This window comes from Battus philenor, unplaced genomic scaffold (assembly GCF_028537555.1).
Source record: "Battus philenor isolate CCGP_79_NKW_IND1 unplaced genomic scaffold, ilBatPhil1.0.hap1 SCAF_19, whole genome shotgun sequence".
NCBI lineage: Eukaryota > Metazoa > Arthropoda > Insecta > Lepidoptera > Papilionidae > Battus > Battus philenor.
Window position 1 is genome coordinate 4872653 of NW_027181681.1, and position 102035 is coordinate 4974687.

General features: G+C 32.4%; 7 protein-coding genes across 10 annotated transcripts; 4 read left to right on the forward strand and 3 right to left on the reverse strand.

Moving 5' to 3' along the window:
- Positions 1-4743: 4743 nt before the first annotated feature.
- On the reverse strand, positions 4744-9795 carry LOC137921402 (neuralized-like protein 2). The gene is made up of 2 exons (XM_068764150.1): positions 8913-9795; positions 4744-7708 (listed from the first exon to the last, which is right to left on the reverse strand). Exons 1-2 carry the CDS (start codon positions 9604-9606, stop codon positions 7599-7601), a joined length of 804 nt encoding a protein of 267 aa, XP_068620251.1. The 5' UTR covers positions 9607-9795; the 3' UTR covers positions 4744-7598.
- Positions 9796-10181: 386 nt separating this feature from the next.
- On the forward strand, positions 10182-25957 carry LOC137921513 (leukotriene A-4 hydrolase). Of its 2 annotated transcripts, none has more exons than XM_068764295.1 (11): positions 10182-10387; positions 10827-10885; positions 11058-11170; positions 13284-13426; positions 16716-16827; positions 16942-17162; positions 18367-18565; positions 19613-19834; positions 22956-23103; positions 24262-24433; positions 25339-25957. In XM_068764295.1, exons 1-11 carry the CDS (start codon positions 10197-10199, stop codon positions 25781-25783), a joined length of 2025 nt encoding a protein of 674 aa, XP_068620396.1. In that variant the 5' UTR covers positions 10182-10196; the 3' UTR covers positions 25784-25957. The 2 variants fall into 2 exon arrangements, with proteins under 2 accessions (XP_068620396.1, XP_068620397.1); XM_068764296.1 differs by lacking the exon at positions 22956-23103 and adding an exon at positions 23135-23282.
- Positions 25958-30653: 4696 nt separating this feature from the next.
- Positions 30654-33617, reverse strand: nito (RNA-binding protein spenito). The gene is made up of 2 exons (XM_068763951.1): positions 33423-33617; positions 30654-33328 (listed from the first exon to the last, which is right to left on the reverse strand). Exon 2 carries the CDS (start codon positions 33300-33302, stop codon positions 31062-31064), a length of 2241 nt encoding a protein of 746 aa, XP_068620052.1. The 5' UTR covers positions 33303-33328; positions 33423-33617; the 3' UTR covers positions 30654-31061.
- A 429-nt stretch (positions 33618-34046) lies between these two features.
- Pex11ab (peroxin 11) lies at positions 34047-36146 on the forward strand. Its single transcript, XM_068764374.1, has 3 exons — positions 34047-34371; positions 34965-35080; positions 35168-36146. The coding sequence occupies exons 1-3, from the start codon at positions 34316-34318 to the stop codon at positions 35710-35712; spliced, it is 717 nt and encodes a 238-aa protein (XP_068620475.1). The 5' UTR covers positions 34047-34315; the 3' UTR covers positions 35713-36146.
- Positions 36147-36564: 418 nt separating this feature from the next.
- mRpS17 (mitochondrial ribosomal protein S17) lies at positions 36565-37318 on the forward strand. Its single transcript, XM_068764381.1, has 2 exons — positions 36565-36771; positions 36918-37318. Exons 1-2 carry the CDS (start codon positions 36646-36648, stop codon positions 37275-37277), a joined length of 486 nt encoding a protein of 161 aa, XP_068620482.1. The 5' UTR covers positions 36565-36645; the 3' UTR covers positions 37278-37318.
- Positions 37319-37997: 679 nt separating this feature from the next.
- Positions 37998-45230, reverse strand: Fcp1 (RNA polymerase II subunit A C-terminal domain phosphatase Fcp1). Of its 3 annotated transcripts, none has more exons than XM_068764122.1 (11): positions 44958-45227; positions 44229-44376; positions 44000-44137; positions 43427-43677; positions 42390-42532; positions 41717-42065; positions 41031-41266; positions 40816-40961; positions 39698-39856; positions 38551-38725; positions 37998-38183 (listed from the first exon to the last, which is right to left on the reverse strand). In XM_068764122.1, exons 1-11 carry the CDS (start codon positions 45191-45193, stop codon positions 38053-38055), a joined length of 2112 nt encoding a protein of 703 aa, XP_068620223.1. In that variant the 5' UTR covers positions 45194-45227; the 3' UTR covers positions 37998-38052. The 3 variants fall into 3 exon arrangements, with proteins under 3 accessions (XP_068620223.1, XP_068620222.1, XP_068620224.1); XM_068764121.1 differs by having other exon boundaries at positions 41717-42068; XM_068764123.1 differs by lacking the exon at positions 37998-38183 and having other exon boundaries at positions 38636-38725; positions 39698-39851; positions 41717-42068; positions 44958-45230.
- Positions 45231-46072: 842 nt separating this feature from the next.
- cert (ceramide transfer protein) lies at positions 46073-84334 on the forward strand. The gene is made up of 12 exons (XM_068763934.1): positions 46073-46385; positions 46832-46948; positions 47842-47941; positions 48240-48410; positions 48807-48957; positions 49463-49523; positions 76819-77001; positions 78254-78360; positions 78642-78763; positions 79819-80000; positions 80821-80944; positions 81539-84334. The coding sequence occupies exons 1-12, from the start codon at positions 46167-46169 to the stop codon at positions 81664-81666; spliced, it is 1665 nt and encodes a 554-aa protein (XP_068620035.1). The 5' UTR covers positions 46073-46166; the 3' UTR covers positions 81667-84334.
- Positions 84335-102035: the final 17701 nt, after the last annotated feature.

A 102035-nucleotide genomic window follows, 5' to 3' on the forward strand; every position in this document is an offset into this window, starting at 1 on the left:
AATTGGGCAGTTAGTAAACCGATCATTCTAAGAAAGAAAAGGACCAATATTTAGCCGCCTCTGTGTTTGGCACTAAGCGGTGTAACAACTCCTGAAGATGCCCCGTGGAGGGGTGAAACACGTGTTGAGTGATTTGGCGGTAGCAATTGTGTGATTGGTATTGTTTGCCGCATATGCATTTATCACCGGGCTGGCGTGCGGTGCACTTTGTTGCACGACTACTGCATGTGCGGAAGTGGCTAAATATTGGTCTTTTTCTTACTTAGGATGGACTTCCGCAAAATAACGCCTGATTCCATTAAATATAACCGATCATTCTACCAATTTTGCCTTTTTATTATCAATAACTACAAATTAAATATAAATAACCGCTGCCTCTTTTTGTTAACCTTACTTCTTAAGGTTGTTATAATAAGATAAACAATCTAGACTGTAAAATAAAATTGTCTTCATGAAAATAGAAGTAATTAATAATGCCCACCATTTGCCTACTACTGCCTCCATGAAAGGCTACGATGCCCACTACTTTGATACATCTCTGTTTGGAAATATGTTTCCTAAGATCCCCCTCTCTTCGGCCCACGTTTCCGTGCACACATATACGCATATACTTTCTATGAAACAAATAGAGCAGAAAGATTTCAGATAACCGTACGTACTTTCTAATCTTTTAAAATGACAAAAGTAATCGCAAAGCTGTATAGGATTTTGTATTTCAAAGCCACAGGCTATACCGAACACTTAGTTTGTCTCATGTATCACAGTTTACAAAAAATATTAACACTGTCAGCTGCCACACTCAACGCTACATACAATGATTATTCCGCGGACCTCGTCCTACGAAATATTTTAAGCGGAGAGATATCTTCATGTTGGCATGCTACTTGCCTTCACAAAGCGTTGACAAACGTCGCAACATCAAGCTATACATACCCCACACGACCGTCGAAGCGTTTTATGTAATCACGAGGGTGTATAAACAACCCAGTATTTTTGTTTATACGAGCAATGTTTAAAAGCATTCTGTTGGAGTAATCATTCGGTTTACCTCACACAACAGTGTTTCATTTCATTCAGAATAGACAATTTCTCTACCCCTGTACTATACCTAAAACACAATCTTACGTTGTTGTGCACACCATTAAACAAAAAAAATAAGTTGTGTTTACCAGACACGTCGATAAACATCAAAGCTGTTTCGTAAGTTCTCACAGAGAGGTCCGAGTGCTTGTATACTATTTCATCTGGTACCAGCGACGCTAAGGTGCTAATGCGTCTAATCTGTTGCAGATCACTGCAATTTTCTGTCACCGTATTCCTGTTTTAGTTAAGCATAATAAAAAAGAATCTTCGTTAAAATTCACAGGAGTAACGATTATAATGTACTTTTAATTATTATCAAAGTTACAAGTACTTTTGACTTATTTTAAAGGCTACTTTTAGAATCTTTAAACGTTTCAATAATTGTTCACATGAGATAGAACTAAATTTAACCGATTCCATGTTTTTAAAAGAATAGCCAAAGCTTTGAATGTTCACTCGAAAGTGATTATAAGAAATGGGGGGTAATCCTGTAAGGTAGTAGTTTACTCATGTAATCTACGGTACGTATATTATTCAAATCAACATCAACTATACTAGTTTAAATACACCAAAGCTGAAGACAATATCCCATAAGGTGAATGTAGATTTAGATAGCTAATTTGTCGGCATAATTTTAAAACTACACCTATTTCCAAAATCCTATATAAAATGATCATTCTGAAATATGTAACATTTATTTATTTTTTCTATTGTGAATACGACAGACCAATAATCTAGCAGTAGTCTGCGGGGACAAATAATAAAAAACAATTATTTTAAAAACGTAGAATACCAATTTTATAAAATAATTTTTCTGATTATATTATCATATGTCGGGTCCTAGTGTCTCAGGGTACGTCAAATCTGGCCGAGCTGATCTAAATAGGCTTTCACAATTAGCTTCTGCTTTTGAAGTACGGCAATAGAGAGGTCTATATATATGTAATCTGTTACCATGTACAGGCATGGAATGTATAATACTTAACTTATCTTGGGTCTCCTATAGGGCACGGGGTGTGGTAATTGAGTGCAAATAATACTTATCATATATATACATATATATATATATATATATGTGTATGTATATATATATATATAAATATATATATTTATGATAAGTATTACCTACCTCCTCTATTGCCTACCTCTAATTACCATTTACGAAAACCGTATACACAAAGTCGTCTGATACGTTATTTAAGTTTTTGTAAGTGATGAAAAGCATGAAATAAATTATAATACGTCAGCTGCCTTCTTTCGTCACTCTTCCTGCGTCGTTCCCTCGGCGATATGTTCACTGACGCTGCGCTCTTGTTCACCGACTGTCGTTGCACCCGTTTCATAGCCATTAAGTATTCATCGTATCTATTCTCCATTTTCTTCAAAAGAATTGTCTTTACACCTATAAAATCATATTGTAAAATTGTCGGCGATATTTCAGAATCATCGTATTGGCCAAAAACATTCACTGAAGGACTGAGGTCTCCCCATACGTTTCTAATAGTACCGGTTGAATGCGGCCTTATTAGGGAGGTGTCTAAATTGGGGACGGCCTTACTACGCTACGCTCCGGTTCATGGTCTTTACTCCAGAACCTTAAGATCATAGTGGCTATCTGTTCTGTGCGCTGTGTGGCCTTCCCACACGATCAAAATATACTATATCAATTGTGGGAATTTAGCTCTCCTAAATTTTGCAATGCACGTTTAATAAAAATGCTCTCTTCTCACAAAACCTCTAAGGTAAAACATCCATAATAATTAACACTCAACAATTTAAAAAAATATTTGTAGATTACTTTCTTATTTGATACTATAATGAACAACAAAAACACATCATTTTGAAAGAATCTAATCGCGAACAGTAATAAGTCCAAGTCCTAGTCCAAAACAAACCTTTTTCCACATTTTTCAGTCGGTAGACGACCTCTACATAGGCCTCATACAAAGATCGCAGAGATAATCGAACTTTTTTTGTTGCTGCCCTTATCGAGCGACTTCTCGCGACCTTGACTATATCGTCTATCCATTTACCTACGCCGCGTCTACCGGTTCATAGTTACTACTAGAGAATCTTTCGATATCAACGGCCATCGATTACACAGTGTGCACCGTCCACTGCCACTTCAATTAAAAAATTCTTAGATCTACGTCGGTGACCTTGGTTCTTCTGCGGATCTCTTCATTGCTCTCTAGAACTTGAGCCTTTTTATAAAGTCCACCGTGAGCGACCACTTCTCGGATCCGCAAGTTATCACCAGCAACATATACTTGTCAAAGACCTTCGGGCATTATTTTGAACGAGATGTTTAGGAGCTTTAACGCTGCCCACCCGAATTGGATTTGGCGGAAAAACTCTTTCTCGAAGTTGGACGTACCAAGCTGGATGATTTATCTCAGATATATATAATCGTCTACAAATTCGATAACAGCTCTTTCGTTAACTACTTGAGTAGGCTCGACATGGACATCAGACATCAACTTCATCTTGTCCATATTTAATTTAATGCCGACTTGTCCAAAAAAATTAAATATAAGCATATAAATATCTAAATTTTATTTTACCTTTGACTCTTTGTTCTTAATTATCAGTATTGCTTAATATTACGAAATAATATATAGTGAAATGGTTGACAGCGGACAAGGCTCTGACAAGATCTATTTCAAATATTGTTCAGTTACTTTTCTTCTATAACAAGAGACGTAAAAAGTTTGTGTTAACATTCTTAAAAACAATGCTTAATTTTGTAGATAAGTCTATTGAATAACTGTATACATTGACTTCGGAAAAGCATTCAATAAAGTAGATCATAAGTTATTAGTGACAAAAATAATATCATATAATGGTATTCGTGGCGATGTGTTACGTTGGTTCTCTTCATATATTTAAAGTTGATCACCGAAGGTTGTATTAAGTAAATCGCATGGCTGTTCCATAAGGAACACTATGACGGAATATATGTATTTGTAAAAATAATATGACTTTTTATACACCTGGCGGAATGATATGAAGAGTTCTTATAGGCGAGCGGCGCATAAGTTATAGTCCTGTTGCTGAGTTCATGTGGCAGCTATACCCGTCGTTTTCTTTTTTAAGAAAATTATCAACCAAACAAAATTTAATAATACTTTAAATATAGACCTTTATAACGATAACTAAGGGTATATTTATCCAAGATCTTTGGCTGCTGCTTGATGAGAAATTACATCTATATTCGTATATCCATTATGTCAGTAAAGATTATCGCTTCGCTTTCGGCGACGGCCGCCCGCCCTCGCCTCTTTGCACAGCGAGGGCGACTCGAGTCAGTTTGGTAATGTTTTGTTCGTTCCTCAAATAAATAAATAACATCGCGGAAAGTCGGTAGATGCTTGCAGTGCAAGACCGGTCATCGTACTGATCTTTGAAAGAGGCATATGCCTTGCAGTGGGCGTCTATCAGCTAAAAAGAAGAGATGTGGTCCACAAGGATTTTAGGAATCGAAATATATTTCAAAAATACTGCCTCGACTAGTCATTACGTATATACCAAAAAATAGTCAAAAAGAAGTGCGTGACGAAATTAAAAAAAGTTAATTGTAGAAAAATTATATTTCAAATTGTGAAAAAAAGTGTTTTAATAAAATTTAAGAAATCTATTGACATATTGTAACATTAAATATTTATTTCAATTTTATTCAGGACTTTTACGTAGTTAATGTACTTGCGTTGTTAAATCTCGCTATAGTTCCGTGTAATCCATAGATATTCTATATTTATGAGCAATTGTCTTTTACAATAATATTATACGATAAATGTATTTACAATCACAAATAATATAAGTATTGGAATAAAAATAAAATTTTATCATATAACATTTGAAATGGATAAAATTAACACATCGAATATCAACATTTAAAATAAGGCTGAATAAACAATACTTTAAATGTAATCATTCTTATTAAAGATATTTACAACAAAGCGTAGAGAATATGCTGTTTTATTCTAATCAATGCACGCTCGTACTTGAAACGATTAAGTCATCGCTTAGGCCATTATAAAGCAACATTTTTATTTTGTATTGACCGTGAACATTTCTAATTTCATAACAGAATAGCGTGTGACCGTTGAATAATAAATAATCCTTAAATATAATATCAGATTTTTTATGAAATAGGTATTGATACAGAAAAAGAAAAACTTCGTAACAAATTTTTAGTTAATTATGCGTGTTCATAGAAAAGTATTAAATAAAACTTCAATATATTCAATGTACTCGGCAAATACAAACAAGCTTTTAAAATATCAGTACGGATAAATCGTTGACATTGTTACAATAAAATAATCAACATTTCTCGGTACATTTAATGTATAAGGTTAAAATGTGTCAGCTTTATTTATAGGGCATTATCTAACGGTCTTTTAAATTACAAAACATGGTAATTATAATAAAGTTTTCTTACATCGCCTATAAAACAGTAATGATGGAGATAAATTGTAACATTTGTTCCACAAAAAAATATCTTTTCTTCTGGAAAACTAAATTGTAACAGGATATTCTTGTGTTACATGACGTAAAAACAGATTTTAAATACACGTGTTTAAAAACCTATATCCTCAAGGACATAATATACATTTCAGGTATATAAAGTAATTGACAAATACACATATTTTTTTCTGTTCGTTGTTGCTGCAAGAAAGCCGGTTCCTAAATAAAAATAAAGTACGAATTAAGTTAAATTGAGATTTAATGTATCCTCTAAAAATCTTAGGTTTAGCAGAAAAATTTTTTAACGCCAAAATATTAAACTAAGTATGCTTTGTATGTTTTACATGTGAGATCTAAATAAATATAATAACACAGTAAAAATTTCAGTTAGGTTCAGAAATGTGCGTATTCGAAAGCGAGAAGTGTGTTGGTGCTTGTAGTTGTTGGTGGAGCTTTCTTCGTTGGTATTTAAAATTTTAATTTAGAAATCTTTTAACATTTGTACAGTAAAATAACTGTTATAATATTGATTGATTTCTAAAAAAAATTATAAAAAAATCTTAGATACATTTTAAGACATTTTCAATCAATCAATCAATTTCAATAAGACGATCTGAGGAATCAAACCATAATACGCAATTTTGTAAACGCGACACTAGCTGCCATTTCACTTCCTTCTGTAATATTTTTTGGCCCTGTTGCCCAAATGGCATTTGTAGATTCCGTGGATTCAAGGTGGCAGATTACAGCGGCCGCCTAGCCTATGACCTCATTTAATATAGCGATAGCGTTGTAAGAAGTGACGAAAAAAACTCTAGCATCGCTTCTAACTCGCTATAAACGTTAAACACGAGGAAGTGTAACCAGGAGCGGCCGAGGCTGGTCGGCGAAGACGAGAATGGCAAGGGCTCTCCGATTCGCTTGGAGTTGCTTTTAAATTAGAAGTTAAACAGAGGTCTTACAACCTCTACTAACTAATTTGAAATGCAACTCGAACATTGTTAAACCTTTTTTCCTTCATCGTCCCCAAACTCCAAACAAGTTTCCAAACTTTTACCGAAATTAATATGCACAGCATAAAATCGAACATGCAAAAAACCAACCATTTTAAAATTAAATTCACTAATACAAAGCATATTTAGATACATCACATAAATTAACATTTATTAAATAACAATTTCAGATAAACGTTGGATGGCATTATTTAATATGCTCCTTCATCTTTTCACTCTGTTTTCCACAATAACTTTATAACATATGCTATCCTTTGTGTATTATGCCAAGGGTGGCCAGGGTCTTTGATAGTGCGAGCCATTTTTCAAAATTGGAAATTTTTCGCGAGCCGCAATTAAATACGCATTGAAAATACGCAAATGGATGTTTTTTTTTACAAAAATCATTTTTATCGAAATGATTTAAACAAAAATACAAAATGAGTACATTGAAGTTATAGATATAATATATAGATATTACCTAAATAAAAATTACTAATTAACTAAATAAAATCGGTATTTAAATATCGCTAATTTTATGGTGGAATAAGAATTATTCACACCAGTAATTTGTTTCGATTTCCAAGGATAGGTGATATGAATTTAAATATTGAAATAATTTGACAATCAATCGGAGCCAAAAAAAAGGGTTAAAAAAGATGCATGTGGCTCCGAACCGCAGTTTGGCCACCCCTGTATCATACCTATCATAAATGTTTACATTAAGAAATCAAATTTTCAAAATTTACAATCATACACACATACTCCACAAAATACATGTTTTTCCTTCAAAAACATTATGTTGTCCTTTTTTCTAATCACATTTTTATAACACCTCATGATGCTGTTATTAGAGACCTTCTGTTATTAATAGGCCTCTTTATCAGGATTTTTGAAATGTAATTTATTTCATTGACATTTACATAATAATTAATTACAGTTGTAATCCATATTAAATTCATAGAAATGATTAGAAAAAGTCCATGCATAATAGTTGCAAGTTGCACAAAAACAGTCTTATTGTCATTGCAAGATAACATTTACTTGCATTTAAGTCTATGACAGAAGGAAATCTTTTAAGCACTTTGGTAATGGTAGTGCTTTAACAGATCCATTGTTTACATGTTGAAGTATGGCATCACGGCACACATTTTGTAGAGATTTTACTGAAACCAAAAATTTATACACTTTATCAGTCAGAATATGTTATTGGGATATTAACAATTTATGTTTTTATTTTAATGAGGTACCAGAAACAAACAGAAGTTTCCAACATCTAAATAAAAACAATTACAAATCTCATGGTTAGAGCATTACTAGCATTTAATAATCATCATCATAGCTTCAGCCTTAAGATCCTTAAGACTGATTCCTGGACATAAGTTAACCCCATAGATTTCTAACAGAACCGGTAGGAAATGGCCTATATTCAGTGTCTTCCAATGACCTTAACAAGGTTATCTTTCCACCTTATGCTATTATGATTAATTGTATTTTGAAAAAAAAATGAATAACCTGTTACTGAATGATCTCCAGTAGCCTTAATGGCTAAAGACTAAGAAATATATTTTATGTAAATTTTTTATGTTATTTAAGCATGTATCTTGTTGCATAAATCAAATATTATTAAAAAATTAAAAATGGTAACCTGTTCAATTTCTCATTAAATAATCAATACTATTGTAATTATTGTTTTACCATTTGCAGGCTGGTAGAATAAATCTCTTCTCTTTGGACATATAAAATTGTCATATATGTATAATAAATGTATAAAATAACTAAAATAAATTTCAACAATGATCTCATACATGGGGCTTCGCAAATCTCTGCTTGAAAAGTTGAACCTAACAAAGAAAAGGACATTACTTCATATAAAAACATAAAGTCTCTTTTAGTTTTCTATCCTAGGAAAAAAATTAATAATAAATCTAATGTAGTTCACAGTAGTAACATGTTTTTCAAATTATGTTTGTTTCAAAGCAAGAAGCCTTGTCCCTTTGATTAGACTTTTGTGGTTCTTTCTAATAATTAGTTCAGGCAAAAAAAGGAAGTAAGTTTTGGTTGCCATACTTTTTAAATTTAAAAAATATTGTCCAATTTAATTATAAATTTTAGCATAAATTACCAATAGCTCTGTGAATTAATTTTTCAACTTACAGAAAAATTATTTTGCAAAACAGGTCATTCTGAGTAAATGTGACAGCAAAGAATATTTGCATAACTATGAACTATGTTTTTACACAAAAACATTTTGTAATAGGTCCCCATTAGCCTTCTTAAGCTATTAATAATTATAACTAACGAAGTCATAATCAACCTAGAGCTAATGTATTATGTATATTATTAATGGAATAAAGTAAAAAAACTTACCACCATAAAGTTGTACAATTTTAACTTGTTTTGTTGTGCCATACACATCAACAACAGCATGTAAAGGTCCACTAGTGTATGGAATGGACTTAGTACAAGGTCCTTGATCTTCACCATTTATTATAAAGTGCATTTCAGCCATTTCTGGCTCATCTCTACTAGTTTTTGGACATGGAACAAACATGACTCCAATTCGACTTCCAGCATCCATTGGCAAGATTCCTTGTGGTGTCCCATTTTGTGATAACACTTGGGGCCTTAAAAGCATTTTTGATATGTATCCCCTGGGTGTATGTACACTGTGTCCATCACCTAGAACTGATACCCTTGGTTCATTTTCACGCCTCCCACTTATTCCTTGGTTTACAAGTTCTATTAAAACATTATTTTGAGACTTTGAGATAGGAAAAATCCACGACATGCCTGTGTTGGCTAAATCGGGTAAGGCGTACTGTGGAAGTCCCTTATCGCCTAGTGCTGCAGTTTGTGGATCTAGTAGTGTGAGCCCTAACCGCATATGGCCACTCCACCCGCGTTCCGTTTTCTCTATCTCTACTAAAAATATTTCACCTGGTAGTAATGGTTTTTCACTGAAAGTTAATCCATGCGCAAAACTTGCCTTTCGGTAGGCAACCGTATTATCTTCGAAGAGAATGATATTGGATCCGTGATAATGATGAAACCTCGACAGCATGATTTCTGATACTAAACTACCTATTATATTTAAAAAACCACCATTACGTGTATAATTAACATGTTCGTTTCTTATAAACCTTTTAAGTCATTAAGAAAACATTGTTAACGCATTCTCAAGCAACGAAATAATAATCATGAAAGTGATAAACTTTTTGCAAATCCTTGCTAAAATAATACACAACAACAAAGTACATTTTCCGTACAATTCATGCGACTTTATGTCAAACTTGACAACTACTTATCAAAGTTGAACTAACATCGAAAATACAAGACCGTTCAGATGTTTTAAAAAACTAAAACCGTTATGTAATAATAAAAAAATTTCTTACTAAAATAAAAATTATTCCATAAAATAAATATATTTGTTTAAGTTGAGATGCTGACATTTGTAACTTATTTTTATATAAGACAATATTTGAAAGTTGTCCATTGACAGATTTCAACCCACTAGTTTAAATTTTACAGTCAGTATCCTGAACAATTAGACAGTTTACGCATAAATTTAAAGCTTCAGCTCTTAGATCTGTAATTACTCTATAAATAACTGGTTGATGAGTATTAGTTAAACTTTTTATTTATCTGTTAAAAATGGCTGTCATTTGCACAAATGCTTTCAAGCGGCATTTTCGCCTGGTTTTCAATAAAAGACCTAAAATTTACAAACCTGAAAAAGCCTACGGCACATTATTAACGAAACGTCACATTTTATCTTCTATAACTAAATACAGTACAAAGAACTTTTGTAATTCCGCATCACACAAATATTTCGCAATAACCAAGTAAGTTTAGCTTTATCATGTCATCAATAATAATCTTTGCGAAAAGATATTGTTCGAAAATATAGCAAACAAGAATGCTTAGATAAATTTTAATATTGTAGAACAGCTTCGTAAGGGATTCACGTAATTTCTAATTACTTTGATTAAATTTTTAATTGCTATTAACAATGATATACAAAAAATAATTTTACTCATACTTGCTATAGTTTATGCATTCGCAAGAATTACCAACATCTATTTTATTGCATTAAAAAAGGTCATATCTTAATAAAAAGGTGGAGGAAATCTTGCGAAACTATCGAACGGCTTTCTATTCAATCTGAATCTATAGATAATGGTCATTGCTGAATTGTAGTTCATTGGTGAAGCACATCAATATGGTCACCATGAATTATTTTTCTTTTTGGATTTATACAATACTTATTTTCTTTTGTTTTAGACAAGAGAAAGCTATGGGTGCCTTGAGTCCTCTTGATCCTTCTTCATTTTCTCGGCCAGGTAATATTCTTATCTCTATTTTAATAGTTTCAATTTATTTATCATTTTAAATATTTATTATTTATTTTTTTGTGGTACAATCAAATCTAAGACTCTTAAAAATATGATATTTTTGATGTACTATTGTGCTAAGAACTTATTAATACTGTAAAAATTATTTACTTTGTTACAGAAATAGCAATAATTAGACATGTTTCTCTGGTACTGGATGTGGACTTTGAAAATAAAGTGCTGGCAGGAATTGCAGACCTTAACTTTGATATTCTACATGCTACGGATGAAATAGTATGTAATTTTTATAATAAATTTTAAGTATTTAGTTAATAATAGACTATCTAAAGATTTCGGACCTACTTTCATTTGGTGATTATGCATGCAACTTGAAGTTCTACTACAAAGCAAGAATACAAATTATAATGTATATACTAATAACAATGATGATGATTTTTTTTTTTAAAAATTTTTTCATTACAATTTATATGTAATATATGTGAAATTGTTTTGACTGTGTATTTTATAGAACATTCTAATTCTCCTACACCAAAGCTTTTTCAAAGCAAATGAACCATATTTTCTTTTTCTGAAAAGAAATGTCTCAATATTGAAAATAGCATGAATTTTTTTACAATTTTATGAACATTTTAATATTTTATGCAACATATATGTATATAGGTATACATTAATAAATGGAGATAAATTAATATCAAATATTATTAGGCTAAACTAGCTTTTATCAAGTAAAAACTTTTATCATTTGTAAAATTTTAACTGATATCTTGTACATTCCATGGTTTTGCAGGGTGAAATTATTATAACTATATCAATATAAGTAGCAATAATTTTGAGTACATGGTTTGACAAAATATTCAATATTATTTTAAATACAGACCATTTTAGTATGAACTTTTGTATAAAAAACCATGTTTTTAAAACCACAGTTAAAGTAAGTAATAGTGAGTGAAAATTAGAAAAGATTTACAGTCAGACAGAAACAGTGTGCATGAAATTCATCTCTCTTATCTGTGTATACCCTAACCAACACAATTAGAGAAACACAAAAAAGTAGATTATTTTAAAGTTTTTGTAAATCTTGAGAACTAGTTTTAATAACGTGTAAGTACCTTCTTAAGAAATAACATACGTTAAAAATTTGACACTTTTGAAGTGTGATACAGGTTTTATGGCTCTTTTAAGAATTTGCTGACATCAAGTATTCTAATTGTTTCTGATAAGAACTTCGTTGGATGATGGGTGTGGTGATTGTGGTTCATTTAACTGTTTGCTTTTAATAGTGCATATTGTTATGATACAAAATGAGTGATTTACCACATATTGAATAGGTATCTTAAAACGGACATCTATGTCACTGGTTGACCCATTTCTGCTTTGCCCTCGATCATGGTTACTGCCCTAGCCACTAAAGTTGATGGTAAATCATTCATTTCGTACTGTGGCAGAATGAAGTTTAAATAATTTTATCATGCAAAAGTTTCGTTACATACTTTCAGCCTAGACTTTACAAATATAAAAATATAAATGATGTTATAAATAATCGAAAATGTTTATTGATTTTCACTTGTAACTGTTTTAATTTTTCTTAGACAGATAGATAATGTCTGTCATAACAAGTGGTTTTATTCTTATCTTCAAAACTGTCGCCATTCATATCAAAACGGGACAGATCTAAAGACGATGAGTTGCAAAAGCTTTGAAGGGATGAATGTATATATATATATATATATATATATATATATATATAATTTAACGTCAATTAATATATGTATATTAAACCTTATCCAAAAAACAATGATTTTATTTAAAAAAAAACTAGCTGCGCCCATGACATTATCTGCATTGAATTTAGCAAAAAAAATGTTCAAATTTTTTCGTTTCAGAATTTTGCTAATAGTAGTTAAGTTACTTCTTATTACTTGCCAGTTTAAATCCTGTCAAAATCAGTTAAGTCATATGCGAGGTTAACTAGAACAAATTGACAGATTTTCTTATGCATGTAATAAAAAGATTTTAATATTACGAGACAAACACTCTAATTTTACATATTTAGATATATATTTTAACTAATCAGTGAGGTATTTTTGCTAGGTAAGGTGCTTTAAACTGAAAAATTTTAAAGCTTCTTTCTTATGCATAGAGTTTTTCCAGAAAACAAACAAACAAAGAGACCACATAGACCACAACCCCCAGAGCTGGCCAATAACATTCAATATCCTGTTCTCTATCTGGTTTATATATTTGCCTTTTTATTGATACTGGGTTGTTAACCATTACAATATTAATATTAGAGGTTTTTGAGTAATTATAGTACCCATGTAGAATCATGAAGATCTTTTCAATATATTACACCATTGCTCGAATCTAAAACGCCTAAATATTTCAGATTTTAGATGTAAATAATTTGACAATACAATCAGTAGAATTAAAGGACGGCACACAATTGAAATATAATATTGACGAACACATTCCTAATTTCGGCTCAAAACTATCTGTAACATTACCAAATTCACTTCCTGCTGGTCAAAAGTAAGTTTAACAAATTTGTTTTACTAAATTTTCATTGAATTTTTCTTAATCAATATGATAGAATCAAGCATAAAATATTTTTAAAGCACAGTAAAGATTATCCAAATCAAAGAATCGGCAGCTGAATGTTGCCGGGATGACGTAAATTTGGAAAAATCTGTCAGCAGCTTCATTCTTGACTTCGTAGATGATGTGTATAAGCCTCGTATGATTAAAGAATACAGAGATGATATGCTTTACAATCCTAATAGGAGTAAACACAAAGTTGATATATATAACCCTAAAATGAGTGAACGCAATCGTGATGTGTGTAATCCTAAGGAGAATAAACATAAACCTAATAAGAGTGAACACAAGTGTGATGTATGCGATCCTGGTATGAGTAAATACAGAGTAGATGTTTATAATCCTACGATGCGTAAACACAAATGTGAAATATGTGATCCTGATGCAAGAAAATATAATGTCGACGTACATAACCCTACGATTAGTAAACAAAAAGTTGAAGAGTACAATCCTAAGAGAGATTTTAAAATTAATCCTGATAAGACTGAACGCAAACGTGAAATATGTGATCATGATGTAAAAAAACACAAAATTGATGTGTGTAAACCTACGATTAGTAAACACAAAATTGAAGAGTTCACTTTTGATGAGAGTGATGATAATATTGACCACAAATGTGAAATATGTGATCCTGATATAAGAAAACATAAAGTTGATGTATATAAACCTACAATGAGTAAACACAAAATTGAAGAGTATACTCCTAATGAGAGTGAACATAAAATTATTTCTGATGAGTGTGGTTACAAATGTGACGAATATGTTCCGGATGTAAGAAAACATAAAGTTGACGTATGTGACCCTACAATCAGTCAACACAAAATTGAAGAGTATACTCCTGATGAGAGTGAACATAAAATTATTTCTGATGAGTGTGGTTACAAATCTGACGAATATGTTCCGGGTGTAGGAAAACATAAAGTTGGCGTATGTGACCCTAAAATCAGTCAACACAAAATTGAAGAGTATACTCCTGATGAGAGTGAACATAAAATTATTTCTGATGAGTGTGGTTACAAATGTGACGAATATGATCCGGATGTAAGAAAACACAAAGTTGACGTATGTGGCCCTAAAATCAGTCAACACAAAATTGAAGAGTATACACTTGATAAGAGAGAACATAAAATTGATAAAATCAATCCTGGTAATATTGAACACAAATGTGACAAATGTGATCCTGATATGAGAAAACACAAAGCTGACAATGACCCTACTATGTGTAAACATAGAATTGAAGAGTATAATCCTGATAAGACTGAACGTAAATGTGACATGTGTGGTCGTGATATAAGTACATATAAAAAAAATGAAACTTATAAACCTAACTTAACTAAATATAAAAATAATGACTCTGAAAACGAAACGTGTAAATCCAATGAGGATATTTCTAAACCTTGTATTAGTAAAGATAAGGATATCTGTAAATCTTATACGCGTAAACACGAGGAAGATATCTGCAAACCATATTTCAGTAAAACTAAAAATGCTGCCTCTAAAACATCGCTTAGTAAACAGATAGACGATTTTCCTTATACGAGCGAAAATGAAGATGACACAAGCAGCTTCAAAATACGGAATCGTATATGTACACCATATACGAGTTCGCATAAAGATATCTGCAAACCATACTTGAGTACACAGAAACAAGACCAACATAAGCCATACATCAATACACAGAAAGATGATATCAGCAAATCACATACGAGTACACAGAAAGACGATATCTGCAAATCACATATAAGTACACAGAAAGATGACATTTGCAAACCGTACATGAAGAATGTACGTAGAGAAAATACCTGTAAACCACATATGAGCAAAAATAAAGACGACATCTGTAAACCTTATTTGAGTATAACTAATAGAAAAGCTAAAGGAAAGAAAGATCTAGATTTCGAAGAGGATGTCTGTCATATGCGTGTGGGGGGTTATTCACGTGATGACTCTGAACCCTGGGAGCATAATAGGTTAGAAATTAACTTGCGTTTCATGTATATTTTTGTACATATATGGTTTTCTTTGGATACTATATAGATATGTGTAGCCTAAATAAGAAATAATATCCAAATTAAATCCCTTAACGTGGTGTTTGTCGTTCGGCCCTGCTTCTTGCGTCTCCGGTGCTCATAATCTAATAGATTCGCGGTTGATTAAACTCATCATTATAAAACTACTTGTTTTTTGATTAGTTTAGTTTAATTTAGTCAATAATTTGCTTGATTGTATCATTTTGGTAACATCCGATATACTACACTGTTTGTTAACCTCCCACACATTCTAGTGTTATTTTCATCATCATAATATAGAATAACTTTTTAGTGATAGCGTTATAAATTATATATAGTCGTCTTGAGGTTGATTCTAAAGTGCGACATTCAAACAATATACAGCCAAAATTTTTGTCTCTTGTTACCTCATGGATATTTGGATTCTTTATTCCAGTTCACATTAGAATTAGATAATTTTCGAAAAAAAAATCTGTACTATCAAAAATATTATCAGTTAAAAGCCGTAACGTGAATAAAGAGCTTGTACTGGTTAATATGAAAAAAAATCTATTTGAAAACTTTGTTAGCAATTGGCTAGAAAAATGTGAAAAACAAGGAAGCTGATAACAAACAAATAAGTTAATTCAATCATGTTCCGTAAGAATTAATTATCTGACTTGACTATGAATGCTATTTTCAACGAGGAAACATGTGATTTAATCTCACAACTTTACGCAAAGCCCACAACATCGAACTCACTTTATATAAATTAGACCGTGTAAAATCTTTAGGGTATTTACTTACTGTTTTTTTCTACTTCTACTGGTCATGTTACTTGTGGAAGATTACTGGAACTAGAAAATTACTAAATGCTTGCGGGGTAAAATTATTTTTGACTATCGCTCGCTAGAATTGCCTTCTGGTAGAAATAGTTTCATCCAGTAGGAGCACCGGAAAAGATACATAAAAACTATCCAACTAAATTTCATGTCCAAACCACAAAGGGATTCCGTTGGATCAATCATTTTACCGTTGTTATTGAATATCCACAAAATACGATGAAGTTTAGTTCTGCATAAATTGTACATACGCCATTAGGTGTTACCGTACGCAACATCACTGCTTTTCCCTCTTAGGAAATATCAAACTTAGCTTTAGTTTTACAATGTATTCACGTTTGACTTTAGATTAATGTATTGCAAAGATTTTCTAATAAAAATTGTCCATTTTAGGTTAATTTTAAGAATTAAATATAGGACATCTCCATCAGCTTCGGCATTGCAATGGTTAGAACCTAACCAGACGTCTGGGAAAAAACATCCGTACATGTTTAGTCAGTGTCAGGTAGAATTTTTGTTATCTAGTATTGCTTTTTAAATATGAAACATATTAAAAAGACATTTATTGCTATTATAAATCAGTTATTAAAGATTGATAATATAAATATTATTTTGTTAGCCAATCCACGCTCGTTCTATTTTACCATGCCAAGACACGCCGGCTGTGAAGTTCACATATGACGCCGAGGTAACAGCTCCTGAGGAATTTACTGTGCTCATGAGCGCAATCCGGGGAGAGAACCGCAGCAAAAGAACTATGTTCCAGCAATCGGTGCCCATACCTTCCTACCTGCTCGCCATTGCTGTGGGCGTATTAGAACACAGACGCCTTGGGCCGCGGTAAGTCCAAAATCTAGTCTTTTTTAAACTACGATAACCTTGATTATTAAATTATTGAATAAATCAATATTTCCAAAGGTGAACCTAGGGCTCTACGATAGACTCGAAGGGGCTATACATGAAAAAGTAGGTTCGCAATTGTTAATCGGTTCAACGAACACTAATCTGCTTTTGATAGCGAAGAACTAAAATATGGATTCATGTATCAATGTAGGCAGATAATATTTCAAGATACTCAGCGACTGTTGCATATTCCATGTTCTCAGCCAAAAATTTAGATATTCCATATTTAGTACATGTCGAGATTTGAAAAGCATTTCATTTATCGTCGATTTTTGGGGATATGTAAGAAAAGTAGACGCAGTGAGTGGACCGGAACCAGCAAAATCTTAGTAGTAGTCTATGAAACAATAAATCTACAAACCTCTGATTTAGATGGAGGAAAAAATGTTAAATATGTCGTACATTTTGCAGTTCATTTATTTTAAATGTTTAAGGTAAATTGTAGTATAACTTCTTGTTTTCCTGTCATAGATAGAGTCAAGGTGCACAAGGTTATCTATTTATTGCATTGCATTTTACATTTGTACTGACATTGACCTATGTTGTTCATAGATTTAAGTTCTTATCTACAATAATTCGACGAAAATATTCTGTAACACGCAAATCTCTTTTTTACCTATTATAAACGATGTTTTTGTAATTGGCAAACAGTTTCAACCCTAAATTTTAATTATTTATTGAATCAAAATTCTTCATTACAAACAACATAAAAATCAAACATTTAAAATAATTATTTCACCATGACAATTTAAAAAATGGAGAATATACTTACAAGATATTTAATAATAAATTTATAATTATAATATTTATTAAAAACAGCTTTTCGCAGCTCTTAACATGAATGATTGAATCTTAAGTTTCTACTGTGCCATTGATAGCATCATTGATTTTTATATTTTGTTAACAAACGAACAACATTTAATATTTGTTTCTGCTCAATACAGTTTCATGTATCTAGTTATCAAATATAAAGTTACTAAAGGCTTTGAGTTTGCTCTAGCAATTTTGAGAAATAAAATAAAATTTTCTTGTTACTGCCACTTGATTAATTTTTTTTTATAATATATCCCGCGGAGAGATTTGGACGGCCTGAAAGAAATGTTATATTGTTAACTTATAAATGTATAAATGTAATTATCAGCTCATTAGTATGGTCCGAGAAAGAAGAAATCGAGCGAAGCGCTTGGGAATTCGCCGAGACTGAGAAATATCTGGAAGCTGCGGAAAACCTTTGTGGTCCTTATCAATGGGGCCAATACGACCTTCTGGTCCTACCACCTTCTTTCCCTTATGGCGGCATGGAAAATCCATGTCTGACTTTTGTAACGCCGACCCTGTTGGTAAGTATTTATTTACACCAGGTTTTTTTTTACTGTGTGTCCATAGCTTATTTCTATCAACGTTTATCACAAATGTCTCGCACTATTGGAAATATTCGCATGGGACATCGATCATAATGGCTATAAAATTACATTATTGATGTTTTTTTTTAATATAAATGTTGATACGAAATTGTGATATAGAAATTATATTAAAAAGCAACAAGTTTTATGCTGCTCAAAAGTAAGACGTTATTTGCCGTAGCGATTATAAATAGCGCTCTTTTATAAGCAAGTAAAAGACGATATTATTCGCGACATTTGTAAAGAAATTTAGAAATTCTTTTACATGGGGCTCCTTTTAAAGACGTGCAAGGAACAAATAATATAGTGGTTTTTTATCATCGTTCTCTTCATTAACGTGAAATTGCATCCTAATCCCTTTGTTAAAGGCGTAGTCTTTCTGCGTATTTTCACTTGCTATCTATCAATCATTGTACTTCACAGATCGACCAGAAATCCTAGACAATCAAACACCACAAATCCTAGATTAAACAGAAATGATTCCGAAATATGCCTAATCAAAAAAGTGTCACACGAACGGAAGACATATCGTGTAAACACAGCCTTAACTCGTTATAACAAATCAATGATTTAAGTTATGAATTTTTAGTTTTTACACACAAGACATTTCAAATGACAAAGTTGCGAACTCGAGAACCTTTTGGCCCAAACGGCCAATGGTTCACTTCAGCTCACTCCATTTCTTTACCCACGGGGTTAAATAAATATTTTTGAGTATCAAAGTTATTTACAAAAATTTCGAATAATAAACAATTTACAAAACAATTATACAATTAAGTAAAAAAAGTTATTGAACAGAAAACCGACAGTTGCTTATATATGCGTCTTTAGCTCACGCCAGAGACTTAGAGTAAACTCATATCTGTCCACACGGGCTTCAAAAGGTTCAAATTTGGCGTCTATAAGTTGCGACACTGCCTTATCCTTCAGCCGACCTCACTGTTCAATGCAAGTGCCATTCAATAGGGCTTGTTCATCTTCCAGGCAGGTGATAGAAGCCAAGCCGATGTGATTGTCCACGAGATTATGCACAGCTGGACAGGAAATCTAGTAACAAACAGAAACTTCGAACACTTCTGGCTAAATGAAGGCTTCACAGTGTTCCTTGAGAGGAAAGTTGGAGCATCTCTCATAGCTGATCCCGCGGAAGCCAAACGGAGCAGAGATTTTCACAGTCTACTTGGTCTGCAGGAGTTGAGTGAGACGGTATGTAATTATTATATATACAATGTGTTCGGTCACTGTATAAAGATGAAATTTATATCTTCAACATTGGAACTTTGAATAGGACTCTTATTGGTCGTCAACTTTTTTTCTTTATCTAAGGTTTTGTGGAGAAGAAACAGGAGGAAACTCCACCACAATACAAAACTTTAAACACTTTAAAAAAAGTTTAATAATACAGATCTATGTATCCACTTTCCCACTTTTCTAAATACACAATTTGTGTAAGATGTTAAAATCAGCGATGAGCAACATGCGGCCCGTTAAACATGTTTATGCGGCCTGCCAAGAATTTCTAAAATTGAATTTATTTTGTCGACCTTCTCACCAGTGGTGTACCAAGAACTTTTGCCGCCCGGGGCGATCTCCAGTTTGCCGCCCCTTCTATTATAAGTCAATCAAATAGTGGTTTTTTATAAATTAATACACATAAATAAATTATTAAGTTATTTAATCAATATTAATTAATACACAGAGTAAATTTTTTTAGACATGTGTATGCACTCGTAAACATATTTATATAATATCTACTCTTCTTTCTAGCTTTCATACTAGAAAAATCGTGTATAATGCTCTTAAAATTAAAATTATTTGTAATTTCTTGTTCTATTGGCAATATTGCAAGAGTTTTTGGTCTTAATTGACTCATTGTAGAACGAAGATAATTTTTTATCAACTTCAATTTTAAGAAGCTTCTTTCGCAACTACCGACACTGATTGAAATTGTTAAAAAAATTCTTAAATAAATTACAATGTTGGGAACAGAATTTTAATTTATTATTTAAGAAAGAAAATAAATATGAAATGAATATGTTGCTTTTTACAACTATAAGTAAATTTAAAAAATGCCGCCCCAAGGTAAGTGCCGCCTGGTGCGGACCGCACCCACCGCCCCCCCCTAGGTACGCCACTGCTTCTCACCAATATATTGTTATTAAACTAGTTATAATAAAATGGTCGTACGTGCTTAACCGAAACCATTAATTAATAATAACCACCGATCAAAACTAAGTAATGCACGAATAGAAAGCTTCGTACGTGTTACATATACGCTGATATCGAGAAAAAGGTCCCAAATTTCTTGTTAAAATTTTCAAGTATATTAGTTTTTCCTTAATTGGTTATTTTTATTTTATATTTAAATTTGTATAATTACTTTTTATACTATTTATTAAAAATAAAGTTTTAAATAAATAATGTTAAAAAAAGTGTAAATTATTATATTAGGCAAATGGGGAAATTATATTTTGAAAGAAACTATATTTAAATTATAAGTGTAAATTCCCGTATATTGGGATTAGTTAACATAAAATATTTGGCTTTGTTACAAACACGCTGTTTTCAGAGAAGAGTCCATAATAAAGATTTTTTTTAATATAAATATATTAGGAGCACCAGAAAGTAATGTCGCTTTCTTAAGTTAAATTCACACGACTACATTTTGAACAAGTTTTTATTTCTAAACAATATATTCACTTCGTTATCAATAACCTTTTGCCATTTAGTATACATATCTACAATGCCGAAGCGGTAAAAATCAATCGGTTTTTCTGTAAAATGTGTCGACAGAAACGGCATTACTTTCCGGTACCCCTAATATAAATAAACAGACGTCATAGTTCCATAATGATATTGATTTTGGGCATTGTTATACAAACTACATTTTTTCTGAAATAAAAAAGTTATCTTAACACTAAGTAAGATATTGTCTGATAAGTAGTAAGTAGAACATGAGGTGTGCTTTATCTCGTTTAGTCTAATCAGTTGTCAAACTGATCATCATAAAAATAAAAATGATCATAAAAATATCTACCAGTAGACACTTATAGCAAACTTTGTACTATCAGGTGTTATTCTTACACTATTAATTTACCATAATCGAACATAGGGTATTGTTTGATGTGAAATTTATACTCACAGAGTGGTTGGTTATAAAGTTGTGTAGACATAAACAAATAAGTGTAAATGCTTTAAACGGGTCAAGTTAGCTAATTTAGCATCAAAAAGCTTTTAAGATTTTATTTCCAATGACCTGTATAAAGTAACCCTCTGAAATATTTATTTTTGCTTTTGGAATGCGACTGCTCAATTATTTCTGATAGTGTAGTCTGTAAGGACAAATAGTAAACAATAATTAATTATAATATGTAGTGATTCAAATTTAAAAACGCTTTTTCTAAAATATTTTCATTACATTATTCCTTATCTATGAAATCATTGATTTATGGATAGAGTTTATCATATATTATTTCTGCATATTTAAGCTCTATATCTGATCTTTGATTGTTTAAAATCCATTTAAAATTGTAGCCACACGCACGCACTTGTAACCTGTTATAGCCCCTTACAAATTCCTAGTCAACTCTAAAGTTGGTTTTGCAGGGTGGTCAGAGATAATGTTTAGATCATTTCAATATTCAACTCAATTTCGAAAAATAAAACTATGATTCAGCTTTCTTATATATATACAACTTTCTTACTTTCTAATGACGAAAATATACCAATAAATATAAATGACTATTTAGTTGCTTTGTATTATAGTAAACGCGTAATATTTGGAATACATTTATGTTTTTGTGCGGTATAGGCAAGTTTCATTTTAACAGGAACATGATTTAAAAAGTATATAAAAAATCCTCAAGATCTTTCATATCTGGCTACGAAGATATATACAAGCGTCCAGTGAACAACAGTCATCATAAAAACTGATCACCGTCGGTATCGACTGATAACTGAATTTTTTTTTTAACCAAAACCAGTTTACCACAAATACGAAGGATAGTGGTTATGCGTTTTAGCAATTTCTTGTTATTTATTAAGTTTTTAAATTATTTTATAAAATTAGAGGAAGTACCTCACGTAAGATACTCTTTTTTATGCGGTCCATATTCACCACATAAAAATGTACTTGTTAATTATTTTAGTAAAATATTTTTATAGCTACTTGTGTTATTCATTCGTGATTTTTTTTTTCGGTGGTTAGGTCACCACACAAAAACAGTATGAGTGTACATAACAATATACTAATTGTAATAAAACTAGAACTCCTATAAATATTTAATAAATAAATACAGACATTTTTATATCTCTGTATTTCTCGTAGATAAACGATCATTTCGGTCCCTCGAGTCCGCTAACGCGGTTGGTGCCGGACCTAGACGGAGTGCACCCCGACGATGCTTTCTCTCGAGTCCCCTACGAAAAGGGCTCGCTATTTCTACGGTATCTAGAAGACCTCGTAGGAGGACCCGGTAAGCTCACGTATATTTTATTGTTTTATAGGTAAACGAAGAATTGGGCCCGACAAACAACTTGACAAGGCTTGTCGTGGACCTAAATGGAATACATCCCGATGACGCTTTCTCGTCTATTCCGTATGAAAAAGGATCCTTGTTTCTTTATTATCTTGAGGATTTGTTCGGAGGACCAGGTAAAGTTTTTATTTCAATTGTACCAGACTCGATTTTAATACTGAATATAATTATCTCTCTATTGCTCTATTAAAATATAAAAAGTTAATTAGATAGTCCTTGAACTTTTCATTTATACATGGGAGCATTTGATTTAATACTTATATATATAAATATTCATTTTAATTTTTAAACAAATAGAGACTTCTAAACATGGTATGATAAAGTAATTTACAACTATTAACATTTTGCTTGACTGTGATAAAAAAGTCAACGCTTACTAAAAACTACATTTTTTTATATTTTACTATACAATCTTTAGAGTTTGTATAATAAATTATCCTCAATTCGAAAGCATGTGGTAGCTAATTCAAGAAAATTAATTTTAAACAACTATACTGTGTCAAAAACAGTTGGTTAAAGTTAAAATTTGGAAATCCGCCTATTGCAATTTGAATTTATTGACTGTGATTTATTGAAAGTTACTCATGATAACCCGAAGTTAAAAAACATTGAAAAATGTAGACACAGTACACTACAAAGTTCATAAAATTCATTTACTCTTTTGAATAGCAATAATTTTAAAAATATGTAGGTTTTTGTAAACAAAATTATCTAATATAACTTTTCTGGAATTAGCCACTATCTACCCTATCGCGGAATTTCGGTATGACTTATAATTATAACTTGTTACAATATGCTGTCTCCTGTTCTCTTGTACTTTTCAGTATTAAACTTCGTCTTCAATAACAACTGTTTGAGACTATGGGTATAAAGCTCTCTAGATGATTAAAGAAAGTAATGCTAAAAAGGGACTCATTTGTCTTTTTATGACTATAATAAAATCTTACGATGAAAAGCACTAGCGAGTATATTCTACAAACAAATGTCAATTTTTACACAAATATTAGAAGATAAACCTTTCATAACTATCAACGTATCTTGTATTGCTTGATATATTTAGGTGATTAATAAAGATCTTTTCCTTTTTATTTTTAGAAGTGTTTGACGAGTTCCTCCGATCTTACTTGGGCGAGTTCCAGAAGCGCTCGTTGGACACGGACCAGTTCAAAGACTACCTACTTAACTACTTCAGCGGCAACAACAACTTGAGCTACGTCGACTGGGACACTTGGTTTTACAGTAGCGGCATGCCTCCGATCATTCCCAAGTCTGTATTATATTTTTACAATTGACTAATGCTGTGTGTGTGAGTTCGCTTTCATATATATGACTTAATGGCTGTAGTCGGTACATTAGATTTTCCAATAGATTACATGACCGCTAAGTTCTAAGTTACTCGGGAAGATGCTTTATTGAATAACTGAATACAATGACCTCTGGTGCGAAATTTTGGCTTGGTCTATCACCGGAATCGGGTTTTTAACGCCCAATGTTAATACATTCAATATATCGTTTGTTTAATATGTTATTTTATCAAAAATATTATTGCTTAAATACATAGGAATAGTATTTAGTCATATTATTAATAACATAAGATCAGTTACTGACCACTTGAGTACCACGTAGGTAAATTGCCTGAAGAGCAATTTGTAATTTGTTTTTTAGAAACTGGAATCAAATTAAGCCTATTAATAGTATTGCCAGTTATCAAATGTTTTTTCTTGTTATTGTTTAATTGATTAAATTAAATGAATTCTATTTTTAAAAAAAAAATTTTCCTTTTCCTTTTCCTTTAATGGAAACCCCCAAGAACGGCAATCGTAGCTTAGGATGTCCACCCATGAGGTGGACAGACGAACTTGTTAAAATTGTATGAAGACACTATATACTAGCCGATTCCGACTAGTCCTATTGGAAATCTTTTAAACAGTAGTGGGCGTTTTATGGCACAAATGATGATGATAACACATTAAACACATTGAAAATATCCCTGATAATCCTACCACTATATATGAAGAGGTCCAACATTAAGAATAGTAGTAAATTAAGAACAAACATCTTTTACCGCTACTATCTCCGTCTTACTTCCAAAACAAGTCTATACAGTTAAGAATATTTTTTTTAAAATTGTAACTAAATGCACTTTCTAATAGATTCTTTTTCTTGCCTCAGTTACGACACATCAATGACGAAGGCTGTCACCGCACTCGTGACGAAGATAACGGAGCAGAGCGACTTCTCCTACGACGACGTGAAGTTGTTCACACCGCATCAAATGATTAATTTGCTGCAAGAGTTAATTGACAGAGATGCACTTCCAATTCAAAAACTTCGTAATTTAGGCAACGTATACAAAGTCAATGCTAGCAAGAACTCCGAGATCATTTACAGATGGTTGAGGCTGTGTATAAGGAGCCGAGATATAACTAGATTGGATGACGTGTTGAATTTCGTTAATCAACAAGGACGAATGAAGTATGTACGACCGATATATAGAGATCTGTATGCTTGGGAGGATGTCAGACAGCAGGCAATAGACAACTTCCTCAAGAACGAACCCTACATGATGCACGTCTCTGCTTACACGCTTCGAAAGGACTTACATTTGAGCGAATAACATTAGCGTAAGACTATGAAGAATGTGTTGAACACATTTGAGCTTATCAAAATTTTACTATTTTGACAGAAACATAACTATATAATTGTCCACAGTTCATATGTGTATTGTTTCTGTAATATATTTATCATTTATAAGGCATGCGTATATTGTTTACTATTTAATATTACAAAACCATAAAGAAATCAATTATTTTAATTTCATTTATTGAAGACTCCTTTCCCTTGTCTCCAATTAGTTTTCTTTTCCAATTAAGTAAAAATATTTTTTAAATTGTCGTGAGCATACAATGGAGTACGTAAGGATGATCGTATTTCTAGTCAATGGATTGTCATGGTCAATGGATTCGAGGAGATTAAAAGAATATAAGTGTCTCACAAAAATGAGAGTAGTAAGATCTGATATTCTCAATTTTCTTATACGCATCTGAATTCTAGATAATCTGCACGGCAGACCGAAGGGAGATTGACGCTTTTTAAATGTGGTGCTGGTGAAGGACACTGCGTATACCGTGGACTGCTAGGATATCTAACAGATCTCTCTTGATCTACTTCGTCTAACGACCAGGCTCTCTACCATTTGTTACAAGCGGATTTGAATTACTTCGACCACGTAGCTCTGAAGCAACCAAAGACTCGATAAGCCGGTTGTAAGAAAACAGAGGGAAAGACACCAAGAGGGCGATCATCAACCCGATGGGCGGATTGGGCAGGTGGTGACTGGCTTCAGCTTCTCAATAACTGAAGCACTCCGAAAAGCAGTTCATGGAGACCTTTAAATGAAACTCGTCGAATCGTTCAGAACTTTCCAGGAAAGGCACGACCTTCACTAATGAAGTTAAACGATCAAGAAAGTTATGAACTTTTTATTAAAAAATAGGAGGTTTAATTTATTCCAAAATGTTAATTGCGGTGTATTAAACATCTCTATACGTTGCGTAGTATCACTTTTTGAAGTTTATTATGAGAATTATCTTTAAGTATGATAACTGAGTTGCTACACCGGATAAGAACCACACAGCGACATATAAAATAGAACTATGCTCGACATCAACCGCAAATATGGCGAAATTTATTGGGAAGTGTGCGGGAAGCTCTCCCATAGATAAAACTAAGATTTTATCATCAAGTATAAAAGATTAGGTAGGAGCATTGCTAAATAAATTGAACAAAGCTTATGTCGTATGAAAATGAACATATCTTTAAAAAATCAGACATGGCACAGTCTCCCGTGTCGATATCGCTTGTCATATGGGGAAATAGTTCGCTTAAGTTTAATTATTAACCAACAATTTAAGGATGAATGTTATTAACAAAATAATTAGTTTACTTCACAATTGAACAATTTTTGCATAAGTTTCAGTTTTGTTTATTTTAGATTTATTTATTCCACAATAGTTTTTTTTTCCTATTCGTTATAACGCTTTGAAATTAACAAATTATCTTTACAGTAACTAAGCGAAAGAACTTTGAAGCCCCGCAAGTGATAACCAATGTATCTGAAGCTAAAACAAGTTTTGCCTATTGACTAGATTCCATCAAGTTAGCTGTACATGGGCAAGGTATCCACTTTTTAATATAAACCCAAATAGACTTAAAACCTATTTTTAGGTTTGTCAAATAACATTTTGTGTGTCAAGGTTTATCACTCCGGAAATCGATTTCATATAGGATATTCTCCTTGGGAATGTGTTCGCCTTCAATCTATTATCACTTTGAATTAAATGTGTAATTTTATATTATTTAAAAAAATATATATTGCAGTTCCGCCGAGCTATCTTGGCCCGTTCATGTCTAACGCATTTACACGTGGTAGACTCGACGTCAATAGAAGACTTAATACATACGTTGAATAAAGGATTTTGGATTTGAATATTGTCGTGACATAACTTATCTCAGCAGATTGAAGTTCGCCAATGTAACTCTGGTTGACTTCAAGAATAAATAACTCAAGAAACGTGTTATAAGAATAAGTATCAAATATATCGCTATAAATCTTAGTAAATGTACATATTAGGTAAATTGTTCAGAACAATGATGTTATACGTGTAACATCTATGGAATACATAGCTTTAAAAACATTTTAATTCCTGCGGTTATAAGGATTTATGACAGATTAAAATATTTTGTATGTTGTTGTCAGATTCAGGAGATGAGATTAAAAAAAGATCAATAAAATAGTGAAACTTATTTACCTATAATCCGCACGCTGTATATTGCAAATTTATAACAATTATTTTATCCTAAATTGATTGTAATCATCGTATTAGCCGATAGACACCCACTACAAGGCATAAAAGCCTTAAAGTTCGCCACGAAGACCGGCCTTGTGCTGACCGCATCGATAGGACGAGCAATACGCCCCATGTACTGATATTCGTAATTAATTGTCTGTCTACAACCTACATAAACTTCTCATATTAACGCTTATTACTTGACGAAAACAATTTTCTAATTTTTTTAGTTATGCTATACTAGTTTAGTTTTGTATTCCTAATAACTTATTTCCACGATTGTCAGATTTAATGAACGACTTTATTTAAAATTATTGGATATCCAAATAGGTTACGAAATGAAAAACATTTTAAAACTAAATTTTTATTCAGAAAAGGTTAAATTTAGAAATATTTAGGCTAATATAAAAATGCTTTTAATGGTCATTTAAAAAAATGTGCTGGTTATGTAATGAAGAATTGATTAAAATGTGGCTGTTAACTTCACCATGAAATGTTAATACACTGGTAAATATCTATATACTTACTTTAATAAAAAATATTGATGAAAACCTGAAAAAAAATCGCAAGTTTCAAGTGATTGGCTTTTACTTATAAATCTTACTCAGTAATCAGCAATAGTAATTAAATGTAGGTATTGTTACAAACGTAAACCAACGTAGATCAGCGCTTTTCGTTAAAGATTTTTTGCTGTCTATAGCAAATACATTTATATTTATATATTTATATTTTATCTTAAATTCATCATTATCGATGTCCACTGTAAGGATTAGGACTCCCTCAAACATAGGAACGATGACTGGTCTTGCGCTGCCATTCTGGGTCTTCCCACAAGCTTGACTATGTCGCCGGCCCACTGAGCCACCCACGTCGCGCCTACCGGCTCGTAGTCGCCACTCGAGAACATTTCGGCCCCAACGGTGGTCGCCGGCACAAACGATGTTAACTGCCCACCCTTATTTATTAATAAAGACGATAAAATATACGGTTAGAGGAAGTTTAAAATAAATTCTTTAAAAAAATAAATTAGGGCTTCCGGGACGTCTCTTAATTTCTTCAATTCACCAAACCTCCGAGTTATTATTCTTTTAGTTAATAAAAAAATAACTTGTTCTCTGTTAATGTCTTGGCAAATATATGAAATCTACCACAATGAAAACTTTGCAGTGCATAAAAGCTTGTGACTAATTATAGCCCAAAGCTACAATTTATTAGATTTAGAGTATTTGGTTAATGCCATTAAATCAATTGAGCTATACATTCACCCTTTAAATTACAGCCAATCACCTATATAGTACTCAAGAAAATTTTGATGCACAAAGCAAGTCCTTTGTATGAGAACTTTAGTAATAAACATTAATCTTAGCTTTAGAAAATGTCTAAAAATTTCAAAGTGGACCAATTGTTGTGTGGTTAGACAATGTCAAATTAATCCCAAAATCTTACCAAAGCGCAACATTTTTCTTATGATAAGATGGCAATGGTTATTATTAATTATCATCAAACATAAATCATACAAACCCATACAGTATGATCTACAATACTTACATTCAAGATCTGCAATATTCAATTACCTGTAACTGCAGTTTAGAGAAAAAAAAAAGTAATACTGTCTGCAATATTATGCTGCCGTTAAAAAAATATGTATCAAAAATGTTTCTCAAAATTATACTATTCAATTACATCACTATTTTTACGCAATTCTATAGAATGTATGCTGTTCCAAACAAATTTTACATTCATTAGGAATGGTGTTTGTAGAAATTGTTATCTCTATTGACACATTAGTGTAGACATCTATCTACTTAATATGATTATTCATCTACTTAAACTTTGTCTTATTAATTTAGATGCAATCTTTAATAATATAAAAACTTGCTATATTGCTTTACTGCCGCACCACTCCAGAATAACGGCAGTTCACTCAGCATCATTATAACTAACACAATAATTGATTTTTATAATCAACAATGACAATTATCCTCAAAAATAATGCTATAATAGTGAATTGTTATCAACTAATGGCATTTTGGTAAAAACTTTCAACTACAGTCTCTACAAAAGTATCCACACTTTTTCATTGTAGGTAGTTAGCTGTATCTAATGCATGATACAACAGTTCCAGTACAATTTTAACTACAAAAAACTTAGCTAAGTGCCCAAAACTTAATTTATCTCTTTAATCTGTTTTACTTTAATTTCTTTTCTTCTATACAACATGAATTTAAATTGTATCAACCAAACACCATAAGCTATTTGGACCCCATATGTAGTATTACGTTAAACAGTATTTTTTTGTATGTTTTGTGTTACTTACAGTAAATGCCACCCTAACATTTTTTTCACATTAAAGTCACAATAATTGATTGAAATTTGACTCCTAAATTGTTTCAATATCCCAATCAACCACCAGCACATCACTTTAGCTATCACAACCCCACTGTGCTTCATTTCAATAAATAGTCACCAAATGTCACAGTTTCCCAGTCTATTTAATTTCTTTGTGTAATATTGTCATGCAATAAACTAATTTAGCACCTTATTTAAAAAATCAATTTCCACAAACAAATCACGATTACATAGAAACTGCACTTTGACCAAAGACACTTACTCACAAGGTGTAAAAAAACTACAACATCAGCTTTAATATTCTATTTAAGGTTCACACACTACACAATCACCTAACTTACACTGAATAGGTATACACTATAACCTGGCCTTCCTTTTCAAAACAAATACACAAATTCAGTTTTTGCTGAAAGTTACAACCTAGCAAAATTAATATATAATATATACCTCTAAATAAGCAATAGTAATTATTGCTTTGCCACAAACTGTGATCTTTCACAGCACTTGCACAAAAATAAAAAATATTAAATCTTCACAAAACTATACAGGCCACACCTCACAAGTACACTACACATCACATTAATTACATTATAAAATGACTTTATAATCAAAAGACAATATTGTAACCAATAAGAAACTTATACTAAATATACATATGTATAAACAGAACTATAAAAAGTTTGTCAATTATTCATGTTAAGCAGATCCTCCACGAACAACTACAATAACAAGATGATCTTCTTTCAAACTATCTTCTGTTAAATTGTGGCATGTCCTTTTTAAGAGCTCTGTAGAAAATTCACAAGGCGGGAAGGAATATAAAACGCCTGTAGCCTCAGTCTCTTTATTCAAGAGAGATATTACACCTGCTGCCTCTTTTTGTTTGAGGTATGATACCAAATTCCTCATTGGCCTTGTCTGAATGCTGGAATCTTCATTTGTAATTGATGCTGTTGAACCAGCTACGCCTAAAAAGATTGCATGTGAACTGGATGTAGCTATACGTTTTTGTACATCATCTAGTTTTGGCTGATCCAACCGCAACCTTTGTGTGATTCGTAATTGGTTTTTACCATCTTCATCTTTCATAAGACAGTCTATTATTTCAGAGTCACCATCTGTTAAATGAAATTTAGTTGGGAATAATGAGTTTTTAAGAATTAAAGCGCCATTCCAAATAGTAGAAGCCTTACGAACTACTTCTGGTAGAGTTCTTGCAGAGGCCAGCATACCACCACTCCTTCTTGGAGAACCATCAGAATCACTTTCTGGAGATCGTCGACGAGGAGAACGAGACCTTGAACGATCAACACCAGGCTCGCGTGAACCTGAACGGCGCACACGTCCTTCATATTCACTATCTACTGGTGCTCTCCGCCATTCTTCATCACGGTAATCTCCTGTGCCATGATATGCTCCACGGTACATTCCGCGTCCTCGACCACGGTGTCCTCCGCGGCCTCTGTAACCATATCCATAACTCTCTTCCCAAGAGCCATCATAACCCTCATATCCTTCAACTGGTCTACCATCTTCTCCTACTGGTGGAGCATAAGGTTTGGGTCTATATGGTCCTCCTGTACCCACATCAGCAAAGTCAATACGTAGACGTCTATCTGGACCTCCTAAGGGAAACCCTCTCATTTCTTTCACAGCAGCTTGCGCTGCATCTATAGAATCATAAAGAATGTATGCATGTGCCTCACCTTTTGCATATTCAATCTTTTTAATAGCTCCAAATCTATCAAATTCCCTTTCTAACTGTGCAACAGATGTCCATGGCCCTAAACCACCAACCCAGACACGAGTGGTGGGTGTTGCCTTGCCATATCCTATTTTACATTGGAATTTTCCAATATATTGCCCGGACAATTCAACTTTGGCTCTATGAGCCATGTCTAATGTTTGATATCTAACAAATGCAAATGCATTGCCAGTACCAGGAGGTGGACGTTTTATGTCAATGTCTTCGACTATACCATAGCGACCAAATATACGTCTAAGCTCTTCATCAGATATATTAATTTCTAAATTGCCTGCAAAAAGGGTTCTTGTTGCCAAAGGATCATCTTCAGGCTGTACATGGTGCAAGTAATTAGGAAATTTATCTTTTTTGTTTTCCATTTTTTCAAAAGGTGGGTGGTGTGGTCTGGGCATGTAAGGGCGAGGCATGTAATGGGGGTGAGGAGGGTGGTGCATGGGAGGTCTATGGTGCATTGGAGGTCCATGAGGACCTGCCATTGGATATTCGTGCATTGGTGGTCGAAAATCCCTGTGATGCGGGGGTACTGTGGGGGGAATACCATATGCTCTATCATCAGGTGGAGGTCTCCGTCTATCTGGCACCGGTGACCATGCGTACGAATATGGACGGTCATAATCGGGAGGAGTTATGCTGCGTGGTCTACTTCTATATTCCGATCTCACAGGTTCGTAAACCGGATCCACAATAGCTACTTTGTCGTACAGTATTATCCTAGGTTTAGCATGTTTCGCATCCCGAGCATCCTCTGCACTCCGGAAACATACGTAAGCTACGCGCTCATCTAGCTCGTGTGATATTTTCATTGTAAACTCTCCAAACTTTTTGTATTCTCTGTATAGTGTATCTTTGACTATTTCATCAGAAGCTTTGGGATGAAGGGCGCTGACACATAACACTTTATAGTATGGCCTAACGTCTTCACGGATTTCCCTAGAACGTACATAATCATCACGATGGGGCGACACGTACCGACCGCGAGGGCTGGGCGACCGCACGCGACGACGAACGCGCTCCGGCGTCACACGCTCGTCCGAACTATCGTCATAGCGGCCTATGCTACTACGCGTCCTCTTCGATCGCGGCATACTATCCCTCGATGAGCTCCGCTTCATGTTACGAATTTTCACCGTTATACGATCTCTATCTCTATCGCTACGCGGTAATCCAATCATGAAAGCTCAGTTCGGTGAACCACTATCTGAAATGCACAACATTACACGTCACTTCAAAATGTCGCCTTGTTCCAGAACAAAATGTATGACACTCCACGTTATAAAGTTACCAAGTCTTACCACAAACTATTGATCAATGTCTGCTTATATCACAACACCTCCACTCAATCGGACAAATGTTAATTTCCTAAAACTACTATAGATTTACTTAACCCGTTGCACAGACGCAGCCCCAGTCAGGAGTTACACAAAGACGGATTCAAAATGGACGTCTCGTCAATCGATATTGATACATCAAGATATAAAGGAAACTACGATGTTGCTATGGTTATTATTACGAACGAAACTATTACATATTTTTAATCTAATTTCTTCGTTCAAAATTATTTGTAATAGAAATATTTTAATATGTTTAACTATTGCTTGAAATTATTAACAGCAAATAATTACCAAAAATTTTTTTAACCTCGGTGTGTACAGCTATAGCTTCACAAAAATGCGCAACTAAAGTTACGATAATAAAGATAATAAATATATAGTATAGAACAACGTATGCACTCATCAGCCAGATAAAAATTGCTTTATCATAGTCATTCAATTATTTACGCAATCTTTGAATATGAAGTATATCATGACCTGATGAGACATAATCTCTGCCACATTGCTTGTACTTTGTGTACTTATTAAAAACATCAGTGTCAAATATATAACTACAAATAAAAATATTACTTTCGTATATTATTGTACAAGTTCAATATCAAGCGTTCTTCATTTATCACAATTTGATCATTAATGTAATCAATTTAACATCACTTGGATTTGTAATAAAATAGAAAAACATTTAGCTAATAAAGTTTATAAGAGAATATTGTGTTTAGTTTCTCATCAAATTTATAAAGAGGAAAACTTGAAATAAATGTACAATAGTTAGTGACGAAAAATTTTTGTGAGAAATATTTTCTAGAATACGAATTTTTATTATCATATAACATATTAACGATATCTTATGAAAAATGGATATTATAATAAGAGTAAACAATCAATCTGTGGGAAGAGATAAATTAGCCAGGTTTGTATATTTAGTTACATTTTTAGTTTCTTTACATTTATGTTTCTTATTTCATTACATTTCATGTTTCTTATTTCAAAATTGAAAAGAAAACGTAGACGACATTCACCTTATGGTAAAACATACACTACACATGAAACTATAATTAATATATGATACAGAGATGTAATATAGACAATACTAATATTTGAGTTATGAATATCATAAAGTTGTACTTTGCTCAGTATGAATGGAATTTTTTTTAAAACCTAATTGAAATTAATCTTTGTCAAGTGCTCTAGCAGCTCTTTTAGTCCACAGGAGCTAAACTCTAGAGAAAGCTCCGGAGAGATTACATACTCAACTAGAGAATTGAGAATGTCATTAGCAAATGCTAGGTTTAATGAAAATACTTTTAAGAGTAGATTTTGGACCAGAATGTCAAACATTTGTGTTTAACATTTTATCATGCACAAGATAACTAAATCTTAACTTGATTGATGGATTAATGGGAAGACCCATCCAATGTGACATTGTGTGTTTCTTTATGTACTTGGCTTGAAAGTAGAAAGCTCTAATAGTACCGTATGCTTTAATTATGGAATTTGTTATAGATTAGTGCAATACACAAGTCGTCTGGTATGGCATCAACTTGAAACAAGAAATGCAAATAAATACTCTGTAGACAGAGTTAAGAGCTTGGAAAATACTTTGAGTACTTTTAGAAAAGGTATATAAATATAATATCAGCACATAAATTAGAATCAGTATATAAATATATAATACATTTTTTTAATTAATGCATATTTTGTTACAGTTCTTAGATTGGGAAGATGCATAGACATCTTTTACACTGCACTGAACACAATAAATATTGATGATCCAATTTTAAAGATTACCTTAACAGCAAGTAAAATAGCACATGCTTTATATCTTTATGCAGATCATGTAGTGTGGTTATCAAAAAGTGGATTTTTAAAGTCAGACAGTGATGGCTGGAGTCAGACTGCCAACAGGTTTTGGTTGTTATCAATTATTGCTAATTTAGCTAGAGATTTCTATGAAATACTTCACATATTAGAACTTAAAAAGTCAATGTTCCTTAATCCATCACAATTAATAAAAGGGTCTGTTAGAAATTTTGACTTAAATTCAAGCTTAAATCATTTTTACACAATTATAAAATGTCATAAAGACATATTTATAGATACAGCTAAAAATTCTTGTGATTTATTTATTCCTTTGACTGCATTAGGTTATACAAAATTAAGTCCCAGTGCAGTGGGAGTTTTGGGAGCTTTCTCATCTTTAGCTGCTATAATAACTCTTGTAAAACCTATTACAAAATTAGTGCCTTCCTGAAATAACTACTTTTGGGTTAAAGGTTCATGTCTTTATTCATTTTAATATTAAACTATGCACAAAAATAATACTGGTGAAATTCTGGCCTAACAAGATTGTGTAGTAGTTGATAAGGAAATTGGGTTTATAGTTATTTAACATTTGTTTTCTTATAAAGAAAAGGTGTTATATACTTTTTTAAAATATTAGCTTAGCTTCAAACACCCTGTTATGGATATATGTATAGAGTACTGACATTAAATGAAACTATAGCAGATGTTTCTTTTCATGTAAATTACAGTTCCATAAATGGTTTCTAATGATGTGATCAAGATTAAAATAATTCAAGCATCTCAATGCAAACTTGTTCTTGAATAATATCTGTTATAAATTAAATGACTTCTGTTTGTACACTTGTAATGTATATAATGCTTTAAAATTAGGGTTCTTTTTTTATTTTTTGTTACTTTGATTATATATATTTGTAAAAAATCTATAAATAGTTTTATTTATAATACAGCCAATATTTGCAATAACCACAATATTTTTTTGTACAGTGTGTTAGTGTTTGAATAAAAAAGTAAGCCAGACTTACATTTTTACTTTAATCTATCTTAACGACGTTCTAACAATATCTAGTTTTTAAGATAACGTTACGACCATTTCCTCTTCCCTACTCCATATAATCACTATTTTTATAAGCTAGGCGGCACAATCTAAATTAATTCACTTTCTCAATTAGGCTGGGAGGAATTTACCTCTTTAAATAGTTCAATATTTAATCACCTGGGATTGTTTTTATTTACACTTATTCTAATTATATGTGTACTTATTGTAATGTACTTATGTTGTCAACTATTACATTTTGACATTAGTTAACCAATGGCAACACAATTTCTCTCGAAGTTAGGTTAACATTTTTATGAAGGTTCTTGCTTGACTTTTTAAAATACAATGGCTCGTAATATATCAGAGAATATTAGAAAATTGTTACTGCTCGGACAATGCGTACCTACTGTTAAACAAAACGCAACAAAAATAAGGGTGAAGAGGTTAGAATTAGATGAAAACTTACTAATGGTAAGTATAGTATAAAAGAAAATAAATATAAACAGACTTAATAATGTAGTTTCTTTTAATTCTATAGTAGAAAGATTGTAAATAATTTTCTGCTAGAAAATTCAGCATTTAGTTGACCTTTTTACTTTGATTGTATTTATTTTTAGTATTTCAGGAAAGATGAATTTTACTATTGTTTTGATCCTGATAAGAAATGTAAAACTGGAGACATCGTGCTTATCGAAGCTTTACCACAAAAGTTAACAAAACTTATAACCCATGAAGTCAAAGAAGTTGTATTTCCACTTGGTGATGTAACAGATCCAGTTACCGGGAAAAAAGTAGCCAAAGAAAAATATAGAGAAGATATTGAAAAACAATCAGAACTATATGGGAAATTAAATTCGGCATTTAATTACCAGAAGGCCCCACCAAGAGGATGGCAAGATGGAAAGAAGGATTTCACTTCTAAGCCAACATATACCAAATTTCATGTATTTGACGAAAATGATCCATATGCTATTTAATTTTAGTTTGATAATTATATTAGAGTAGGTATACATGTTTACATGTTGTTTCATTTCTAGTAATAGTATCTGTTCTTTAAAATGTTTATTTAGATAAAAATGTTTCTTTTTGTAAATTAATTAACAAAAATAGAAATAAATTAAGTAGTTTATTGATATTAATATATGACAGTTGTACTGGCATAACTTATACTCAGGATTTATGTTATTTCCTCACTGCTAAATATATTTGATTCATATTTCATTTAATATGTACAAGAATATACACCTAAGTAATATTTTTGAGTGTATTTTACTGGTCAAGTAAAAAAAAAATAGAATCCTGTTGATGAAATCGAAATCAGTCCATTCCCTACAATCACAATCTCCCACTTTAGCATTATTTATTACAATTTATTCTTTTTTAAATATAAATAGATGAAGTTTAATTCTTGCACAAAGTAAACTCCACTCAGATCCTTATAATACCCTCTTTCACATTTTTGTGGTAGTATTTTCTCTATAATCTTAAACATAACACTTGGATAGTCATCCTTAATTTACTTACACTAGTGACTATCTATAATATTTAATATCATGGAAAAGTGTAATTCTAAAATAGATTACATGTAGTAAGAGTCTGTAGTGAAAAGTCATATTATCTGTTTAGTACATATGTGAATTGAGAAAAACTACATTTCTAATAAAGCAGTAGTAAGAAAAAAAACACTTCAACCAAAAACATTTTATTAAACCATTGTAGTTTCATAACGATAAGTATTATTAAATGTTGGCATCAGTCTTGTGCCAAAAATTCCCTTTCAAGTGCAGCTCCCATCAAGTTCCATGAGCTGTCATCATCATCAGGTGGTTCATCGTCTGATGGTGGAGATGATTTTCGTGGCCTCTTACGGGGTCTTAAAACATCTGTAACAATAAATTTGTTAGTATCTTTATTGTTTGTTGTACATTTCTTAGTATCTTAGTCTGTTGTCTGTGTCAGGTGTCTGTTGTGTTCCACATTTAAAAATACTGGACCTTTTTGAATTTTAACTAAATTTCTGAGTACATATATTCTTACCTCTCCAAATTTGTATTTTAGAAATAACTTGGATTACAAGTAGGTTCATAAAAAACAATATTAAATCAATAATCAACATGCATAATAATAGGTAGGTGATACTTGAATTAACAAATAGGTGACAATGGAAAATTAGTACAAGTAAAAAAGAATTATAAAAACAGTAATTTTTACAATTACTGTAATAATGATAGACAGTGAGAAAGACATTACCTCCTTCAGAGTCACTAGAAATATCTGGATCTAATAGCCTCTCATGGGAGCTGTCCGTTTCTACAGTAAGTAATCTATCTTCTGGAGGGTTTTCTTCATCATCAAGATCATCTTCTTTTCCCTTTTCCTCTTCATCTGACGAACTTTCATCAGATTCATTAAAAATATCTTCGACCTAATGGAAATAAAACAATATTAAGTTATTTAAATTTACTCAACAGCTTCATCAAAAGTTAACAATAACAATGCACATTTGGCTAAAATCAAATCAACTCATAGTCATTAAAGTTCTTTGTATTTTTTACTTTATTTTTCTTTACATTTCTAGGTGGGTTTATCCTTGAACCCACATCTTCAATTTCTTCTTGACTAGCATCAATAAATACGCCTCATCTTCCTTAACTTTAACATTTTCTTCACAAATATTTTCTCACACTCAAACTTTCAACATTTCCAATACTGTTTTCAATTTCAACTTCTTCATTAACGTCACTAACTTCAACATCATTTCAAACTTCTTCATCAACTCCATGGAATAGAAAAGGATATCATATGCCGTTCCATTGAAGTTACATACTTTTTAAAGTCTCTTTTGTAGCATTTGTTTATTTACCCAATTATCACTAATATATAATCTTAATTTGAGTTTAACAATTAGTTACAAATTTGTGCTTGTCTTTTTAACTGATAAACAAGAAGAAGAAATACACAAATTATTTAAAAATATTATCACTAAAGAAATAGCAAAGAGCCTATTTTTTCTTTAAAATTTTAAGATGGTAAGAGGGCTAGGAAGATAGTTCAAAAATCTGAAACATATCTTACTTCCACCTATCTGCACTAGGTCTGTCTGGTGGATTACTACCTGCACTCTAAGAGATGAGGCTTATCTCCCCAACCACTTAAAACAGCCCTCTCCATACTCTAATATTCGTTTAGCTAAAGGTCTTCAGAGAGTTCATGCCTCTTTCCGATCGAGTAGATATCAATTAGTCAGGCATCACATATGACATAGGTTTTTTTTTATAATTTATCAGTAAGCCTTGATTCTGCTGAAGCGGTAAAATCTAAAAATACTAACAGTGCATAACAATTGTATATAGGAATAAACAAAGCTGTTGTTAAGTAAATAAAAAATAAATTAAACCTCTCTATCCATATCTGCTATGTCGTCACTTGAGAATGAAAGTAACGGGTTGAGGGTATCCATGAATCGTCCAGAAGGAGTACGTTTTCGAAGCGCAGGCACAGCTGCAGGCGCAGGCGGGGGGCTGCTGCAGTGCGCCGGCGGTCGCCGCGAGCTGCTCTGTGGACAATCCAGTTCCTCAGACAATAGTACAAATAGAATATTATTATATAACTACAGTTATTATGTAATTACATTTAGATTTAAATAATAAATATTTAGGGTAATTTGTTACAGGTGTCAAAGTTTTAAAGTGGTGAATGTATACTATATGGGTGTATACAACACCCATTTTTAATCTACGTGTATAAAGTGATCACTCTGAAATATGTTACATTAATATATTTTTTCTATTGAAATGGATAAAGGCCAAGAACTTCTGGTAGTGCAGTCTGTAGGAGCAGATAGTAAACGATAATTAATTTTAATATGTAGTAATATAAATTCTGATAAAGCGGATATGTTGTTATGATGTAATAACTTATTTATTATTTCCTTAACCGTTAATTTATTCATATGGTGTCCCCATACATTAATAAACAGTGAAGGATCTTTACATTCACTAGTTTAAGCTTACTTATAACTGATCAAACTGTATAGATTGGTACAGGTAAGATGATATAAAAAGTTCTGTACATTTCCATTTTTACAATGAAATTAAATTAAGTTGAAATTTTTATGTTTTGATCAAATTTGCCTAAACATTGTATAATTCATTAAAGTATAATATTAATCAAACTATTATTTACTCATGCATAAACCATATATGGGAAGGAGAATTATAAATGGACAATTATAAAGCTTGAATTATCTAAATATATACACGTTTTACAATTACTGGAGGTAAGATTGGTATCAAAGTACCGTAGCAAGTTAAGACTACTTCTTACATAATATACAACATTAAAGACAACCTTTTTGGGCAGCGTCCTCCTAAAAACTATATGAACTTTAAGAAGATTACAATTATTTCTTACAAAGGATTTCATATAATTAACATATCTTTTGAACCAGTAATTATCAGACATATAAATAACAATTTTAAAATGTGTTACAGATTATTTGACTATATTGTTTACCTGGCCGCCTCTCTGTAGAGGATATAGTCTTTCATCTACCCGTTCCCATCTTTCAGCACATGTCCAGAGCCATTCAGGTGTAACAACAAAGAAGTTTTTAGGTTTACCTTCAGCCAAACGTCTGCTTGCATTTACTTTTGCTGTTCCTGTAATAAAACAATTTTAATCTTATTTTAAATAACCTGTGAATATCTAATAATGCTTTTATTTTTTACCTGAACGAACTGCTACTAAATGTGTAGTGTTCTCAGTAAGATCTTGTGTAATATCTGCTCCTAAGCTTCTTGCTACTAAATAGGCTCTGGAAGTTTCTAATCTCTGGTGTGTTGGTACCAGGCCACTAAAAACCAAACTTGTTCCTGCCAGGACCTTACTTTTAACCTCTGGTATTACTGACTTTAGATCTGGAATTTGCTTTTTGCCCATTTTTTCATATAAATCATAAAAATGCCTGTAAATAAAATGGTTACAATCAAATTTTAGTTAGTACCCTATTATTTCACTAAAAGAAATTTTTTTCATTATAAAATACAAAAGTTTCGACATTTCACAGAGTACCATTGAAAATATTTTAGGATATTATTGTGTATAAGTGTCCCCTGACTTTCACTGATTCACTTTCGTACAATTTAAAATTTAGCACTATAATCTATGTATACATACACCTTACAGTATGTGTCCTTCGACAGACATAAATAGATATATCCAAAGTGCTTAATATGCTTGTTTTACTTCTGTACATGTAGGTATTCATAAATAAAAATATTAAAACAGTTTGTTTCTTATTTATAACACTTCTCAATTTTCAAACATTCAAATTTACTAATGTTCCATGAACCAATTGTAAGGAAGTTGTGGTCCTAATGTGCTGGCAATTTTGAAATAAATAAAAATTTCTTACCTGTGTATCCTATTAAGGATATCCTCTAAATAAATAAGATAGTCATCTGGATCCTCAACTTCTATTTGTCCGTCTGCATTTTCAACCCACTGTGGTTCCTGACAATTTGCAACAATTTTATTTCCATCTTTTTCAATTTCATTATTTTCTACTGAATTTTCTGTATGGTTTTCTGATAACTGCTTTATTACGATTTTACCATTACTATCTTCAACTGTTTGTTCTGTATTAAGTTTACCATCTTTTAATATTTCATTGTCTTTTTTTTCAGGTTCTGCATCTAGAGTTGGCATTTCTGCACTAGGTTTCTGTTTACCATTTATACTATTAGTTGATAATGCTTTTTCTTCTGCTGAAATGACAGTAATTTGATTATAGATATAATATTTACACAATTATTTATACACACAGAAGAACTTTCCTTAGTTATTGTAGTCTTCGTATCTGTCTTTCTTTAAAAGCTTAAAATAAAGAAAATCTTCAAAAAGACGACAATAGTATAGGATTGTTAGTAAAGTTACAAACATATTCAATATGTAACCAGTATCTCAATCCATTTTGAGATATATATCATATAATAATGTTAATTCAATTTAAGACTGACAGAAATGTTACAAAAATGTTCACTTTGGGCTAAAAATAGATAAAAAATTGTATTTTTGACAAAACCTACCTAGGGAAGGAGGTGCATTGATATCACCAGTTGATTGAAAAAATGAGTATGGCCTCACATGGATCAAGTTGGATGCGTGTCGCCATACATCTTCTCGATCATCTATAATGCACACCATATTGTCGCCACAGGGAAATAATGCTCTAAAATAATAAAAAATTATATTGATTTATTAAAGTAAGTAGTTTAATCTTGTTTTTAAAATTATTGGATTCAAGTTTAGGGGAAACAAGTTTAAAGAAAAACATAGACAAATAGTCCCAAATTTATTAATAAATGTGTAATACACACATATTATACAGAGATAGAATATTTGAACACAAGTCAAAGTGATGACATATCTTGGAAAGCACTTTAGAAAATCCTTTTGAATGTGACAAAAAAATTACACCCGTATGTGTATACTATAGTATTATTATAGGTAGACTTTGAAAATAGTTATTAATTGATTTATTAGTAATTCATTTAAATTTTTTACTAAACAGTAGTAAAAAATAATTACAATTATCCAACCTCATCAATGACACAGCAACATGGTCTTTTCAGGCACTGCTGGCAAGCCCATAGTTACTCAATAAGCCATGGGACTATGCATGAGATATTTCTATGAGATCAAATCAGAATGAGAAAATCCATTGATGAACAAATATAACTTACATAACCTAAAGAATTTGCAATTTGAAGTAGCAGTAAACAAGTCACTCAGAACACAGAACAGAAATCTAGAGCCTTAAAGTTATGTAGTGGAGTTCACCCGCTAGGTGGGCAGACATTCTTATCAGTCATTGGAACATGCTGGATGCATCCACCTGCCTCCACGCAGTCCTATTGTGGAAATCTATGGGGGAGGCTAGCAGGGTACATCCTATTACTAAAATGATATGATAAGAAGAGAGAAATAAAGTCATCACACTATTTAACTCTATATTACATATTGTTTATGAATAGGTAACTTTTAGTGAAGAGACATATATTCAACAGCCTAGCTTCTGCAATCAAGGTACATTGAGAGCAAAAGGAATTTGCCTAATACTTACTTTAAATTAGCAGCTTTTGTTCTGGCATCGAAACATTCATCTCTTGACAATATTCTATGGGAAAAATACTTCTTCTCTGGATCTAATAGCTCTGCCACTGCATGAGCATACTGCCTAGCTCCAAATGTACAGACATGCAGCTCATAGTTTTTGGAAGCAGATTCCAAGAATACTTTGGTTCTTGGCCTTAATCTTGTGTGACACCATCTCCCTGTATTACCCGGACCTCGAAGGAAAAAGTGAAGAACATCCTGAAATAAATGTTAATTAGTATTTAGTAGGGACCATTTGGGTATCCACAAAAAGTATGTAGAGAATTATAAACACTCTTGCAATGACAATAACATTATGTCAAATTTATATAGATTTACAAATTTATATCTCTTGTTAAATTATTACATTTATTAAAGCATATAAATGTTATATTTTGTCCCCTTTGATTGACAATGATCAATGTAGATGTAGATCAAGATCAACACTTAATTTAATTTATGATATATCTCTCCTTAAAAAGTTTTTAAATTTTTATTTTGTGAAAAAAAAATGTATTAAAATTATTATAAATCAATCTACCTTCAAATTAGGCGGGACATTGTCATTTGTAGTGTGTACTAATGTTTGGTCGAGATCAACAAGTAGAACGAGTTTTTTGTCTTTTAAAAGACGATCAGCATCTTCACGTCCTAACTTTTGTGCCAGCTCTTCGGAAACCTGAAATTTAAGCAAAATATTGATATAATTAAATATGTAAGAGTTAATAAATTTGTTATTCAATTAACAGGTAAATACTTTAATAATATACCTTCAATTCGGGTACAGAGTGGACCATTGGGACACTAGCAACATCATGTTTAATGCTTTCATCTTTCCGGAGGTCTGCACCACACTCTGCACACATTTCTTTCATCACAGTTGGGTGTTTGCATTCTTCCAACTCTGCTATACATCCTCTGAAAATTGTAATGTTGAAAAATAGTATTCAAATAAATATTGCACTTATATACATCCTATCCTATTGTAAATCTCTGGTCTAGTTCAGTATAGTTTAGTAAAATATTCAATTATATTTTTTAGCATTAAGCAACAAAATATCAATATACCAAATAAAAATAAAGTTTGAAACCATACAATGTTTACGGGTTTGACATTTTTTCTACTAATAAAGCCATAGTTATCGTAGTTTTCAGTCTTAGATTTTCCGTCGAATTCAATTACTTAGAAATTAAATACTTTAAGGGCAATACTGTTTGTTTTCTTTGTTTTGTGTATAAAGCATTGATGGATTATCTACTTTTATTTTCAGATAGAGAACAGTAATATGCGATAACGTGATTGTTTGCATTTTGCCGCGCAAATTTATGATTTACCTTAATATTCGTTTACGTACGTTGAAGTAACTTTAAAAACTATTTTGTTTCCATCTCCTTTCAAAACTTATTTTTTTATTTATTGGACCAAATAATAACAATGTTAAAAGTTGTTTTGTTATTAAATAGATGTGATACATGTAGTGTGACATGACGTCACTTACCCAGGTTCTGCTATGTCTCCTTCTTTCACCTTGATCGATGAGATAGTACCAGCGCGAACAGCTTTGAATTTTTTTATTTCATTGTTATTGCCTGAGGAATCGCTGTATAAAAATAATATTTGTCCATGTGACACTAAAGCACCTTGTTTCACTTTCCATTTTATCACTTTTAGAGGCTTTTCTGATGGAACAGAAATAGGCATAGTTTTGTCAGCCATCTTGAACGGAAATAGCATGTTTAAATTTCGAAGGAGCTTTTTGATTGGTTATTACAATAAAGTTTTGGCGGTTAGTTAATATCAACCAATCATCATCATTGACTAAAAAATCAATTGCAGTCATAGATATAGAGTTTGTATAAATATCCAATCACATGGGCAGAAATGTTGCAAAACATGAAAAATCGTCATATGTTACGAATTATTACACGAGGTTTACTTATTTGCATAATTATTAAATATTAAATTAATTTAAACAAAACACGTTATTTGATCACTTATATTATAAGTATGACATAAATTACTATTTAGAAATGTTAAAACATTTTTCAAGTTACTGGCGTAAGGCAAATGATTTTTTAAGTTACGCTTTTTTAATTTTTTAACAAATATTAAAGCATTTTTAAAATTTTTATTTGTTAAAATCTAAAGGCCACAAGAAATCTGATATCGGCTCAATTGGTTGCTGTTGTACCGGGCTAACATTACTACGATTTCGGAAAGTATTGGCAGAAGTAGCATTGGCATTTCATTAATATTGTTACTGCTGATTGGAGAAAAGTTAACGAAGAACGTGGCGTTAACTTAATTCTCCGCAATAATTGAGTCCGCAGTCTGAATGCGAAATAATATGATCTTAATTTAAGTTACAGTTGTTTTGCCTATTATTAATTAATTTGGGGTTTAAGCGACAGAGTTAAAGCCGTATTGAAATGAAGAATCTGAACAAAATTTTGCACTCATAATAGCATATAATTGTTTTGATTACAGTTCGCAGTTCTCAAAAATTAGGAAGTTTCATTTTAATCCTTTCATAGATAATATTGTAATGAGAAAGAATGACTTCTACAAATGACATTTGTTAATGTTCGTTTATGTTTTTGTGCGATATCTGTCACATCAAATCATCACAGTAACGATATAGTAGATTGAAGATTTTGTATTTTGTTGTTATTTATTTTGATATCATTTGAATTTATAACACTGTAAAATGCTTGATGAAAATATAACAGTTAGTGATAATTCAGACGTCGATGAAGGAGGTACTGCAGAACTTCGTGGCTATCTTAGTAAATGGACGAATTATATCCATGGTTGGCAAGATCGGTTTATCGTTTTAAAGGATTCAACTCTATCATATTATAAAAGTGAACTGGAGAGTAATCTCGGGTGCCGAGGTGCATTGTGTTTGAAAAAAGCTAAAGTAAAGGTAAATAATGACATTTATTTGAGTAGATAAAAAATAGTTTGTCCTTGTTGTCAGTAGGTATCTTCCTCAATAAAACAAATACAATTAAATGCAACGGAAGCTTGCGTCTTAATGCTTAAGATGACGATTAGTGTTTTTATATTGGTCATGTGGTTTGTTTTTATCCATCATTAGAACATATGTCTAGATACCATAATTTTGAAAGAAAAATTCATATACATCTATTATGTGCCGACTTGTATTAAGGTTTGCTTTTCCTAGGTATACTTGCATGCTCAATTAAAACATTGTCAAATTTAGCAAAGTTTACATCATGTTGATGATACATTTGTTGTTATATTAAAATTGTGTAATAACTTACTCATACAAAATGTAATTAAATTAGATTTGAATCTTGTTATTATTGTAAGCATATGCAAGTATAATTAATTAATACTTTGTTTCAGCCACATGAATTTGATGATTGTAGATTTGATGTATCGGTAAATGACTGTGTATGGTATTTAAGAGCTTCTAACCCTGAGGAGAAACAGCAATGGATTGATATTTTAGAATCCTTTAAAGTGAGTTTTTTTTTGTCAATGTATCTATTTCATGCCTATTATACTTTGGTCTTTCATTCTCTAAAATAAGTTAACTATTTTGAGTAGATAATTCCTTAAGAACGGTGAAAATTACATAATGATTTTGAGCAGTAGTAGTTGTCTAAATACAGTGATTTACAATTTTAAGTCAGAATTAAGAGTTTTTTTTATATTTCCTTTAAGATATCGGGAAAATTTTACAAGGAAAAATAAAAATAACTCTTTTTATATACAAATCAGAGAGCATAATTAGCTTGTTATTAGCTGTCAAATGTTTGATGTCAATCAGAGCAAAAACAGGCATGTTAAACTGGAATCAAATGAAAAATGCTTCATACCCTATAAGTATAAAATAATATATGTAAGTGAGCTTGATATCGATGAAATATTTTTTTTATAGTAGGTAAGTCATTGTTTATTATCAAAAAATTAAAACAGTGAATGAAGTGATCACTCTAAAATAAGGGTTATTTATTATTTTTTTTTTGGATAGTAATACTGCTATAAATGTTGACAGTGAAAACTATGAAGAAAGCCCTTATGTGAAAATTAAAGGAATACATTGTTTTTTATGTATTTGGTTACTACTTTTTTTAAATATATTACATTTTTTTTCTGTACAGACCATTGATAAATTTTATGAGTCATGTCTCCTTTTATCAAGTCAGGATGATCGATGACACATTATCAATTACAGTTAGCTATATATCATTCTTTGATAAGAATTCTGATAAGCAAATATGTTTTGATTGAAAATAAATTGCAAAAAAAATTTTTTGTTGCTTCTGTAACTGTTATTTTATTGACCTTGAAGGTACAGGCTCAATTTTTTTTCAATAAAATTTACTGAATAAACATCTTTAACATTATAGGTGGAGTCTGGATATGGCACAAGTTCAGATAGCAGTTTCAATGGAGGTGGACTTCGTAGACATGGTTCTGTTACATCATTACAATCAACAGGATCACATGGTTATTATTTAATTTACACAGTGTTATGACATGGTAGGACATTTTGTCAAATTACTTTGACAATATTTTAAGGCAAGTGTAAAGTAAATGGTTATATTGGAGTATACAGTTTTAATACATGTGTATTACATATAAATTTCTATTTCTTTCTTTTTTCTTATATATATATATTATAAGCTAGCACTGTATGTAGGTCACTTTCAAACAGTTCTATTGAAAACCTATGAGGAGGCAAACATCCAGCAGTGGGCATCCTGCGGCTGAAATGATGATGATAAATAATCCATATAATTTATAGGTCGCACATCACGCCGCCTTACAGAAAAAATTGCTGAGTTGGACACATACAATGAGTTGCTGTCTAAACAAGCTGGGCAGCTGCAGCAGTACTTTGAAAAATGTGTTGCATCATGTCCACAGATCAATGATGAAACTGTGGAGGCCATTGATGCCGTTAAGTTGGCTGATGGTAAGGTATCATGATCATATTATTTTAATTGGTATTTCATTTGTTAATTATGAAAAAAATATAATTAATGAAATGTTTTATTTCATTATAAACAACATGTGCTCTTGATACAATTTTTTCTTCCTTTATTGTGCGTGCAATACATCTTGAATGAAGAATATTTTAAAGATGTGTGTTAAAATTGTATTTAGTATTAATAATAGTAATAATTAGAATGAAGTAATGATTATTAAGAATATTAGAAAAGTGATTATAGAAAATAGCTTTAGTTCGAAGAATTTTTTTAAAGATTAGGGTGCTTTTGTAATTATAGGGGAGTACAATCTGATTCTATAAAACTAGGCACTTCTGGTGTAATGATGATGAATATTAATAAAAAGATTTCTCGATTGACAGGTGTAGATATGCGCATATATACGGGCGAAGTGCGTGCGACCAGTACGTCGTTCAAAGCGACTTGCGGCGCAACCCTGGCGACGTTGCAACACTGCGTCGAGCTTTTGCGTCGGCGAGAGAAGCAGGCGCGCCAGGCAGAGGAGCTCTATATGTTTGTATTTTGGTGTATAAATTATAATTATGTACATTTGGATTGAATAAGTTGACAAATTTGTTGTTGTGTCTTAACACAATTTACATAGCAGTGATTTTTGGGACTGGATTTCTACCGCCGTTCAAATGCTATTTGCAAATTTTGCATGTTCGTGGCGACATAGTGCCTAGTCCCCTTTTAAAGAAGGGGGGCTTCGGCTTAGGCTGTCGCTATTTGATAATACCCGTTTAGCATTCCGACACCAGGACGCCCAAGAGGATCGAATCTCGACCTGCTTGCTTGATATTGTCGGGCTAGTGACATTACTATCACTTTGGATCATTAACGATAAAAAGTGGCGGAAGAAACTCATTCGACGCTTTTTTCTGGTATGATCGGGAGCTGGCGTCGCCTGTTATCGATCCAACTTCGTTTTCGACGAGACCAGCTGGTTAAAGGCAAACGTTTTAAGTTTTATCAATTTCTAATTTAGATGAATTTTGAGATGGACATTTTGTTTCAGGGCTTTAAAGAATCAACTGACTGAAGCGAGATTGGCGTCAAAACCCGGTCCCGACCACGAGGTTAGTGTCTTGCTTTAAATATATACATAAAAATATTAAAATACCACATATTTAAATTAGTTATTTTTTACTATTTGTCCCTGCAGACTTTGTATTGCCAGATGTTATGTGTATTTAATTGTATTACAAAATGAAAAGCAAACTAATGACACATATTTAAGAGTATTAATTCAAATATTACATAGGATTGATTGACAAATTAGTCATACAAAGGGGTGACCCTGTAAAGTTTTCAGATATGAATCACATTGTATATTATGTAATTAGCGATGACTTAATAAACAATTCGTCATGTATGTCATGTGGAATAGGAAATTAACATTTAACCCGTGTTCCTATTTTCACGGTTTAATAATATCTGTTTATACGTAAACTACCGAAGACGCCCTTTAGCTTATCCTTAATCTACTCCGGTCGCACTTCGCAAATTGCGTAATTTAATTTATAGTAGTGTAGAATATTGGTTAACGACCCGTATATGTACATATACATATATATGCACACCACACACATGTGTATATATGTATATATAATTGTAGAGCAGTGATCGATATATGTAGTGACGTATAAAGATGTATCTGGAACCATGAGGCTTATAAACTCTCAATGTTGGAGGATTTGTTTTAATTACTTTCGCCGAAAAGAAGTAAACTAAGAAGAAATATTTTACGGATATCCACCCGCGAAGCGAGTTAGGCGCGTACGCCTATAAGCTCCATTTAACGTATTAAAAAGTGCATGTATAAAAATGTATGAAACTTGACCAGAATATTTTTTTAGCTTGTTAAAAATACAAAGAATGGATTTTATGAAATTGCACCCGAAGTTGGCAGTGCAGGCCCCAGTCCCTTGACAGTAAGTATATTTAGTCTGGCCATAAATGCTGTTATTAAAAATAAAAAATTGATTTTGAATTTGTCATTTTTATATGATTGTTCATTCTACTTTTGTGCCAATACGTTGTAAAATATTTTGTAACTGCATTACAAAAGTAATTATGAGGCCAAATATAATTTATAAAATCTTCTATAAGCTCGGTATTAGTGCAAAGTGCAGGGAAGAAACAAAATGACCGTATTTATTCTGAAAGCTCTAAGTTTCCTAACTAGTCAACAAAGTACAACTTGAGCTTTATCTGACTTCAGTGATGGTTTTAACACTCTACATGTTAGCTGTGAAGGATTGACTGAGCCATATTTTTGTAAAACTGTATCTAAAAATCGGCACAAGTGTATCAAGATACCATTCTTGCAGAGGCAGTTGAGCCCCTTAACAATACCATGTTCAATAACCAAGAATGGTGCTTTCATCAAGACGGTGCCGAGTTATAAAACTGGCCGTCATCTTATTCTGATCTTAATCCTCTGGAACATGGTAATTTTGACTCGCTGAAAAAGTCTATATGATTGGCAGTGAAAAATTTTCACATAAAAAGATTGGGTGCTGCAATTGGTAACTGGCCTCAACACTTAAAGAACTGAATTACAGCAAATGGAGCTCACTTCGAATTAGTTTTATATATTATTAATGGTTTTATTGTATTAAACTTACACTCTGTTATAGTGATAAGTATTAAGTACAATGAATAAAACATTCTGTAACTATGTATATAATAAGGTTAAGTATATATCAAAATTAATCACTTTTTCCCTTGATCACGCCACAAATTCAGAACGACTTCACCCATCTCGTTTTTTTTTTAATTTGTAATATTTTGTAGATTCTCAAGATATTGTACAGAACTTGAAATATTTTATAAAATATAATGATTATTGAATTCGCGCATTTGACAGTTTGCAACAACAGTTCGCTTCGAGTTTCGAATTGATTAATCATAACTATGACTAGACGTCTGTCGGATTAGCTAATATAATAAAAAACCTATCTAAAGAATATATACATAGGTAATAAATATAACTAAAATAGGTGGTATAAAAGATAAAGAAAGATAACTTTGATGTATCTATATTAAGGCTTTATTTATTTAGAAACTCTTTAGCCGACATTGTTTTGACTTTCACTGTGAACAAAAAATATTAAAAAGTTTGTAATTTTTTATTATAACCTATTTAAATGTATAAGGATAATCTTAATTATATAAGGATTTTTTCAGTGATTATAAAACTTGGGAATAAATTACATTATTTTACTGTGATTTACCCGCCAGATATTTATTCAATTACAAATTAAAAAAATAATTATACATCCTGTATGCACGCGAGCCATTACTCATAACAAGTAGTGACGTTGTGTGACCGTCTTATATCATTTATCATTTACCGCGACTAGTAACACACTACCCACAGAATTGTGAGATATTTTAACTCCAAACAATATTAAAAAACTTAAATTTAACCTTTTTAAAAATCTAATTTTAATGAATATACTCCTTACTCCTACTGCCACTCTAAATTTAAAATTGTTTTTATTATTGTTCTATGTAAATGAAAAAAAAAATACAATGTATGATTAACTTATTAAAGAGTTAATAAAATTAGTGTAAGAGATTAAAAGAGGGTGAACGTGTAGATCATTTGTTCTTAATTAATGTATGGTAAGCGCCATTCAAATATTAATGGTTTTAAGAAAGAATAAATAATATAATGTTAATATAGTAACAAAAAATCTTAAAAATTCAAATTATTACATCATAAAATTAATTGTTGTTCACTACCCCTGATCACTATATAGGTTGATTGTAAATAGATGCTGACAAATGAGTTGTGGATATCGCATGTATGAATATATCAACCTGAATAAATAAGAACGCGTCAGCTACCCTCACAGCCTTATTTTAAGCTGCAGCTTCTTTCATTCTGTGCTCTTTTTTGGTATTTCTCTCTATAAATAATTCAGTGTAAAGTAAAATTAATAAATAACTTACTTTACCTGTAAAAAGAGACTTGCTTCTGCAAGCATACTTGTTACATTTCTTATCGGTGATTGATTCAGACGTGCAAGGGTTATTTTAAACAATAACGTAAGCGTCTACTGCATCTATAACAATGAGTCATCTCTTAACCTTGGCAATATGTACGCTTTATTGTTTTAATATATTTTTTGTCATGGATAAATGCCTTTTGGCCTTTTGGCATTTACAGCTTCATCAGGAAATGGCATAACGCTAAAAGCAAGCATAGACTTCTTAACACTAAAACTATATCTCATCTGTGCTCTTAACTCTAGAACTTTAAGTCCCCATTCGTCTTGTTTCTTTATGACCTACCACTTTCACGGTACGATCTCGTAGAGAAATCCCGAGCGTAGTCCTCTCCATGGCTCGTTAGCGACAGTGATCTGATCACTGAGACCCAGTCGTGGTGGTACCCCACCCTCTTCTACCGTGATTGTCGTAAGAACCTGCTAAGGGGAATATGTTTATTATTTGATTTGATATTCTTTATTGTTCACTACAAAATATGTGATTAGTTTCATTTCATTTCATTCATCGAAGAAAGGCAGCATTTGCCGCACGCTATTAAAATAAAAAAGGGGTCGTCATCCTTAATACTAAGTGCAGTGAGAAATGACATTTACCCTCTATATGGATAAAGGTAAAAAAACAGCCCAGATCCAATACCCGACAGCTCTGCTGTTCCTGGCGGTTGTACAGACATGGTGACAGCGAAGCAGGGGGCGCTACCTATATATGTATATATATATATATATATATATACACATATATGCTATCTTAGAAATGCATGTGGGTTAAATCTAGGTGTTGGAAATCTGCTAATGGGCCGAAATTGTGAGTACCACCAATAAGTTCCCCGCGAGGCAAGTTGAAATATATAAAGTGATCATCATCATCATCATGTCAGCCGATAGACGCCCTCTGCAATGCAAAGGCCTCCCAAGGATCACCATAATGGTGGCCTACGTGCAGAAGAGGGGGAGGTGGGGTGGGGCTACCATTTCGACCAAAAAAAATCTCGTTTGTTACGCGTTTAACATTTTGATTACGGCTCGGATGCGTTAAGTAAAATTATTATTGAAATTAAAGTTTCCGAGTAACCCGATATACTTCGTTACGGATTAGGTCGTAAGGATGTATACTTGTTTACGTACGTGAGAGTAGCGCCTACTGTGAAACATTATGTGCTACTACCGGCTGGAGTAAGTTTGTAACCGCATTGTAGAGGCGGGCGAGCCGTCGGACGGTCGCCTGCGCGCATTTTTTTTGTTCTTTGTTTATTTTTCATTATCGACGCTCTGCTGTTATTTCCTATTCCCGCTATTTTAACGTGCGTTTATCACTCTTCTCCCCGCGTCCGCTATTTTTATTCTTTTATCTGTGGCCTCGTGTTTTAGATACGTTGTGTAGTGATGATCTTTGGTTTCTCGTGAATTAGTTTTAGTTTTTTAATTTTTTTTTGCCTGTACAAGAATGAAGTTTAAGCTTTTTAAAAAAGTTTTGGATCGGGTAAGTCTTGTGTCTTCACTAGTTTTAATTTAAAACAGAATTGGATATTGGCTAATTTTGTACATTTAAATATTTCAAGATAAGAAGTTTAAGAATGTGGTCCCATTAAGAGAAGCCAATGCCCTTGATATGCAGTGTTATTGCTGAAATGATGATAAAAAATAACAATCAAGATTTAGGATTTTTTTAACAATTTAAATATGCCTCTTGCATATAATGTAACATCACTGCTAACAACCGGTGGAGGAAAAACATCAAGAAAACACCTATATATCGTCGATTCAAAAATTTTAAAAATAAATCAATTCTTACAATCACCACTTTGCATTATTATTAATATGATTTATACGATTGTATCTAAATGGTATTGAATGACAAATGTACGCAAATGGCCTATTTCGTTTTTAGTACAAAAAGATCGCATCGCCTTTCGGACACTTTCAAATCGGAATATTAAGCGCGTCAGTGACAGTTCTAAGACCTCGGCGGGTTTTTATACTGGTGATAATGGTTCGACCTGAGGTTTACGAGAAACCTTCCAAATATATAAGGATGTATCCTGTAAAATTGTAAATGTCATCGGTCATACTCTTTTATATTTTCCTTTGATATCACCTCAGTTACCTTGTTCATCGTAATCACTAGCCCACCCTTGCGTAACGCGTTGTTTATAGTGACGGAAATACGCGCTGTGGTTAATGTCGAATCTCACACGTCCAGATGATTTTTTGATAGCTTTAGAACTGTTATATCTTGTATAAAATATAGCAACGATCTTTTATTTGATTCTTTCAACTGCTAGTTTTATTCATATCTTTTATTACAGCAATAACAATCAAGTTTACAAATATTTAAATTTTGTTATGAACTGTATTTAGGTTACAATTTTTATATCATATTTTCGCTAATGTTCTTTTGTATGATTTTACCCCTACAATAAATAAATTTAAACCCTACAATAAAATACTGCTTTCACTTTTGGACTGCGAAATAAAATATTGCCCTTCATAATTATTTAAAAAAAGGTTACACGACAGACTTTGTTTGTAAAAATTATTGTTCTGTTGCAGTGCAATGTAATGGCAAACAAATGAAAACTATTTCAGTGAACACTTTATTTAATTATTTATGTATTTTAACAATTATTAGTTAAAAAGAAAGTTTGGTATTTCTTACATCTCAACACTCTAGTATTGTTATTATTTCCATGGCCGTAAATAATTACCCGTCCCTAACAGAGTTTTTGATTATTCTATGATTGTTGAAAAAAGTATAATTTTCAGTAGTTGACTTTCAATTTGCCTTTCTCGTATCTTGACGAAAATATTTAAAAAAATAGTAGAATTGGTCTAACTGATATCGAAAGTTGCTCCTAGCAGCGACAAATTTTTACTTATGTAAATAATCATTGAAACATAAACATGAACCGACTTAACAGATCCATTGATTAGTGTGAACTCTTTTAAAATATTTTACAAGCAGACGAATTGTTCCAGTAAACAAAATTGACTCAATGAGAGCGTGTTTCAAATTATATTATGAATGCATTTATTAAATCTTAAAACGAAGATGTATTGTTTCCGATGATGTTAATGCTGTGAGTCCTAAGACTTTTACAGCTTCGTCGGTACTGAGTTCACAGAGCGGAAGGGTCCGTGAAATAGATTTAAAAACCAAAAAATTCAAAATTTAAAAGTCGCCTACCAGTTGCACGGGGACGCTCGCAGGTTGTTAAGGCTCTTAGCGGTAGAGTTTTGACGGGATGTGTTGCTGAAGTGTGCTTGCGGCTTGGGACGGCAGCGTGGACCACAGGCGAGCCGAAGAAGGATCCGTATCCAACCACGGTTCGCCCACGCTGTTCGCGGTTAAGGAGCGGGCGGCCGCTCAAAAACGGGTGTTGTGATTTAAAAAAAACGAAGAGAGGGTGGACAGATGATACAAAACCATTCGTCTTTGGAACGAAGTAGGACAGACCTATGCCAAATGGCACACCGAGTTGGGGACATTTTACAATTTAATTGTTTTTGTTAAAAAAATAAACGGCTTAATTATATTTATTAAATATTAAATAAGTGTAATCATTGGAGTACTGTATTTTTAGAACTTTATTCCTAGAAACGCGTGCCTTTTTAGTCACAAAATTTACACGGGTGACGTCATTAATACTAAACAAAATCGTATGACTGTAAGATTACTCTGATCGATTGTTGATACGAAGTAAACCGATTGAAACAAATTCGTGTACGTATGAATCATACACATGAATGTGGTTAATTTCCACGGAAATATTTTGAAACATTGCCGAATTGGTTTACGCTGGAACTATTGTTAATGATTTCTATACTCGGAATACTTTATTAATTTTCCATCAAATTTTGTAATAAATTCTTTATTCAAGTAGGCATTTACACTTTTGTATCGTGAATTATTTTAACATAACTAATAAGCTATCGGCTCGGAATGCTAATCTGCTGAGAAAAGCCGTCCACAAACTCAAGTTGTTCGTTTTAAATGAAAATTAATTATGATGTATCAACCCTGCAAATGATTCGATAAACCAATATGTACACATTTTTATCAACATTTTTTTTTATTGGTTATAGGCAAAACATTTGATTTCTACGTCGCCTAATGTTAAGCGAAAATGAGGTTTACGATGGTACATGCTTTCCTAGAAAAAACCTATTTACTCTGGACTGGGTCAGACTCCCTAGTTATAGCTAGCTGGAAATAACGACGTCGATAGGTTGTCCCATTGCTTGGCTGTTCGCAATATAAAAAAAAAAAACAAAACTAAATACTTATAAATGCTACAATAATGTTTATAATATATACTTTATTTTAATAAAATATTTTATATTTAAAATTAAGAAAATAGCTAGCTGCTCTGATAGACTTCATACTGCCATAAGTATTTCTTTAGTTTTATATTTTTTTTTAACAGAAAACAGTAACGTATTTCAAAGTATTTACATTATTTATTGAATGTCTGTTTATAAAAATAGTAATACAGTGGTCGCCCAGTGGTATAGGATTGAGACTTGATGATTGATCTTAGCTTGCAGGTTAGATTACCGGAACACAATTTTGTATAATTCACACTTTGTGCATTAATTATATATGATTGCCAATGCTCACAAAGAAGTTTCTAGGGATGAGCTGTAGCGTCCTCTGCGTACCATATTACCACACTGTGATCGCCAACGCGCCCGCCAAGAGTGGCGATTATGTTATATCCCCTTATAGGTATATTGGGGGGCGGGGGGTTTAACTTTTATAGTGCCTATACTTTTTTGGAACTCTAAGACTTTAATAATCTAACAATGTCATAATTTTATATTTTATGGTACACAATTTATGTTATTTGATTCAAGGCGATAAATAACTAGACACGTGTGTTAGAATTTCCTCTGTGGCTTATATGGGATAAGAAAAGTGTTGTTTTATTATTTTTCCACACAAATAAACGTTCATTTCGTTGAATTCGTTCAAATATGTGAAAGAAATGGATTGGTTTTACCAACTTCGAGCTTAAAAACACAGATTTGGTGATACATTTTTGTTTGTATAGGTTGGAAAAATTACCTTATTTATTATTTATAAAGCGTCGTACTATACATTAATTGATAGTAAAGATGCTATTTGTTTACAAGGAGTAAAACTTTTACACGTTTTCGTAACCAATCTCCCTGTATTAGCTGCAAATTAATATTTTACTTCGCGCACCGTAGTTACACAGATCTATATTCAAGACGACAATACATAAACTTATGACTTATTATGATGAATATTACTATTTTAAAAAGTAACACTAACTGTACTGTGATGCATGGTCGTTAATAATGTTGGTACGCGGGGTGAAATCGGACTGGCAATTGAGTGCAGCCAGGTACAGGGCCGCTTTACGCTCCTAACGACACTCACATCTGTCCCTTGAATAATAGAGTCCCATGTCTGTTAATTTTTAAAATTCAACGCGTTCTACAAAGTGAAATTTCGCTTACTATTTTTATCGTATTTCGTTGCTGTCAACAACTGGCTAATATTACGTAAATTTTAATCGGCAGTTGCTCACAAACATGACATGTCATGAGGAATTCATATATGTACTAGCTGGTTGTTGTAATTCAATATCCAGTTTAACGTGTACGTTTACAAATTGTCATGAAAGTTCTATTTAAAAAAACCTCTGTAATTTTTAAGTCACTTAAATTGTTTCATATTTATGATGATTTGTTTTTAAAAAATGTTAATGTTTAGCTCAACAGCAGCAAATAGGTTTAAAATTTTTATGTATATTTCCAATCAGTCTGTATATAGTGAACACTCTAAAATATGTTGGAATATATTTTTTTTCAGTTGGAATGCGACAGGCCATTATCTTATGGCAATATAAAATAGTCAGCAGGGATGAATTTCTAAACAATGAATAGTTTTTTTGTAATTCATTTTTCTACGATATAATCATTACGTTATTTATTATTTTTGAAACCATTAATTATTGTTTAGCATGTACCGTTTAACGTCCTTTTAGGCTTTTACACCAATAACCAATCACCCTGTATTACTATTGACATGTAGTATGAAGAGTACATATATAGAAGTGTTCTTAATAGTTTTTATTATGAAGATACGAAGAATATAAGATAAAATGTAAGATTAGGATATAATTCGCCGAATTGATAATGTTCATGTATTTCAGTGAGATCATATGAGATATTTGTACGAGTTCTTAAATATGTAAGGGAAAAATCATGTTCAAACTTATTTTTATTTGAACATTGAAAGTTTAAAGTGGTTATGTGACAAAAACTTTTGGACGTATATACTTTGGATATTTTTGTATGATTTTTTACATCCACCAGTGTAAGTTACAAAGATGTTATTATCAAATATAAAACATTACAATCGTAGACTTTGTATAGAATTATTATAAGTGGATACAGATATATAACAAGTTCGTTGTAAAAAACTAATATAAATTCAACATACACTAAAACCTATTTTTAAACGGTCTTTTTTGGACGATTTTTTTATTTATGCGATTTTTAAGTAAATAATATTTAATATATTATTTATTTATAAAATCGAAGAAACGTATATATATTATAAATCTTAGTAAATTGCAATCAAAACGAATTTTTATGCGATGTTCTTCCCATAGTAAATAAAATAAAATTTTCGTGTTTTGAAATTTATTTATATATTTGCGCTTCTTAATATATCTACCTCAGATTATGCAGCTAATCTCATTAAAATAGAAACTTCGTGACAATTTAGTTTACCTAAGTCTAGACTTAATAAGATTACATGCATGGGTTATCCGTGGCAGCCCTACGAGGAGCTGGCCGGATGCCTGAGTCGTCCAGTGCGAAGCTTGTTAGGGCGTCTCGCTGGTTCATTGCACCCGGTTATCATTGAACATGCGCCAACGTAAACATTGCGCGGTATATCTACTGTGAACTTCATTACGCTGTCACATCTTTAATCCTTTTCTCAATTGCCGTTTTCTTCATTGGAATTTAAATTATCTATTGTATTTACGAGCAATGGTAGTCCAGAGGGAGAGGATTGAGACTTGCGATTTCGGAACGCAAGTTTGATTCCTGGGATACATTCATATGTAATTTGCGGTATGAAAAAATAGATAGATAGTTTTTTCCTATAATAATTATTTTCTGTTTTTAATTAATATTGAAAGATCTATCTATCTTCTTATATTATCCGATTCCCGGAATATAAATTGCATTAATTAGATAGGTTCGCCATAGCTCACAAACAAGTTTCCAGAGGATGAGCCAACAGCGTCCTCTGCTTACCATGATACCTTAGTGCATCGCCAACCCGCATGTCAAGTATGGCGATTACGGTTATCTTTGGGGGAGGCAGTGAACGTATATGGACTGAAAAGAGAAGAGAAATAGACACGCCAAAAGGAAAACATCATTAAAACGCTTTGTAAATAATAAAACATGAGACAATCTATGCTAAACTAATTATTTTCAAGATTTAATACACATTTTGTTACAGTGATACTAAGGGAAAAATAGTAAATGATTGATAATTAATAATGACGAAGTGTTTAAGCATTTGTGGGCTTATCGAGTCGATTTACTATTCTTCGGTGTTTAAGCTCATAGACGCTTGAATTGAACGAAACGAAGGTTATTATTTGTAAGGTAAAATAATATAACCACATTTTTTCTATTCTATATTAACCACAGAGTAAATTAATGCTCATCTCTAGCTGTCAAACATTTGACGTCGATCGAAACAAAAGAGGCGCGATAAGGTTTAATTAAACCAATTAAATTGTGTACTATAAAATTTTATTTGGATTTGGATTATTAGTCTTTCAGTACAAAAAGTTACTATTAAGTTGTCTTTTCAACCCATAGACGCGCTCTGCAAGGCCTCACCTAAAGATATCTGAGAGATATACCAAAATCCACCCTTGACAGACAGGTTTGCGATCGCAGCGTAGTGTTATGGCACGCAGAGGACGCTACTGTCCATCCTCTGGAAACTTGTTTATGAGACAGTCCTATGTAATTATTGCACGATGTGTGAATAATATAAGATTTTATCTTGGGATTGAACCCGAAATCTAAGATCGCAAGTCTCAGTCGTCTACCGCTGGTCTACCACTGCTCGACGTGTTACTGTTCTTAGCTTTGTTCATTTTGCACTACCGTTAATATTACACTTTGATTAATAATTCCAATTTAACTAATAATAGTTGTTTCTACATTTGAAACGTTTTCAGAAGCGCGCCATATTAGCTATTCACTCATAGCCCACCGGATCGGCTCAATGCCTCTTCTTATTGGTCGCTATCTTGATGAATTTCTAAAAGTATTGCTAAATATTTTCTAGAACTACACATTATTTTGCGCTATTTAGAGCATAAGAATTTTAATAGCATCATCTACATTTATGCAACCTTACGAAGTAAAACTAACAGGAAATAAATTGAAATAAAGCTTTATTTTGTCTAGTCTTAAATATTAATACGATTTTATTCCAGAAATTTTTATGTAGAGTTACTCTACATTAAAATTGGCGTAAAACATCATTTTCTCTCTGTTAGAGTAATTAATATTATACTGATGTTAACGATTTATATCCTCATTTCACAGCAGTGAAGGTATTTAGTATCCCTTTGTATGTCACTCGCGACAGTTCAATCAGTCATAATGTGATTTATTAACGCCCATGGTTGGCAGTGATTGGTGGCTTGGGGTAAATAATAAATATAGAGCTAATGAGGTTAATGAAGCTACCGCGTGCGCATATAAAATATAATGAATTAGGACTCGTGAAATAAGCTGACGGTTTATTTACAGAACTTCCGACATCATATATTAAACGTTTAACATCTCTTACTTATGACAGTGTCATAATACAATATATCTGATATACATATCCATAATAGACATTCGAAAGAAACCGTGTAGTTGTTAACAACATAAACATTCCTACTGCTAAGCAGTGGTAGTACAGCAGCAGAGGCTAAATAACGTGTTTATAAACGAAGTCCGACGATCTTGAATTTTTACTAGGTAGTGTTAAAATAGCATTATAAATTCCTGAATCGATGCCTGATTGAAAACATGAGTACGCCTTAATATAAACAACTTAAGAAGTTAATTTTTAACTATCAAAAATATTCCTTAATACATAAATTTACACGCAGAAAACAACAAACAATTTGATTATTTTTGGCTTCAGCGCTTAACGAATCATAATATAAATAGAGACCATTTTCGGTAAAGTTAAAATCGTTAAATGTAAGACATAGTCTTGAAAAAGGAGAGTTAAACACAATTTGGTATCCCATTATTAAATTGAAATTGAAGACATTTTTACCAGGAAAATGTTACTTCTTGGCTTCGTTTTGTCGGTGAAAATGATACCTGTGGTATATAACACGGATTACCTATAAAAGTTTGTATTACAAACTCTGGAGCTATAAGGAGTTTTCTAATACAAAAGTGTCATAACCGTACTAATCGTTACTCTAGTAACTTCAAACTACGGCTCATTCAAACTGGAATAAAATCAAGTTGACGTATTACCGTTTGACGATTGGCCTTTTATACCATTATACCTACCTAGGTAACTTTTATGAGAGGTAAACTGTGCCTAGTGGACGGGAAACATAGAGCGGAAACCAGATGGCCGTTGGGACCTTGAGGTTCTGTAGTGGAGACCACGGATCAGCAAGCCTAGCGCAGGATACCCATCCACAATTCCACCTTGTAAAGGTCCTTGGAAGACACTAGATGCAAGGCGTTTCCAACCGGTCCTATTCAAAATCTATAGTGAAGATCCACGTCCAACAGTGGACTTCCTACGGCGGAATATATGATGATAATAAATTGGCGAAGAAAATTCAAAGAATATTTAATGTGCGGTGATTGTATTGAAATAGAAATAAAAATATTTATAGGTCACAGCCAAAGATATTAGAGTGACCTGTTTGTCATTCGTTGTTAACTTTTGACAACTGACATACCATCCGGGAGGAAATTATTAAACAGACGGATTATTATCGATTAGGAAGAAAATGTAATGCTTAAGATTTATCATTTTCTTTTGACTATGGTAAAATTATTAATGGCTACAAACAGAAATAACACATAGTTATAAAATATAAAGAAATAACTTACTCTTGCTAATCAAATTACAAAACTAAGCAGACTAATTAATATAAATTGGACTATCCACTTTATCCAAACACAGGATTTTGTAATAAAAAAAACTTTAATATATACTGTAATATTTACAGCATGTATTTACTTTAGGTTCAAAAGGTAAAAAAGGCAGTTTACTTCGCGAAGCGTGTTCTGTTCTCGATCGTGTGCTCGTGCTTATTTTTAACTTTGATAGCTGTTCAAGTTATTATTAGTTCAAGCAGAGTAATTTTTTTTAAAAAAGCTAAAAGGATATTTTACTAAGTTATAATTATTACTGACTTACAAATTTGTGAAATACATTATTTAAAATATCTGACATATGTAAAAGCTAAGGATAATAAATTAAAATTACAATAAACTACAAAATTACTATGTTAATTTCCAGGCGTACCTAAATTAGCGAGGCCTTTGTCATTTAATCAGAATTAAAGCTTCTTACTATTGCATTGCTTCGCTAAAATTTGTAAATTTCGTGAAGTTTGCAACAGTAGGGAACCATCCTTTATCAAGCAGTTATGGTCTTTGTTATTTTGCTATTACTATGTTAATAATTCATGCTATTATTTCACTTGAAGTGGCCAATATTACCACGGTTCTATTTATTTTTGCAACGTCGTATTCTTTATACATATACTATAATATAAACTTTGCCAATGATCTATCAAGTTACATTACTTGTTAACTAAAATGTAATGATCAAATTGTTACGATTCCACACACGTTGTAACGAAAACTCGATAATGCTAATACATCATTCCAGGAAGCTTAGTCATCATTGTATTCTAAGCATATCGGTAATAAACTAAAGTTCATCGTACTATTTCTCAAAATTTTATTGGAAAAATACAGTGATGTAGCATAGTTTAATCAATATTGGTATTGAATCTTGTATTAACAGCTGGATATTCAATTCCGTGTTTTATTCATATATTCAATTTCTTGTTTTAATTAGTACTATTGTTGTAAAATTATAACCTTAAATTATATTGTAAACATCTTTCAAGAAGAAATTTAAGCAATTTACAAGTAATAATCCCCAAGATAAAATAACATATTAAGAGATTAATCTGTAGTAATCGACTTTAAATGTTAAAGGGAGTCTGAACATGGCAGTTTGCGTATAAAACCTTTTCTCTATTTACTCAAAGGTTTAAGAGGTGTGTTAGCTTTCGTAATTGGAATGGTCGATATTTTATTTTATAGATTAACCGCACACACGGTTTCCATTACAGTTTTGTTTTCTGGTTTGATTTATTGTTAGCGTTTTTGGGCCTTTATTAAATCGTTCATTATAAACTATACAAAGCTTGAAAAAAGATATTGTTTACCGCCTCCGAATGTCAGTGTTTACGGCACAAAATTGAGTTGATTCACTTTCAAAGTGGGACGTTGCCCCTGACATAACTTACTTCCCGCAATTATTTTTCGCACCTACACTTTTACTTTCATGCTCTAGAAACGTGCGCGTGTATCGACACAAAAAATCTAACACTAATTTGAGTCCGCAATGATGTAACCGATTGTCGGTTTCTGGTTCGTCAACATTTACCTGCTTTTTCTTTTTTAAAATCGCGTGTAATCATAATGTAATAGGACCATTCAATTGACATTATTATTTTTTGGTTGTGACATATAAAGGATACACTTAAATTACAAGCGTGAATGTGATACACTTGTGATTACATTATTTTACAAGGGCAAAGCGAATTTGTTCGTAAGTGATAAGATCTTTGATTATTTCAAATATAGACAGTTGTAAATAGGAATTTTGCATTATCCGTAATATTTGATAATAATGTACTAGGCATATTAGCGGTCAGTCGTCATAACTACATTATATTCAGTTCCGATATATCAGAGGGACTGACAAGTGATGTCGTTTCTATCGCCATATTTTGTAGAAAAACCGATTAATTTTTATCGCTTAGGAATTGAAAATTTGTATATTAGAAGGCAAAAGGTTGTTGATAATGAAGGTGAATATATTATTGTTTAAAAATAAAAGTTGTTAAAAATGTAGTCGTGTGAATTTAATTTAAGAAAGCGACATTACTTTCCGGTCCCCCTAATAGATACTTCATTAAATATTGGAAAATATAAATTGGTAAAGGAAACAACGGCATCCTTCATGCTATCAATTATACTCATTTTATTAGTTTTTTCTGTTGAATTGTGCATATAACAACAAAATATCAGGAATATAACAACAGTGAAAGTAATGTCGATAACTATTTTTATTGTGAGATAAATGTTGCTTAATAAATCAAAACTAAAAAAAAATCCTAATATAGTGTGAATTTTTTTTAATGAAAGTGAGTGTGGGAATCAATTGCTTTAAGAATATTGTTAGTGGCCACAAAAAAACCTAAAGTACTGTAAGTTCTTTTAAGATCAAGGGTCGATTGGAACCCTTGTAGCTTAAAGTTGAAGGAAGTTTCTAAGAGAGTTCAATCTGATTTTAGTTTTTTTTTTAAATTGGGTTTTGACATTCTTCGCATCGTTCAAAAGTGATCACTTGAAGTTATTATATATAGATGTTAATATAAATAAATGAATTGAGCTTGTATAATTTGAGTCCAGCCGCTAGGCGCGATTTTGTGTATAGGGGCGTGACTGAAAGGCTGCGTATTGCGTCACCGCCGTTGTAGTTTATTAGTGAAGACATAACATCGGACGGCACCCTCGTGCCCGTGATTGCGATGGGTATAAATCCCTCGTAGGTGACGTCAGCTTTTTATTACTTCAGTCGCCATTCGTTGCTATGGTACAGTTCTCTAGGAATTCTCTATCAAGCCATCATATTTTGCAGTTAGTAAATTTAAGTTCTATTTTTTGTATGACTTTTTCCCGTGTCTACGATTACGTATTTTCACTGTGGCCAAAATTTTTCTATTGTTGGTTGGAGTTTTTATTTTTCATGACATAGTTTTAATGCAGCGGTTTTGCTTTATATTCTTATTTTATTTATATGTAAACAAAAGTATAGTTTTCTGTTCTTGCTAATTTACTGTAACTTTATGAATTTAGACATTTGGATGTATATTTTATGGACAAAATGAGATTATGGCTTGTATTGCAATTGTTTTATCTGTGGAGTAACAATATTAAGAAGGCGTTCCACTGTCACTAATTTAGAATTCTGTATAGAGTACTTAAATAAGTGGTTTAAATGACGCAATAGGTTCTGATTTGAATTTGATTGAAGACATTAAATAGGAAGATCATGTAATACTACTGGAAAAGCTTCACTATCTTGTTCTAGCTAAATCGTATAATTATTATGCAACATGTAGCCTATGGTCATTAGTAAACAAGAGACGGTTATAAAACTGATTGACTTACTCGTAATAGGTCGTGGTTTCAAACCTCGAGTAACAAACAGCGTGTGTAAATAGCCTAATAACACCTCTGCTTACAAATGAAGGATTCTAGGACATAACATCTCAAAAAACAAAACAGTGATTTGCTGTAATTACTTTTGGTTGATAGTTACAGTCAGTGCTCCTTGTGAAAGCAACGGAGATACATCCGATAGTACGTTGTTCGGTTATACACGTAAAAGATTCAAATAGGTGTTAAAGGTGGTTTTGTTAATTGATGTATGGTTCGGTACACTTTTTCCATAAATCAATCGTTTCTGAAAAACAACATTATAGTAACATAGTTTAAAGGTTTTCAAAATTCGGATTACAACTTAAGTAAATTTATTATTTTTTACTATCTGTACCTGTAGACGTTTTACAGTCAGAAGTTATTGGTCTGTCACATTTTAAAAGAAAAAAAAAGTAAATGTAACTTTTATAGTGTCACTTTTAAATATGTTATATTCTCTTTACAAACAGGTTGATTGTTAATGAGTAAAAGCTTTTTGCTGTCAAATGTTATATATATTAACACTTTTAATGCTTTTACACCTATGAACGATGATTCCGTACACTACGCCACATTAGTTGACAAACAGTGTACGTATATTTTATTATATCCATATTTAACACTTAAAATAATAAATAAATTTATATATTTGTTCAGCCCAAAAGTTAGGTACAGTAAGATTCTTTGTTTCACAACGTCGTTATCATTTACTACTTATGTAATTTTTAACCTATATGTCATGAAATGTTTTTGTTAATTTTACACGCAATGATAACGATTTGGATAATTCATGTATTACAAATGTGGAACTCTTTTTAACGATTATATTTTTGTGTATAATGATATCAGTTTAGATCGTAATTTAGCTTAAATATATTTAAATATACAACCGTTGCTCGTTGTAGCCAAAAGATTCTCCAGTGGCAACCACGAGACAAAAAGAAAAAAAAAAGTGAAAAGATGTTTGGATATTTTGATAAAAAATGGAAATCGTATATACGTCACGCAGTGGATGTCAGTCCAAAATCATTTTTGATTTGTTAATATCTGTCAAACTTCGGTTTTTATAATAGAAATTTAATTAGATTCGCTTATTTTTTTATTTGGAAGGTGTGGTAGATTCTAGTTTAGATTCTAGTTTCCGGGATTGTGTACACTATAACCTGCTGAAAGATTTATGCCGGTCAAAAGCGAATTTTACCTTATTTCTGCCTATCGTCAATCGCATTATTCTTGAGATCTTTTGAATTTTGGTTAGGTAGGAAACAATATAAGTTCTACTTCGACCTCCTCATTGAAAAACAATGATTATCCCTCGTTAACATTTAAACATATAACATTTAAATTAGCTTATTTAAGTCAGAATTAACTTTGTCAATATTTTAAATTTCACTGTAAAATTTATTACGTCTTTCATTTATAATAATTATATACAGATCAAATTTGTATAATAATACTTTTAAACACATATTAGACAATTAATTAAGTTCAAGCTCAATCATACATTTGTAGTTAAAGTAACATTAAGTATTGTAAAATAACAATGAACTCCAATTGCGCTGAATTTGTAGCAACATTGATGAGTTAGCGGGATGACGTCATTACAGCTTTCATGTGCTAATTGCTGCGCTATATTCAGAACAAAGATTTATTGTTTATTTGTATTAATGCTAGTTGCTATTCTAAAGTATGAATTAGTCAGGAAAATATAACTTTGTAAGTATGTGTTATTAAATTGTGAAATAATGATTTATATCACCCATAAATTCCGTCGTAATACCTATTCCCGTCTCCTACCTCGTCATTTTTTTTAAAGTTTGTCATGCACTATGTTACGCGATCTGTGCTGATCTTCGACAACAATTTAAAGTAACAGCTTAATCACCATCATCATTTCAGCCGTAAGACGTCCATTACTTGACACCTGTCCCTAGATTTCTAATAAGTCACGTTGAAAGCGGTATGCAACCAGCGTTTGCCGTCGACCTTAACAAGGTATATCTTACGGTGCGCCTGCCGGTCCGTGGTCTTTAGAATCTTAAGATCATAACGTCCATCAGATTTGCGTGTAATATGTCCTGCCTACTGTCACCTCAACTTGCAATTTAATAACGGCCATTGACATATGCATCTTTAAGTTGTAGAACACAACTAATAGAATTTTATGTGGCCCATGACGAACTATATTTTCTCGCACAGAAAAAAATTGTTAATAAAAAACTAAAAGTTATAAAGAAACTGTTAAGAAAAGTATTTTAAAAAATTTATATCGCGCAACAAAACATTACCGACATACCATTCTAAAAGTCCACGAATAGTTAATGTAATATATATAAGAACGTCGAGAATTCACTAATTGTTCAGCGTAATAAACTCGTCTTTTATTATGAAAGTTCATAAAAATGTCATTTCTAAATGAACCCCAGCATATTTTAAACTTTACTTTGACTATAGAGTTGTGTGAAAAGCAGGTGTAACAATTATAAGTACGGTAATAGGATACTATTTATCTATGCATAACGCACACCTCTTACAATTTTGCGCGAGTCGATGTAGCGAAGTTCCGGGTCTTCCGGGGGAGCTTAGGCATAGGGCGCCACATACTACTATTTCACCGGATTGTGAGGCCATTGAATTTTTACATCGCTTCCGTAGATGCTCCACAGAGTTACTGAGCCTTAACCCTTAAATGCACGATTTTTTTTACATGTTTAAAAAAATATATTTGTTAATAGACATGTATTATAGCCTATGAAAAATGATAAAAAAAATCTAGACATGAATTTACTATACTTTTTTTGCAATAATGTGAATGTTGTTTATAAACTACATTGCGCATTCATTGAGATTTTGCAAGTATGGGTAAAATAAGAGTAAATATTGTTTTTGAAAAGTATTTATTTATGCTTCATTATGATATGTATAAAAACAATTGCTTCTTTTCGTATCACAAAGATACACGACATTTTTGGCACATTTTGAATGTGAAGCCTGGACATTTTGGGAATTTGCACCTGCTGCTGCTTATCCAGTCAACTGCCCAATGACATGTCTGATCCAATCTGACGTCTTTCAAAGGAATTGCTTGAGCTGATTCTCGGAACTTCTTCATTACAAGTTCTCTTTGTATAGTGCTCCCACTAGGTTCACCACGTTTAGCGCCATTTGCAGTAGTAGATTTGTTTCTGGGCTGCGTATAAGTTACTTTGCTCTACAATTTTCTTTTTTAGATCTGATGTAAAATAAAATGTAAAAAAAACATACGACGTGTTACAAGACCTCAATGCTTCTGTTATCTGAGTTTATCCCCTAAAAATAAGGCCGTCTTCAGCAGTAACAAGGTTTCGTTTTCGCGAAACCAGAGGTCGTCTAGGAATCCCTTGTGATTTACTCTGGGGTGCTGCTTCTTCGGCTTCCAAAATAGGAGAGTCTGGCATATTTTCATCGTTGTCGATTACGAGAAGAGGATCAGCATCCACTTCATCAGGCTGGGCATTCTCACCGTCATCACTATTTTGAAGTCCTTCACCAAACATGCATTTATTTAGCAGGCAATGCGCATTGTAGTTTTCCTACAACATACCAGATTTCGCCCTATTCGACTGTAGCATCAAGTGATTTTCGATGTTTTACAACGTAAACATGTAATTGAAGATATGATCAAGCAAATAAAAATATATTATATACTTACATGATATTTTATCAAAGTCCAAACACAGCTACAAAACTTAGTTTCGCGGCACTAGAAAAGTTTTCTTCAAAATGACATTTGACATTAACTTATTTTCAATACTTATAAACATTGGATAGTGCTAACATTAAAAAATGTACAAAATAAGTACAGAAATAAGAACTAGTTGTAAAGTTTAACAAAAAATTAAAAGAAGGTCAATTTTACCTGTGGTTTTTAGTATGTTGTTTAAAAACAACAATATGCATTTAAGGGTTAAGGTCCCAGCGAGGGGACTACGGCTTGGGCTGTCACTCGGGCTCAAGGCAAAGGGTATTTAACCACCGTAGCTGTAAAAAATATTTTTAGCCAGATTACTACCGGCAAATACTTGAATGTAATATTCTCAGGTCGGATTTCTTTACGAGAGAAAAAAAAATTACACTTGTTAACAATTAATATATGATTACTAGTAGAGTGATTTTTTAACTGTTCATTAATTTGGTTAAAATTTTTTCTATGTTATGATTCATTTTCTTAAAAGACGAATATAATTACGACGTATAATATTTACTTAGAATATTAAACATGACAAGAAATTAAAAAGTCTGTAAATCAAAATTAACAATGATTTTGTTTTTAATATTTTATAGCGTGATAGTTCATTGAATTCTATTATCATGGATGCTCTTATCTAGAATTATGGACGTTCGCAGTGACTGTGTTTGAGTAAAAGATTTGCTAAATATTTAACTTTCATATCGCATCACTCTATATAATATCGCATAACGTTACATAACCTTGTAAGACTCGTGCTGTCAGTGTTTACAAGTACAGGATTAAATAATACCTCAAGTTTTACAAAGAGATTATTTGCTACGAAATGTTAAAAATATATTTTTTAATTTAATTGTACAAGTGATGACATCAGCGATTTGCACATGGGTGTGTTAGTGTTACGCATTCACCATAATAATGCAATGCTAATCAGCGTTACGACTAAATATTTTTTTTAGTTTTTGTTTGTTGCATTCAGCGTGTCAAAACTTAAATGATTTAAAGTAATAAAAATTAAAACAAATAAAGTCAATGTAAATCAATGTATTTTATCAGTAAAAATTTTTAAGTGCAATAAAAAAGTTACCCATGGAAAATTTTTCCGATACTGATAACGAATATATTTTCACTGTGGAGTTAACAGGAAAATGTATGTATGTGTAAAGATTGAAATGTATAAACTCAAAAGCCACTACCATTTTGTAAATGTTTTCTATTAAATTCGATCCATCGGCGTTATTGCAATTCGTGGATAATCACGTTTTAATTTCGAAAAGAAATAATCGTCGAGGTTAAAGGAAACAAGAACAGTGGATGTATCGTTGTGTTGGATATTTCATTGTGCGAATTAATAATTTTTAATTCTATTTATCGTTTGAATCTACATGTGTTTCATTCGGTATAACTAATAATAGTCTATACGTGTTTGATTCAGTATAACAAATAGTAAATCTTATAATAAATGGCAATGGAGAGTTGGAAGTGATGAATTTCCGGAGATTCGTACGGAGAGGTAAAAGCTCGAATCAGATATGAGATCTGCAGTAAAAAGGTCACCAATGTAGCTCGAAGAACTGCATGTCTGAAGTGGCAGAGGGCGTGGTACATCGCTCGTGTATCCGACAGCCTTTGTAGTGATAATGTTCTCGAATGGCGCCAACGATTAATTAGAAGCCACGACATAGTCGTAGCTTTACAGTTGGCGTCAATCAGCTGACATAGTAAATAATAGCTGTAATAGTTTCACATATGTATGCAAGTTTAAATAAACTCCAATATTAAGTAATTTTATGGGACATTTTAAGATGTCTGAATATGACGCAGTTAAGTTATGGATCAATCAGTCAGACATGTTTCAAAGAGATCAAAGACTTTAAAATTGTTAATTTTTGAAATGATTTTGGTTTTTCAGTTTTGTCTTTACAAGAATATGGTCTTTAATCCTATAACATACTTTTAGTTTAGAAATCGTTTATTACTTATAAAGCGTTTTATATTCATTTAACTAAACAAGATTTAAACGATTTTTGAAGTAAAGTTTTCTTAAAGATAAAAAATTTGTGTGTCAGGAGAATATTACGGTGAAAGCTTTAGATAAAGTTGAGGCCGCGAACAATGTATTATCATAGAAAGGTAAAGAGGTTTATTTTGTAAGAAAATTCTCGATAATGACTTATCTTTCGTTTTAATTTTCAATTTTCAAATACTACGTTGATATGGGAGAATCGAATCGTTCGCTACGATAAAGATAAAATAAAAACAAATCAAGCACATTGCTCGTAAGCATTGAGATAAGGAAAATTTCTAAACGTATGGAAATGAGGCTAATCTGTAAAATCATCTCAAACGTAGTCGATTGGCGCTCATCTTTTCCTGATTCCTCTGAGATTTATTTTTTGTGACCGTAATATATTTTCTATTATTATATGATAGAAGAAGAGTGTAAATTTATAACAAAAAAGTCCGCTTACATTTCCAAATGATCAAAATTAAAGAATGTGATATATTTATGTCACCAATATGTATGGATATCGATTTAGTTCCTTAGTAATTAGTTCAAGGTAGTTTTTACTATCCTATATACGTATGTCCGTTGTTCTAAATAGTTTTGTGTTTAAATGGCGACTCGACCTACAAAGTGTGACGTAGTTCATTGTTATTCGTCGTTTTCTTCCATGTAATCATGCATGCCATGCACACCAATGTCCACGCAATCCGTGAAATTTGTTGTAATGTGACCTTACATGTTTGAACTTTGCGTTTCGATAACTCCATACAATATATTGTTTAAATAACTCTGGCATTAAATATCAAGATATATTTTATTTCGTCGAGTCGTGTAGAGTGATATAAAGTTATAGAGACTGTGTTGTATTATATGAAGAGCTTGCTTTTTTGGCACTCAAAATTTGTACAAATTGGAAATGTCAAAGCGCTGAGAGTGGGCAGCCTAAACATCTTATTTAATATTTATGCTTGTAAACTTTCTCAGAAACGTTGGCCTAGGCTGTTACTTCTAATACTTCCTCGAAGTACGAAGCCACGGAGCTCTTAAGTCTGGACTGGCCCTTAAAACGTTGAATGCCACGCCAATTTTAGAGGAATAGTCCGCAGCGCTACGATTGAAATATTATCTGCAATGGATCAGTTACAGTATACAACCATGTTTAGCATGTTAATTGCGGTGAGAGTTACTGGTGACCCCCGTGGCGCTGGAGTGCGATTTCGCGCAACTTCTAATAATATCTCAAAAATTTACGATCGAAAATATGCAATCGTCATTTATCTCATATAGTTTCTTCGCGTTGTTGAGAAATAGTTTCACGATTTTATTCTTTTCGAAAGTGTTAACAATCAGGCATTTCGTATCTCCTAGTTTTTAGTTAGCCCATAAAATTATGATTTCAAGTGAAGATTCCACGTCAAGCAATTCAACTGACGATATATGCGAATAATAATAATAAGATAATACGAACGTGCGCGCGTAATAAAACTGTATTTCATGTATAAATTGAACTATTTTCAGATGTTTCATACCGTATTCATTTTCTCACACCACTACATTAACCATGATAATAATAAAAAAAATATAAGTACATATTATCATTTGTTTGAATTATATATATTTTTGTCAATCCGAGGGCGCCGGTCACTGGTAGCCCCCATGGCGTCAGTGCCAAGTTCAGCGCCGGTCACCGGTGACCCCCATAACATTCAACGTGTTAATATACTTTTTCATTCCGATTCTCTCCTATCTGTACTAAAGAATGGAAAATAGTAACATTGCCATGATTTCTGATATAATTTGTGTATAGTAGCTTAATGTTTAAATTTTTTTCATTTCTTTCTTTATGTTCTTGTTTTATCTTGAGCATAAATGCCAATTTAGATCAGGTTGGCCAGACTGGATTTAACCCGACACAAGGACCCCTTGTTGTTCATATTGAAGTTAAAAATGACGCAATCCGAGAGAGAAGTACTTTGACGCATCATTTTCGTCGTAGAACTAGACATGGCCCTATTCCATAGTTTTCTAATAATAAAAATCTTCAATGGTTGGTCAGTCATAATTTTGGGTTTAGGAGCTATAATTTTTTTGGAAGATTTTCAGGATATCTTGTAATTGTCATCGTCATGAATTTCTCCTTTGGTATGGTCCTTTTAATTTAACTTTGTATATTAATCGAAAAAAATATTTATATAGTTATGTTGTGTATACCACGTAAAGTAGAAAGGTGATTGTTTAACATCTTCCTGAAGAAAGATAATATTATAAAATGTATGTCAGATAGCCACGCATCGGAGTATACAGTAATTATGTGTCCACTTTCACAATTCCATTTCAAGAGCCATCGGATATATTTTCGAACGAACCGCTTATTCCGGTCTGTAGTGAGATGTTTTCGCACGCAGAGTCCGTACAAATGATTATTTTATGCAGTAATGTTCTGTTCGCCTTGACTTTAGCCTGTGGATTGCAAAGGCTCATTTTTAACTTTTTGGTTGTTATGTCAGTATGCGATTAAAAGAAATAAACAAACATAATGGCCGTATAAGAGGGTCAAAGTAAAATTTTTAGACGTTGCATCAACTATTTAAATATTTGCTGACATTTACATCGTCATCGTCATCATCATCATCATCATCATCATCATCATCATCAATGTCAGCCAATAGACGCCCACCGCGGCTCTTTCAAAGATCGCTATGATGACCGTACTGTCTTTCGCTGCCGTATTGAGCGACTATCTGCGATCCTTGACTATATCGTGGGTTCATCTAGTGAAGGCCTAACTACGTTGTAACTAGCGGCTCACTGCCACTTATGGCGAGCAATTCCTGTGTGTATAGAAACACACGCGAAACAAGAAATGGAGAGGATATGCTGGTGATATCCTTCTTCATTGCTCTCTGAGTCAACTTGAGGCTTCTTATAAAGCACATCGTTAAAAGGCCACGTCTCAGAATCATCAAAGGGTCTTCAGACATTTTGGTATTTTGGACGAGAAGAAGCTTCGGAACTTCCGAACGCTGACCATGTGAGTTGGATTCGGGTTCAGATAATGTATGCATCGTTTATAATCGGGCTATCGAGCCGTGGGAAACACAATCTGCTAACAAGGTCGACTGTTACATGTATGACACAACTGTTTTAGTTATAGGCAAATTGTATTAGCCATAATGTAGATATTTATTTTTTGGTGTACTATATAAATTAATAATGTTATTATACAATGTGCGCTTAGTGATAAGCCCATCTATCACTGTTTGGAGCCTTGCTAACTGAAATACCATTGTAAGATAAAAACTCGCCGGCCTCCTGCAATGAGTACGTTTTGCTTGTGATAAATGAAATAAGAATATATAAATAAGTCTCTTTATCATATATTTCGGTATATCTTGATACGTATTCATAGAGATTATGGAATCTTTTCTGATACTCGAATTGGTTATAATGTACTTTATTTGTAATTGTTACTTTTGGATTCGTGCGACCATGCAACTTGTGCAACTAGAAGGTTCTCGAGTAGGGACGTCTTCCACTAGGTGTACTGATGACATGGTCAAAGTAGCGGGCAGCGCAAGACGGGTCAACATGGCGACCGTTAGTAAAGAACTATGCTTGGCAATCGGCGTCATCGGCTCACAAAATGTTGAACACTTTCGGCTTTGTTACTATACTTTTTTGAAATAATTGTTTATAGTTTTACCACTTACGTTGCTGTTTCGTGGCCTGAATTATTATTGAAAGAGTCAATAGTTTTACGTAATTTAAATTAAATAAGTTATTGTTCAATAATAGGGAAATGGAAAGGTGATAAAAATAAATGTATAATTAATATTTCTAAACGTAAACAATATCTATATTGTATTGTACTATATTTAATGTAAGTGTAATATATACAAGTAAAAAACGCCCATAGATGACATTGTACTATCTCGTAATTACCTAGTCCGCAATTTAAAAACGAGAACGACATTTTTAAAATGTTATTGTGTTATTTTATCGATCGGACTTTCTTTGTTATGCACGTATAATTCTTGTGCATTATTTTAACAAATTTCGTTAAAGATGCCTGATTTCAAAAGTGTAGATGATATATTATTATTTTAGTCAGTCTTATAAAAAATTAATTTGTCGGTAAAGAAAGAAATACAATGTAACCATGGCCTACTAATGGATAGATTACTCTCTTGTGTATAAGAAACTTGTTTAAAGCCGTAGAAATTTCTACGGGGAGTAATAGTGTGTGTATTCGTTTGAAATAAAATTGACTGGAAAACGATGACAAGAAATTTACATTATTAACAATAATAATTTTTTTTTCTCTGCCTGACTTTATTCTGCGATTCGTTGGTGAAGCTTCGGGCGTCAGCGTGTTGCTAGATCAATCTGTTTTGGGCTTCACGCTTCACCTTACGCTTGGTGCGTTTCATGCGATTTCTTGATGCGTTTCACTTCTGCCAGCGTGGTGGACGCTAAGTTTGCTTAAGATGGCCACGTATAAGGTTCCATACGTTTTTTTTCATACATGGACAAAAACTTACGGAATGTACGTCCAATTCAGTTGGTCCCCGCTTGGTCTGTTTGTCCATATTCTTTAATTCCACCCGGAGATGAGTTTGTTTTATAAACACAAAATATTGGGAGGATATTTATATCTATGTAGTTAAGTAGTTGAAGTAACTCGGACATTCCTTTTTCATTGAAATATTTTATATAAAGTCGATTATAAGGCCGATTCACGTCAAGCTTGGCATGCAGATTTGTGAGCGGCTTTTTATATGCGCCAGTACTAAGCTGCGTGTCATTGCTCTAGGCTAAATTTGATAGCGTGCAAAACAGATGACCACTGGGGCCTTAAAGTTCTGGAGCGGAATCTCAGACTAGCAGAGGCAGCGTGGGACCCCCATCCACGCGGTGGATAACAACCTTGTTAAATTAGTTGAAAGACGCTGGATGCAGACCGCCTCCAAGCGGTCATATTGGAAATCTTCGGGAGGCCAGCAGGGACCGCTTAGTCGCTTTTAATTCTTCTTCCATCATTTGACGAGTGTTTATGTTGTCCACAGGAGGGGCCACACTCAACTCTTCCTGACGACGAGTTCTACGATGCGGTTGAGACCGGCTTCGACAAGATGGAAGAGGAGCGCTGCGCTCGTGTGGTGCCGCCAGCCGAGCGCACGCGCGACGAGGTCGAACTGCCGCCGCCTGCCATCGACAACCGTCTCACCGTCCACGCCCTGTGGTCCGAGGTAACAGGAACACATCACCTGTGCTACACCATACATTACACAATTATACTTGTTACATAATTGAGTTTAGGCGACCATTATTCCACATCTCACTGGATCGTTTATGTTACCGTACATTTTATCAAATAAAACAGACCTTATTTGAAATGAATGCTCTGTATTTGTACTCGGCTGACATTTAAAAATTGCATACACAGCTCATGTAGCTAATTGAGCGACTCAAAAGTTACAACATTGCTAATAACATAAAACACGGAGATAAAAAAATTCAGTATTTCTTTCACAAACCTAGAAGTTACATATAGACTTGGTAAGTTAAATTCATTCATTATTTATTTTCATATCGTGTATCAGAAATATCTACACGTGAGTCTGAATTCTGTATTTTATTACGGAGTGAGGTTTTTAGTCCTTTGTCTTGTCGGGCGGAGTTGATTTAAAATTGAGACATGTGTCGAACAATCAGTACCAGTAATTAAAGATAGTGAACCTAGGAGGTGATGTCAGTGCACCTGCATAAGTTTTAATTTGATATGGTATGAAAACGCTGTCGCTAGTAAAATTACAATGTTAACTAGTTGTACCATCTAAGTTACAAAGTGAAGTACGTAGACTTAGTGATGCGCAGAATTCTTACAAATTTAACGTAATGTAATGAGGGGCTCATTTATTGGTTGTATTACTTATTATGAGATGATCGTTTCGCGGATCTCATTTCATTGTTTATGAAATTATTGTAGTTGCTAATTATTGTAATTTGTGTACACAATAATGAAGATATTCTACACTCACAGAAAAGGTTTTACATCTTTCATCGAATCAAAGTATACAGCTTGTCTATACAAACTTGTATGTTTATGTGTCTTGCCCGATTTCATAGAGGCCGTAGCTGAAGAGGTAAAATGTCCAATTTGATCAATTATCTTAATAATAGCCAAAAATTTCCTTATTGATATTGGTTATAACGTTTTTACAAGTTAATTATGGTCACCACTCGCCGACACATCGTATATAAAATAATATTTGTACAATAATACGCTTAATGAAATAGATATTTTTAATGTTATAGCTAGGAATAATTACTGCCACCCAAAATCACAATGTAAATTAATTTCTGTTTTACTTTTAATTTCAGTTCAGTGTCTGTATACTTTCTTTATTTACATATTGTATAATCGATCAGGCTAGTGAAACAAATAAAGAAAAACAAATGATATCCGTGTTTTAAAACATCGAATTTGTTTGTTTACAGATCGACAGGATATCCAAGGAACAGATACAAGCAGCTTTCGAAGGCGTCGGAGGCGGAATTGGTTGGCAACTTTTCGCGGAAGAGGGAGATATGAGAATGTATAGAAGGTAGAAAGACCGGATTTATTTTCTTTTTGTGTGCATTGACTGAATGTATAGCTCATTTGCCGTCAATTTATGTATAGTACATTCTATCCAAATATATTAATAAATAACGTAATGCGCATGCAAAATTAGAATTACCACGTATTAAAATTAATTATTGTTTGCTATCTGTTCATGCAGACTCTGTACCAGATGTTATTGTCCTGTCCCATTTCTATAGAAACAAATGTGAGAAATTTTAGAGTGTTAACATTATATAATATCACTTTTCTTGTTTTTTACAGAGAGGTGGAGGTAGATGGCATGGTGATAGATCCCCTGAAGGCGATGCACAAGGTCCGCGGCGTGTCGGCTCGCGAAATGTGTCATTACTTCTTCAACCCGCGATACCGATACGAATGGGAAAGTAAGAAGTTATTTACTTATTAAATTAATTTCTTTAGTTTTGATCACTAGTTTTTGCCAAAATAATGAACTAAATGCACCTGGGTCTGAAGAGAGTCGACAAAAATTTTAGTTGATATTTTTCTGGATTTACTTTAGCAATGTTCTTTATTGATATTTAAAGCAATGCAGATTTTATTTAATATTACATAAATTTTCGTTATTAATACGACTCACTTTTGTAAATTTAATAAACTTTCACAATAATTCAACGATATGGATATTTATTACGAAAGCGTACATATGAAGTTATAGATATACAAATTTTATGGAGCCTAATGATAGGTACAAGCTTGTGTTTAATTCTAATTCTAACTACTACTTCTACTATGTACATAGAAATTTTTTTAATATTTTATTTTATATTTTTTATGTAAATGCAATTTCCAAATTGCATTGCCCTATTTTTTCTAAAATATTTGACTTTATGCACTAATAAATTCATAAACTTTTTACCTTATTACACGGAAATAGGTGAACAGTTCGAGTATATGTGTAGTGTATATACATGATGTTTTTGTGGTCAGGACAAACTGTTTGATACTTTGTCCATAATTAATATACGAGGATGTACTAATAAGATTTTTATCGTAAATAATAAGGGTTGACTACGAAGAAATATAAGATACAAATCGAGGTCAGTTTGTGGAAACTATAATTCTGTTGTTAGTGTAAAAACCGCACACCTACAAGTGGTCAAAGCATCTACTTATACACATCCGGGTTGAAAATAAGTCTGGTCTGATCATTTCTTCTTCTCAGTTATCTGATTTATGATGCGTTTGATGTTAAATGTTTTACGGAATCGATGACAAGCTCCTTGTTGTCTGCTTTCCTCAGGGCAGAAGTCATGTAGAATCCAGTTATTGATTTGACTGGATCAGACAACCGGTCTTTGGACAATGAGGCCAAAATAATTTAGGGCTCGTTTGAAACATATTTCAGAGAATATGAACCCTATAGTATGAATAAAATTTTTGGTCATCGTGGTACACTATATAAAGATTATTTTTACAGCGACTTTGGAAACGATGACGATAGTGGAGGAGGTGTCGTCGGATGCGCTGGTGTTCCACCAGACGTTCAAGCGTATCTGGCCGGCATCACAACGCGATGCGCTGTTCTGGTCGCACGTACGAGCTTCCGACGAAAACACTTACGCAGTCACCAATCACTCTACCACTAATGCCGACTATCCGGTTAGTTTCCAAATTATATATACATATAAATAAATTATATATGTATATATGTATGTATGTATATATATACATGTATATATAACTTTACAATTACAATCTATCTATACATACCTTGAGTATGACGAGTTTAAAATATGGCGAATATTAAAATTGTAATGTAGTCCATAACTATCTACGATACATTGTAATAACAGAACTTAAAGTAAAGGTTGCTAAAATTCTAAATATTTCTTAAATTTTGAAGATTTTTTAGTGTTTTAGATTCATTATGAAATTAATTATACATACCTACGGATATCTTTAATGTAAAATTAAAACGTTTTCGTTTCAAAGTAATTTTATGTTAAATTTAATTGTAAAGAGTTCATCATGATCATTTTAACCATAGTAAACCTGTTGCTGGGTAAAGATAGGTCTTCCTCTATAAATATCCAGTAAGTGTTGACTTGAAATAATGAATACAGCTCGAAGGAACGAATGTCCGGCCAATATAGAACTAGTTCAAATTATTATGAATCTGATTTTTCATATTTATATAATTTATTTAACTTCTTCAGCGACCATTACGAAAATATTATAATCAAATATATAACACGTCATAAATAGATTGACTGGTAGAAAATGCCTATAACGATATTAAGTCCGCTATTGTAAAAATTGTAAAATGGGTAAATTAATAATTAAATCTAGGGGTTATAATTTAACCAAAATAATAAACTATGTCGCGTCTACTGGCTCCTGGTCGCCACTTGAGATTTTTTCACACTGCTACTTCAAACACTTTGGTATAATTGTTTTTAACGCTATCCACTATTTACAGCCTAATGCAGGCGCGTGTATCCGGCTGTTCGTGACAGTGTGCCTCGCATGCCGCAGCACGTGGCCGGCCGGTGAAACGCCCACGCGGGACAATATCATTACCAGCATCGCCTACTGCAGCACTGGTAACTTGTTTAATTCTACGTTATTGCATTTATGAAGGCGCTTGGTCTAAACTCTTTTACATTGACCGGACTTACACGAAGGAGTCTCGGTTTGGATTGACCAAATAGGTTCATTTACAGCGGCTACTTGATTACATCAAGAAAGCAGACCAGAAGAGCCCAAAATGTTATGAACTACTCATAGAATCCAATTGAGGTACCTTACAATGGCATTCTTCAATTTAAACCACTGTGGGGTTTCAAACGTCTCCTTGTCTGAGAGAAGCCCACAACAATCTCAATTGATTTTTTGTGTTCACTTTTACAAGTAAAAAAGCGTATTCAAAAAAAGGATTTTGAAATTTTAAAATTAATTATTGTGCATTTGTCTTTGTAGATTTTGTGCTGCCAGAAGTTATTTGCCTGTCGGGTCTCAATAGAAACAATAAATTAATGTAACTTATTTCAAAGTGAGAGAACACAGAACGATTCGAAATATTTATAATAAGTTCTTCCCTTTAAAGCTTACCTATACTTTGGTGTTGTAAGTTTAAAAGGTTATGATTTTCTGAAATAAATTAACAAATATTAATTACAGTTATGTGTTTATTCCAGTTAATCCAGGCGGCTGGGCACCAGCTGGGGTTCTCCGTGCGGTGTACAAGCGTGAATATCCAAAGTTCCTAAAGCGCTTCACGGGCTACGTGGTCGACCAATGTCGTGGCAAACCTCTTGCCATCTAGCGGAAAACGTACACAGCGCCCCGCGTCTAATGTCACTACGAATGTTTGCGATTGCGATGTGATGCATTATTGATTATTGACCAATACAGTTTACAACTCTTGGATATTGGTATGATAATCGATGTGTTTCCGTTAATGTGGCAACATCTGTCACTTGTCATTAATGACGGATACTCCTCTTCATAATCGCCGTTCTTCTTTTCAGCCAATAGACACCGACTGCAAGGTATAGGTCTCCCTCTAAGACCGCTCCGATGGCAGGTCTTGCGTTGCTCGCTTCCAGCGACTTCCCGCAAACGTAACTATGTCGTCAGTCCACCTAGTGGGGAGGTCTACGTGTCAACAGGCTCGTGGTCGTCACTCGAGTACCTTTGGGCCCCTACGGCCATCGGTTTGCACGAGCGATATGTTTATTGTTTAATCGCTGTTATGGGGTCTCATTCCTTATTAGCCTTTTTGGCGGGATTGGGAAGTTATTTATGATGAAAGTTATATTTATTGATATAATACGTGACCATAATGGTTAATGTTCATAGACATGGTGATGGGATTTGGTGGCATTGACTGAATGCCACTATCCGGTCGCGTATTTTTATGTACCCACCTACCAAGAATTAACAGTGTATAAAAAAGTGATGTATATAATATTTTTTATCTATGTAAACATTAATGGGTAAAAGATATATTGGTGTAAAGTATAAGCGGTTGAGTTACAACTTATGCATGTTAAAACTTGGATTCAGATTATGTTTTATTTTTGTTTTGTATTATAAAGAGGTATATGTACTACATATGTACCTGTAATAAAAGAAGTTATTGTAAGAGCCTTTGTTACTGCATTGTATTGCCATTAATGAAAAATTCAGTTCTTATGTCGATACATTAAGTTTGATCAATTACGAAATAAAGAAATGAAATACTAAAAGCGAGTAGTGACAGAACAATACATTATATGATGTTAGACAATACCATAAAATTAGATGGCTCGTTGGGCTGATGTGGTTCAAAAATGTTTTCCAGTGGTAAATAGCATTTGAAGTTAAAAGTTTAACGCGAATCATGATATTTCCATGTCTAAAAATATTAATAAACACAATAGAAAAAATATGATTCATAATATGTCCGAATAGTTTGGTACAAATCATGATATTTCCATCAGATCCGATCAGAACATAATAATTCCATTTTATATAAGAATAGATACACAATTTTAAATAAAAAATAAAGAAAAACCATTCTTAATAGTCTTAAACAGTTATTTATTCATTAGAACTCGTTTTTAATTTCACAAAGGCATAATAGTTACCGGTTTTAGATATTTCTGAAAAGTTAGACATCATGGTATTATCATGTTTTATTCTGTCACTTCTTACTGTCGAAGAAGTCGTAAAACAACAGATTATGAACACAAGCAAGATATATTAAAAGCATTATGTAATAAAAAGTAAGAGTTTAAATAAAGGTTTGGTACAATCTCAAATATAAATACAATATAATCCATGTTTATTATAGTCATTTTAAATATCAACATTATAAATTTTGTCTTTATATTTCGCAAAATAATTATAATTTAAGTTCTTATCCTATTTTTAATTTAATTGTATAAAAATGTTGCCTTTGTAATAAAGTACATTTGAAATTGTGTACTTCATGGCTAATCATTCATTATTGTTATAATTTTTTGATATGTTGTTAAAAATATCAGTTTTATTAAAAATTATTAAACCGTAGTTTTGGAACAAATCAAATGTAACTAGGCGAATTTTATTTTAATTCATTTATATAAAATAATGTGTTATAAATGTAGATGATATTCCAAGAAGTGTTAATATTCAGTTTATTTTTAGGTCACTTATGTCAATTATTTTCTGGGGCACGCTAATTCTTTATAAGTCTATAATTTTTTGACTTCACCGTTTACCATTATGTTTTGAGAAAAAAACATCAAAGCAATTTGTTTTATTATTGATAAACAATGTTTTAATACTAAACTAAATAAAATTATTTTGACAGATAATAAGATTGTTTTTGTGAAAGTTAGTAATTTTTTTTCTAATTTTATATGATTTTGTTCGATTTTTAAAAATCTCTTGAGGGCATTGTGTTCTTCCATGTGCTTAAAAAAGTCCTCAGTATAATTAATAATATCTTGAAAATATGTTTGTACTCTTTCATGTTCAGTGGTTGAGAAAATGAAATAAACAGTAAAAGTATTATGTTCTATAAAAGCTCTGGTTAAAATAATTGCCTTTTAAATATTTAAAGATATATATCAACCTATTTCAATTTCATTCCATTGTATTTTTTTATTTATAAAGTCATATAGATTTTAAAGAAAGTTTTACTATCGCAAGTTTTTTTTTTAAGAATTTTTAAAACTATCTTGTATCATTTTATGTTTTATACGGGACGTCGTTTATGACGTGTTTAGAGGTGGTGTTGTGATTGCATTTATTATGAGGCAGTTTCTAAATTGAAATAAGGCAAAGAGAGGAATGTTGTTCCAGGGACGATGGTGATTTATGCCTGTACTGTAATTGATGGAATGGTCATCCGTCTGGTCTGGGACTTGTTCATCAATTACACAGTATACGCCTTTAAATACTGTTATTGGATTCTCTGTATATAATATAAAAATATGTTTTTTAATTATTGTTTATAATAAAAAAGTTTTATGATAAATTTATTGTGTTTTAATTGATACAATTTACACTTTCATAAGGCTTTGTTTTCTACAAGTTAGCTCATTGAGAGCATAAACGGCGTAAACGACAAACATACAAGGTAAAAGGCTTTAAAGGTGTGAAAACACACCTTATTTGTCAGCGATGAACTCTAAAGCTTTTTAATCAATCACCTGTGTAAAATGTTCATTCCTAAAATTAATAGAATAATAATTTTATTTCTCACAGAATACGACAGGGCAATAACTTTTAGCAGTCAAAGTCTGCAGAGAGAAATAGTAAACAATATATAATTAAAAAATGTAATCACAATTTTGAAAACTCTTTTTCTTACTATATTATCACAAGTGGGGTTCTAGCCTCTCGGGGTACGTCAAGTCTTTCACAATTGGTAACATTTAAGATAAATAAGTCTGCTTCTAGATTAAGTTAACGTTAAGTTTCTAGATTTAGTTCAATTCAACATTATCGGGAAGTACGGTAATAGAGAGAGAATAAAAGATAATAAAACCGAATAATGTTATTCTTTATTTCTGAAACAAATCTATAGACGTAATCTATCACCATGTATATGCATGAACACGGACATGCTTGGCTTATCCTCCTGGGTCTCCTGTAGGGCAGAGGGTGCTTGCAATGTTTATATATTATCATCATCATTTAAGCCGGAGATCGTCTACCGCTGGACATAGGCATCCAGCTACTTCTGATGTTTTTTACAAGGTTGTTTGTCCCTCTTGTGGGTCCTGTGCTGCGCTTGTCTATGACAATGTGGTGTTATGGTACTTATTGATAACTTTCCTCAACAGAACAAACAAAGGAAGAAAAAAAGACGACGAAATATTAAAGCTGTATAATTCGTATTAAATAAATTTATAAGTTTTTATTCATTTAAAATCTATTTTTTTTTATCTATTCAGTCGTGTAAACCTTTGCAATAATGAAAACGATTTTCGATCGACTTCGAAAAAGTTAATTTAATTCGTTATGAAAGTCTATTTATACTTTTTTTAGTCATGCAGTTTAAGGCTCCTCGATCACGGCAATTTTTGTAGCGATGCCTTCGCGCGTTTAGTGTACGTACATTCCTACTGTAGAGACAATATTACGTCATCGTTACCTGTACATCGAAAAGGGGAATTCCACTGAAATAAAATTGTTCATTTACGTCGGTATAAATACGGGCGAAGTTAGAATGAATGAACACACTTCTACTTTGGACTTCGTGTTGTTACTACCTGAAGACCTATCGGCCATAGGAAGAATTCCACACTATTAACGTGTGTTAGTCGCATTTGCAACGCACTACTGTATCACAAAAGGAGAGAGAATGGTAGTTACTGAATCGCGTTTGCATCGCCACTGAATTGAGGGCTACGGCACACAGCTAGCGACCCCTTTGCTATTTCATCGATGCGTACGCGCGACAGCGTTCCTACTGCATCGCTATGATCGAGGCGCCTAAGGCTAACTTATATCCTCGTGAATTTCTTTATGGGGTTTGTTAATATATGATTATGAAAATGATGGCTTATCAACAAACCGGGTTTACTCAAAGCGATCGAGGCGGCCGCGACTTCTATCGCATTGTAGGACGAACTTACTAGACAAGTTTGTGATATTACGCGTCTAAAGATGTTGCCACACATTCCGGTAAATTGCATGTGGTTTTAATTTAGGTTAAGGAGTTCTAGGCTACGCGCCTTCCGCATTCTGATTCAAGCCTACAGAATCTGAAAATGCCAATTCAATTCCTACTAATTAAAACCCCTTCGGTGGTCACCATTTTCGAGGGTGCCCAGTAACTCATTTCCGATTTGAATAGCCCGATGTGGTGCACGCTACCCCTGGTACTTTTGGGGCGACTAGCTCATGTACAACCGGTATTTAAAATAAAAAATTAGCTTATTTTACCAAGGAGTTACGGTTCGCCATTTGTCGTCATTTTAGCCCATAGACACTCACTGCAAAGCATACGCCACCCCAAAGATATTTATGGGGGGGGGGGGGGTATTCCATTATCGCCACGCTTGGCAGGCAGGTTGGAGATCGTCGTGTAGTGTTATGATACGCAGAGGGCGCTGCCCATCATCTGGAAGCTTATTTGTGAGCATTTGCTATTCTATATAATGAGTGCACAAAGTGTGAATTATTTAAGATTGTATCCCGGGAAACCAACCCGCGACCTGCGATCATAATTCTTATTTGTCAGCATCCTTTTCAACTGGGCTACCACTGTTCGTAACGGTCCAAATAATAATGATAGTCTTAAAATTTATTAACATTCGTACATATACGTATGTAAACATTTTAGAGGCTCTGGCTTCTGAATTGTCTTTTTAATTTTAATTCAAATCTGGGTTTAAAGTACGAAACTTGTATAACGTAATAGTTAAAGATTCAAAATGGAACATAGAAATAAAGTAAAAATACAATAAATTCAACAACAAAAAAAACGATAAAGTCCATTCATTAGGTGCCTGGGTGAAAAAAAAAAATGTAATTAATCCTCTTTAAAAATATTGAAATTAATTAAGGAATCGGCTGTATTTGCTCAATCCAGATCAAAGCTTTTATGTATTTTCAATTTTAACTTTTCCTTGTATTATAACATCAACAAGTGGGATGTTTGCCTTTGTAATTAAAGAGCACTAAAACCCTTCTCTACATATTTTACGGGCACGGGTTTGTTTGTTGACAAAACTATTGTAATACCTTTAAAATATTCAGCAAACTCCAAAGCTTTGAATGTGTTGCTGTTTAGGAGGTACAAAGTACCGAAATCTGTCATATTTTTATTACTTATCCGTCGCATTCTCAACTTTGAATTTATTACGTGGCACATTGTTTATATAAAATGTAAATAAAATAGCGCAGAGGGCTGGCACAATGGAGATTTCAAGAATATCAGGTTCTTAGTTTTTGTAGGTTATTTGTTCGAGGGGAACTTCTCCGACGTGACAGTAATCTAAGTGCTAATCACATAGCACCAGCAACCACGGCATCAGCGACACTCCGCACAGGACATCGCGCAATTCATAACAGAAAAAAACACTATTCACCACACCATAACACCTGTTTTTAGGGGGCGACCGCTAGTTCCCTAACCGTGAACAGTGTGGGCGAACAACATTAACACTACACAGCTCTACTCGGGTAGAGCGGGTTACTTCGTGACTTGATGCATCTGGAACGCGTCTGTCCAGCTTTTGTTTTATTTTTAAGTTCACGGGCCTTTCCGCTCCGTGAACTCAGCTCCGACGAAGCTGTAAAAGCCCCCGTCTAACAGCATCAAAATCAATCGAGAATAAGTAATGTGACAGAGAATTCCTTCCATTCGAACGCCTAGGAACTGCCAAGTCTCGCATCGCAGTGCCTCAAGTCCGGAATGTATTTGCTCGACCCTTCAGCTTTTATCGTAGTTTCAGCCCATAGATGCCCAATACATAGGTCTCCTATAAAGATATATTGGTATCGCCACGCTTAGCAGGCGGTTTGGCGATCGCAGAGTGGTATTAGGGTATGTAGCCTACCCTGTGGAAACCTGTTTGAGCGCACTGGCAATCCCATGTAATTTATACACAAAGTGTTCGCAACTGCTTCTACAAAGGGGTCTTTTTTATGTAAATAATTTAATAAAATAAAAAAACACACCCTTATCTATTAGAAAACTAAGAATACAGTTACAAAAGAAATGATAAATTGGTCCTACTTACACACCGAAACTTTATGCATACCATCGTTACTATTGATTTTCTTTTAATTTAAATCTTGCTTAAACTTTTTTTCTTTTTTTGTATCTTAACATTGTGAACTTTCTTTAAAAGTCTGTATCTATACCTTTACCTAAACCTTTACCTTTTTTAGTATTCTCTTACCCTGCACACCAGTGCAAGATGTTATGTCACATTATTTCACTTTAAGAGTCTGCTTTAGTATTTTGTTAAGTATTAAGTTGTAATTCTAATGTTTACGGAAACAAAATTAATATTAATAAAACATTAAAAAGCGTTTAAAACTATTGCATAGGTCTACGCATTGCGATATTATACATTCACTTTTACCGAGCTAAATACATGTCTGCACATCACACGTTTATGCCAACTACGTTTTACTTTATTTATCTCTACTTATTTATTTGTCCCTTTTTCTGATTATCTTATTACATAAAGTATACAGTTTGATTGGTTATAGCCGTAAAAAGTTTAAGGAGGTGCATTTATAGCTCATTTTTATATGTAACAAGGGTGGCCTTGAGCTATTGTTCGATATTTACAATATTTTACGAGCTGCAATTTAATACGCACTATAAACACGCAAACGAATATTTTTTTTCCAAAAATTATGTTTACTGAAATTATGCGATACGAGTACAAAATATGTGTATTGAAGTTAGATATAAAGATGCAGGTTAATTAATTATGATCGGTGTTTGGATTTCGCTAATTTTTTGGTGGAATAATAATATTTATTATTCACACCAGTAATTTGTTTTGATTTCCCAGGAGTTGACATAGGTTATATAAATTTAGATATTGAAGTAATTCGACAATCAATTGGAACCAAAAATAATCGTTCAAAGAGACGCATGTGGCTCGCTATTCGCAGTTTGGCCACCCCTGATATATAACAAGATATTAATTATACAAGGTAATTGGTTATAGGTGTAAAATATTTAAAGTGCTGGATCTACAGCTCATTTGCTGTCAATTAATATGTGGTATATATCCAAAAAATAATAGTTTTAGAAACAATTAAATCGTAATGATATAATATGACGAAGCGTTTTCGAAATTCGGATTGCTACGTATTCAAATTAATTATTGTTTACTATCAGTCCCTGCAGTTTTTGTACAGCCAGAAGTTAATGACGTGTCGCATAAAAAAAGAAAAAAGAAATGAATGTAATATTTTCTGAGCGATAACTTTGATTGGAAATTAGGGAATTTAATTAATATGGAAATTATTTATTACACGTAAAAACTTTAAGGCATTTTGTTGACAGATGAGTTAAAAAAATCACTGAAGCTTTTTCACCTATAACCAATCAAATATGAAATGAAAAAGAAAAATAAACGTGAATAAATAGATAATAAAACTGATTGTATCATGTACAAAGAAATACTCTCTGTGATATAGTGAGACTGATCTTTACAAACGAAATATGTCACGTATTCGCGAAATAGTTTCGGTAAACACGTAAACGAATGCCTTTGCCCTAGGCATCCCTGCGCATAATAGAGAGCGTATTTGCTAACAAATACTTTCGTCGAATTTAATTTCGGATAAAATCTCTAATGTATTTCTATTTTCTCTTTACTACTAATAGGAAATTTAACGTATATTGTTTATAAAAAGCGATAAACTTAACATGCTCTTTTTAAAAGGAAAACAAACAATTATATTCCACATTATTATATATCATAAAAGAAAAAAGTTTGTTTCTGTACTCTGATTTACATTTAAACGGCCGAACTACAATTATGGTACCTCGTTTTGCTTGCCTCGTGAGTTTTGTCTATATTTTCAATATTTCAGTTGCCCGTCTTGTACAAAAATGCGAGATCTATTTCATTCTGAATATTCTAATTAAAAATCAGAAGTCGTGATCAATAAATTATATTATTTTAATCTCAATGTCTGCTTTATTATTAGATTACATGATATATATATATATATATAAATAAACATTTTACGAACTAAGTAAAGTATGTGGTATGACTAAAATCTCTCTAAACATAACGTAAGGCTGTCAGATAGTTTTTAATAGTTTTCTTAGCTTTTCTCCTCAGATTTGCGACCTGAGAAGATTATTTTATTTCCTGTTTATTTCGTATTTTTCGAAAGTGTTAGAATAAGCCACGAAGTGCGTTAATTTTGGAATATATATTTAGCAAAGCCCAGTAATATTTGAAACATCAAAAAGATTAAACAAAATTTTATTCTTTCGAATTGGTTTTGTTAAATAATCACGAAAAAGATTGATCGAGATTTGAGAAAGATATTAACATAAGGTACATTTATACAATTTAACATTGGTAACCCAGAGGATTGTTAACCAAGAACTGAGACTCACGATCGTAGGTCGTGGGTTAGATTCCTGGGGTACAGTATTATATAATTTACACTTTGTGCATTAATTATATAGGATTGCCATTGCTCATAAACAAGTTTCCAGAGGATGGTCAACAATGGTTTCTGCATACCATAATATCACATACTGTAGCACCCGCCTGCTGAGTGTGGCGATTATGGTTTATTCTAGTCATGATATCTTTCAAGGAGTACTACTCGTACTTGCAGTAGGCGTTTATGAACTGAAACGACGATAGCGCGGACATTTAAAGATGTATTGATAGATTGACTACTGATAGGTCCGAAGTTTTAATTCTATTGAGAAGAATCTGTCGCGTAACGCGATAGTTCCTCTTTTAATGCCAATTTTACAATATTTTCCGTATTTTTTTTATTAGTCACATGGAAATCAGCATTATACTAATGCCAGACATGTTTATTTCCTTTATAATCTTTAAAACAAAAGTATACCGAAAAGTCGACACAGTAGTAAATACTTTGTAATTAAGTTAAATTAATAATTGCTTGCAGTGAGAAACAGTGACCGTGTATTGATTTGAGCATTTCCAACTTCATAATCGAATTAGCGATGTAACGTTCACGACAAGTAAGCTAGGACAGATGTCATTTTTGATTAATTGAATAACGAAGTTTCATTAATGGACTGAAGTGGCGTGTTCTAATTCCATAGAATTTATTATGGAATTATGGCAACACACAAAATCGTAATTCACGTTGATTGCATTTGTATTATTTGCATTATATTGTTATTTTATCATATGCAATCAGTCTCAAGACTATAATTAAATGGTTGTGTGGACGTGGGTTTCTATAGAGACCAATGCAATCTTTTAGCTACATCGATATTGTTTAGCAATCCAGAAGCAAGCGAATTGGAATGATTAGTGAAACGTTTGTTTTGTTTTTGTTCATATTGCTCGATAGCCTCTTCCACTGTTGTTATATTTAGGTGCTCATGTATATTATTGTTACTCTAAGCGATCATGACGCGCGTTTGCAGTTATACTTTAATCTGATATTAATCTCTTTTGAACTAGAGGAGAAATTGATGTCAAATGCTTTAATTTGTACCTAATTAATTTCATTAAATTTTTGTAAAAGAGAAAATATGCAACTTTGTTAACTATGTAAACCCTTTTTTGAATCAAAGGCGAAATATTTTGTATGTTTAATATGTTATTTTTCTTGGCTACAATATTTGCATACACATTTGCATATTACATACATGATCAGAAACTCAAAATACGAGTTACTGCAACTTCAAGGCAAGATTTAAGGAAACCGATGTGTTGTTAGAAGACGATTATCCTGGCTGAAAAGCTTACGCCAGTGATTAGAAAAGGTTACCCGTCCGATATTTAGAGCCGCGATGTCAAAGATTAAAATTGACCTAATGGTCAACGACTTTCGTTACAAAATGGCTCTTTAAGAAAAGAAAAAGTATTTTCATTCTGGGAAGAACATAGTTATATGAAATTCCTAATTTCTAAAACTCTCTTAGTAACTTCATTATGGATATTTAACTAGCCGTAATCTGATGACTACTTAATAGTGTAAGCTGGTCTGTCTACGTAGCGACAATAAGATTAGAACGAGATCTTTGGTCATAGCATACGTTATATATTCATGTTTTATAAATCAAAATTTTTAACAATCTCTTTACTTTATTTGCTTCTTTCGGTCATTTACAGTGATATTTCGTGTACGTCACAAAAAGAATGCAAGACACCAGATTAAAAGAAATCAATTTCAAATTGATTCCCTCTAAATGACATCTCACAATATTAAATAGAGCTACGTGAGTTTTAAACCTGTCATGAAAATAACCTACAATAAACTGTATACCGAATGAAAGTGTTGATCAAATAATATATATTAAAATTAAATAAGACAAAATAAAATTATTGTGTATTATTTTAAATTCTGCAGAATTGAATGGTTTCATACTTTAAGACAATAATAATTTGAATACTATAATTAAGTCAATTTACCCGATACATTGAGAAAAGCGTATCTAAGCTTCCCCATTAAAGACATTTCGCGGACTAAGACAGGGATTCCGGAACACTCTGGCGGGGTCACGGCATCGGGTGATAATGCGTCCTCGCTTAACATTGAGTGCTCGCGGGATCCTTTAGGCATAGATTTTCGTGCAAACAAATGTATATCTTACGAAAATTGTGTTTTTGTATCAAAAAATTGAAGTACATTTCAGATTCATTGAAGAAAATTCCGATTTAAACAGATGTGATGGTGTAAATAATATTGTAAGCATAATTTTGTATTTGGGATAACTCTTCGCGATCGAATCCGAATGAAGAGATCAGTAGACGAACAAAAGTAACCGACACTACCCAGCGGATTAGTATGTTGAATGGCCAGAGGTTAGAGACCTGCTTTGGTCGGATTCTGGAGTGAAAACCACGAACCGGAAAGCACAGCGTCGGACGTGAGCGTTCTTGGTAACTACGTGGTATCAATGTAAAGTGGATAAGTAACCATTTTAAGGTCGTCGAGAGACGATGGATGCCGGCAACTCTCAACTGGTTCTATTGGAAATCTAACAGTGTTATCAACGTGTTATGTTACTTAACATCAAGTGAGCATTATCTTTTAAAACACAGTATTATCGGAGCAATGAATTGAGAATTATAGCAAACAATTTCTGAAAGATTTATTTCCTATGTAATAATATGAATTAAATTGAGCAGCATATAATATTTCATGTCGAAATTCCACGAAAGGGATTGGAACGGAATGTACTACAGGAATTTTGAATATAAATTTACGTGATCTTACGTTAATATAATTTCGTCGTATAAAATTTTCTTGCGATATCCTTATACGAAGCGAACTTTTATGAGAAAGGGTAACGAGCACCGCTTATTAGATACTACCAAGTAGCCCTCGAGTATACGTTTTCGTAATAGAAATAAAAAAAAACAAAGAAAACAGAAGTAATAATAGTTAATTAAATATAATTAAAGTAATAGCCTGAGTAGTGATCTAGTCCTAATTGAGATTTACAGGCCTTAAAATTAAAACGGATTTGAGGAAAATTATTTCAAGCGCCCATGTCGTGCCGACCTAATTCAGGCTCGATTCTTAAACTTTCTTTCTTTTTGGCTTGAATGTGTGCCTGGTACTAAATATCACGCAAGGTTAGTTAAATTTTGAGAAAGAGGTCAATAGTCAAATTCAACTTGACAGCGTTCGGGAAACGAAGAAACATCTATATCTCATTGCGTTTAGACGAATTTAGTTTACCATCAGTGAGATGACTTACGGAACTGAAACGTGGCCTCCGACTCTGGACATTATTAGCAAACTTACAGTCGCTCAACAAGCCATGGGAAGGGTTATACGGGATTTTTCTACAAGATCAAATTAAAGGAACTAGCAGATCCGTAAAAACAATAACTTTTTATACAAACATAAAAAGCTGTCGATTACGGCCCAAAGATAAGTGATATGAAAACATGCAGTCAAGATTTTAAAAACAAAACAATCTAATCCAAATCTAACTGCCATCGTAAGAGAATACTGTGTTTCATAAGCCCTGTACTTTTAATAAGTCAAACCGGATCGTAATACTCACACAATGTTGGTGCTATATTGCGGCCGAAATAAGCGCCCCTTTATACTCAGTTGTGTTAAATGCTTTCGCGTACGCAATCTTTTGAATAAAACCCCTTCGATATGAAGACGAAGAAGGTCTCATCATGTTTCTATACCAGAGCTAGCTTTGTGTAACTATAATAACATCTAACTAAAATAACAGTGAATTAAATCTAAATTTGATGATAATTACTCATACAACATTTGGTGTTGTATCTGTGAATTTGTTAAATAAAAAAGAAATAGTTAATAATATGTTCAGCATGGTAAGTAATTATAAAAATCCGTAAATTAAATTAAAAAGTGTGTTTTAAAACAATGTAGTTTACGAGTTATTTTTACGGATAATGCTAGTGAAGTTGATAAAAAAAAATGTACTAGAGAGAGGTATTCGCACTATCGTTAATATGAGTAACAATATGTTATAGAGTAGTGGCAAGAGATTTCTAAAATTGAACTTATTTCATCGACTTTCTCCGATCTATATGTTGTTATATAATTAATTAGTTGCCGATGACTTTTAATTGGAAGTCATTCACATGCAGAATAATAGCGATTTAAAAACGTATTTTTCTCAGTAAACATTGTTATTTTTTATTGAAACTTATCTGAGTGTGTTCTGAGAACATCTCTGTTAGTATTACGGATGCTTTTAACCAATTATTCTTCACCATGAAATTAATTTGATGACCACCGATCGAAACTGAGTGATGTGTAGTTACCTCATTGATCAGCTTGAACCGAAAAGACAGTGCAAATTTGTGATTAAAAATTTCAAGTAATTTCGTTTTCCTGTTTTTTTTTTAAATACTTTATTAACAATTATCTATTATAAATCTGTATTTTATTTAGTTTTATAAATTATAAATAAATCTTACTTCATGTGCGGCTCGCTAAAAAAATTTACAATTTGGGCCTTCAATTAAAAAGGTTGGTCACCCCTAATATATACCCCTATAGATGCAAAAAAATGAAGTGCAATCTCTGAAATACACAGCAACAAATGTAAGATAAATAGCGATGTACATAAAGTTGTCATTAGAAATAAGGATAAGCTTGTTATACCTTTCTCTCTAAATAAAATTAGGAACGTTTTGTAGACAACTGTGTATGCCTCTACACTAAACTCATATGTAATGCCTCTAAATAACATGCAATAAAGCAAAAAAATAAACAAAAATTCCTTATGATAACTCCATTACTGTGTTAGATCTTAGTTTATATCAAATTAGGAACTTTTGGAATTTTTATCATGAAAATAAATAAGCGATAACTGTAAATTATTTAAAGTGGTTAATAATTTAAATAAAAAAAGAATTAATTTATTCTTTAAATTAATTAATAGCACAGTTTACAGTTGCGTGGCGTAAATAAGTTGTTAAAACAACAACAATTACAATCACCGTTAGCGTCACGTGGCCAGTTTGTTTTAGTACTATATTTGTTTTAAAAGGTAAAACATTGTTGTTTAACGTACTGATATAAAACATGTAAAGCTTTTATGCCGCCCACTTCAAAATGTAAGCCGTTTGATGCTAACGCGGTGGTTTGCATTTTAAAATATGCAAAACGTAGTGAACGCTCGGCTCACGTACATTGATATATGTAAATCGATAATAGGAAAACCTTTTATCGCAACATTATTAATCTCACTCGCGTTTAACTTGGATTGTATAAACTTGCTAACAAGGTAATAAAAACTTAAAAATGTTATAAATAAAAGTTAATTTTTATTCTAACACTACCTGAGTCGGCTAACTTCGTTTCGCTTAACAGTCAATGAATAGATATCGGATATTCAAATTTATTCTGATTATTAACTAAAATTTTTTACACTTGGTACATGAGGCAAGAATAGCATAACATTTTGCCATATAATAATTTACTTTAGTCGATTACTTAATAACATTCATTAATATTTAAGTTATTAATTAATATGCCATATACTTTTAGTCATGCAATATGATTTTATTCAAATATTTAATACATACTTCGGTTATAATAAATAACTTAGGTCTCGTATACAATTCCCTTATCTTGAGTAAAATTAAGCGAAACGTGTAACCTATAATTTCATAAGCGAATGTTTAATGCTATGTTAATAATACATAGGTTGTGTTTTGCTTAAAATTACGTTGAGCTGTCACAAAAATTTGAAGGAGTTTCTGCTTTTTGAAACCTCCTGACTTGATTTTATACAAAAATTAAAATGACAATGTTTCGGATTTCCTCATTATAATAATAAACCGTAAGACGAAAACACCTTGAAACTTAGTTTTGACATATGTAAATAATACAAAATAGGATAATTTATAACAAATTTCGAGGAACTATTTACAATACGACGTTTTCTCCGGCCTACGAGGTTATGTATATGCTATGTTTGTATGGGAAATCATGTCAAGTGAACTGTCTAACAGAATTGAAGGAGTTTCCGCCATTTGAGACGTCCTATCTTAATGGAAAGCCTGGAATATATTCTTATGAAATTCCAATATAAAACTGTTATTTCACGCCGATTAGTAACACTGTGAAATGATTTTTATACCTTTTTATTATAAACAGTAATTGTTTCGGATCGTAAACGTTTTTTAAAAACACGAAATTTAATTGTTATTTTATCTATGCTTTGAAGAAAAAAAAAATCAAATTCTTCACTTTATCTCGTACATAATTTGATTATTTTTCTTTATGATAAAACTTAATAGTTTTTCCTAATAAGGTTTGAAGCTAGGATAATAGTGTAGACTGAACGGCGTACGTCCCCGGGGTACCAACGGAGTCTGAGGACAAATTACATTGGATGTTTTGTCAAGCGCAACATCAAATATTGTATAACTCATTTGAAGGTTTGAACAACGGTTGGTTATTGACAAAAAATAATTTTATATAAACTTTTCGTCACATGAGAGAAATCAATAAATCATTATTAATGTAAAAATAAGAAATATCTAACGACATTATAATTTAAAACTGAATAAAATTCACAATTTCGTACTCAATACTTAAATGATTATTTTTTCACAACGTCATAACAAAGACTTGTTTTTTAACATTTCGTGTAACAATTTCCTCACATCTCATCTATATTGTCATCCTCAGGTTGTACGCCAGTACCTGTGAAGTCGTTGCCGGTTTCGCCACATCAATGAATCTTGCGATTGCATCTTGAGTGTCATCCGTGTTATACACGCACCACTTGTTATGACGTGATATTGCTACCATCACGTGATGGACACTGTTATATAGCCCGGGGGATTTCTGCTGTTCAACGAACGGCGATGACCGCCTCGCTCTTTAGCCCCTGAGGCTCGTGGACGAGGAGCGTCCTTGTACCTCCCTCTGTACCGTAACCTTGGTTAATGAGATGTTGTTTATCTGCCTGGATATGTATCAGGTACAGAGGGTTTCTAAGTTTCTGGAAATTTATAGCGCCATCTATACCGGTTTGGCGACATTCACATATAATATAGCACCGCTGTTGCACCGTATACGTCTAGGTATGCTAGTGTTTAATCTCTACATTTAAAAAAAATGTTATAAAAATGCAATTGAATCTAGTTATCAATTACTTAGTCACTCCAATATAATTTAGTTGAAAAAATTTCACGCAAAAAGCTTCCACTCGAGTCATTCAGATAAATACTGTACTATCGCAAACAATCCAATTTTCAAACCAATCTAGTGAGTTACCCAGTCAATAAGCTCTCCGACAATACCGGGGCACTAAGTGGTCGGCTGACATTGATAGAGAGGTTGAGCTTGTCTGACACAAATAGGGTTACAAATTTTAAATCATTTTGTATCAATTGAAATTGTATAAATTGAAGTTTCCTCCTTTCTTATGTTTTATAAAGGTTCTGGTTTTACTAATAAAAATATATACATATTGATGTAATGTAATTGTTAATTACTCTATCTATTCTTTCTTTCAATGAGAATAGAAGCTAGAGTGAATTTTTCAACTTTCCACAGTAATAATCAAATTAATAACGATATAATCAAAGTGACAAGTCATGGGATTTTGAGAGAGGTCGACGCCTTGCAATTAGCGTCTATCAACTGACCTGATGATGATAATCCAAAATAAAAGAATGTCTCATTCTTTAACTCAATTCACTAGATTCCGCGTACATATAAAATTAAATATTTTTTGGTGCACAGTATCTTATATTTTTAAATAATTTACTTTAGACACATGACGTCGTCTTCATCGAAGTTTATTCATTATTTTTCGAGATTGATATCATGCAGTTGTTTTTTTATGTTTTAAAACAACATTAAATCTCTTTTGATAAATACAATTCTACTGTCAGTGATGTGTAAATAATTCTGTGATCCTATTTGAAAGTTTTCGAAGCAAATGAAACTAATAGATCTCTTGCCTTGATAATATTTTAGAATATATCTCTGATCATATTATAATGTCTCGTTTTTTATTATATTACTGCTGAACGTTTTCTGTATTTATTAGAATATCAGTAATTACGTATATAAAATCATAAATGGTCTTGAGTAAAGATGAGGATATTGTTGGCAGATTTACTGTTTTATTTTAACAAATATATCCGTCCTATCCGTGTTTTAAAACTTTTGATTAGAAATCGACGATTATCTTCTATACAGGAATCATCCTATGTAAATCCCAATAAACAATCATGGTTATTGGTGTAAAAGCTCTAATGGAGTGCAAGTAAAGCTCGTCGTCGCCGTAGTCGTTTCAGCCCATATACGCCCACTGCAAGGCATCCCTCAAAGATATCTATGGCGGATATACCATAATCGCCACGCTTGGTAGGACGGTTCTCTGGGAATTTATTTGTGAGCAGTAGCAATCCAATATAATAAATGCACAATGTGAATTATATTAGACCTATAAGATACAGTCCCGACAATCAAACCCGCGACCTATGATCGCAAGTATGTATGTATAGCCTATTTCCTGTCAATTAATGTATCGTTCAATTTAATTAGTAGTCAATGTTTTCAATAATAGTAAATAACGTAGTGATAATAAAGGAAGAAAAAGTAATTGATCTGTTGCATTCCAATCGAAAAAGTAAAATAAAGTAACATATTTAAGAGTGATCAGAGGATGTTAGAAAATAGATGTAAAAAGCATTAAACTTTTTTCTGAAAAATTAACTATAACTTTAATTCTTTAAAGCTTTTTTTCCTATAACCAATCACCTTGTATTATATTTAGAAATGATATTTTAGTTTCAATCTTTCTTGTTCCAATATTAGGTTGGTATCACCATGGTGGTAAGGTAACAGAAAACCGTCGATCCCCGGTTCGAATATTGACTTAAAGAGACTTATATTTATACTGCTGGTAATGCTACCACCATATGGTCAGGTTTATCTGGATTAGTTAATTAAATATGGGTTAAATCTGCAACATTGTTTTGTAGATAAGATACAAAGACGTTATGTCGTATTATTGCTTTCCACTTTATGAACATTTGGGGAAGAAACAACTTTTATACAACCGCCAAACGTAATACAGTTTCTCGTTAAAGGTTTTATGTTAGACGAAATTTTTTTTTTATATCGCCTTCGCGAGATATTAATTTTCACTTCGTTTATTAAATTTATTACTATGAAATTTTGTACTTAATCTTTAGGTTCTATTCACGCATTTTATTGATACATTTAGATATTATTTTTAAAAAATAAATAAATAACATCATTATCTCTTTCGTATTTACTATCAATTTATTGGAAAATTTACTTTTCTCTTTACGATACATTAAAATTTCAAAATAGAGAATGTATCCTTGGTTGCAAGAATCATTATCTTATTTTTAGCCGTTAGACGTACACTGTTTGTCCTAGGACTTGCACAAAAATTTCCAATACATTCCAATTGGATACTGTCTGTGTTTAGCTACTTCATTTCAGAATAAAGCAATTGCATTTTAAAACTCAAAACATTAATTTTAATTATAATGTGATTAATGATGAATTATTTATTGATATCTTGATGTAATAAAGTCGAAGCTTAAATGTTATTCCAGACAATTTCTTTTGTACCTGCCATTCGCAGGCGTCGCATCTAATGTATCTTTTGTATTTCACATACAATATTAATCTGCTAATGGCCTTTGTCGTGTCGTCAGATAGGGTTACGGTGACCTGCATGAGATAATAGGATACTGGTTGAATGGAAATTGTAGCGAGATGATATGTTAGGCAATGTAGGTGTATAATAATATACTATAAATAATAATGCTAATGATAGACAGCTTCTAATGGAGGTTAATATTTTACAGTTTGTTTACGAGTATGAACAATTTTTTTTAACATCTGTATTATTTTACAGATTGTAAATTATTTAAAACTCAATACCTAAAACAATAGCCGTCACAATTTCAAAAGATGTTGGTATATTATTTACTTTTATATTTGATGTCTTAAAGAAACTTAACAACTAAAAACAAAAGAAAGGTTTAAATAAAGAATTCTAATTTTGTATATAAAATGTCCTAATGAAGTTATAAGAAGGACCTTGACTTTTCAATCTCCCTCGCACTAAGTTTAAATGCAACAATGCTTCCCATCACAATTTATTAGGAAAAATTTGTGTAATTTTTTTATTCAAATGGGCACGGAGTTATCAAACAGCCCACAAATATATTGTTGATTATGGCTTTGGATTCTCATTGTTCTTAAATTAAAATGTAAATGAAATTATGGATGGTAAGTTTTTAATCATCATTATTTAGTATTAATTCTTAGGGAAATTATGGAACGCAGGATATACAAGAAGATATTACAATGTCTACAAAAGCTTCCATTTGACAAGAAATTTAGGTAAAGCGGTAGAAGATTGAAGTAAGCTGTAATTGAAATGACTTTAAAGTTTTGGATAACCATTTGTTATTATTATTTTTAGTTTAAGTTGCATAATAAACTAAATATTTATGTATTCCTAATAAATATGAAAGAAAATGTATACCTAAAGCTTCTATGAAAGTTTTATTGATTAATCATAGTACGACGCAAGAAAGACGTGAATAAAATCTCCGTCAATAATTAATATATTTTAACGGGCGAGTTATAATCAGATTACGAGTGGCTATGAACGTTAAATCGGATCTATCGTCCAGAAAGCTGACATCAAAAAGTTATTATTTGTCGCATAAAACTGGCAATATAAAGCTGGTAGCACATTTCGGCTTTTTGACAGCTCATCAAAAAACTTTATTGGAGACAGTTTTGACTTATTTGAATTTCGGTTACGTTTGGATTCAAAATAACAAACTGTATGCCTCCGCTAAATATTTTTTTTTCAAATGAGTTGAATAAAAACAATTTCCCTAACTGAATAAATAAAACAAAACAGAAAATAAACAATTAATAATTCAACAACAAACAATTAATAACAGTCTAAGTAGTGGTAGCCCAGCGGAATGAGAGTTGCGGTTGTAGTTCGCAGGTTTGATTCCAGTGATACGATTTTATATGTAATTCACATTTTGTGCATTAATAATATCGAATTCTCGCTGCTCAAAAATGTGTTGCCAAAAGATGGGCAGCAGCGTTCTTCACATACCATAATACACTGCGCTCGTTAACCCGTTTGCCAAGTGTAACGATTATGATATATTCTCCCATAAGTATCTTTGGGCAAAGCCTATGCCTTGCAGTGGGTGTCAATGCACTGAAACGATATAATAGCCAGGAGATTCTTTTTAATGACTTGTTCTTTTAAAAATATTCGTGATAGGCAGTCTGTATCAATTCATAAATTAAAGGTAAAACAAGCCTGGCCATGGGAGTATAACAGTAATATCGTTAGTTGTGCATCTTTTATGGTTGAACTTTTTCAGAAAAGTATCAGAGGGTACACTAAGGTCACGTTATAGTTCAAATGTAAAACTAATAATGAACTGCAAGCAACAACTGCAACTCTGATGGTCTTTGGAACCAAAAAGTTCTTGAATGGCGACGACATAGTTAAGATTG

What these genes read in the sequence shown, in the direction of transcription:
- LOC137921402 (XM_068764150.1), bottom strand. Translation starts at nt 9,606, where the DNA reads ATGCTGTCGAGGTTTCATCATTATCACGGATCCAATATCATTCTCTTC. An exon ending in AATTGTACAACTTTATGGTG is followed by an intron (nt 7,709 to 8,912) that starts GTAAGTTTTTTT and finishes TTTTGGTTTCAG; the next exon opens with TAAAATCTCTACAAAATGTG.
- LOC137921513 (XM_068764295.1), top strand. Translation starts at nt 10,197, where the DNA reads ATGGCTGTCATTTGCACAAATGCTTTCAAGCGGCATTTTCGCCTGGTT. An exon ending in TTCTTCATTTTCTCGGCCAG is followed by an intron (nt 10,886 to 11,057) that starts GTAATATTCTTA and finishes ACTTTGTTACAG; the next exon opens with AAATAGCAATAATTAGACAT. An exon ending in TACATGCTACGGATGAAATA is followed by an intron (nt 11,171 to 13,283) that starts GTATGTAATTTT and finishes TAAATATTTCAG; the next exon opens with ATTTTAGATGTAAATAATTT.
- nito (XM_068763951.1), bottom strand. Translation starts at nt 33,302, where the DNA reads ATGATTGGATTACCGCGTAGCGATAGAGATAGAGATCGTATAACGGTG.
- Pex11ab (XM_068764374.1), top strand. Translation starts at nt 34,316, where the DNA reads ATGGATATTATAATAAGAGTAAACAATCAATCTGTGGGAAGAGATAAA. An exon ending in GGAAGAGATAAATTAGCCAG is followed by an intron (nt 34,372 to 34,964) that starts GTTTGTATATTT and finishes AATTTGTTATAG; the next exon opens with ATTAGTGCAATACACAAGTC. An exon ending in TTTGAGTACTTTTAGAAAAG is followed by an intron (nt 35,081 to 35,167) that starts GTATATAAATAT and finishes ATTTTGTTACAG; the next exon opens with TTCTTAGATTGGGAAGATGC.
- mRpS17 (XM_068764381.1), top strand. Translation starts at nt 36,646, where the DNA reads ATGGCTCGTAATATATCAGAGAATATTAGAAAATTGTTACTGCTCGGA. An exon ending in TAGATGAAAACTTACTAATG is followed by an intron (nt 36,772 to 36,917) that starts GTAAGTATAGTA and finishes ATTTATTTTTAG; the next exon opens with TATTTCAGGAAAGATGAATT.
- Fcp1 (XM_068764121.1), bottom strand. Translation starts at nt 45,193, where the DNA reads ATGCTATTTCCGTTCAAGATGGCTGACAAAACTATGCCTATTTCTGTT. An exon ending in ATGTCCCGCCTAATTTGAAG is followed by an intron (nt 43,678 to 43,999) that starts GTAGATTGATTT and finishes CATTTATTTCAG; the next exon opens with GATGTTCTTCACTTTTTCCT. An exon ending in TAGCAGATATGGATAGAGAG is followed by an intron (nt 38,726 to 39,697) that starts GTTTAATTTATT and finishes TATTTCCATTAG; the next exon opens with GTCGAAGATATTTTTAATGA.
- cert (XM_068763934.1), top strand. Translation starts at nt 46,167, where the DNA reads ATGCTTGATGAAAATATAACAGTTAGTGATAATTCAGACGTCGATGAA. An exon ending in TGAAAAAAGCTAAAGTAAAG is followed by an intron (nt 46,386 to 46,831) that starts GTAAATAATGAC and finishes ACTTTGTTTCAG; the next exon opens with CCACATGAATTTGATGATTG. An exon ending in ACAATCAACAGGATCACATG is followed by an intron (nt 47,942 to 48,239) that starts GTTATTATTTAA and finishes TATAATTTATAG; the next exon opens with GTCGCACATCACGCCGCCTT.